At 35.6% G+C, this 144179-nt stretch overlaps 5 protein-coding genes and 2 pseudogenes across 6 annotated transcripts; all 7 read left to right on the forward strand.

Moving 5' to 3' along the window:
* Positions 1-8377: 8377 nt before the first annotated feature.
* LOC18424914 (GDSL esterase/lipase At4g26790) lies at positions 8378-13226 on the forward strand. The gene is made up of 3 exons (XM_088850125.1): positions 8378-8807; positions 10161-10650; positions 12789-13226. Exons 1-3 carry the CDS (start codon positions 8397-8399, stop codon positions 12980-12982), a joined length of 1095 nt encoding a protein of 364 aa, XP_088706251.1. The 5' UTR covers positions 8378-8396; the 3' UTR covers positions 12983-13226.
* Positions 13227-59982: 46756 nt separating this feature from the next.
* LOC18424916 (uncharacterized) lies at positions 59983-65365 on the forward strand. The gene is made up of 3 exons (XM_088850548.1): positions 59983-62466; positions 62567-62717; positions 64923-65365. The coding sequence occupies exons 1-3, from the start codon at positions 61156-61158 to the stop codon at positions 65363-65365; spliced, it is 1905 nt and encodes a 634-aa protein (XP_088706674.1). The 5' UTR covers positions 59983-61155.
* A 138-nt stretch (positions 65366-65503) lies between these two features.
* Positions 65504-67917, forward strand: LOC18424920 (uncharacterized). The gene is given in 3 exon segments (XM_088850133.1): positions 65504-66628; positions 66630-67180; positions 67183-67917. Coding segments are annotated over 3 exon segments (2013 nt in total). The 5' UTR covers positions 65504-65655; the 3' UTR covers positions 67672-67917.
* A 7384-nt stretch (positions 67918-75301) lies between these two features.
* LOC18424924 (chitin elicitor receptor kinase 1-like) lies at positions 75302-116940 on the forward strand (annotated as a pseudogene). The gene is made up of 11 exons (XR_016043158.1): positions 75302-76533; positions 77454-77486; positions 77630-77727; positions 97229-97431; positions 102449-102531; positions 105211-105304; positions 105438-105592; positions 105661-105752; positions 116110-116246; positions 116339-116437; positions 116533-116940. The product of XR_016043158.1 is annotated as a chitin elicitor receptor kinase 1-like (transcript).
* Positions 89193-90257, forward strand: LOC148780102 (uncharacterized). The gene has a single exon (XM_088850126.1). The coding sequence runs from the start codon at positions 89193-89195 to the stop codon at positions 90255-90257; it is 1065 nt and encodes a 354-aa protein (XP_088706252.1).
* On the forward strand, positions 90238-90582 carry LOC148780103 (uncharacterized). The gene has a single exon (XM_088850132.1). The coding sequence runs from the start codon at positions 90238-90240 to the stop codon at positions 90580-90582; it is 345 nt and encodes a 114-aa protein (XP_088706258.1).
* On the forward strand, positions 90581-92490 carry LOC148780104 (uncharacterized; annotated as a pseudogene).
* Positions 116941-144179: the final 27239 nt, after the last annotated feature.

Genomic DNA, 144179 nt, shown 5'->3' on the forward strand with positions numbered 1-144179 from the left:
AAAGTCAAGGAATCCATATCCTTAATTTCAAAAAAAAAAAAAAAAACATGGTAAAAAAAGAGTTCTAAGTCTTTATTACAACAGATGGGAAAGAAATCCATGTTGTCCATCCTCTGGATCTTAAAGGGGTGAAAGCTGTTCCTTATAAACTAGCCAAAAGGAATAAATCAAACTACAACTATTGAAAGTATAAACCATGTTATTGAACAGAACAATTATGCAAACCTATATTTGAAATGCTTAGGTAAATAAGTTTCTAGAATAGAACTCATGATCAATAAAGAAGATACCATAAAAAAAAAATCTGAAAATCTTGGACAAATACTAGAGATTAGGAATAAGGAAAATGAATCAATTATGTTCAGACCTCCTCTTGAACATCCAAATAAGACTTTTAAACTTAATCCAGTTACCAGTGAATTCTTATATCAACTTACTACCAAATTGTCTCAATTGGACATTAAAAAAGAAGACCCTCAGGGCTCAGGTCAGGCCTTAACTCTATAAGATATAACATAAGATTATTCAGAAGAAGAGTCAGTCAAAATTGAAATAAGGTTTAATTCCAACCTAGAGTTAAACAAAATTTCTTATAGAACTAAAACAATTCCTACTGCCTCAACAAAAATGTATTACCCTAGGCCTTCACCAGTAGACCTTCATTATGAAGAAGAAGCCATATGAGGGGCTGAATATACTAGCAGATCAATAGTCGAATGGAATACTGATGGGATGTCTGAGCATCAAGTCATAAATCTAATGAAGCGTATGATTATGTATGTCACGGCCTCTAAGAATCCAGACATTGCTAAAGCAATTGTTTGTGGATTTGCTGGCCTACTTAAAGGTTGGTGAGATTTTGTCTTGGATGAACAAACTAGAAACCAGATACTTACTGCTAAAAAGCAGTGGATAGTCTATATGAGCATAGAAGACAAACAAAGAAACTTAGTGGATGCTGTAAACATTCTGCTTTATACAATTTTGTAGGCAGTAATACGTTACAGCTGGAAAAATCCAAGGATTTATTATCAAACCTCAGATGTCCCACTCTGTCCCTTCATAAATGTTATAAAGATGTTTTCTGGTAAAGACTGCTAACTAGAGAAGATGCAAAGGCAAATTACTGGAAGGAAAAATCCGTCTCAAGATTCCCATATCTATTTTCTGAAAAGGTAAAAACCAGACTGAGAAACAAGAATCATGGGATAATACCCTGGGAGGAATATACATTGGGGCAACTCTCATATGAAATTTGTAACAAAGGACTAGCCTTATGCACTGATATTAGACTCAGAAAACAGTAGGAAAAAGATAGAATAACAACAAAGAAAGAATTAAGAGATTTTTGTGAACAATTTGGATAAGAGACTTTGGAAACAAGTTATACATCTAAAAAGAAGAGTAAGGATAAATCTTATAAAAATAAGATATGAAGAAAAGTCTTTTAAAACAAAGAATAAACTTTTCAAAAAGAAAAGGTATAAATTTCCTAAAGAAGGAAATAAAAGAAAATTCCCTATCTGTTATAATTTTGGAAAATTAAGACATTATAAAAATAAATATAAAATTAAGAAGAAAATAAATTCTTTAGAAATAGACGAAGAGAGCAACAAATCTTTTAAATTATAGTTGAAAATGAGATTTTATCATATTATGAGGAAGATCAAGTGGTTATTGGTGCTATTGAAGATGAAGATATAATCATATCTAGTTCAGATGATAGCTATGTGAAGAAGAAAATAATAGTGAATGTGTTATCTACGGAAGAAAATATAATTATTATTATAAGGTTATTCTTAATATGAATGGTTTAAGGCTAAATGTGTTATCTAAGGAAGAAAGCCTCATTATAGACATTATAGATAAGATTAAAGATATTCAAGCCAAAAAAGAGGCATTACAACAAAATATCAAAATGGTTAAAGAAAGCCTAAAGTCTAAACCAATAAATCGGTCCCAACATGAACATTATAATTTTAGGAATATCATGGATAGGGTTAAAAAAAAAAAGCAACATAAATAAGGAACCCAATGTTCAGGAATATAGACACGAACTAAATGAAGTTTGCAATGAATTAATAGCATTAAAAAATAGGGTTAATATCATTGAATTAGCAAACGACGTTTCTTAGCAAGAACCATAATACCAAGAAAGTGTAAAATAATTTGAAGAAATAATGGAAGAATACAAGACCAATCTTCTTGAAGAAAATCCTAAAAATAAACCTCAAGCCTCAAATGAGCCTCAGGTCTCTATCCAATATATGGGCCAAACTCCTGCATTACATTCAGAAGAAAATGATGTAAACACACTAGCAAAAGAAAAATTAAAAGACATAAAATACATAAACATGATTCATAAGGTAATAACCCAAAAATGGTATACTCTAATCACTGTGGTAGTAGCAAAGAATATAGTTTTCAAACTGTAGCTCTTATTGATTCAGGAACTGATTTAAATTATATTAATGATGGGCCCGTACCCACAAAATACTTTGACAAAACAACCAATGTTCTCAACATTGCAAATGGAACTAGAATGATAATTAAATACAAATTATCAGAAGTTGCTATATGTAATAATGGAACTGGCTTTATTTATGCATTTTATCATGGTAAAAACTCTGAGCCAACCTGTTATATTAGGAACCCCATTCCTTAACATACTTTATCCTATAGTAAAATTGTATGAAACAGTAATAGAATCAGAACTCGAAGGCCACAAAGTGAATTTCAAATTCATAGAAAGACCAATACTTCAAGAAATCAATCAAATCAAATAAAAGATACGAAACATAGAAAATTTCCTATTATCTCTTAAGAAAGAAATAAAGTATAAGATAATTAATAACAAGGTAAAGACAAGATAATAAATGTTAAATGTGGGTGATGTCACACTTTATGTGGATGATGTCACAACCCTCCTAATGATAAAAAATATCATTGCTAAAAAACTTATCAATATGCAAAACAAGAGTATATTAGTGTCCAAAATTTGCTGAGCACAATTATAAAATACTCTATAGTATGAGCATCCTAACATAATATATATATATATATATATATATATATATATATATATATATATATATATATATATATATATATATATATATATATATATACACACACACACACACACACGCTATAAAACACCTATAAGCGAAAATGAACAGTGATTTTGCTTACCCTCATCACTATCCAAACTTTATCGCATGGTCACAGTTGTCTGGTAGTATTTTTCATTTTTATTTTTTTTACTAATCAGAATGATATGAAATTTGGAGTGTGTATACATCTTAGTGAGGCGCACACCTATATGAAAAAAATAATTCACACAATATAAATTGACCAAAATACTATTGAAATTTTATAGGGGTATTTTGGTCAATTTATATTTTATGAATTATTTTTTCCATATTTTTATTAGGTGTGCCTCACTAAGATATATACACGCTCTAAATTTCAAGTAATTTAGATTTGTAAAAAATAAAATAAAAATTGAAACGCTACCGGACAACTGTGAACTTGCGATGACGTTTGGATGGTGAAGATGGTAGGTGAAATCACTGTTCATTTTCGCCTATAGGCGTTGGGAAGAGTTTTCTTCTCTCTTTCTCTCTCTCTCTATATATATATATATATAGATATTTAGTTAGTGGGTTGATGGAATAATGTAAGCTCAATAACCCAAATTGAATTTAGGTCAATCTGATGGTGACAAATGTATTTTGTATTTGAACTTTTATTTTCTTCTACAAATCCAAGTCACATGAAATTTGGGGCATCCACTCTTCCTATCATAATGCATCTAATACAAATATTAAAAAAAAAATTCACAAAATACAAATTGATCAAAATACCCTTAAAATTTTTATAGTTATTTTTCTCTATTTAATTTTTGGGAATTAATTTTTGATACTTTTATTGGGTTCAGCTATTTTTAAAAAATAGACTCTCCGAATATCAAGTGATTTAGAGTTGTAAAAAAAATGTAAAAATCAAATATGAAATCCAAGTATAGCCATTGGATTGACCCAATTCAATCTAGGCCATTTGGTGTTTAATATAGTTGTCAGCTAGTGGGTTAATCTCAAACTTTGCTATATATATATAGATGTATAGCGGCAGTGATCTCATGCAACAATTGTTTCATAGTATAATGCAACCACACTTCTAGAAACTCATGCTTGTAGTATTTGTATGACCCAAAATTATGCACACATACTCTCTTCATCTCAATATTCAATCCAAAAAAAGAGAGTAGGATTTGAGCCCTAGATATGGTCAAAATGAGTCACCTCCAACAACGAATCTAGACCATTCATTTGGTGAATTTCAAGATCATAGGCTTTACAAACTCAAATTCACTTTTTTTTTTTTTTAACATTGTTCATCTAATGATAGTAAAGCCATCTAAAAAAATTGGAAAAGAAAAAATCCTTCTAAGGCCTAAATCTAATCATCTTACCAAAATACTCGGCCTATGTTAATTGGGCTAAAAAAATAATTTTTAGGTTCCGTTCTCAATTTTGTCTTTTTTGTGATTGTTCATTAGAATGGAAAGAGTATATATTTTAAAATTTGGATCAAACAAATGGCCCTAACATAGTTTTTAAAGATTGTTGCATTATATTGCTATGCAACCGTTGTATGAAATCACTGCTATATATATATATATATATATATATATATATATATATATAAATAAGACTGTCATGAACTTAGCATGTATGTGGCAGTCCGTCATGGACATAGCAAGTCTGTGACGAGATTTTTTTTACGCAAATTTGAAGCAAAAAATACAGGAAAACAGTCACGGCTTCCATAGGTCTTTGGCGGTTTTTAGCACTTTGCCTATAGGCCTTTTTAAGACTTTTCCTATATTTATATATATTCACACGCATGTATGTGTGTGTGTGAAAATGTATATGATGAGACCATTTGCCTTTGATACAAGAAGATCAAAAGCATTAATGACTATTGGATGTGAAATCAGGCGGTTGGGGATGTATCAATAATTAGGCACATATTTCAAAATAATTTGTTTTGAATATTGTGATACATTTCAATTTGTAAGATTTTACATCCAAAATATCTTTTGTAAGGGGGTCCTTGTCTAAAAGATCAATTCACAAGATCCAAAATAAATTTTTTACTTTCCTCAGTTCTCCTTTTTTCCTCTAAGAGTTACTTAAAAAGCCTAAATTATTCCCTAAGAAACCCTAACTAAATTCAAACCCTTTATCTCTAAAAAAAAAACTAGAAACTCAAAATAGCCGTAAACTTGAGTTTCAATTTCCTAAAACTAATAAAATATAAAAATTTAAAACCCTAATTACATCAAATTCCAGTATAAAAAACCCTATGATCACCTGAAAATCTATTTTATCCCTAATTATAAAATTTCAAATTCCAAAAAAAAAATGGTGCATATCACGCAAATTTATAAACGCTAGAAAATTTTAAAACCATGTAGTTTAGATAATGTGTTACAAGATGCACCATTTTTAGGACTTGAAATTCCCATGTCGATAAATCTCAAAGTCAAGATAATCAATGAGAATTTCTTTAGCATCAAATCAACCTTTTTTTTTTTTTTTATAGGCTTTTGAAGTGCGCCCTAGGATATGAGGTTGATACCTCATATAAACTTTTTTCGTTTATTATATAGGTTGTTACCTAATATGAATAATACATTTTTTTATGCTTCTAAGCCTTAGAACTGGATCGGAAGGTTGGGGGTGAGTGTTAATAATTTTTTTACTATTTGAGGTTTGATCTTTTCTTCACAAATGGGATGAAGCAAAATTTTTGGGTGTGTGCTGCAGATTAGAGTGTATAAAAGAAAAGTATATGACCAAAATACTTAAATATATTTCATGGGTGTTTTGATCATTTTTTAAGTTTTTTTAAAATATTGTTTATATTTTTTATGGTCTATGATAATGTCATGTGATATGCTTAAAATTTCAACTTAATCTTATTTACAGAAAAATATTAAAATTTAAATAGTAACATGCATTTTTGCTATCCAATCAAGATCTAACAATTAATAGTATTGGTCTAAAGTACTCTTCTTCATTTTATATGACAACCTATTAGTTTTTATATATAGGTACAACTTATATAAGCTACCAACTTTAATTATAGAAGTAAAGTTGTGATGCTCTATATCGTCTATTTTAATTAACTGTATAGACTTAGACACGTTCTTTAATACTAGAATTAAAAAGTCAAGACATCTTTTAAGATAAAGTTCATATAATCTCAATAGAATAGATAGCGTATGGTACTGCAATATTTGCATCCTCGTATAAAATTTTTCCTTTACATAGGACACGGTTTTTTTTATACGGCCAGCCCTCACATTGTCGAAATGCGGGCTTGGCAATAAATATATTTTTTAAATATAATTTGATTCTAATTTTTAGTATTTTTTAAATATAATTTGACTCTAATTTTGAGAGAATAAATAATATTTAATATGGAGGTCATGAATATGAAAAAATAATAATTAAAAACTAAAAATAATAATTATATTAAAAAAACATGTGGACCATTTATTATACTTATTTTTAGATAGTTATACTTATTTTTTTGATGAATCACCTATTTGCATTCATCTTTAAAATAATCGCTTTATACCATCGACCACATATTGTAGAAACGCGGTCCCGCCCATGAAACAATTTTTCTTATATATACTTGCCGAGTAAGTTTAACCAACACGAGATTCGTCACTTTCTACCCAAAAACGCTCTTCACTTTTTGGCCAACGAACGTTTTCCTTTGTTGCCAAACAATTTAAAGAATGGGATCGTTAAAAAACAAATGCACCTTTAAAAAAGTACAGTTCTTTTGTTGGGATTGTATATATTAAACTATATACCTAGAAGTTACAATTATTTATAACAAGTGGATGTGAAATCTGATAGCTTGTATGTATCATAAAATTCGAGAAAATTTCTTTCGAACTTTGAGTTTGGTCTAGAATAATTGCAGCCATCCAATTTTACATTCAATGGTCAAGATTAATTATGACCATTATGTACTAAAGATAAGTAATTTTATTTTATATTTTTTTTTCTTTTTTTTTTTCAAGAGAGAGACTCTACTGGACAATAATTCTAAAGGGATGAAAATTTTAACCCATGAAACAAAAAACGAAAAAAGAAAAATAAACAATAAAATAAAAATAATATATATATATATATATAGAGAGGGAGAGAGAGAGAGAGGGAGGTTTTCCAATGGGTAGGTAAGAGATTTCCAGTTAAGAAAGAATTGATAGAAAAAATTGATTATAGTGTACAAGTTCATAAAGGAGGGTTTCCAAGTGAAAGGGGCCACACGTGAAAGTGAAAGTGAAAGTGGCCATAACAAACATGGAAGATTGTGCATGCACTGTCGATGTCCTTGTACTTGTCCTTCTCATGTGCCTCTGCCTACGGCTGGCAATGGGCGCGGTATGTGGCCTGACGTTCAAGCTAGGTTAGTACAGGCCGGCCCGGCCCCACCACTTGTTTTTTTTTTTTTTTTTTTTTTTTTCATATTTTTATGAAAAATTGTTTCATGGGGGTTGGATGGCATGACTATATATATGCGTTCTAAAAAGCGTAAAATCTAGTTTTACAAATTTATTTACTTTTTCATATGCATGATCTCCATGTTACATGTCCATACAAATTAAGTTTAAAAATCCAAAATAGATTTATTAAGAGGCCCGCATTGTTACATATACGGGCTTGCAGGATATCTTATCCAAGTTTGGGCTTGGCCCCGGCCCATTGCCACCTTTACCATACCTACTCCTAACGACCCATTTTAGCATAAAAGAAACGAAAAAAAGAAAGAAAAACCCTAAATTCAAACAAGCCCTTTTTCTCGTAACCCCCAAACTTTTACGTCACCCATTTGATTATCATCTCAGGAGTAAGGCTCACCATAAATAAGCTTAATAAAGCCCGAGAGGCCATAAAATAGGGCCCACACTTTCACCGCTTTGGGTACGCAATGCAGGCCCAGTCACATCAAACAATTCCGATTTAACTCGCCGCCTCTTCGGTTACGGTTGGGGAGAGATAAATGCTGGACCTCCGCGGGTTTACAGATATTTCTCCTTTCTCTTTCTTCCTCAAAATAATGGCTCCTTTTTCTCTCATTTTCACACCTTTCGGTGTTTTTGGGCGGCAGGCCATTAAAAGCCCAACAAACATTTCCCGCTCATTATGTCCTCAAATCAAATCCTCGCACATCCATGCTTCATATTTGTGGAACCCTCTCTAGAGAGAGAAACAACTATGGTATCTCTAGAGAGAGAAACAGCTCTACAGTCCTTATTATATATAGGACTTTCTCTTTCATTAGTTATAGGGGTGTTAGCTTTTACAATGGCAACCTCTTCTTTTCATCCTCCTCTCTTTCTTGGACTTGTGCATTGTTTGAGAGTGGTGGTGGTGGTGGTGGTGACGATGGTGCATGGCAGGTGTGGAGGTATAGTGAGGCCGAAGGCCCCGGCAGTGATTGTTTTTGGGGACTCGACGGTGGATCCTGGGAACAACAATCAAATCTCGACGGTGCTAAAGAGCAATTTTGAGCCCTATGGTCGAGATATGAAGGGTGGGGCTACCGGCCGGTTCTCAAACGGCCGGATTCCTACCGACTTCATCTCAGAGGACCTCGGGATCAAGCCTTTGGTTCCAGCATATCTCGACCCCAAGATGTCCATCCGTGACTTCACCACCGGCGTGAGCTTCGCGTCCGCAGGCACGGGCCTCGACAATGCCACGTCCAATGTGCTTGTAAGTCAGCTGGTTTTCTTGGGTACTAAACAAGGGGAACACAGTATGGAGGTGCATTCATGGATTGGGGGCATAGTATTAATAGGATGAAACTATGTATTGGGGTACATTTGCTTGGAATTGGGCAATTCAATGGCAAAACTAAGCATGGGGCTACATGCTTGCAATGGGGGTAGATTTGAATATTTGAGTTCTAGGAATATGAGAGAGAGAGAGAGAGAGAGAGAGAGAGAGAGAGAGATTTCCTGCAAAATAAAGAAATCAGAGTTTTAAATGTGATTTTCCGTTTCCCAAGTGAATTTGTGCATTCCAACTTAGGGCGTGGTTTTCGATTTCAAAACCTTTTCAAGAACGAGGAGTTACTCTTTTTGGTGTGATTTTAGCTATTTTAAGTCCTCATATATTTATAGAAATGACAGGAAATTGTAAGTTATTAAGTTGCCAAACACTCGTACTTTGGAGTTGTTACACCCTTGTGACTCATTTTTTATCTTCTTAGGTTTGGTGTTGAGGAAGGTACAAATTTAGGAAGAGATTACGTATATTTTGCTATATATTTATGCCAAGTTATGTAGAAAATTGTGATTCATTTTTTTCTTCTTAGGTTTGGTTTCAAGGAAGATGCAAATTTAGGAAGAGAATATACTTATTTTTTATATAAGGAGGTCACAATGATTTTTAGCTATTGGACTTGAAATTCAATAGATTCAAGTTTGTCACAACATTCGACAGCTTTTGTTTTGGATTTTGCGCCCAAAATATGACACATCCTCAACCACTTGATTTCATATCTAACAGTGATGATGATTTTGACCTTCTTGTATCGAAAGTAAACGGTCTCAATATACATTTCTATTGAAGCAAGAGTGAATTAGCTTTGATATAGTGCATTTATAAATGTGCCAAAAACCACTAGTTTTCACCAAAGGTGACAAACAAAACAACTTCATAATTTAGGGCAAGAAGAAGAACATTCAAATATCATTTATTAGAGAGAACACTGAACCTCAGACAAACACATAAAACGCATTTAAAAAGGAATGAAGGCAAACAAACTCACCACATGTATACTTGTCAAAAAATCATTATTTTTTGTTTAAAAAATTATTTTACTGTATAACATAATCATAAAGTAAGAGTACATTTGAACTTTTTACAGAAGTAGAATAGTACGTTTGAAGTTTGTTTTTTGGAATTTTATTTGTAGAGTATTTTTATCTTTTAATAAAATTTCAACTTTACCCATCTGTTCCACTTTAATGTCCGTAAATGTCTTTTGAAAGACCTTTTACTCCATTTCTCTACCATGTACCTTTGATTCCTATGTAATTCTCAATTTCCATGTACTTGCAGTCTGTGATACCCCTTTGGAAAGAACTAGAGTACTTCAAGGAGTACAAAACAAGACTTAGGGCATATGCAGGCCCTCGCAAGGCGCACACGATCATACATGAAGCTGTTTACATCATAAGCATTGGAACGAACGATTTTCTCGAGAACTACTACCTCATTCCCCAGCGTTCATCGCGGTTCACTGTGAAAGAATACCAGGTCTTTTTAGCAAAATTAGCGGTGAATTTTGTGAAAGAATTGTACAGTTTAGGAGCTCGAAAGATCTCTTTCGGAGGTCTCCCTCCTATGGGGTGTTTGCCTCTTGAGCGCACCACGAATGCCATGTCAGGTAGTAGATGCGTTGAACAGTATAATCAGGTTGCTAGAGATTACAACACTATGTTAACAGGGGAGGTCGTGGCCCTCAATTGTCAGCTCCCAGGGATAAAGTTGGTCTTCTCTAATCCTTATGATGTCATGATGGACGTCATAGAGACACCCTCCAAGTACGGTAAGTTTGCTGCTTTACCTTTAGAAATGGCCCTCAGAGTTCTATGCCTTCATTCTGATTAATTTTTGTTTGTTTGTTTACTTCTTTGTGGATTTATTTGTTTTTTTATTCGATTAAATTCCTTTTTTTTTGGGGCAAGTTTTTTATGCATCCCCTACTGCATAAAATTTATATACTTCCCTCCATCCAACCGTCCGTTTTGAATGGATGGCTGAGATGACCCCAATTCTGCTTTATTTTGTTTTTCATTTTTTTCTCCAAATTATTTTGAGACCAAATTTTAAGTGCCCACTCTTCCCTTAAACTCACACTTGAAAAAATAAAACTAAAAAATATATTTTTGATAAATTAAAATGACTAAAATACCCCTAAAAATTTGCAGGGGTATTTTGGCCATTATATGTTACAAAAAATATTTTGTTAACTTTTTTTTAAGGTGCGCCCCATTGAGATAATGACATGTAACATATTTTATATTCATATAATTTGTAAAAAAAATTAAAAATAAAACTATGAAGCGTTGGATATAGATCAAACGGTCGGAGGCTCATTATATCTAAATTGAATGGCTAGATGATGGGGACGGGGAGTATATATCTTTTATGCACCAGGGAAAATATAAAACTTTAACAAAAAACAAATAAAAAACTTACGATGTGTCCATTTATTGTCCCTTCTTGAATTTCTTTACGACTTTTCTTTTTGGAAGGGATTACATGCTCCAGCAGGAGCAAATTGTAGAATTAAAAACCTGCACGGGGATTTTTTGTTCACAAGTTTTGGAGGTTCTCTACTCGTCATAGCGACCCATCTAGAAAACGAAAATTGAATTTACACTCTAAAATGACTTTATATATCTTGTCCAATCGGCGAACACAACTATTTTTTTTGGCGGTCGGTGATCAAGAAACCAAAATCATTATTTTAAAAAATTATCAAATAAATCCCTTTGGGCAACTATAAGTCCAACTATAATGATAGAATGTTAGGTGGTCAAAAAACAAAATATACATAGAATGAGTGTAGCAAAGATGAAAATGTTGAGATGAATGAGTAACAAGACAATGAAAAATAGAATTCAAATGATTACATTCGAGGGAACTTAGGGTTAGTTCCAAAAGGTGATAAAATAACAAAACATAGACTTAGGTGGTCTGCTCATTTGCAGCATCGACGTAAAACAACACCGGTTCGGAGGGGTAATTTATTTCAAGTGGAGGCTACAAAAGGGTAGGGAGAATGCCTGAAAGAGTGTATATAGATATAGTGAAAAAAGAAATGGTGACTTATGATCTGACTAAAGGTACGACTCTTAATGGAGTGAAATGATAGATAATTTATGAAATCAAGCCCAAATACTTGGGATAAAGTGATCAACAAATCCCTCTCAGTGTTTTGTACCTAGGAGAAGTAGTGCAAGTTCAACACCATCTAAAAATATTTTCAAAAGGGCAATTTAATATTTATAATTGCTAACACATAATTTCCTAAGGCAAGCCCTCAAAATAAATTGAGCAAGCATTCTACTCCTTTTTCAATATGCCAAAGTAGTCCTATTTATCAAATTTGATAATTACGTATTGAAATGCAATTCTTTTTTTCAAATGTGCTTCAAGTTTTGGTATTCTGAGAAAAGTTGGGGGTTGTTGCAGTACCATCGTACAAAAAATTCAAATGGGTTGGTAACATATGCTTTATTTTTGTGCGAGTTAAGGAATTAGATATTTTCAAAAAATGAGTTTTAAGTATATTAAGTTTTAAAAGTATTTTCATGATGTTTTGAGGTGCGGTTTAATTTGATTGTTTCCTTCAATCAAATTAAAGGAATAGGTTGAAGGCTTTTTCTTCATTTATTTCCTACCAAAGTTATAGGTTGAAAACTTTTTCTTCAATTATTTCCTACCAAAGTTATAGGTTGAAGGCTTTGCTTTATATGCAATAATATGCAGTTTTTTGCATCGTCACTTTTTCCTTTATTATTATAACCTTTGCAATTCTGCTTATCTTTAAGAAAATTAGTTTCATGGATGCATGGTTATTGGCAACATAAACAAATGTGAACACAAACATGGCTTAAAGAAAAGAGAACCTGTTTGTCTTCCTCCAAATGTTAAAACCACTCTTTTCTTCATGTGAAGGTTTCGACGATGTGTCGGTGGCTTGTTGTTCGATCGGGTTAATCGAGATCGGGTACACATGCAACAGGTGGAGTCCATTCACATGCCAAAATGCTGATAAATATGCGTTTTGGGATGCCTTCCATCCCACCGAGAAGCTGAACCGCATCATCACCGACTACGTGATGAAGAATTTCCTGTCTCGAATTGTATGATCATACCAAACATCAACCAGGAATGAATGCAAGGCCCACAACCACATAACGTTGTAGTTTGTGTTGGAGAGATCCAGGTTTTATAGGTGTGTTAACTGTGTATTTATGTTGCATTCTTAGGTGGTAGATGAGTGTGTTTGGCGTCCATGAAAATTTAAGTTAATTGCATCACGGTTTTGTACCTTTGTTAGTTGCACTCAATATAATGGTACGGACCTTGGGGAGGGGTTTCACATGTGCTAAACTTTTCCTTTGAAATTTTTGGTAGGATAATGGCTTTTATTTTTGGGTTATTGTAAAAATAGGAAAAGTCCTTCATGTGTCAACGGGTTCAAGAGCCCCGGACTCACCAACGTCCATCTTCACGTCATTCTTGAAGATGGATCTTGTAAAAAACTCAACAAGGTTTACACAATGTAGATTTTTATTTTTTTTAAAAAAACATTTTACATATCAAATTCTTTTTTTTTCATGTTCATCATCATCTTAACATAGATCATGAATCTCTAAAGTTTTAGATTACAAATCCATTTCTCTTTAAGAGGGAACCCGCATATGTATAGTATGAATTGGATGACTCATAAAAACCCCATTCTTAAAAATTTGGGTCAAAACTTGTACAATTTGGCCAGGGTTTTTACTGTAATTTGAAAATTAAAAGATGCCAGACTTGGTCAACAACCTACAAATTTTAGTTAAATTCTGACTAAAACTACATCTAGTTCCTCTTCACTTCTCATTTGTTTTTTTACCTATTTTTCATTGTGCATGGAACGAGAACAATTGATCTAGGGAATAGTTGGAGTTTTTATCAACAAAAATATAAAATTGTAATAAATAAATGTTTTTTAGAAGTTCAAAAGGTCTTTAGAGAAAAATAAATATTTTGTTAGAAATTGAAATAGGGAGAAGCCACAATAAATAAATTTAAACCAAAAACATAAAATCAAAATTTTCTTCTTTATGAGTATGCAAGGCAGTCCACCACCAACCATGATCTTTTCACATGCACAAGACAAAATCTTCTATTTTATCTCTCTGTTGTCCAATAGTAATAGGGTGTGGGTTGTATAAAATTGCAACCTTAAACAATCAAATTAATGTAGACCTCCAAATTTTATCATAAATATAATTTTAGTGTAATTTTTTTTTAGGATGGCATGAAAATCTGTTTTGATCTCTAATAATAAAATTTTAAACTCCAAAAATGGTTCACATTAAGTAGTTCTATAAACACATGAAAATTTTGAAAATGGACGGTCCAGATAATGTGTTGCATGATGCACTATTTTTAGGACTCAAAATATATTTTTTCTTTTCATATTTATACATATTGATGTTGAGATGATCAATCAGAGCGCTTTCCCACATTAAAATAACCTTAATTTGATATGCATCTTAATTCTACATTTTAAGGTTGCAAACTTAGATAAACGTTTTCCATAGCTACAGGTGTGGTTTGTATAAGGTTGCTACCTAAACAATCAAATTTTGGCGTACTTCCAAATTTAAATTCGAGGTGAGTTGAGCTATACGTGCTCGATGGTTTGCGTCAAGAACACCTTTTATGGCTCCTCATGGGACTGACACAATTTACTGCTTTTTTATGTATTTTTTATGTAAAGAGAGAAATTTGGGAAATAAATTTTTGCTCAAACAGTAATGAATCATGATATTGCAATACAATCTTAGGGTGATCGAGTTTCTATTGATTAAGCCATACAATCTTAGGGTGATCGGGTTTCTATTGTTGAGGTATGCAAGGATCTAAGATTTGAAAAGGTGGGTCTTTGTGTTTTGTGCATGGAGAATGGAGGGGAGGAAGTGATATTAGCAAATTTGTAAGATTTAGGGGTCATTTATTTTAGGGAGCTTTCTATGTGGCCCCCCACCTACATATATAATATATGTGACCCCTAATCTCAACTGTCAGATTTGAGTAGATGGCTGAGATGACTTGAGTCATAATGTTATAAGTTAGCTTTTAATCGTCTGATCTTGATTAGACGGCTCATAGTTTTTTGCTTTTTATTTTTATTCTAAAATTAATTCTAAATCAAAACTTGGGGCATGCATAGATCTATTAGGGGCTCACATGATAAAAATAACAGTAAAATAATTCTCATGATAAAAAATTACCAGGATACCCCTACAAGTTACAGGGAATTTTGGTTATTTATTTTTATAGAAAATATTTGTTTTTTATTTTTCCCAAGTTCGCCCTATTTTTATGATGGGCCGCATATAATTTTATATAAAACTGTTTTGTAGAAAAAATAATAATTTCAAATAATTTCATATAAAACTGTTTCATATAAAACGCATATACACAGTGTTTGACGCAACATTTTGGTATGAACAATCATAGCCAGTAGATTCAGATTGAAAGGCAAAGAAGTTGGGTTACATACAACTTATATATTGTTGGGGTCATATAGAAACATTTCTCCATATGGATACCTCTTCTCTTAGTTGGGATGTCTTTTTTGGTGCTCATTTACGCCCTCATCTATTATCTCCATCTGTTATTGACTTTTGACCATAAAAATTAACCCCAATAGATCTTTTTATACTATTTCAACCCAAAAATATTTTTAACCCTCTTTTCTTCTGTCCATCCATTAAAAAAGTTTTTGGGTTGAAATGGTATAAAAAAATTTATTGGAACCAATTTTTATGATCAAAAGTTAATAAAAGAATGAGATAAGATGTGATGGGTAGAGTGAAATATTTAGGGTTTTTTTTATGCGGCTTGAAAGAAAAACGGAACGAGAGTCTACCACGAAATAATATAAGAAATTAGAATTCTATACGAAATTTTTCCTTAGATTTAACCGGCCAGGATTGCAAAATCAGGGAACCATCTAGTTAGATCGCAACCAATCCTTGGCCGGTTATGATTTTGGCCGGTTTCGTTGATCTGGTTGGATATTTTAAAAAAAATTATATAAAATCCCAAAAATAAGGGGTTTGTTTGTAATGAGTTTGTGATTGTTTTTTGTCATTTTGGTTATAACTACTTATTTTTATATTTTTTCATTTAAAAAAATTTAAAAATACCCTTAAGCACAAATCGAATTTTTAAAAATTCATTTTATTCACTAATTTTCAATTTCAATTGAATGTGATCTATTTAATCATACTTTAAATATATTTTTCATATTTCTTTATATTGTTTTTATATTTTTTGACCGACCGGGACTTGTTTAGTTAGGCCGGTTGTACTGGCCACTCTACTGGCCCTTCCGATTTGATTTTCGAAACATTGTAGCAGATCATGGTCCAGAATGTGTGTTTCCATGACTTCCAGTTCTACCAAGCACCAACCCACCCTCTTATCATGCCGCTCTCTTAACGCCGGTACGTTTTGTTCTTGGACTTGAAATCTGTCTCTGAGACGGGTTCTACGAGTCCACTCACATGTAGAAATACGGGTTTCTTAAAAATTTATTTTTGAAATAGAATTTGTTCCTAATTTTTAAGGAATATATAATCTGCAATATGAAGATTATTAATATGTAAAAATAAATAATTTTTTTTTAAAAAAATGATAATTTTTGAAAAAATTATTTGAATTATTGATTTTACTTATTCTTTGGAGAACTATTATTTATCAAACCTGGTTTTGGTGGACGGTGTAGATCTACAAGCCCGCATAATAACAGGTGCAGGCTTGGATGCACCAAACAACTTTCCATCTCTCTCTCTCCCCCTCTTCAATGTGTTCTCTTTTTGGTATATGTGGGGGATGCAGTTAGCATGCAGCCAAGCACATATATGAACAAATGCAGGCTTGGCAATAAATATATTTTTAAATATAATTTGATCTTAGTTTTTAGTGAATATATAATTTTTAACATGCAGATCATGAATATGAAAAATAAATAAATTTTAAAAAATAAAATTAATAATTATATCGAGAAAACATTTTGACCGTTAGTTATAATTGTTTGTAGATGGACCACCTATTTTCACCCATCTTTAAGATGGATGCTTTATACCTTTGGACGGCATATTGTACAAATGCGGTCTCGCCCCACATGAAACAATTGTTCATATGTGGGGGGCTGAAATGCTGATTCATTGAGTAAGCCGCAGCTACTATACGGTAGTTCTTTGACAAGGTACTTTTGAATATCTCTTTTCCTTGTTTCATCAAGGTACTTTTGAATATCTCTTTTCCTTGTTTCATCATACTTTGAATTTATGGAATAATAGCAATTAGTCATATTAGATGTAAATCATGAATATTTTCATGATATTTATGTCTTGTAAAAAAAAAGAAAAAAAGAGAGAGGAAGGATAAGTTAGTGGGGTTTTTTTGCGCTCCTACCATTGGGTGATAATGGAGTCAGAGACTTCATCATAGGGCTCGTTGGTACTACAGCCAAAGCCCCAACCCATTCTAAAAAAAGGTATAAAGTCAGTGGGGATTTGGATCCTTATCTTTTGGTGAGAATGGAGTCAAAGACATCATCATGGGGCTCGACAAAAAGTGGTAAGTCAATGGGGATTTGGGCTCCTACCCTTTGGTAAGAATGGCATCAGAGATCACACCATGGGGCTCAACAATACTACCTCTAAGACCCCATGCTATTCTCAAAAGTGGTAAGTCAATGGGGATTTGGATCCCTACTCTTTGGTGAGAATGGAGTCAAAGGCCTCACCATGGGGCTCAACAATACTTCCACCAAGACCCATGTCATTCTCGAATATTGGTAAGTCAGTGGGAATTTTGGCCCCTACCCTTTGGTGATATTTATTTCATGTAGTCAATTGTTATTTGGTTCCTCTCGATTTACTCATCCTTGGCAGGTGTGGGCTCTGTCGCATGAAAATATTTTTTTTTACAAATAACCAGCCCCCACATGTAGAAATGCGGGCTTGGAGATAAATATATTTTTTAAAGGGGGTGGTTTGTATAGAGCCGAGTCTCCAAACAATCAAAATAGAGCCCACCTTCAAACAATGTCGAGAAATGTGGTTTCAATACTGGAAATCTTTGTACTAGTTTTTTTTTTAATTATAAAATTTAAAGCTTAAAAAATAGTGTAGATTGAGCAGATTTATAGAAACTTGAAAATCTTGAAATTGACGGTCAAAAAATGCATTACAAGATAAACTATTTCCAAAACTTGAAATCCTTTTTTTATTTTCATGTCCATGCACCTTGATGTCAAGATGATCAATTTGAAGATATTTGGGCATCAAAACAACCTCTTCTAGTGAAATTTTTTATGTGCGCTCTACTTTGACTGTTTAGAGCCTCGACTCTATATAAGCTTTTTCCTTTTTTTAAATATAATTTGACCTTAATTTTTAGAGAATATATAATCTTTAACATAGAGATTATGAATATGAAAAAAAAGAAGAAAAAATTGAAATCTAAAAATAGTAATTATATTAATGAAACATTTGGACCATTAGTTACAATTGTTTTTAGATGGACCACATATTTGCATCCATCTTTAAGATTAGGGGTGGCAACAGGTCGGGTATGGGTGGGTCCGGCTGGACCTAGACCCAGACCAGAATACATTAGGGTCCAGGTTTTAGACCCGGACCCGAACCCAGACCTATACCTGTACCCATTGGGTCTCCGGTCTGGTCGAGTCCATTGCCACCCTTACTATGAGCTTCCTTTTTTTTTTTGCCTTTTCTTTACCATCAAATACCCAAATTATTGGCAAAAGCTCACAATCATCTGCCATTAGATTTCAAGCCGTCTTATTTGTAGTTTAATAACTAAGATGATTATGAGTTTTTATTGTATAAAATCTTTAATACACCCAAACGAATAGGGCTTGAAGTATTAACAATTTCTTGGTACGGGTTGGGTCCAATTGAACCTGAACCCATACCCGAATAATGCTCAAGTCCAGGTTTGGATTTGGAACTGATATGTTGGCTCCAAATGTTGGACCCATACCTGAACCGGATTAGGTATACTCGGTGCGTCCTGAGTTGGATACGAGTGCATTGCCACCCCTATTTAAGATGGATGCTTTATACCTCTAGACCTCATATTGTAGAAAATGTGGTCCATCTCGCATGGACCAATTTTTTGTGAATTAAAACCTAAACTTGCATGGTCCACGTATCAAACGGACCATCTAGTTATACCACTCATCCCAACCTATTTGTTGGCTATGGGCTCGACCTGACCCAAGATCGAACAGGTAGACTCGACCTCGGGTCCAGGTCAAAAACTTGGACCTAAATTCTATTTAGGTCTAGGTTGAATTCCTGGACCCGAACACTATTTTGGGTTCACGTCTGGGTCCAACTGGCCCCATACTTGTAAACTATTGGAGATAAAATACTTTACTTTAAACTCTATTCGTTTCGCTTGTATTAAGGATCACATACAATAGAATTCATACTCATCTTTAGCTATTAAATGATAAATCAAACAGCTTGAAATCTAGTGGCGGATGATTATAACCTTGTTGCTAAGGGCATATGATGGTAAAAAATAGGGCAAAAAAAATAAAAAAGAAGAAGAAGCTCATTGTCATAATGTGGCAATAGACCTGACCAGACCCAGGACCCAACGGGTACAAGTATGGGTCTAAAACCTAGACCCGAATACTATTCGGATCCGGGTTTGGGTTCAAGTTCATACCCAACTTGTTGCCACCGATACCTATTACCCTTATTTTCTCTCTATCTCTCATTACCTAGTTATACAACAAATCCCAACCTATTTCACAGAAAAAAAAAAATCAAGATCCAAATATAAAACCTCAATTAATTATTAAGAGCTCTTGCAACACACTTTTCTTCTCTCTCGATCCATCTCAAGTATCACATGCTCTCTCTCAAGTCCACGAATCACCACTCATCCCAAGCTATTTGGTGGACCAAGGATCGGACGGGTAGACTCGACCTCGGGTTCGGGTTAAAAACTTAGACCTGAATTCTATTCAGGTCTAGGTCGAATTCCTAGACCCGAATACTATTTGGGTTCAGGTATGGATCCAGCTGGACCCATACTTGTAAACTGTTGGAGATAAAATACTTTACTTTAAACCCTATTCATTTCGCTTGTATTAAGGATCATATACAATAAGAACTCATACTCATATTCAGCTATCAAATGATAAATCTTATGGCTTGAAATCTAGTGGCAGATGATTATGACCTTGTTGCAAATAATATGGGTATATGATGGTAAAAAATAGGGCAAAAAGATAAAAGAAGAAGAAGCTCATAGTCATAGTGCGGCAATGGACCTAACCAGACCCAGGACCCGATGGGTACGGGTATGGGTCCAAAATCTGGACCTGAATACTATTCGAATCCGGGTTCAAGTTCAAACCCAACCTGTTGCCACCGCTACCTATTACCCCTTTACCCCTGTTTTTTCTCTCTCTAAGTAGCTAGCTATACAACAAATCCCAACCTACTTCGCAGAAAAAAAAAATCAAGATCCAAATATAAAACCTCAATTAATTATTAAGAGCTCTTGCAACACACTTTCTCTTCCCTCTTAATCCATCTCAAGTATCAAATGCTCTCTCTCAAGTCCACGTATCAAACAGACCATCTAGTTATATCACTCATCCCAACCTATTTGGGGGACCCAGGATCGAACGGGTAGACTCGACCTCGGGTCCAGGTTAAAAACTTGGACCTGCATTCTATTCAGGTCTAGGTCGAATTCCTAGACCCGAACACTATTTGGGTTCAGGTTTGGGTCCAACTGGACCCATACTTGTAAACTGTTGGAGATAAAATACTTTACTTTAAACCCTATTCATTTCGCTGGTATTAAGGATCATTTACAATAAGAACTCGTACTCATATTCAGCTATCAAATGATAAATCTTATGGCTTGAAATCTAGTGGTAGATGATTATGACCTTGTTGCAAATAATATGGGTATATGATGCTAAAAACTAGGGTAAAAAAATAAAAGAAGAAGAAGCTCATAGTCATAGTGTGGCAATGGACCTGACCAGACCCAGGACCTGACGGCTACGGGTCCAAAACCTAGACCCGAATACTATTTGAATCTGGGTTCAAGTTCATACCCAACATGTTGCCACCGCTACCTGTTACCCCTTTGTCCCTCTTTTCTCTCTCTCTAAGTAGCTAGTTATACAACAAATCCCAACCTATTTCGCAGAAAAAAAAATTAAGATCCAAATATAAAACCTCAATTAATTATTAAGAGCTCTTGCAACACACTTTGTCTTTCCCCTGGATCCATCTCAAGTATCTCATGCTCTCTCTCTTCAGCCCCCCCCCCCCCCCCCCCCCCCGGCCCCCTCCTTCTCTCTAAGGTCTATTGTAAGTGTCGAGAAGTCTTTGGATTTTGGGAAAATTATAGATACCTGTAAAAATGAACTTTGTAGACGGTTTACAACCCAATACTTTTAGGATCACACCAACAACTTAATTCTTATTATTATTTTTTTACCCCTAATCCAAAAGTCATTGTATTAAAAACTAAATTACCCTTCCCCTCTTTTACCCTACCCATTAAATTTCTCTCTCTACCTACCCTTTCATTCTCTTTCTCTATCTACCTACCCTCTCTCTCTACTTTCTCTCTACCTGACCTCTCTTTCTCTCTCTACCTGCCATCTCTCTTTCTCTATCTATCCACCCTCTCTCTAACCTCCCTCTCTCTCTCTCTCTACTTGTTGTCTCTCTCTTTTATCAAAGAGGAAGTACATGATAAAAGCCCACCAGGAATTCCTGCCCGCCCTCTCTCTCTCTCTCTTATCAGAAGGAGGTACGATAAGAGTCCATTAAGGATTTCCAAAAAATTTTAGATTGTAGCTCCTTTTATTTGTTGTTGCTTGATTGTAGCATTATCCCGCTCTAGCCCAATGCCCCAATGGCATTTTCTCTACTGATTAGACTAAGAACTCACATAAATGAAAAGGGCAGGGATTTGAATTGAATGATTATGAGTAATGAGAGCTTCAAAAACAGGGAGGTTGGGAGGTCGTTGTTAGAGAGAGGGAGAGAGAGACAATAACCTCTTTAACTATAGTTGTTGTCCAATTTGTATTGACCTCCAGCATAGTCAGTAGAAGCCATAAACCATAGGGGCTTTTTGGTTTATGTGGCCATTAATGCCTTATGAGAGCTTGTATAAGAATTTTATATAATGAAATATAAACTCAGTGGTAGTGTAGTCCTCGTGTGGATCATATTAAACAAATGCTATTTGTCGATACTCGGACTAGGCTCGACGTGTTAAGGCAGTCGAGTTGAGAAACCCAAGCCACATGGGTGTAGAGTTAAAATCGAGGAGGGTTTAATTGGTCTGCCCTAGATGAAGTCGAAGTTTACCCGGATGAGTGAGCCGATAGACTGTGTAGCCCTTTTGTGCGATGATTGGTCTTTAGAAAGAGGGCTAAAAGCTCATCATTGTATCATCACACAACATGTATATAGGTAATCATATCGAGATAGTAATCCACCATTGAGGGTGAATATGTACATGTGTGATAGATTACCCTTATACACCATGGAGCCGTGGTTGCATCATGGTATGAAAGACCATGAATTTGTCTCTAGGGGAGAACTTAAAATCTATAGACTAGGATTACATTCTCTAGTCTATTTGTTAAGTTTGATGGCCCAATAATGAACTCCTGCAGTGGACTTCGGGTCATGAAAACCGCTGAGTCAATTTGAGAAAACTAGTGTAAATTGTGGTGCATAGCTGAAGGTAGAGTGCTCCAGTATATTGATAATTCTTAGACCTATACGGATCTGATTCTTATCAAAATAAATTAAATTTAATTAATTTTATGTTATATGATTTTTCAAAAGATTATTTAAATTTTTGTGATTCTTTTGATGTTTTATTTTTGTCATTTGGATTTATAAAATAGAAAATATATATTTTCAATGTTTTAAATAATCAAAGATAAATAAATTCTATTTAATCAATTTAAAATATTTATTAAAATATGTGGTACCCACCATGTGGCATGAGTCGATTTAAATCACAATGAAGATTGGGAGGGGCCCATGGGGCGCCACCTAGGGTTGCACGCCCCACCCATGGGGGATTATTTAAATATTGTGAGAGAGCCTCCATGTTTGTTGGTTTTTTATTTTTGTATGAAGTGTTCATGCGTTAGGAATCAATATAATGAAGCTTAGTATGTATTATAATCAAGATATTTTGATTAAATGAATAAGGAATGATTTATAAAAAAGAAAATATGAGTAATATTTTTTTATTTAAATATTTAATAGGAATAGGTTTAGAAAATAGAGGATCATATTCTAGCACTTCTTTTGAATTTTGATAGTGGATATAAGGAATGAATGACTCATGTCTCTCACCCCACAAGTCTCCTTTGATCTATGATCTAGATTTGATCTCACTAAAGATGACAAACTTTATGACATATAAAATCTATAAATAGAGTCGATCCCCTTCATAACTCTCTACCCCTCTCCTCTTCTCTCTTCTTTCTCTACGATCTCTCTTTAAGCTCTCTCTTTCTCTCTCTAGGGCCCACACCCCAAGCAAGGGTTTCCTCTCTTTCTCTGGTGACTTGAAAGGGGTGCCGCGCCCCATTATGGGAATTCTCTCTCTCTCTCTCTCTCTCTCTATCTTTTGATTAGTTTCTATCTCTCTCACATAAGAAGGGTAGAAAGGGGGTTATGTCCCACCTAGGAGATATTTCACTCTCTCATCTCTCTAAAATCTAGCCAAGATGCTTGAGGACGACTAGGCATTGAGGCCTTAACAACTTAATTTAAGATCGAGATCTATATACCTTTGAGAAGGTTTTGCCATATATAGTAGAATTAAAAAACCGATCATTGATCCCGAGCACCAATGGAAGGAGGAGACTCGGTGTGGGGTATACTAAGCCCGATTGCGGTATTTTTCAACAACTTTAATTGTTTTATCTTATATCTTTATTGTGCTTTTCCATTCCCATAAAGCAATGTGTTTTCATTTTTTGAATAAATGAGTTGTATTTAAGTGGTAGCAAGTGATAACCATTCATTTGTTTATTTCAAGAGTGATTTATTTGTAATTAGATATTGTAAGTGATTTATTTGTAATTAGACATTGTAAGTGATATTGCCAGTTGTATTTTAAATATGTATAGAATATGATTTATCACATAGTCCAACTTTCATTGGTATCAGAGCTAGATCTACTCGTTGCCCTATTTATTTTATTTCACTATTTTTTGTGAGTTAGGAATGAAATATAAGAAAGCTAATGATTTTTATAGCCAAGAGATGCACCTCTGAAAAAATTATTGACATGTTTAAATACGGACAACACACTCTACAGATGGGGTATTCTATATTGTTTTGGATCAGTGATATGAAAAAGATAATGAGATATTTATCCATTGCATACCTTAGTGAAGTTATGTATTTTTTAGAGTAGGATCTACCTGCAAAATTTCAGCCGGAGATTTTAGGGGAATTGGGAGTTATGGACTCATCATTGAAAGGTGTCAATTTCGACCTTCCAAAATCCAAAAACTATCCAATGAGTTCTGTGAATTTTTCTACCAATCAAATGATTTCAGTTTTGGATAAAATTTGACAGCAACACATCAAATTGAGTCTACATTAGAAAACAAATAATTTCATAGAGAAACCCTTGTGATTTTAAAGATATTGTCATTTTTATTGGAGGGAAGTCAAGTGTTGTTTTCTGTAACGAAAGCTATTTCAATGACTTAGAAGTCATAATTTTATTTTTATTCTTAACATAATGTTTAAGGCCCATATTAGGTTTCTCGATTGTCATTTTGAGTCTAGTTTCTAATAAAAATTATTTGAGAGAGAAGCATCTTTGAGAAATAATGAATAAAAATTGCTGATTAAAGAAAGGTCATCCTGAATTTTTGTATATTTTATTGAGATATGAATATCTATATTTGTCAAGCCTACTTAACAAAGTGATATGAGATCTGCAGAAAGATATTTATAACCTTTTTGTGTTTACTTTTAAATGAAAAGGGTTTGAAAAGAAAATTCCTTATGGGTAGAGAGAAAGGAAAATTTTACTAGATAGTGTTCGTTTTAGAATTCTGCAGTATGATATATTTTATGATGTGAATATCCCTTATTATTTCTTTAGAGAAAATATTATTTGGAATTCATACCATAATATTATGCTTTGATTTTGAGTCTAGTTTTCAACAGAAAAAGTTTGAAAAAGAAATCCTTTGTGAATTGAGAGAAACAATTATTTGATTGAGAGGTGCGCAATTTGATTTTTTGCTATGAAAAAGGTATTGTGCCATGAATGTTGCTAAATCGTAGACTCACTAAATGGTGTGATTTAAGGATGAAACTAAGAACTATTATGTATTCTTGAGTGTATTTTAATACTCCAAAAGTTTCAGAGATAAACCCTTTATGAGCTGAGAGACATATATCTTATTTTTATCATGGGATGCTCAACTTCTATTCTGCAATAAATTAAAAGATGTGATCACATCTTTATATTCCTCATTTTTGTAAGCCTTTTTAGGGCTCATTTAAAAGTGTTATAGTTTCTATTCGCAATGAATAAACGTATTACCTATAAAAACATCTTTATTTCTATTCACAATGAAGCGATGTGTAGAGAGCCTTAGTAGTAGGATAGAAACCATGTGATCAATGGGAATATCAATATTGTGATTTTTGGGATGATGACATGAATAAAAATATTTGTTTATATATGTAAGGGAGAATCCAAATATTGAAGAGGTGGATGCTTATTCGACATGTAAAAGATGATGACCAAGTGCTTTTTCATCAGTTGTGTGCTCTTCTAAGATCTCAAAAATTTGTCAACAAGTAAAGCAAAGAGTCAAAAAAGTCCAGGGACCACACTACATGGTTTTGAGGTATGAAATCTATCCCACATTATATGGTAAGATCATATAGGGAAAGAGGATGCAGTAACTTTTTGTTTATGTTTACATCCTTCTTTGATTATATTTTGGCAGTTTGTTTATGAATATAAATGGAGTGTATGAACATTAAGAAATAAGTGCTAACAAGTTGTGAAAGAGCCAATTTTTTTATACCCTGTGTTTTAGTATCTCATTGTGCTTGTATGAACTACGTAAGATAGTGATACACATGGAGATGTAGTTTGATCAAGGATTATTAGCCTAAGTACGAAACACGAGAGATGTGTGTGGCTCATTTAATTATGTAAGCACGAAGGGAGTGTTCCAATGGAACCCAGTCTTAATGATCATCCTCCTAATAATGTCAAGTAATATAATGTGCTACATATGATGATGATCTCATAATAAAGTCTCCATATTTGTCGATAAGAAGTGTTTTGTCAGGTTTTGATAAACGCTTTTACTGATACTTTATTTTGGATAAAATTATAAGATGGACTTATTATTTGTTTTTGTGGCTATAAACATGACTTGGTAACTAATTAAAGATGAATGCAGTAAAATAATTTATGAAGACTAAACATGTATTTTAAAATTAAATTGGATCATTTGTGAAAAGCCTAAGTCTATGGATATGGTTTTGAAAATACCTCGTAGTCTTGCGAGATCCACTAAGTATTTAAGAAAAATCTGTTCAAACCACTATGCTATTTTCTTTTTATTGTTTGTGAAAATATACCAAGTCTAGAGTTTGTCATGTAAGGAAAGACATTGGGTCTTGAAAGTATTTTACGTACATGTGAGAAAGTGTCATTTATTTATGCACTATTTTTAAATACCCATATGGCTTGACTCATGTTTCATAGTATTGATTCTATGACTTGTTTTAAGTTCTTTAGAATTCTCGATTACCTAAGACCATGAAATATAGGAAATGTCACAATAATGCCATCTTGGTAGGCCTCCTTGACATATGTTATGTTGATTAGATAACTATGTTTGTATGAATTTACTACCAACAAGACTAATGTGGTTAAATTTGGTTCAATAAGGTTTTTGTATATTGTGAAACTAATGGGCATTGAATTATTATTATTATTATTTTGCATAAAACTTGTTATACTACCTCATGGCATAGGCATAAGAAAGCTGAGAATGTATATGTTATATGTGTTATAATTAAGTGAGACCTTCTATAATCCCATGATTCTTTTTGGCTGCTTGGATATTCAGATATAAAGATACTCTATCATGAAAGATCCAGATAAACTTAATATTCTAGTGGGAACACCTATTGTGTTTGACGGGTCAGCTAAAACAACAGACTATAATGTTGTTCACCCATAGAAAAAGAGACGTTGCCTCTATAAATCCTTTGTGAGAATTGATGACGAAACCCATGATTAATGTAATAAGAGAGAATAAGTTAAAAATGCTTGAGTGAGAGGTTATAATTGGGAGGATGGAAATGTGAGGAAGAGAAATTATAAAGCTTTCAAATGCTAGTGGGAGATGTTAGGTTTAGAGATTGTAAGACCTTCAGAGGCCAAGTGAGAGATATTAGGTTTATGTGGCCATCAAATGCCTTATGAGAGCTTGTATAAGCATTCTATAAAACTGAAACACAAACTCAGTGGGAGTGTGGTCCTCTTGTGAACCATACTAGGAAAATGTTATTTGCTGATATTCGGACTAATATGAATATGATAGGTCATTCAAGTTGAAAAACCCATAGTACTTGGGCATAAAGTTAAATCCGAGAGGGTTCAGTGGATTAGACCTGGATTTGGTCGGAGTTTGCCCAGATGATTGCGGTGAAGGATTGTATGACCCTTGTTTGTGATGGTTGGCCTTTAGAGACGGGGCTAAAACTTTATAATAGCACCATCACACGACATGTACATAGATAGCCGTATCGAGATAGCAATCAACCATTGAGGGTATAGCGTGCACATATGCGAAAGATTACCCCTATGCACAATGGAGCCATGGTTGCATCATGGTCTGGAGGACTATGGATTTGTCTCTAGGGGCGAACCTGAAATTAATAAATTGGGATTACGTCCCATAACCTATTGGCTGACTTTGGTGGCTTAGTCATGTACCCCCGAAGTGGACTGTGGGTCATGAGAATCGTTGGGTCAGTTTGAAAAGGTTAATGTGGATCGAAGTTCATAGTTGAAGGTGAAGTGCTCGAATATATTGATAATTCCTAGTCCTATACGAATCCGATTCCCATCAAAATTAATTAATTTTACGTTCAATGAATTAGAATGATTATTTGAATTTTTGTGATGGGCAAGCTTTCGATGCTTCCCCTAAAACATAAAACTTATATACTTCCCCTTATCCAACCGTCCATTCTGAATGGAGGGCTAAGATTGCTCCAATTACAATGTCACGTCTCTACACTTTTTTATTTTTAATTTTTTTTTCTATAAACTATTTTGACACCAAATTTTGGACGTCCAATCATCTATTAAGCTCGTACTAGCAAAACATATAAAAAAAAATATTTCCAATAAAATAAAATGATCAAAATACCCGTGAAAGTTTCAAAGGGTATTTTGATCATTATATTTTATCAAAAGCTTATTTTTAATATTTTTTTTATAGGTGCACCCCAATGAGAAGATGGCACGTACCAAATTTCATATTCATACAGTTTGTATAAAAAATACTTTGAGACATTAGATCTAAGATCAAACGGTGAGTGACTCTCTTGATCAAGGGGAAATATAGATCTTCTATGTTGTAGGGGAAGTATAGAAACCTTTCTCTTTTGTGATTCTCTTGATATTTTATTTTTATCATTTGGATTTATAAAATAAGAGAAAAATCAATTTTCAATGTTTAAAATAATCAAAGAGATATAAATTCTATTTTATTTTAAAATCCATTTAAAATATTTATTAAAATATGTGGGACCTACTATGTGACATATGGGCCCATTTAAATTACAATGGAAGATTAAGTGGGGCTCATGAGAGGCCACTTAGGGTGGCAAACCCCACCCGTTGGGGGCTTACTTATTAAATAGGGAAAATATCTTTATATCCCCTATTTTTTTATTTCATTTTTTAATAAACCCAAGGTTTCAAGAAATATCTTTCAACTTGGTCACTTTAAACCTATTTTTTAACCTAAGTAAATGTGAGAAAAGCATACTATTTCTAAACCCAATCCCTCCGCTCTCTTCATTTCTTTACCTCAAATTTCTCTCTTCTTTCACTCTCTCCTTCCGTTTTTATCCAAACACCACTCTCTCTCCTCCCAATAACTTCTCACCACCAAGCAACCCTACGGCGAGTTGGTAAGCCTACGAACCAACATCAATGCCAGTTTTCATAGTCGCTTCGACTACTTCCAAGAGTTGATTTGTAGAGAGAAAACCAGTTGATTGAGACCCAATTTTCCTATAATTTCTCTCTCTTTCAACATGAGACAAAATTGCCCAACAACGAAAGCCACCCATTGACTTGGTATCGAAGGACAATTGGTTTCCATGCTTTAGCCTTAAACTTGGTTCATGGGTTCTGGGGAGAAGGTTTTGATAATTTAGTAAACAGTGTGAAACCAAAGAAAGAGAGAGGACAAGGGATGAGAGAGGGACATAGCTTTGAGGTTGGAGAGAGAAGGAGCCATCTCTGCTCACTATTGAGAGGTGGGCTCGATTCAGCTTTTAGAAAATACATCTCTTTTTAGATTTGTTTGGCCTAAAAAAAATAGGTTTGTATATCAGGGAGTTAGAAGAAATAAAATCTACAATATTTATGCCTCAATATATTTTTATAAGGTTGCAACCTTCAACAATCCAATTAAGGCGCACCTCCTAATTTTATCATAATATGAAATTTTGGTGAAAAACATTATAAGAATTAACTCAAAATCTATTTTCATATCTAATTATAAAATTTTAATCTCCAAAAAAGGTTAAAATCAAGTAGATGTATAAACATATGAAAATCTTGAAAATAGACGGTCTAGATAATGTGTTGCAAGATGCGCTATTTCTGGGACTCAAAATCTATTCTTTTTTTTATATTCAGGCATCTTGATGTCGAGATGATCAATTAGAGGTTTTTTCAACATTAAAACAACCTTTTTCGATGGTATTTTGAGGTGCATCTATAGTTTACATTTTAAGGTTGCAACCTCATATAAACTTTTTTCTGTTTTAAAACCTTGGGACTATTGTGAAATGAAACTAAAAAATAGGGGGTATGAAGATATTTTCCCTATTAAATATTATGAGAGAGCCTCCATGCTTGTTGGTTTTCTATTTTTGTATGAAGCTTTCATGCATTAAGAATCAACATAATGAAATTTAGTATATATTGTGAATCAAGATATTTTGAAAAAATAAATATCCATAAAAGAGAAAATATGAATAATATTTTTATATTTAAATATTTGATGGGAATAGGTTTATGAAATAGATGATAAAGTTCTAGCACATTCTTTTGAATCTTAATGGTGGATCTAAAATGACTTACATCTCTCACCCCATAAATCTCTTTAAAACAATGGTCTTGATTTGATCTCACTAAAGATGGTAAACGCTAAGGCATATAAAATGTATAAATAAAAGTGTCACGTCCCAAGAATTTACAATACTGATATTCTTGAGATGTGACAGTCAAAACATATATACATATCTTTTTAGGACAAATTTACAATGGCGAATTCTTACAAAGTAACAAAAGAAAGTTTAAGCACAACTACAATATCTTCCAGAGTTGATCCTGACGAGTACTCACAATGAAACCGCAGTTATCTTGAAAAAAAAAAAATGTTTACCATAATTTGATGAGTTTGGCTACTCAGTAAGTGATCATCATAATCCTAAAAATAATTGTGGTTGAAAAATATCAATATTTCCAAAAAGGAGATCTATTAACAGAAATACATTAACAGTTTCACTTTAAAAAATGCATAATTAAGTATAGTCCGAATAATTGAAATGCATATAACATGTTGACGGCAATGCATAATTCAAAGGATTTCAAAAATTATCCTGCTGGCATCCCAAGTAGGTCACCTATATACCCCATCAGCGTCCTGATGGATCCACTTAATCCCTATCGGTGTCCCAGATGGGTCCACCTAATCCCTGCAGGTCCACTTATACTTCACCAATGTATCAGATGAGTCCACTTAATCCCAACCGAGGTACCGGATAGGTCCACTTATACCTCACCGGCAAACCGGATGAGTCCACTTGCATACTTAAAGTATTTCTAAATCTCTTTAAACCTTCGAAAGCAACAATATCATGTACTCAACATATCACTGAAATTATTGATATGAATTTTACTGAAACCATTAATAACAGTCACTTTCAATAATATTTCAAAAATAACCAGTCAAATATTTTGGGCTCAAATTTAGAAAGGTAGCAGTTCGTAAAGACATTCTAGCATAATTGTCAATCTAATATGTATAGAAAAACTCTTATAGAAATTCAAGAATACGGAATTATCACAATTTATGGGATGTTAATTCGCAAATAAACATTTCACAGACAATGCTATAATCAATTGCAAAAATATTAGTTTTCTAATAATAAGGCAGTCATTTGCATATGAAATTTACAATGTCTAAATATTCAAAAACAGTAGAAAGCAATCTCACAATTTTACTAAAAGCGGAACTATCACATTTATTTCTAATAATTTACAGCATTTAAAATATTTTACAATAGATAAAATATCACAATTTTTACTAAAAAGATTATTCTTCGAGACAATGAGATCGCTTACATTAACTCCGAAATTGGGGGAGCATCAGTTCCATCCCACACAAAAATATCGTTACTTTCTTCAGAGACTCGATGTGAACGAAGAATCTTTTCCAGGGAAAGAAAGCATATAAAATCAACTTAACAGGGATTGTGATTTACAGAAGCAAATGAAAGTAGTGTATGCAAAAGTTACCTTGCATACCAAATCGACAACCTCATTCTTTTTCACATCCGCAATCTTTTTTTTAAAGGAAGCACATATTTATCATTACCTAAACATAAACAGTAACCATGCTAGAGAGAGAGAGAGTGTCGAATAAATTAGAAACGCCTCAGATGCAAGGTGTTTTACAAACGAGATAAGAGGAATGTTAAGCCGCCACGTTAAAAACAAAAGCTTGTGTTAGCATAAAGTTTTAAGATGGTGGACCTAAGGTCCACCCAAATAAAATTGAACCCTCAAGTATATTAACAATAATATCGTTTTATTTATTGTTAATATAAAAGTAGCAATATCTTAACGGTATAAAATTATTATTATTATTATTATCATTACTAATATATAATTATTATTTTATTTATTTATTTTGTATTTATTTCTGTTAACACCATTAATATTATTATTATTATTTTTGTTCGAAAAGTTTTAGGTCGTCACAAAAAGCTCCTCCCTCATAATTTTCTACACTTCTCCTCTTCTCTCTTCTCTCTCTTTAAGAGCTCTCTCTAGCCTCTATCTTTTTTTGTCTAGGGGGACGATGCCCCAAAGCAAGGGTTCTCTCTCTCTCTCTCTCTCTCTCTCTCTCTCTCTCTCTCTTCGGTGACTTGAAAGGGGAAGCATGCCCCTCTATAAGAATTCTCTCTCTCTTGATCAATTTTTTTCTCTCTCATAAGAATGGTAAAAAAAGATACCTAGGAGATATTTCACTCTCTCATCTCTCTAAGATCAAGCCAATGGAGCTTAAGGAAGATTAGGCATTGATGCCTTAGCAATTTAGTTCTAGATCGAGATCCATATACCTTGAGAGGGTTTTGTCATAAAGAGTAGAATCAAGAGACCGATAATTGATCCTAAACTCCATTGGAAGGATGAGACTCGGCGTGGGGGTGTAATAAACCCGGTTGAGGTAATCTTTGGCAAGTTGACTTGTTTTATCTTATTTATTTGTTGTGCTTTTCTACTCCTATAAAGCAATATGTTTTTATTTATTGAATAAATGAGTTGTATTTAAGTGGTAGCAAGTGAGAACCATTTTGTTTATTTATTTCAGGAGTGATTTATTTGTAATTGTACATCATAAGTGATCTTGCTGGTGTGAGAAAAAAAAGATTTTAAATATATATACACCATGTTTAGTCACATAGTCCAAGTTTGAGGCCTCTCACTGATGAAGTCCTCCTCCTACTCCAAACCATCCATTACAAACTCGATTTCTAGCATATAATCACAAGATCTCAAATGTGCGTATAACTCTCCAAGCCTCTAATAAGTCTCCTCTCTCTTCATGCTTCTCATCCCTTGTAAAGAAACCAATGAACTCTATTTTTTACATGAATCCAACTACAATGACCACTCTCTCTCATCGTTCTTAGCTCTGCAACCTCTGTCCACATGCCGATATCCATGTAGAGAGAGAGGGGCGAGTAGAGAGAGAAAAAGGGGTGGGTATAGAGAGAGAGGGCAAGTAAAGAGAGGGCAAAAGAGAGAGAAATTTAATGGGTAGAGTAAAGGTGAGAAAGCGTAGTTTAGTCTTGAAAATAATGACTTTTCGACTGGGGGGTAAAGCACGAAAATACGGTAATGGGGTCACGGGTGTGATACTGAAAACATTTGGGGTAGAATATTTAGAATGTTCATTTTGAGGGTATCTATAATTTACTCGTGGATGTTTAAGTAAAAAGAACAGTATGTTGTTACGCATGCAGAGAGAAATTGGAAGCACAACCAATTATTATGTCAACAAACTCCCTCTAATTGCGCATGCTGTTGCTCTCAATGATGATATGATGCGGTTAGCAAGCGGCCAAGCCCACACATGTTCCTGCATTTTTACATATAATTTGATCCTAATTTTTAGAGAATATATAATCATTAACATAGAGATCATGAATATGAAAAAATAAATAAATTTTGAAAATTAGAAACAATAATTATATTAAAAAAACATTTCGACCGTTAGTTACAATTGTTTTTAGATGGACCACCTATAAAGCATCCTCTTTAAGATGGATGGTTTATACCTTTGGACCGCATATTGTACAAATGCGGTCCAGCCCACATGAAACAATTGTTCATGAAGACAAAAAGTTTTCCTAGTTCAAGCAATGGCAAGCTTTCAACTTGAAACTCTAAATATTTTCTCGTGCCTTTCTGGTCATGGTGGCAGATAAAGACTAGGGTTTCTCTATTGGGACTAGTCATTGCATCTTTTGTAAGAAGCTTGGTATCAAACATTTCGCACAAAAAGCCTTAGACTTTAATTATGGAGTTGGGCAGTTTTCAAGTTCTAGTTTCAAGGTGTTTTGAAGTGGTCATAGAATGGTTTTGGGTTCTTCAATAAAGGTCTAGCTATGGAAGTAATGGTGAATTGAGTTCTAATTCTATGGTCTTTTAATTGATTAACCAATGAATTTGGATTAGATATGGGCTTTACCACTGATAATGGTCAATTGGGTTTTGGCTCAACCCCATAGCGCAAAAAGCTCATGCTAGGTCTGTGTTTAAACAATTAAAGTTGGGCTTGGGACACTACTTAAAATTTTTTGGCCAGCCAATTCAAACCCTAACTCATTTGCACCCCTAAATGGAAGGGTATTATTTTTTTGTTTTTTTGATAATTCAGTAGGGGATGACAGACTCCTACCCATTTTTTCAATTAGTTAGTACGATTGAAAGGCACAATATGCAACTGAGGTATGAGAGTGTGCAACCACCACGACCTTAGCCATTTTTTTGAAAGGATATTATTTACTACAAAAAAAATGTGGTCCTTTCATTGAATAGGATCCTTTGTATAAATAATTGCAGTGGTTTCAATTGGGCTTTAATTTTAAGAATGGGTGTGGCTGTTGAGAAAGTGGATATAAAACATAGCTTTCTTTCTCGTAGCATGGATAATTTGGACTCTATTGCTATTATGGCCCATATTAAGGCTATTTTATTATCCAATTTTTAAATATACACTATTTTTATTCTAGTGAACAATCATAAAAAAGTAAAATTTAATATACAACCTAGAAAGTGTTTTTTAGCTCAATTAATATAAGTCATTCATTTTAGTGAGATGTTAGATCTAGACCTTAGAACGATCTTTTTCTTTTCCAATTTTTTTAGATAGATTTATTATTAATAGATTAATCATATTAAAAAAAGAAAATTTGATTTTGAATTTATAAAGGCCCAAATCTTGAATTCACCAAACCGATAGTCTAGATTCATTGTTTGAGGGGACTCATTTTGACCTTTGGGTGAAATTGAATCTTATTTTTTTGAGATTCATTATTTGGATGAAGAGAGTTTGTATACAAAATTTGGAATCATACAAATAGCACAAATACGATTGTCTAGAATTGTGGTTTCATTAAATTACGACATGGTGACATGATATCGATCCCCGATAAGAAGGGAAAGTAACGTTCAAATAAATAAATAAATGAACTATAACTTTTTGGCCTTCAATTAAATCTATTTCCATTTAAATTTATTGTACTAGCATAGTTTATGTGAAAATGTTAAAAACAAATTTTGCCTTAGGTGTTTTTCTTTATTAGGATGCTTAGCAATAAATTTTGACTTGCATCTATTGGGGTGCTTGGCAATAAACTTTGACTTAGAGTTTTTTTCTTTATTTCCTCATTATGTAAAGTTCGATCGACCTCAATAACAATTTTTTACATGGGTCTTACACTGCTGGGGTGGAATTCCATTAGCAAATAGCCCAAGAAAGAAAGGAAAATTGTTTCATGCGAGCTGGACCGCATTTCTACAATATGGTTCTAAGGTATAAAACATCCATCTTAAAGATGAATACAAATAGATGGTCTATCTAAAAAAAATTGAAACTAACTGTCCATATGTTCACTTAATATAATTATTATTTCTAGCTTTCAAATTTTATTTATATGTTCATATTCATGATCTCCATGTTAAAGATTATATATTATCTAAAAGTTAACCATGGATTGTCTTCAGTCATGGACGTAGTCACATCACTGATGAACTAAATAAATATTAGAGCTTTTTTTTTTTCATTATGTTTGCTTTGCATTAAGGGCACGATTTCTATGAGTCTATGTAGAAATGAGTCACATATTAAAAAACTATTTTTGAGATGGGTTTTTGGACTTAATTTTTAAGGACATGTAATCTCTAACATGGAGATCATGAATATGAAAAAATAATTAAATTTTGAAAATTAAAAATAATAATTTTATTAAAAAAACATTTGAACTGTTAGTTTCATTTGTTTTTAGATGGACTGTCTATTTGCATCCATCTTTAAGATGGTTGCTTTACATCTTGGGATTGCATATTGTACAAATGCGGTCTAGCCTGCATAAACCAATTTTCCTTGTATTAATCCCAGTGATTTAAAAACTAGATCGGACACCCTAAAAACCGGTCTAGATTGGTAAATGGACGGTTCGGGTCGGCAAATTGGTCAGATCGGTCGGATTTAGCCTTAAAAAAATTCAAAAAATTTATTAAAAATTATTATAGATGTTTTAGAAATCCAATAAGAAATGAAGGTACTACATTATTAACTTTCATTTTTTTACATTGATATGTGAATGTTGAGATGTTATTTCCTTGTTTGAACTACTATTAACCATTAAATTTACATCACACAAGCAAAAGAGTATAAAATTATCGTGAATGAAATATATAATCATACATGGACTACAATAAAGCATACAATTTCTAATTACAAATAATTTTATCTTTTTTATTGGGATCATACATAGTTGAACTGCTTTAAGATGCAAGTGGTTAAAAATGAACCAGATAATTCAACATAAAAATTGCTTATTATTGAAAAATAGATTTGACAAGCATGAATTAGTCCCTACTAGTAAAAATACTTTATCTGTGGAATATTATAGTTAAAACGAGTTGGTATCAACCAAACCTATATATATATATATATATATATATATATATATATATATATATATATATATATATATATATATATATATATATATATATATATATATATATATATATATATATATATATATATATATATATATATATATATATAATGACATTGAATTTAGAATAACATAAGCATTGAAGTAAATTTCACAAAAACTATAATTTGTGGCATTACAATCATCAAATTGCATCTTTCAGTACAAAAATCTAAGGGGGAAAAAATCTAACAATAGATATGTTTTTGATATAATGTAATAAAATATACAACCCAATGCATTAGTAACTAAAATCGTATTTCAATAGTTGATAATAGACAAGAACTCAAGATTAATCAAATTTCATGAGCTAGTTCAGTTTCTAACATCAAAAGTCAAAATATATATCATCTAAGTCCCACATGAAAATAGAACAACAAAAGATAAATTTAATACTTAAGGAATTAACTATACGCATTTATCTAAAATAAATTGGCAACAGTACACAACAAATCAATGGACAAACAAATTTCTTTAATCAAAATAGATTTTCAAAATGGTAAACAACAAAAAATCACTATTATAATAAATGGCAAACAACTAAAAAAATTAAAATTAAAAATTAAAAACATTTAAATTTCAGTAATTTATTTCAGCAATTTAACAACATTTTTTGATAATTCGTAACAAAAAAAAAAAAAAGTACAAAATAAAAAATTCACATTACCGGATTTTGATGAAAGCTAAGCCCTTGTAGATCGAAACACCTATAACAATTCAAAAAATCGATCCTCTCATAGAGATCGATCGAAGCTTTGCACGAACCACCAGTGAAACAAAGCATAAAAGTTAAACCACAATTTATGATTCCATGTTGCAAATCTTGAGAAATTGAGGACTTTAGATTGAAGCTTCTAGTAACCCGATTCATGGGTCAAACTGGGTGATTCCATTCCGACCCGGTATTTTTTAAATCACTTATTAATTCCGTAACTTATTATTTTCCACATTGTCATTGACTTTAGCCGCGAGTTTTGTACAATATGTGTTGCCTATGGGTGAGGTGGCATGTATTACTTACCCCCAACCTAACTAACTTAACCTCCCTTACACACGCTTCTGTCTCCTCTATCCCACCAAAATAAAGGCTCCGGCACTATGTAAGTGTGGTCCGACAGAAGGGCTCTGGCATTGTGTAAAGTGCGGCTCTGTAGTAGGGCTCTGATACGGTGTAAAGTACGGTTCGAAAGTGGGGCTCTGGCACTGTGTAAAATACGGTCCGGCAGTTGCAAAGGGCGGTCCGACAATAGATGTTACTAGATTTCAGGAATCTGACACTCGATACTATGTAAAGAGGGGTCCAGCAGTACTCAGTTTTGGTCCGGTAATTATGTTAGGGCGATCTGACACTTGTGCACTCCGACAATGTGCTATTGGGGCCCAAAAGTCAACATCAAATTTGGCCAATAACTATTCTTTTAAGGGTGCTGTTGGTATAGAGGCGAGGCTCTAAACAATCAAAGTAGAACACACCTTCAAATAGTATCGAGAAATGTGGTTTTAACACTGGAAATCTTTATGATAGCCTTAAAATATATTTTTCGTATCTAATTATAAAATTTAAAGCTTAAAAAATAGTGTAGATTGAGTAGATCGATGAAAACTTAAAAATTTTGAAAATTTACAGTCCAAAAATGCATTACAAAATGCTACATCATAACTTGCCATAGCAAAAACTACAGTGGTTTACACTTGTATTATGGGGAAGCTGTCTTCTTTGTTGCTACCAATTATGATCTTACAAGGATTTCGTAGTTTGCAGACTGTTTAACAGATACATGAGTTACAATAGTTAATCCATATTGCCTGCTCATCTCTATTGCTTTAAAGTTATAAAATGGATGCACTCATTTAAAGTTATAACATGGATGCATTCATTGTTGTTTATGCATGTTGATACACTATGAACACAACATTCACCTTTCTTCTAAAAGTCTCATAGTAAAAGTAATTAATGCTATCCTTCTTTAAATGGCATAAGTTTCCACCATTTTAGGTGGCAACATTACTTTTTTGGTGAGAACATTATAGAATGATCCATGTGGTCGTGATCACAGCATGATTATGCAGATTATTGCTCTGCAATCAAATGGATTGAACGTTAATGTTTCTACAGTGGGCGGTACAACTGAATTAGTGGCATGTTTGGGTAGACGAACTCTTCCTCCAATTAATTTGAAATTTGAAATTGTGGGAGTTACAACTGAATTAATTTGAAATTTTGGGATCCGCCTAAGAAGAACCTGATGTTTTATTTATTTATTTAAAGTGGATTTTGATTTCTATTTTTCAGCACTTAGATCTCATCCTTCAAGAATTGGATGGTTTCTATTTTTTAATTTTAATTGCTAGGTTGAAGAATTTTTGTCTCCAAGACTTTGGAGGGTGTTTGTTTGGAAGCCAAACCTTCCATATTTTGGATGCCTAGTGGGGCATGGAAAGGGTGGCTTCCATTTCTTCTCTTATTTTTTTGTGGTTGTTCCAAAATTGGGGAAAAATTAGAAGCCGCACCTTCTATTGCTCCCAATGGAGCCCAAAAGTTTGGAAAGTTTGGCTTCTGAAGCCGAACCTTGCACCAAACAAACATGTCCTAGAAGTCCTAGCAGTACTCTGAATTGGGTTTTACTTGCAAGAACAATACAAGATATTCATAGAATATTTTGGCATTTATTAATGTAAGTGCTTGTGTTTTTCCTATTTTATTTCGTTACAGGGAACAATACATCATGGCTTCATAAATTTCTTATATTTACAGAAGGACACTTGTTTCATGCGAGCTGGACCGTATTTCTACAACATGCGGTGCCAAGATATAAAGCATCCATCTTTCCATCTTAAAACAATTGAAATTAATGATCCAAATATTTTTTTAATAGAATTATTATTTCTACTTGTCAAAATTTATTTATTTTTTCATATTCATGATCTCCATGTTAGAGATTACTTGTCTTAAAAATTAAGTCGAAAAATCCATCTCAAAAATAGATTTTTAAGAGGTGACTCATTTCTACATGGACTCATAGAAACCGTGTCCAAATCATGTATCAATCTAATATTATGAAAGTAAGTTGCACCTAAAAAATGCTCTCAAACAAAGAGTTTGGGTGGAAATTTCTCTAAGCGCTCATCTCGACTTGAGATGTTACAAAGAAAAATAGAATTTTGAGTCCTAAAAAATAATACACCTTGCAGTTAGTCATATGATCCATCTATTTTCAAGATTTTTTCAAATATTTATAGTTCCGCTCGATTAGTACTAACTTTATAATTTTAAATTTCATAACTTGAGATGAAAATATATTTTCAAGTTATCATAAAATATCTAATACAAACTATATATCAAGGCAAATTTTAAAAGCATGGCTTTACTTCTACCAACGTCTTATTAGTAATCTCTCCCTATAAAGAACTTTAGAATTTTAAATTTCATAACTTGAGATGAAAATATATTTTCAAGTTATCATAAAATATCTAATACAAACTATATATCCAGGCAAATTTTAAAAGCATGGCTTTACTTCAACCAACGTCTTATTAGTAATCTCTCCCTATATAGAGTAGTTAATAGAATAGTTAGATAAAATAATTAAAATAAAAGGGAAAATATCTCCATACCCCCTATTTTTAGGTTTCATTTCACACTAGACCCAATGTTTTAAAATATATCTTGGGGCATAAAAATTGTAGATTTTGTTTCTTCTAACCCCCTGAGCAAATTTAAACATGTTTTTTTAGGCGAAACAAATCTAAAAAGACATACCTTTTCCAAAAGCCATCCTCCCAAACTTCTAGAAAGAGAGGACTTCATGGAGGTAGGAGGTTACCAGGAGGAGAGAGAGAGGTGTTTGGAGATACACGGGAGGAGAGAGAGAGTGAGATATGTAGGAAGAGAGAGAAAGAGATAAGTTTGGATATATAAGTGAAGAGAGAGAAAGGATTGGGTTTAGAAAGAGCTTGTCTTTCTCACATTTGTTTAGGTTAAAAAATAGGTTTAAAGTGGCCATGGGGTTAGAAGATATCTTTTGAAACCTTGAGTTCATTAAGAAATGAAACCTAAAAATACGGGATATGGAGATATTTTTCTAAAATAAAATTTTATAAAATTAATTATAATCCATACATACTCTCAGGGGAGGAGAACTTCAGGGTAGGGCACCTCTCTCATTTGTATCCTGCTCTCATTCTTCTCTCTCTCTCTCTCTCTCTCTCTCTCTCTCTCTCTCTCTCTATTAGAGAAAAGATAATAAACTACTGGGCCCATTTAGTCAAGGAAAAATAATTTCCAAGATATTCTTCCCTAAAAATGGGCATCCTCAATTATTTATGTGAAATGGGCATCCTCAATTATTTATGTGAATGGTGTCCAAATTGGGCGAAATCTTTCCGCCATCCCCTTTTTACTTCATTTTTGTGAAAAAAAGTGTTTCAACTAAAAGTGAGGTTTGTATAAAGTTGAAATCCTTTTTATAAAAGTAAGATTTTTGACACCTAACTTGAAAGTGTGGGTCGACTCTCCAAGTGTCGACTGACACTTTGGATTTGTCACAAGGCTCCAGAGTATGGGTCAACATTCCTAGTACCAAACAACTCAAGCCTAGATTGGGTCAGCACATATAAATCTTATGTGTACTCTAGATTTACCACAGGGGGATAAGAACGTCTGGGATTGAAATATGGAAAGAAAATGAGCGACCTCATGTACAAAAAATTAGGTAGTCGTTTGGGTTAGAAGTTGGAATATGAGCTTACCTGATTCGGTTTTTAGCATGCCGGCCAACACTTTGCAACCGTGTAGCAAATCCAGAATGTGGGTGGCACTCCAAGTGCCAAGGTCAAGTCCACCCTCTGAGAAAAAAAAACCCAAATCTTTTAAAACCTCATATCCCTTTTCATTACTGTTTGCAACTTTGTGGCCAAAATAGCCTTTATGGTAGTGTTAAATTCATAAAGGTCAACATGGTTAACTCAGATCCATTAACGATCATAGATTGCAGGGATAAACTTTTTAACCACCAAGATTGTAAGAGAATTGTGATGGCTTTGTCATCATTCAACCATCACGGTTCTACTTGAACCGTGATGTACTAAATGAACTTCACATGTAGTGTTTAGGTTGTGATAGAGTATCACAGTTGTGCTACTACTGTGATTGCACTTAGGAATCACAGTTGAGTTATAAATGTGAAGCATAACACACATCACGGTTGTGTTAGTGCCATGATCTTCTCTATGTGAACCATGGTTCTCTTAGAATCTTTAAGGTCTTCATCATTCTCTTATACCTTTAAGATGATATGATTAATTTTTTAAAACTATTCTCACATAAGAGGTCCCACATAAGTTTGAGATGATATGAAGAATGCCCCAACATACAAGGCATCACGGTTGAGCTAGGATCGTGATGCCTTCAATCAACCATGAGATCTCCTAAGAGGCACCACATGTGTTAGTACTGTGATGCTGTTCATCTTCACTTAAGAACGGTTGTTCACTTAGAACTGTGAAGATCTAAAAATACCCCCCATAAATTATCTAAAACCATCATGGTTTTGACTTAATCGTGATGACTTTCATGGGTCTAATACTTCCGTAAAGGGTATTTTGGTTACAAAATCCCAAACAGTTGAAAAGGGGGGTTTTAGAAGATTTCTAATTTTTTCTAATAACCCAAAAAAAAAAAGAGGATATTTTTTATAATTTCCTATGTAAAAACTAGGGCACAAATTTTAAATACTACAAACAAGAGATACTTAAAAAACTCCTTTTATTTTTACGAAAATACATATATTAATCGTCAAAAGAAAAATAGATTAATAGAATAGGATGCAGTTTTCATGAGGTGCCAACCTTAAATCATCAAATTAGAGCACGCCTCTAAATGTTGTTGAATGATGTATTTTTTAGTATTGGAAATTTTTATAATAGTGTGGTTTGTATTGGACCGAGGCTCCAAACAATCAAAATAAAGTGCACCTTCAAATAGTGTTGAAAGATGTTTCAATACTGAAAATCTTTGTGGTGGCTTAAAAATTTATTTTGATCTCTAATTGTAAAATTTAAAACTTCAAAAGTAGTGTAGATCGAGTAGATCTATAAACACCTGAAAATCTTGAAAATTGATGGTCCGCAAAATGCATTACAAGATGCAATATTTCTAATAATTAAAACCCAGTTTTTCTCCTGTCCATACATCTTGAGGTCAAGATGATCAATTTGAGGATTTTGGGCTTCAAAATAACCTATTTTAGTGATTCTTTGAGGTGCACCCTGAACTGATAGTTTAGAGCTTCTACTTTATATAAACTTTTTCCTTTTTATAATGGGTCAACAATCTATTTTCAGCCCTAATTATGGAATTCAAAGCTTGAAAAATAGTGCAAATCTATTAGTTCTTTCAATCTTAAAAATTGACAATCTAGTTATTATACTAAACGATGTACCACTTTTGGCAATTGAAATCTTCTTTTATTTAGAATCATATTTTAAAAGGTCAAGATGATCAATTAGATGGTTTTCTAATATAGGAACAACCTTTTTTTTTGGGTTTTTTATTTGCGCCTTATTTTTACATTGGAAGGTTGATGCCTTATAGATAATAGTTCACCAAAAAGAGAAGCCCAACTTAAAAAACACCCTAAAAAAAAGCTTGTATAAGGTGTCACCTCAAAAATCCAACCTAACAAGTTATTCCTGTATCAGAAAACCCTATAGTTGAACATATCGACCTTGTAATGTATAGCTTATTACAAAAATGTTTTCAAGTTCTATGGTAAGTGCATCTTATAACATATCTTGGAGTCTGTCCAATGAAAGGAAGTGGACGAAATCACCAAGATCATTTGTATCTAAATTTTGGACGTCATGACACCATCTTGAACACATAGTCGATCTTCTGGCTCAGATCGCTCGCCATAATTACACACCACTGAGGTTCCCTCTCACTACCTTCTCTCTCTCTAAAAAGAAGCCGGTAAATTCCCTGCTACTTGTATCCCATTGATCCAGTTCCATCAAATTTCCTGTTCGTTGCTATTGCCATGGACAACCAAATACCTATTTTTTCTGAAGACTCCATCAATGTCATCTCTGATGGGAACACTTTGATCAATGTCAATCCTAGTCATTGTGATGTTTTTCCTTTAGCTGAACAAACAAGATTACTTTTCATTTCGAGTTCTATTTCATCTATTGCACCTTTTGATTTGATTCATTATGATATTTGGGGAGGTTATTCCACTTCTTCCCATGGTGGAGCTCATTATTTTTTACCTCTTGTTGATGATTTTTCTCGTTCCATGTGGGTATTTCTTATACAAAACAAATTTGAGACTCCATCCTTATTAAAATATTTTTTTGCATTTGTAAATACTCTTTTTCAATGAACTATTAAGCACATAAGGACTGATAATGGATCCGAGTACTCTTCTCTTACTATTCAAATTTTTTTTAAAGAACATGGGGTCAGCCATCAACATAGTTGCGTTTACACACCGCAACAAAACGGTGTTGCCGAACGCAAACATCGTCACATACTTGAAATGACACGTGCTTTGCGCTTTCAAAGTAATCTTCCACTACATTTTGGGGAGATTACATTCTTACTGCCATATATTTAATAAATCGATTATCAACACCTTTATTATCGAATAAATCCCCATTTGAAGAATTATTTAACAAACATCCATCTTACTTCTGTTTGCGAGTTTTTGGTTGCCTTTGTTACTCTTTTATCATTGCTTCAAACAAGGATAAGTTCGACCCTAGCGCTTGTAAATGTGTTTTCACTTTCCACCATGCTCAAAAGGGCTACCGTCTTCTTGACCTTTCCACCAATTATATTTTCACTTTCGTGATGTAGTTATCATGAGCACATTTTCTCTTATCAAAATCTCCCTTCCACCGATTCCTCTGTCATTTTACCCTTACCAATACCCGATGACTCCTCACCCCTTGATTCACATGATGCCCCAAACACTACTGATCCCAACACTTCCTTACCCGATTCCCTTATTTCTCCTCATTAAGACCAATCCCTTGATACCCCATCCACTTATGTCCCAACACCAATTTCTATACAACCCATTCAACGTTCTTAACAAGCTTCTCAACTACCTTCCTATTTGAAAGACTTTCACTGCTTTCATGCTAAGCTTAGGGCTGTTTTCACATCTTCTTCTGGCACTGGTCCCACCAAAAGTACACATCATCCCCTATCCCATTTCATTTCTTATCAAAACTTGTCTCCCTCTCATCAAAGTTTTGTTTTAGCCGTCTCTTCAATTCAGGAACCTACCTCCTATTATCAGGTTGTACAAACCCAAATGGTAAGAGGCAATGCAATGTGAACTTCAAGTACTTGAGAAGAATCATACATGGACCTTTATAGCTTTACCTCTTGGGATAACTGTCATTGAATGTAAGTGGGTATATAAAGTTAAGTACCAATCTGATGGTACCGTTGAACGCTACAAGGCCCGCCTTGTTGCCAAAGGTTATACCTAACGTGAGGGATTGGACTACTATGAGACTTTTGCACCAGTTACAAAATTGGTCATTGTTCGATGTTTATTAGCGATTGCTTCAATTCGTAACTAGACTTTGCACCAACTAGATATGCAGAATGCATTTATTCATGGTGACTTGGAATAAGAGGTATACATGAGTCTTCCTCTAGGATTTTCTCGAGAAGGGGAGACAAGGGTTTGCCGGTTACACAAATCCATCTATGGACTCAAGCAGGCATCTCGTCAATTGTTTGCAAAGTTCTCCCTGACCCTTCTTGATGTTGGCTTTTCCCAATCTAAAGCGAATTATTCCATGTTTACTCGCAATCGTCATGATGGTTTTTTTTATAATTTTGGTTTATGTCGATGATATCATTGTTGCAAGGACCAATTCACATGCCATACAGTCTCTCAAATCCGTCTTACATCGCTTTCATCTGAAAGATCATAGCCCTCTCAAATATTTCCTTAGTCTTGTAGTGACACGATCTAAAAAGGGTTTACGTATCTCACAACACAAATATACTCTTGAGATAATTGAAGAAATGGGTCTCATTAGTGCCCGACCTGTTCGGTACTTAAAACTTGCAGCCCTATGCCTTGTTCGGTACTTAAAACTTGCATCGAGACAAGGTTTATTTTTTCCCTCGGACAACCCTCTTCAGCTTCGAGTTTTTTGTGACTCTGATTGGGCAAATTAGTCGGTCTTCCGTTGAGGCTGAATACCTAGCTATATATATTGTCAATTATGATATCACCTGGTTACGCTCCCTGCTGCATGACTTAGGAGTCCTCACTCACCACCTACCGTTCTCTATTGTAACAATCAAGTTGCATTATACATTGCTACCAATCATGTGTTTCATGAATGGACAAAATACATTGAGATTGATTGTCACTACATTCGAGAAAAGATCCAAAACGGAGTTCTTCGGACCTCCTACATTCCAACGACATGGCAACTTGCTGATGTATTCCCTAAAGCTCTTAGCCGCGACCAATTCAATTCTTTGATTCGCAAGTTGGGTGTTCTCGATATTCACACTCCAACTTGAGGGGGAATGTTAGACAATTTCATTATTTCAAATTGAAATCTCTACAATCCAGGGATTATAACTAGGAATGACATATATCCCGTTAAATCCCCATAATCAGGGGATTATATTTGGCATGTAATTGTAATATATATTTATCCCCTTTGGGTCAATGAAAATGATCAATTCTCCAAAGATTAACACCTTTTGGTGACCACCAAATCTAGGGCAGACCAAACTGAACTTTGACGGTTGTTCCTTAGTTGGCCCCTCAGGAATTTGTGGCCTACTTAGGACCATGGGGTTCATATACTCCCCTCCTCCAAAAGCATTAGATGCTCAGACTCCCATTCGGTAGAAGCCCTCGCTCTCCTTGAGGGCATCAAATTGTTAAACCCCCAATGAAGCCTTTCGTTAATAGTAGAGGCGGACTCCAGAAATGTTATGCAATGGGCCTCTGGCTCCACTCTACGCCCTTGGTCACTTGCACACACATTTGATGAAATTGTATGCATTTGCATAGATATGGATGTCTCTTATGATGGATTAATTGCGAGTGGATAATGAAACAACACCAAATTTTTGTATACTTCAACAAAGCAACAAATGCATACTTGCACCAAACAACATGCAACAAATCCAAATATTCGAACCTCCCAGCTTCCTAAATAGTTGGTTGTAACTTAATCTCTCTTATGTTCTTTTTATGGTGTTGTTGGTTTAAAGAAAAAGATTTCAATGGCTAATATTTCTAACTAGACCTATTATATTGAGCAATAGAGTTGTGAAAGTTAGTTTTTCTTAGGAATACGTTCCTTGATTTTTTTTCAATACAATTTTTTAATAGAATTTGTCAGTGAAAATTTTGACAGAATTATTTGTTAAATCAAGATTCTTATTTTAATCTCACATTCATTATTCTTTTCTCAAAAACCAAAATTTAAAGATAACAATTTAATATGAGAATGGAGGTTTCAATAAAGTTATGGGGAGGAATTTTCTTTTAGAAGTTTTTAAGAAAGGATAAAGCATGGATTCAAATCGCTTTCACTAAAAACAAAAAGAATAAATTTTTTTGAAGATCTTTTGAAAAACCGAGAGTTCTTGATGGATTTCAAAAAAACCAAGATCTTTTGAAAAAAAATTGTGTTTTAATCAGATACTTATTGACTACACTTTTAGACTTGCCACAAGGCTTTAAAGTGTGAATCGACTCTCCAAGTGCTAACCAACACTCTAGATTTGCCATATGGCTCCAGAGTAACAATGAACAGCCCAAGTACTAAACCAACTGAAGCGTAGATAGGGTTGGCATATAGAGTGGGGGTAAGAGATTGAAATATAAAAGTAAAATGAGTGATCCCATGTACAAGAAAAATAAATCCAAAGTCATTCAGGTTAAAACATGAGCTTGGCTGTTTCGGGACTTAGCATGCCCACCAACACTTTGCAATCATGTATCAAATCCAGAATGTGGTGTGGCACTCCAAGTGACAAGGTCAGGGCAGTATTGAAAGAGTAAATATTGAAAGAGTAAAAAAGAGACGTGTAAAATGTAAAAACTAGGCCCCAAAGTTAGATCAGTACTCCGACCTAGGCACCGTTTTGGAAAAATAGGAAGAAAGGGTAAAAAAGAGACGTGTGAATAATGTAAAAACTAGGGCAGGAATTTTAAATACCACAAGAAAAGAGATATTTATAAAATTTCCTTTGTTATTTTTTTCTATTTTACTAAAATACATATATTAAGCGTAAAAAGGTAGATAAATAGAATATGATGTGGTTTGCATAAAGTGTATGTGAAAGGAAAGAATATATTGTCTATCAAGTTAATATGGAAGGTGTATATTATAATCTATATATATGGGAATAGTTGGTACAATATCTTGTATTTTATGGTAAGTTTGTGTATAGAACATGTGTCATTAATTTATTTATGTTCTTGTCATCTATATTTGTCTATATAAGGTAACCTTGTATAATCATATTGATTAATAGACTCTGAATCTCTTCAGACAAACTTCAGACTCTTCACATGGTATCAGAGCCAGATTCATATTCGTTGTGTCCATTCTTATATAATCGAGTATGCTATGCGATCATGTTCTTTTATGTTAGATGATGATATTCTTTTTTGTATGATTGAGTCTGTTGTCTTGTAACTAGATCATATATATTGGCTCTTTCAAGTGCCATTCTATTTTCTCGGCTATCTCAATTTTTTTCCTATCTCTGTAGATGATCTGAAGTTTTTTGTTTGCTGCTCAAACATGCTCTATTCGAGCCTTCTATTTTTGAGAATTATTGATATGTCATTATTTGAGCCTGCCTTATTTTGTTCTTCCCCTGTACTTGTTGATCAAGGAATATGAGTATGTATTTCAGGAACCAACTGCTTGTTTCCAAACTTGGTGTTCAAACTCTAACTGCTCTCTTATAGCATCTTTAGTTTGAGGGGGAGTGTGAAAGGAAAGAATGTTGTCTATCAAGTTAATATGGAAGGTGTATATTGTAATATGTACATATAGGAATGACGTTGACAATATCCAATATTTTATGGTAAGTCTGGGTATAGTATATGTGTCTTTAATTTCTTTATGTTCTAGTAATTTGTATTTGTCTACATAAGTTGGAAAAAATTTGTATATTTATATTGATAATTGTCTATATAAGATAAGCTTGTATATTCATATTGATAAATGGACACTGAGTCTTTGTAGAGAAACCTGATACTCTTCATAGTATCAACCTTAAATAATCATAGGCGTGCCTCCGAATTTTGTTGATTGATGTAGTTTTAGTATTGGAATTTTTTATAGTGGGTCAAAAATCTATTTTCAGCCCTAGTTGGTGCAGATCCCTAAATGCTTTAAATCTTAAAAATGGACAGGCTAGATATTACATTCAAAGGTGCGGTATGTATGGAGCCAAGGCTCTAAACAATCAAAGTAGAGCCCATCTTAAAATAGTGTCGCGAAATATGGTTTCAATAATGGAAATCTTTGTGAAAGCCTTCAAAATTATTTTAATCTCTAATTATGAAATCTAAAGCTTCAAAAATAGTGTCGATCGAACGAATCTATAAATACCTAAAAATCTTGAAAATTCATGGTCCAAAATGCATGACATGATGAACTATTTACAAAACTTGAAATCCATTTGTTTTTCTCATGTCCATGCAAATTGATGTTGAGATGATCAATTTGAAGATATTTGGTTTCTAATGAATTTTTGAGGTGGGCTCTAATTTGATTGTGTAGAGCCTTAGCTCTATATAAACTTTTTCCTACATTAAAAGATGCACCGTTTTTAGCAGTTGAAATTTTCATTTATTTAGAACCATATATTTAGACATGAAGATGACCAATTGGAATGTTTTCTAGCTTTGAAACGACTATTTTTTATGGGATTTTGAGTAGTCTTATTTCTAAAGTGGAGGGTGGTTGATGCCTTGTATAAAATACCACAAAAAAAGAGAAACCTGAACTTGAAAAGCAAAAAAAAAAAAAACCCCTAAACACTAAAGAAAAAGATTATATAAGGTGTCACCTCAAAATTCCGGAAGATTGTTATAGTATAAAAAAATCCCATAATGGATCATCTCGACCTCATAATGTATGGACCCAAAAAATATTTTTAAGTTTTAAAATAAGTGTATCTTATATTAGACAGTCGACTTTCAAAATTTTCTTGTATTTGCGAATTTGTTTCATTTACATTAATTTTTGAGATTTAAATTAATTTTTTAGGCCATTTGTCAAGGTTTCTGGCACCAAAAACTCATCATTCAACCATATTTAGAGGTATCCCAAATGCTAACGCCTTATACAAACTACACCAAAAATACTAAAGCTCAAGCTCCATGGTCTCGAGGCAGTCATAAGGGCCTGTTTGATAACGGGAAGTAAGTTCAGGAACTGTAAATTGAAAATTCTTAAGTTCTGTGAACTTAAGAAGTTCCTAGTTTCTGTGTTTGATAACCTCCCTGAGAAGTTAAGAAGTTCCTGGTTTCTGTGTTTGATAATCTCCTGGGAAGTTAAGAAGTTCCTGGTTTCTGTGTTTGATAACCTCTTGGGAAGTTAAGAACTGGGTATCTGTATTGGATTAGAGAAACGACTGACTTTCATCCTATTAGCAAGAGTTACATTTTTTATATGTCCACCACTAACACCACATGAGAAAATTGCATTTTGGTTTCCAAACCGGCCTATAGTCCTTACCAAAAGAAATATCATGGGGCAGATATCATCTTGAAGGTTTCCAAAATCAGTGGTAGTCATGTAATTTTTATAAAGCGCATATCATTTTGAAGCTTCCTAAATTAGTGGCAGTCATTTAACTTATTTTCTGTTTCTTTTTTTTTACAAAGAATAGGTGCACATAGTTTCCTTTTTTGCATAGAAGTATGGACATGCGTGAAGACAAGCAAAATCCATCGAGAAGTGTAGTCTACCTTTGTGAGATTTGTAGTCTCTATCTGATTCTTGTAACAATTTCTTGTTTGCACGATTTTGTGTTTCCAATATTTTGTTTTTGTGCATTCACTTTTACAATTTTTTTTTTTTTTTTTTGACAACTTTTCTCAAAATATATAGTACTTATAAACAATGAAAAGAAAATGCAAAGTGTTTCATATCATGGCATTGGAACCAAAAAGATCTTTTTTTTAAAAAAAAAGACAATGTAAAATGCAGAATAGAATAAATTCACTAATTAATGAACATTTCAAGATTTACATGCTATGTGGCCCGATGGATACACTACGAGTGAAGTTTGAGAGTCAGAAGTGCACAAAAATATGCAAGACACTTGGGGTCAAAATATTGAAACTCTATGGAAGCATTAGATGTTTTAGAAAATAGATGCATAATATCCAATGCGCTACAGAAAACTATACTCCATCGGGGTAATCCACATTTGATGAAATTATGAGTGGTGATGAAGAGGTAGGACCCGCCATTGTGATCATATCCTATTCTAGGGGGTTCCAGTCCCTCTTTATACCATTTATCATTTCATTGGACGGGGACCACCCCATGGAATATGCAAATGAGTAGCCATTGGATATATTATACACTTCCATTCTAGAGATGTAATAACAAATCATAACATGTAATAACTTCAGCACTGATGCATATGTATCATGCAACATTCACAATTGATGCGTCCATAAAAAGAAAACCATGTACAAAACCAGCCCATTCAACAATTAACCAGTAATAGTTTAAACATACATAATTCAAAATACAAGAACTAAGAAATCAACTCATTCAAAGACACATGCACATTGCAAGCAGTACGAAATCAGCCCATTCAACAATAACATGCAATAACTTGAGCGCTACATATATTCAGCATTGATGCATCTGTATCAAGCGACATTCACAATTCATGCACCATTAAACAATAACCTGTAAGAAATCAATCCATTCAAATACACATGCACAATGCAAACAGTAAGAAATCAGCTCATTCAACAATATCCTGCAATAATTGGCCCACTAGTTATATTCAACACTAACGCATTTGTATCAAGCAACATTCACAATTCATGCACCCATAAAGAAAACCACGTACAAAACCCCATTCAACAATAACCTATAATAGTTTTAACATACATACTTCAAAATGCAATAGAATGAACACAACAAAAAAATTTCATATGAAATACAGAACAATGTTTAATTACAAGTGCTAGAGACTTAGGTAGGCCTCCCACAACTGCGTCGCTATGGCATCTCACAGATTGATGCCAACGTCATGATCAACATGCCCCTGAGTCAATTGCGAAAAACCATCATCTCCGTCAATTACGGGTTGACTCTCAACTCTCATTCGAAAACGCAGCTCCCCGAGTCATCATGATGTAGTTGTGTAATATTGCACATGTAATAACTACATCAACCTGTGTTCCTAAAGGATACTGCATTTGATTCATGAGTACAGGAAATCTAGCCTTCCAAAGCCCAAATGTCATCTCCACCACATTTCTAAGCATGGAGTGCTGCTTGTTGAATAACTCTTTGTGATTCTGGGGAGCTCGTGGGCCTAAAGTAAATTCATTAGATGGTAAAGGACTCTTCGATATGGTCCTATGAAACCACGAATAGTAGGATACCCACCATCTACAAGGTAATATTTTATTGTACCATGTTTGTGTAATGAGTATATTGTAAGGCCAAATATTACACTAAAAATATTGTACAAACCAAAGCAACGAAACATAGGAAGGAACAAAGTTACCATCAGGCACTACAAGCCTACTGTCGTCCTTACTAATTGCTTCATATAAGACTTTAGAATCTGATGCGGATCCTTCCCAACCTACAAGTACATAATGGAAGCGCATTTCGAAACCAACCGTAGCCATAACATTCTGGCTTACAAAACTTTTCTATTTCGAAAACGATTATGCAATCGACTACGAACTCGAGCAGGGACATGAGTCCCATCACTAACTTCGACACAATCCTATTAAGAGAAAAAAATCAACATATTATATATTAATTCTCAATGGATGTGAGAACAATAATGTGAATTACTTGACACTCGCATACCTTGAAATATGGGTAAAATCGTAGTGTATCACTAGCAATGTGGGCCGGTGTTTCGTTGCTTGCTGGTTGCAGGAATAAGAGTTCCAATTGTAAGATGGCTTTTAAAACTCTATGGAAGTAGTAACTTATGGTCTGCCCTGAATGTTGGAACCGTTCCTGGACCACCCTACTCCGTTGATCGTGTGTGACGGTGCTTAAAAATATGGCTACTTGTTCATCAACTACCAAATATCTTGTATCTGTAATGTTTATCCTTTGCTTTAACAAATTACATAGACTGATAAAAGCACAACTTTTCATTCGTAATTGGTCGAAGCACTTACGAGGGTTCCCTGATAGCAAGTATTAGACACAATTGGCCCCAGTAAAAATTGACGTATGAACACGACTTCTCCTCTTTTGCGTAGTGATATACCAATATATAATGTGGTAACATTATATATGTAAGATATATTACTACCACCAACCGACGCTATTGGGGATCCATAACTAGAAATAGAAGAAGGCACCCGCATTAAATTAAAGCAATATTTTTAATCAAACCATAATATGAAAGAAGCAATCCACATCCATAAAAAAAACCATGAAGCAACCTTTGACATTAATTGAAAGAAACCATCCACATACAAATAAAAGAATTTATCCAATACATATTTATAAAATGCAAACCATAAATTAATTTCTATCAAACCATAATAAGAAAGAAGCCATCCACATCCATAAAGAAAACCATAAAGTAACCTTCAACATTAAATTGAAAGAAACCATCTTCATACAAATGAAATAATTTAAGATAATCATAGAGTAATCTCTATCAAACCATAATATAAAAGAAGCCATCTACATCCCTAATGAAAACCATGAAGCAATCTTTGATATTAAAATGAAAGAAGCCATCGAATTACAAATGAAAGAAGTCATCCAGACACATATTTATAATATAGAAACCATAAAGTAAATATAGTCGATCAAGTATTTAGAGGTGTTTCATCTCTTCATCCAAGTAAGCCTTTTGTATCCTTAGATTCGAGAAGTTTAATAATATCTCTGCTTTTGTAGAATCTTGGAAGATCCTTGCCGCCATTACAAAGACATCATCACCAACTTCACCTGCTCTCCACATGTCTTCAACAATATTTAAGGCGTCTCTCCTAACCTTGGACAGAACATCTACCACAGGAGTACTGCTGTTACCTGTGGTTTCACGTGCTAGCATCTTAATGCTATTGGTTACCTCTATCATGACTTTAGCCATGGAGTCATTGAAGGTGTGTTGCTTTGATCGGCGTTGTGTTCCTTTAGGAGTATGGGACAGTCATCTTTTTTATCCAGATGATACTGGGTCATCAAATGAGGGTGAGCTAGATTGAACCTGGACTTCTACGATGGGGTCATTAGAGAATGGAGTTTCGGGCATTTCTGGCTCAATTGTAATGCCACCCCCAGTTGATTTGTACGTCTCATCTGTTGTGTTGCCCTCATAGATCTTACTTGGTAGCGAATATTTGGGTAAAGTCTTATTAATTCATTCTCCTTTATATAAAAGATCATAAATAAAAGCCCATTCAAACACACATGCACAATGCAAGCAGTAAGAAATCAGCCCAAACATGCATAATTAAAAATGCAAGAACTAAAAAATCAGCTCATTCAAACACACATGCACAATGCAAGCAACAAGAAATCAGCCCATTCAACAATAACCAGTAATAACTTGAGCACTACTTATATTCAGCACTGATGCATATGTATCAAGCAACATTCACAACTCATGCATCCATAAAGAAAACCATGAACAAAACCCACCCATTCAACAATAGTTTAAACATACATAATTAAAAATACAAGAACTAATGAATCAGCCCATTCAAACACATATGCACAATGTAAGCAGTAAGAAATCATCCCAAACATACATAATTAAAAATGCAAAAACTAAAAAATCAACTCATTCAAACACACATGCATAATGCAAGCAGCAAGAAATCAGCCCATTCAACAATAGCCTGTAATAACTTGTGCACTACTTATATTCAACATTGATGCATCTGTATCATGCAACATTCACAACTCATGCATAATTAAAAATACAAAAACTAATTAATAGTTTAAACATACATAATTAAGTTCTTAATAGGGGTTGGACATCTAGCTTAGAGGTAACATCTTTTGAGATGGGCTCTAATTTGATTGTTTAAAGCCTTGGCTCTATATAAACTTTTTTCTTTATAAAATAGTTTAGGAGTTAGTTTTTTTAATGTGTTAGTAGGGTGGTGAGTGGGAACGAAACCACCATGTGGCAACATCTTTCGTTCTTTTTTGTTTTTTGTTTTTTTTTTTTTTTTAAAAATACTCATTTCATCATTATAAAGTAGATTTCATCTTTTGTTCTTTTTTTTTTTTTTTTTCTTTTTTAAGTACTCATTTCATCATTATAAAGTAGATTTCAAAATTTCTGATTGAAAAAATCTTTTTAAGTAGGTCTTTGGTCTAGCAGAGTAAGTGTATGGTATGCTCCGTTGGGAGCATGTTATTCTCAATCAAAAGAAAATAATCAAACAAGAAATATTAAGCCTATATAAGAAAAACAAAAGGAAATAATCATACTAGAAATATTAAGGCTAAAATAAGAAAAAAAAAATCAGCCAGTCAATGGGAGAGATCTAAGCCATCGTGGGCCTTGATGGGAGAGATCTAAGCCATTTGTTTTTCTTTTTTTTAAACATCAACCACTCGATGGGAGAGAAAAATAACATCAGCCAGTTCAAACCTCGAATCCTTCCGGTAAGACCTCTAAGCCATCGTGGGCCTTAAGGGGCTTTCAAAGGGGCCAAACAAATGGCAGCTTAGAGAACTCTAGGCCATAGGCTATCTCATGCACTTGTTCTATATTTAGTCTACACTCACTCCCAAACCCAACAAACACAACTGACCTCAGGGGCTGGGCATCTAGCCACTCAAATGCTGTGGACCACTTGTTCTTGATACAGAACTAATAAATAGTTTAAACATTCACAAGTCATGTACAAAACCAATCCATTTAACAATAATCTGTAATAGTTTAAACATACATAATTAAAAATGCAATAACTAGTAAATCAGCCCATTCAAACACACATGTACATTACAAGTAGTAAGAAATCAGCCCATTAAACGTACATAATTAAAACCTGTAGTCACAAATTAGGTTGTTCCATCCCGTTATTCTTCTTCTTCTTATCTTTTTTCTTTTTGTTTCGCAGCTTTGTTTTTTCCGTATTTAGTTTCAGTTCCATCTAAAACTCATTTTAACACATTATAAAACAGAAGAAAAAGATAAATTATTCCATGGAATTGTGAACTATATTCCACTTACAAATTTTGCTATAAACACAAATCATTTGCAGTTACATAATATAAAGCAATTATCATGATATGAGACATAAATTAATTGAGAAATTATAATGCAATAATGAATAAGAATCAGTGTAAAACCACTAGAATCATAGATTAAACATGAGTACAAGAAACTAAGAACTAATATCACAACAAGGAAAGCTATTCCACCACAAAAATAGGGAAAACAAAAAACAAAAAAAACAGAACTACAACATAAGTTGAGAAACAAGCTTAATTTCACGTAATGACTCGAACAAACCAATAAAACCCTAGAGATTTTCAATGTTTTTAATGTATTCATACTCTGATCATAGCTCAAAGATTAGAGCTCAATGAAGTTAATGTATTCATACGTTGATCAGAGCTCAATAAAGTTTTTAATGTATTCGTACTCTGATCAAAGCTCAATGAAGTTAATGTATTCATACTCTGATCAGAGCTCAATGAAATTTATAATATGTTCATACTCTGATAAGAGCTCAAAGACCAGAGCTCAATAAAATTTATAATGTATTCGTACTTTGATCAAAGCTCAAATATCAGAGCTCAAAGACCAGAAAAAGCCCTAAACTTTTTTCTTACCAATTTTCGCTCAGAAAAAGCTAAGAAAAAACTCAAAAAAGGCTCAAATATCATTGCTTAAATAAAAAAAACTTTTTTTTTTACCTATTTTACCAATTTAAAAAAATGAAAAACCTCAGAAATAACACTAAACTATAATGTATTCCTACTCTAATAAGAGCTCAATGAAATTTATAATGTAATTGTACTCTAATTAGAGCTCAAAGATCAGAAAAACTTCAGAAAAAGCCCTAAACTTTTTTTTTTGACCAACTTTCACTCAGAAAAAGCTCAGAAAAAGATCAACTATCAGAGCTCAAATAAAAAAAAAACTTTTTTTTTTACCTATTTTACCAATTATTAAAAAATAAAAACCTCAAAAAAAGCCCTAAAATGTAATGTATTCGTACTCTGATCAGAGCTCAATAAAATTTATAATGTATTCGTACTCTAATCATCTCAAAGATCAGAAAAACCTCATAAAAAGCCCTAAACTTTTTTTTTTTTTTTACCAATTTTCGCTTAGAAAAAGCTCAAATATTAGAGCTCAAATAAAGAAAACTTTTTTTTTACTGATTTTACTAATTTAAAAAAATAAAAACCTCAAAAAAAACCCTAAATTGTAATGTATTCGTACTCCAATCAGAGCTCAAAGATCAGAGCTCAATGAAATTTATAATGAACTCGTACTCTGATCAGAGCTCAAAGATCAGAAAAACCTCATAAAAAGCTTAGAAAAAGCCCTAAACTTTTTTTTTACTAATTTTCGCTAAGAAAAAAGCTCAAATATTAGAGCTCAAATAAAAAAAAAACTTTGTTTTTTTTTTATCGATTTTACCAATTTAAAAAAAAATAAAAACCTCAGAAAAAGCCCTAAACTGTAATGTATTTGTGCTCTGATCAGAGCTCAAAGAGCAGAGCTCAATGAAATTTATAATGTATTCGTACTCTGATCAAAGCTCAAGTATCAGAGCTCAGATAAGAAAACCTCATAAAAAGCCCTAAACTTTTTTTTTTATCAATTTTTGCTCAAAAAAACTAAAAAAAGCTCAAATATCAGAGCTCAAATAAAAAATACTTCTTTTTCTTTTTTTTTTTACCGATTTTACCAATTTTTTTAAAAAGAAAAACCTCAGAAAAAGCCTTAAACTGTAATGTATTCGTACTCTAATCGGAGCTCAATTAAATTTGTAATATATTCGCACTCTGATTAGAGCTCAGAGATCAAAAAAACCTCATAAAAAGTTCAGAAAAAGCTCAAATATCAAAGCTCAAATAAAAAATACTTTTTTTTTACCAATTTTTTTTAAAAAAAACCTCAGAAAAAGCACTAAACTGTAATGTATTCTTACTCTGATCAGAGTTCAATGAAATTTATAATGTATTTATACTCTGATCAGAGCTCAAAGATCAGAAAAACCTCATAAAAAGCCCTAATTTTTTTTTTTTTTTTTTACCAATTTTTACTGAGAAAAAGCTCAAACAAAGCTAAGAAAAATCTTTACAAAAAAACTCAAATATCAGAGCTCAAATAAATTATTTTTTTTTTTTTACCGATTTTACCAATTTTAAAAAAATAAAAACCTTAGAAGAAGCCCTAAACTGTAATGTATTTGTACTCTGATCAGAGCTCAATGAAATTTATAATGTATTCGTAGTCTGATCAGAGCTCAAATATCATAGCTCCAAGATCAGAAAAACCTCATAAAAAGCCGTAAAAATTCTTTTTTTTACGAATTTTCGCTCAGAAAAAACTAAAAGAAAACTCAAATATCAGAGCCCAAATAATTTTTTTTTTTTTTTTTTTTTACTGATTTTACCAATTTTAAAAAAAGGAAAACGTCAGAAAAAGCCCTAAACTGTAATGTATTCGCACTTTAATCTGAGCTCAATGAAATTTATAATGTATTCGTACTCTGATCAGAGCTCAAAGATCAGAAAAACCTCATAAAAAGCTCAGAAAAGCTCAAATATCAGAGCTCAAACAAAAAAGACCTTTTTTTTTTTTTTTTTTTTTTCTGATTTTACCGATTTTTTTAAAAAAAAACCTCAAAAAAAGCCCTAAACTGTAATGTATTCCTACTCTGAGCAGAGCTCAAAGATCAGAGCTCAATGAAATTTATAATGTATTTATACTCTGATCAGAGCTCAAATATCGGAGCTCAAATATAAAAAAAACTTCATAAAAAGCTCAGAAAAAGCCCTAAACTTTTTTTTTTTATCAAATTTCGCTTAGAAATAACTCAGAAAAAGCTCAAAAAAAGCTCAAAAAAAGCTAAAAAAAAGCTTAAAACAACTCAAATATCAGAGCTCAAATAAAAAACACTTTTTTTTTTTTTTTTATCGATTTTACCAATTTTTTTAAAAAAAAACCTATAAAAAAGCCTTTCATAAAAGCCCTTTAAGTACAATCAATTTACCACATTTGCATGCACAGTTTCACAAAGGCCATACTAGATAGATTCATATAACATTAAACATTCATAATTTACCAAGGAGAACTCACATCCCATGCACAGAAGCTACATCAGTGAATTCATTATAGAAGCACTCGCATAAAATTTCAAAATCAACCCAAAATTTCAATTTCACAATACTTCAATTTCACCAATACACACGTGCTTGCGTGATGTAAAAGAGAGAGAGAGAGCATGGTTATTTTTAGGCATTAAGCAAATTATATATTATACCCATTAATCAACAGTTATGGAAAGAGAAGCCCAAAGTACAACAACATTTGGAGAAATGAATAAAAATCAAATGATCCATAATCAAAGAATACGACTCTAAATAATCAAATAGAAACACTAAGTTCCAGCAAACATTAAACATTTATTAGGGCATTTCATAAGCAAGTAACATCCATTGCCTATTTTCAAACAGTGAAAAAATAACAGAGTGAGAGAAAAAAAAAAATAAAAAAGACCCAACTTAGGAGTCAACATAAAGGAAAAACCCTATAAAAAAAACTTAGTACCCTAAGATCATGCGGAATAAGAGCTCTAAGCTTAAAAGAGCTTAAAAACAAACACAAACATCGATAATAAGAACCCTTTATTTCAAGAGCTCAAGAACAAACACAATGATTAACGATAATAAGAACCCTTTATTTCAAGAGCTCAAGAACAAACACAATAATTAATAACAAAGAGAATAGTGCATATATCGAAATCAATGGCAAGGATCACAGATTTCCCTGAGATAATGGCGTACTGAGCTGGCTCAACGACGAGATGGGAAGGTGCGAAAAGAGGGGCGCTCAACGGGGTGGGTGCTCAGCGGCGCAGAGAGGAGTGCCGAGTGGGGTGGGTGCTAAGCGGGGTGTTGTTTTCAGACATTAGAGTTTTATTGAAGGGGAGGGGTGCTCTACGTTATCGCATGGGGAGGAAGCTTAGAGCTCCCTATTTTAGGTTCCGACCTTTTGGGTAGTCCGAACTTTTTTTTAGACGATGAAAACTTTGGATTTGGAATTCTCATTTTTATCAATCACGAAAAGTTGAGAAGTTCTCAACTTCCAGAAGCCACTTCAGCCGGTTCACAGATTCTCACTCTGAAGTCTGAACACCCGTTCACAGATTCTCACTCTGAAGTCTGAAGTTTGAACACCACTACTGACTCCCCTCTTCCCATGCTCCTCGCGTTACAGAGAATCGATTCTCTCTTTCTCTGGTGAACCTTCCCACTTTCTCTCTCTAAGCTCTCTCTTTCTGGTGACCTCCCCTCTTTCTCTTGAATTCCTTACTTTCCTATGGTTAATACTGTGAGATGAAATGAGAGCCTCGAGAATTTGTTCATCATTTCTATACGGGCCTGGGCTTGCCAAGCCATGGTCACTTCCACTGTTTTCTGCAACTCCTCGCCTCCAACCTTTCTGCATTCTCTCTCTTCAAAAGCTTTGTACTGCTTCTTCCTCTGTTGTTGAGGGAAGAACCGATTCAGATACGGTGAGCCCAAGGAGAGAAATAGAGAGGCGAATCGAGTGTTGCTGCCGAATGAGAACAGATGGTGGGTTGGAAGAGGCCTTCTTTCTCTTCAAAGGTATGCTCAAATCCTCAATCAAACCCTCTCTTTCCACCTGTAATATCTTGTAGGGGTCCTTCAAAAGACCAGACCAGGCTCTGTCTCTGTATAAAACCATTGTTGGAGCTGGAATTTCACCTGATATTCAAATGTTGCACACATTGGTCAAGTGGTTTTGCCAATTCCAGAGGACCCATTTGGCACTTGGGGCTATCGGTCTTATTCAGAAGCTTGGTTACCCTCTCTCTGTTATCCTATTGACTATGGTGATGAAAGGACTGTGCAATTAGGGGCGAGTCGTGAGGGCGATAGACCTCTTCTATGGTATGGAGAATTACAAGCTTTTGCCTGATGTCTTTTCATTTAACACCCTGATCAATGGGCTCTGTATAGCCCAAAAAGTGGAAGAAGCTATGGCTATGCTTAAAGAAATGGGGAAGAGAGGGTGTCAACCAGACGTCGTGACCTATAACATTCTCATGAATGGTCTTTGGAAAGAGGGACAGACAGAAGAAGCAATGCATTTGTTACAGAAGATGTATTGCAATGGCCTAAACCCCAATGTCTTCACATTTAACACTCTTATGAGTGCGCTATGCAAAAGAAATAAGGTGGAAGAAGCCCTGGCTTTGCACAAAGAAATGGGGAAGACAGGATGTAAACCAAATGCTGTCACATATAACACACTCCTTGATGGCCTTTGCAAGGGTGAGAGAACAGAGGAGGCAATGTCTTTGTTGGAGGACATATATCACAATGGCTTGAGCCCAAATGTGGTCACATATAGCATTCTTATGAATGCACTTTACAAAAGGAAGAAAGTGGAAGAAGCCTTGGCTTTGTACAAAGAAATGGGGAGGATAGGATGTCAAGCAAATGTTGTCACATATAACACACTCCTTGATGGTCTTTGCAAAGGTGGAAGAACAGATGAGGCAATGTCTTTGTTGGAGGAGATGTATCACAATGGCTTGATCCCAAATGTGGTCACATATAGCATTCTTATAAATGCACTTTGCAAAAGGAATAAAATGGAAGAAGCCTTGGCTTTGCACAAAGAAATGGAGAGGAGAGGTTCTCAATCAGATGTTGTCACATACAGCATATTCATTGATGGCCTTTGCAAGGGTGACAGAGCAGAGGAGGCAATGTCTTTGTTAGAGGAGATATATCACAATGGCATGACCCCAGATGTTGTCACATATAACACTTTTATGAATGTATTATTCAAACGAAATAAGGTGGAAGAAGCTTTGGCTTTGCACAAAGAAATGGGGAGGATAGGATGTCAACCAGATCTTGTCACTTATAACACACTCCTTGATGGTCTTTGCAAGGGTGGGAGAATGGAGGAGGCAATGTCTTTATTGGAGGAGATGTTTCACAATGGCTTGACCCCAGATATTTTCACATATAACACTCTTATGAATACATTACGCAAAAGAAATAAGATGGAAAAAGCCTTGGCTTTGCACAAAGAAATGGGAAAAATAGGATGTCAACCAGATGTTGTCACATATAGGACACTCCTTGATGGTCTTTGCAAGGATGGGAGAATGGAGGAGGCAATGTCTTTGTTGGAGGAGATGAATCACAATGCAGATGTGGTCATATACAAATGTGCTATGCAAAAGAAATAAGGTGGAAGAAGCATTGTCGTTTTAATAAGAAACTGGGAAAAGTGGTGTCAACCAGACAATGTCATTTATGATGCACTCATCGATGGTTTTTTGCAAGGATGGTAGAACGAGGGACGAGGCAGCATATTTGGCCTATATAGCTCACCAGATGAATGAAGGTTTTTGCAAACCTAATGTCATCACTATTGCTATGCTGATTGATGGAGAGTGTAAATCTGGGAAGCATTTAGTTGCAAAGGAATTGCTAAGTATATGATCCAAATAAGTCTCTTTCCTAATATGATGACATATTCTGTAGTAATATTTATGTTTTCCTGGCAGGACTAATGGATGCAGCGGAGCGATAGCTCGAGCATGATTGTAAAAGGTGATTCACCAGATGCTATAATAGATGAATTACTATTGAAGCATTTTACTGTAAATGGTGATATAGGGAAGTTCTGAGTTCATGAGGTTGCTCCATCAAATAGCATGTAAAGGCATGGTACTTGATGAGCAATGCGTATCAACAATCTTGGATTATTTGTCTCTAAAAATATGCGTTTGAATAGGATCCGTAAGATGTAAATGCGCAAAACTCTGGTATATCAGCTTTTATAAAAAGTTCCTTTTTTTTTTTTGATAATTATTAGATTTTCAAATTATTTTCAGTTAACCCTACATTTTCTCTTTGATTCTCTTGTTTCTTGGTCTTCATGAGAGTTTTGCATGTCTTTCTTCTAATGTATTTACAAGAAATTTTTGATGAGATATATTGTTGGAAACTCAGTAGAAAACGGTGACATCTCACTGTCAGAGCCTTCAATTATTCAGTGTGAACAACATGGATAAGTCGGGTGTAACAGGTGACCGAGCATTATATTCGTCACCATTTGAGGTTATATTGCAATGATTACTTTTGGTTAGCATACTCGTTTCTATCTTCATCGACTACCGATTAATACCTGGTCTCTCATAGGCGACAAATGTGACTCCAAACCCCTTCTGTGCCAATTACATACTCTTGCAGGTGAGTAGGGCATTAATTTTTTTTCATTTTGTATAGCAATATCAATGCATTTTAATCTTAATAAGAATACTCCATATTATTAAATTTCAAATATAAAATGTGAATACTCCTATTGTTTTCCGTGAGATGCTCTCTAGTCCTGTTTCTATTGGACAGTAAAAAAGGAATTTGTGCCTCATATATGGATCCAGTTCACACAAGCCCCTGTTATTGGAACCTTCTTCAAATTTTACATACTGTGCACCTCTTCAGATGATGAACTCATTCCTCCTCCACACATGATGAGCCAGCTCCCCCTTTACTCACATCACCTGCTCATGAAACCATGGCTTCTCCTCTCCCTTACCCAGTACAATATCATATTCATGCGCAGTGTCAAGCATACTATCCAGCAACCACTGGAATTGCTACTGCTAACTAGTATGTTCATTCTGATTCAAGTAAGGTTCTTGAAGACCCTGTCCCTTATAATGAACTAGTGGCTAATGCTGATCCAGATTCTGCTTGAGCAATAAGCAACACAATTTAACTCATTTCGTATCACAAGCTTTCAATTGGATCTATTTGATTTTAACCATTTTTGGAGTTTAAAATTTATAATTAGATATGAAAATAGAATTTTAGATAATCCTAAGATATTTTTTATACCAAAATTACATGATATGATAAAATTTGGAGGTGCTCCGTAATTGGATTATTTAAGGTTGTAACCTTATAGAAACCACACGCTTTTATTAATTATAAAATATACAAAAAAAAACCCTAAGTCTTCTCCTGACCGAAGCAGTCTCCTAAGTGAATATGACAACATTGATTCATATTGCACCCGTAATCAGCATCCTGAGTCTTCTGATTACTATACTGAACCAAGTTAGTCAAGTTGGTTATGTTGAGAATGTGGATCCTACGGGTGTTGTTGCAGAAGTTGCATCCAGTTCCTTTACAAGCTGAGATGTTGCTGGACATTCAATGTCTTCTAGGTGTGAAAGGCAGAGAAAATCAGTACAAGTTGCATCAAGTTCGGAATCCATTCACGCTACAGTTGCTGTTTCAGCAAGCCAGAAGGCAGTGGTCGCATCTACTGCTGTGCTAAAGGTTTGTTTCTATGACATGCTCTCTCCTCAAAGTGTATTTTTTGTCCAGAATGTATGGGTGTGGTTTGTATTGCATTTTTAAACAAATCAAAGTAAGGCACACCTCCAAATTTTATCATAAATAAAATTTTAGTGTCAAAATTTTTAAGGATGGCTTGAGTATCTATTTTCATCTTTAACTATAAAACTGTAAACTCAAAAAATGCTTTAAATCAAATAGAACAAAAGACATGAAAATCTTGAAAATGGACGGTCCGGATAATGTGTTGCAAGAATCACTGTTTTTAATACTCAAAAATATTTTTTGCTTTCATATTCATACATTTTGATATCGAGATGGTCAATTACAGGTTTTTCTAACAAAGAAATGGGGAGGATAGGATGTCAACCAAATGTTGTCACATATAACACACTCCTTGATGGCCTTTGCAAGGGTGAGAGGACACAGGAGGCAATGTCTTTGTTAGAGGAGATGTATCACAATGTCTTGAGCCCAGATGTGGTTATGTATAACACTCTTATAAATGTGTTATGCCAAGGAAATACAGTGGAAGAAGCATTGGCTTTTTACAGAGAAATGGGGAAGATAGACTGTCAACCAGATATTGTCACATATAACACTCTTATGAATGAGCTATGTAAAAGAAATAAGATGGAAGTAGCCTTGGCTTTACACAAAGAAATGGAGAAGATGGGATGTCGACCAGATGCTGTCTCGTATAGCACACTCATCCATGGCCTTTGCAAGGACGGAAGAATAGAGGATGCAATGTCTTTGTTAGCAGAGAAATAAGGTGGAAGAAGCATTGGCTTTGCACAAAGAAATGGAGAAGATATGTCAATCAAATGCTGTCACATATGACACACTCCTTGATGGTCTTTACAAAGGTGGAAGAAGAGAGGAGGCATTGTCTTTGTTGGATGAGATGCATCACAATGGCTTGAACCCAGATGTGGTTATGTATAACACTCTTATAAATATGCTATGCCAAAGAAATAAGGTGGAAGAAGCATTGCCTTTTTACAGAGAAATGGGACAAAGTTCATGTTAACCAAACGGTTTCCCGTATACTGCAGCCATCGATGGTTTTTTCAAGGGTGGGAGAACAAAGGAGGCCATATCTTTGTCAAGATGAGATATATTGCGGTAGCTTGAACCCAGATGTTGTCAGATATAACACTCTTATGAATGCATTGTGCAAAAGAAATAAGGTGGAAGAAGCCTTGGCATTGCCCAAAGAAATTGGGAAGAGAGGATGTCAACCAGATGTTGTCACATATAACACACTCATCAATGGTCTTTGCAAGTTCGGAAGAGCAGAGGAGGCAATTTCTTTGTTAAAGGAGATGTATCAGAATGGTCTGAACCTGGATGTCTCCACATTTAACATTTTGATCAACAGGCTCTGCAAAGCCGATAAGGTGGAAGAAGCCTTGGATTTGCACAAAGAAATGGCGAAGATAGGATGTCAACCAGATGTCGTCACGTATACTACCCTAACAGATGGTCTTGGCAACGATGGAAGAACATAAGAGGCAATGGCATTGATAGAGGAGATGTACCACAATGGCCTAAACCCAGATGTTGTCACATATAGCACACTCTTTGATGGCCTCTGCAAGGGTGGGAGAATCAAGGAGGCAATGTCTTTCTTGGAGGAGATGTATCACAATAGCTTGAAACCAGATGTTGTCACATATAGCACTCTTATGAATGCACTATGCAAAAGGAATAAAGTGGAAGAAGCCTTGGCTTTGCACAAAGAAATGGGTAGTAGAGGATGTAAACGCGATGTTGTCACATACAACATGCTCCTTGATGGCCTTTGCAAGGGTGAGAGACCAGAGGAGGCAATGTCTTTGTTAGAGGACATGTATCACAATGGCTTGAACCCAGATGTTGTCACTTATAGCACTCTTATGAATGCACTTTTCAAAAGAAATAAGGTGGAAGAAGCCTTGGCTTTGCACAAAGAAATGGGGAGGATAGGATGTCAAGCAAATGTTGTCACATGTAACACACTCCTTTCTTTGCAAAAGTGGAAGAACAGAGGAGGCAATGTCTTTGTTGGAGGACATGTATAACAATGGTTTGAATCCAGATGTGGTTATGTATAACACTCTTATAAATATGCTATGTCAAAGAAATAAGGTGGAAGAAGCATTGACTTTTTATAGAGAAATGGGGCAAAGTTCATGTCAACCTAACGATTTACCGTATAATGCAGCCATCGATGGTTTTTTCAAGGGTGTGAGAACAAAGGGGGCCATATCTTTGTCAGATGAGATATATTGCAGTAGCTTGAACCCAGATGTTGTCACATATAACACTCTTATGACTGCATTGTGCAAAACAAATAAGGTGGAATAAGCCTTGGCATTGCACCAAGAAATGGGGAAGCGAGGATGTCAACCAGTTGTTGTCACATATAACACACTCATCAATGGTCTTTGCAAGTGCGGAAGAACAAAGGACGCAATTTCTTTGTTAAAGGAGATGTATCAGAATGGTCTGAACTTGGATGTTTCCACATTTAACATTTTGATCAACGGGCTCTGCAAAGCTGATAAGGTGGAAGAAGCCTTGGATTTGCATAAAGAAATGGGGAAGTAGGGTGTCAACCAGATGTCGTCACTTATACTTCCCTAACAGATGGTCTTGGCAAGGATGGAAGAACAGAAGAGGCAATGGTATTGTTAGAGGAGATGTACCACAATGGCCTAAACCCAGATGTTGTCACATATAACACTCTTATAATAAATGTTCTATGTAAAACAAATAAGGTGGAAGAAGCTTTGGCTTTGCACAAGGAAATGGGGAAGAGAGGATGTCAACCAGATGTTGTCACATATAACACAGTTATTGATGGTCTTTACAAGGGCGGGAGAATGGAGGAGGCATTGTCTTTGTTGGTGGAAATGTGTCAAAATGGCTTGAAGCCAAATATTGTCATCTATAACACTCTTATAAATGTGCTATGCAAAGGAAATACGGTGGATGAAACCTTGGCTTTGCTTAAAGAAATGGGAAAGAGAGGATGTCAATCGGGTGTCGTCACGTATATTACTCTGATGGCTGGTCTTTGCAAGGATGGGTGAATAGAAAGACACAATGCCTTTGCTAGAGGAGATGTGTGACAATCACTTGAACCCGAATGTCTTCACATTTAACATTCTTGTCAATGGGCTCTGCAAAGCCCATAAGGTGAAATAGGCCTTGGCTTTGCCCAAAGAAAAGGGAAAGGTTGGGTGTCCACCTGTTGTCATCGCGTGTACTACATTTTGTTTTTGATAATGTTAACATTGTATTGCTATAACAAGAAGGAATACAAGAGATTGAGGAAAGAGAGATCCGAGATTACCCTCAAGACGGGTATCTCAGTAAAAAATTAAGCCATAACCCCTATAAACTATGTACTTTTGGAGAGACTGTATACAATAATTGGGCTTATAGGCCTGCCTTTTACAAGAAGTCACAAAGGAAAAATAGAGTCCTAGAGAACTCTATGGTCCAGTGCAAAAAAGGAGATGGATCATTCATTGTCTTCTATTTGTGGTCGTTGCCACGCTCCATCTTTAGCTAGGAGGTTGGCGAATTCGTTCGATGTTCGCCATGTATGCCTCCAACAGACATTGGTATCCCTACATAGGTGGTAAATCTCATAAAAAATCCTACAAAGGTACCAAGGAGGATCTGTTGTGCCTGCTGCCCAAGATAAAATGTTTTTAGCGTCTCCTTCCACCACTAAGGATTGACCCCAAGTAGGGTCAAAATATTTCAGGCCCTAGAAGAGCCAATGCTTAAGCAAGTTGTGAGTCTCCATGGCAGACATATTCAGAATATGTCATGAGAGACCCCCCCTACTCTTGAATGGCCAGGATTCCCCAATGAACAGCCTTCGAAATTTAACTTTATGGCATTTTCTGGAGGAGGCAGTCAGTTGTGAGCTCTCTGTAGCTTAAGAGGTTGGAGTCGAATAATATTGTCCCATTGCCTGAGGAAAGAACTCATAAGAATCCCTTTAAAGGCACTATGGGTGGAGGCCCAAAAAGCTACTCGTGATGTAACCTTGTGAAACAACCCTGAGACTTCAGTTCTATGGCCTTGAAATATCCTCTCATTTCTTTCAAGCCATAAAACCCATACGGTAGCAGCAATAGCTGCCTTCCACAAAGTTCTTCCTGCTATGGGCCAAGGAGTATATTTTATGCTTAGCCCTTTGAATAAAATACTTTTTTAAATGAAAAAATTTAAAATTTGTTATTTGAAAAGAATCATTCAGTGATTCTAAAGTTTTAGTTAAAAGAGTATATTTTATCTGAGGGAGCAAGTGTAGTGTGTTGTTTTAGGAGCACCTGCAACAAAAAAAAAATTATAAGGTTGGATGATGTCATCTTGTTAAATGCAGCCACCATTTTTCACCTAAAAACTTTGTTTTTTTACTGGCGCTTTTGTAGTAGCGCACTGTATACATATTTGATTGGGTAAACTATACTGTTTTAATTTAAAAATTTTGGGGTTCACTCTAGAATCACCCAATCATCTTTCCGGTCCAATAATTGTTCTCGAAAGTCTGGTCGTCGTTTCTGTGTAGAAGCAAACTGTCTATATTTATGACCAGAGCAATGATTTCATCATGCAATGGTTGTATCATAATATAATGCAACCACATTAAAAAACTATGTTAGAGACATTTGTTTGACGCAATTTTTTAGATGTATACTCTTTTTATTCTAAAGAACAATCACATAAAAAGAAAATTTAGAAAAGAACGCCCTGAAAAGTGTTTTCCTAGCCCAATTAATATAAACCGCCCATTTTAGTGAGAAGGTTATATATAGGCCTCATAAGGATTTTTTTATCCCCCAAATTTTTATATAGTATTATCATCATTAGATTAACAATGCTAAAAAATAAAAAAGTGATTTTGAATTTGTCAAGGCCTAGATCTTGAAATTCACCAAATGGACAGTCGAGATTCATTGTTGGAGGGTACTAATTTTGACCATATCTAGGTTGCAAAATGATTTTTTTTTTTTATTATGAGGATGAAGAGAATGCGTGTGCAAAATTTGGAGTCATACAATTATCAAAAACATGGTTTTCTAGAAATGTGGTTGCATCATACTATGATACAATCGTTGCATGAAATCATTGCTCTTATGACCAACCTTTCCTTTAGTGATCTTACAACGAACCTGACTTTTTCCATTGTAAATTCGTATGGAATTAATGAATTCCGGCGGAATAGAAGATCTACGTGACCAAATTCTCCTGAATCTTTTTTGAGAAGAAAATTTTAAATTTTTGATAAAAAATATATTTTATTTGAGGGATTGAGTGTATAATGTGCCCCCACCGGAACACTCTATACATTTTGTTATGCAGGAATATACCAAGGGTGCCGAACTACTCCACTTTTTATTTTTCCTTTTTATTTTTCTAGCATGAAGCACTGGTTGGGAACTTCAAAACTTCAGGTTCTGAACCATCCTAGTTATGTAAAAAATTAGTATAGAACTTTTTTTTTTTTTTGAACGGAACATTAGTATAGAACTTCAAGTTTCGAACCAGCTCTCCGACATAAAAAAGGGAAGACCTCAATTTTTGAACTATGGGTATTTTGGGAAAATAAAATAAAAAAAACAAAAAAGGGTGTTAGGAGCCTAACCAATACACCCCAAAACCCTTGGGTGATGCAAAAGTGAAAAGTTAGGCCCTTAACCCACCTAGGATCGTTACATACCACCATGCTCTGCAGTCGACATCCTCGACGGCTGTCACTCTATGGCGGCGCGGCTGTCCTTTCCATACGTAGCCCTTTCCATAAGTCGCCATTTCCTAGGATCAACGTCCTCAGCGGCTCTCACTCGATGGTGGCTGTCACTCTATGGTGGCTCTCACTCTGATTTTATTCGGGTAGCCCTTTCCATAGGTAGCCCATTCCATAGGTAGCCCTTTCCACAGGTAGGCCTTTCCTAAGATTTGAACTTGGGTTGAAAGTTAGGTCCTTAACCCACCTAGGGTCGTTACAAAGGGACATGGGTGTAAAATACAAAAAAAATGGGGACACTTTTAATTCCTCATATTATAGAGGATATTAGTGTAAATTTCCCATATAAATAGAGAAGAGTTTCAGTGGATACGATGTCTGATACGGTGGATCCAATGATTGCCAACCAGTGGTTTAAAAACCGGATTGGTGCCCCAGATCGGGCACCCCAAAAACCCATCCGGATCGATAAATCGGCGATCCGGATTGAGAATCGGCCGAATCGATCAGAATAAGCCTTCAAAAAATCCAAAAAAAATATTAAAATTCATTAGAACTGGGTAGAAACTATAGTAATAATCTCAACTGAAGTTGTCCCTAGCCTAAAGCAAGAATTTTGTGGTCTTAGCTGGAGCCATATAGTGGAAAATCCATCTATTATCTAAACAATGGTTAGTTTCTTTATTAGACAGTCATCTCATGCTTCTCTCCCCTATTATGAAACCGTGAGTACCATTCTTCAATGTTCTTCAACACAGCTAGCTGTAAGTGAAGCCTCTCATTCTCATATTATTCTCAGAGAAAGAAAAAAGCCTTCCATTCTATTGGGCTCTGTATTGGCTTTTGGTTCCATCCACTGTGGTTCGGCCAGGTTCACTCGAACTCGGCCAAGTAACTCTGCCTCAGCCTATGGCCTAGGCAGAGCTGTAGAAGGAGTTCCATGGGCAACTCGCAAAACACCAAAAAAAGATGTGAAAAATATAAAAATGTTTAAAGTTAAAAAATATGTAGAAAAAAGCTTTTTTTAATGATGTTGAAGGTTTTTTAGATGATTTGGGTACTTTTCTTCTCACGTGTTTTGTGTTTCCTTTACTTCTTTTTCTGAAATATTCATGGTATGAATCAAATTTTTAAATAGTTCATTTTTTATATATCTTTTTTTATAGTCTTTTAATGATTTCTATTGCTATTTCTAATTTTTACTGATTTTTAAATATTTTTTACCTTTTTTGTATTTTTTAACATTTTTACCTGATGTAAATTACTTGGGCAACTCCACACGGACTCGCCCACATAACTTGCCTCAGGCCAGTGGCGAGTTCCTGGCCCCAAGCATTTCTAAAAACATTGGTTCCACTAATTGAGCAGGCTAAAAGAGTGCTCGAGTGTAACACCAATTGAGCAGGCTAAAAGAGTGCTTGAGTGTAACACCAATTGAGCAGGCAAAAAGTGCTTGTGTGAGCCAAGAGTGCTTGAATGCAACAGTGGGATGTGATGTGTTGAGAGAGAGAGAGAGAGAGAGAGCAAGGTGGGCGTGGGGGGCCTGGGGGTTGATTTGATGGTAACTATTGTACAGAATAACATGTTACGGAAAATGGATTTGTTAGATTTCTGTTGTAGTTACTGGTGATATGTTTTCAAATTGGATATGTTGAGAGAGAGAAAGAGAGAGATTGATCTGATGGAAACTTTTATACAAAGTTATGTTATTGAAAATGGACTTGGAAGACTTCGATGTTAGCTTAATGGTAATATGGGCATTCAATTTTGTTCTCTAAATGCAGGAAATAGGAGGGCCTTGGTGCCACCTGGTGTTGGATATACAAATGAAAACTTACAACCCATTCCTGAAGAGGTATTGTTTTTCTGTCATTCTTTTCTAGATCAGATATTGAATCATAATAAGCTCGTCTTTTACAAAAAGGAAAAAAAATCAAGATGTCTTGTGTGAATATCATCTCCATTGATTTGTTTCTTCTCATTTTCATTAGCATCATTGCTTTATTTGTTGCTTGCAGTTTGGACCTCGAAGAAGCCTTTTGTCACATGCAAATGAGCTGCTGGTGTTCGAGGTCCAGCTCTTGAAGATACTGTGATTCAATGAGCCACTGGTGTTTGAGGTCCAGCTCTTGAAGATACTGTGATTCTGAGAGATAGAGAGAGAGAGAGGTGCTTTATTTTTCTCAATCTGTAATTTCTCATAAATAGCTTTATTTACTTGCTGTAAAATGATCATTGAATGTTCACGAATATTTTAATTGCTATGCAAATGGGTGGTTGTTTGTGTGCATAACATGTGCCAAGCAGTGCTTCAAAAACTGCCTGTCCGATTCGTGACTTGCGCTGGAGTCCAGGTGCCTGGGGAGGCTGTTGATTCTGGGCCAAAAAACCCTGGAATCACCAATTCTCTCAGTTTTTCAGTATTTCTTTATTTTTTTGGTTGGAATAGCCTGGTCTGACTCAAACTCCTTGAGTCCGATCTGGGGGACTAGAATCGAACCCCTTTGAGCTTGAACTGATTCTGAAACCCCGGTCATAATATTTATGTACATAGTTATGTAAATCGAAGACGGGAAACCAGTAGTTTATGCATTTTCCCCGAGAGAGAGAGAGAGAGAGGGGCTGAAGGAGTAGCTTTGGTGAGGAAATTGAATGATTAAATCCAAGTTGGTGAACTATATAGTTAGTGGAAAAGGTTATAAAAATGCGAAGTGCTTTGAGAAGGCTTGTCTCTTTTTTTTCAGTTGGGACATGTTATTATGTTAAGGCATCAGGCCCCCTAACCACTGGTGTACCAACCCCATTCCTAAGGTGCTTTGAGAAGTTGTTTGAAGCATCCGGGAGTTGACTTAGAATCACCCGAGTCGGATTTAATATTGGGTGGTCATCTGTTCTGGGTGGTTGTAAACTATGAGAAATTCCATAGATTATCCAGAACTGGGTTCTGCACTCAGGTACTTAGGTGATTGTTGAGCACCAAGTGATATCTTCCTTCTTCTTCTTTTCATAATTTCTTTATTTTCCCACATATTAAGGCTGAGTACCTTGAATTCAGTCAGCAACTCGGATCAAATTCAGGCAATCAAACATCCTATTTAAAAAAAAAAGAAACGGAGAGTTCAGCTAAAGTATTGATTTTTCCAATTTCCCTAAAAACCAAAACAATTTTACTGTTTCATTCCTCCAAGCAAATTTTGTGGCATCTAAAATTCTCAGGAATTTAGAAGACGAGACGATCCATTTCTTTCACTGGAGGTAAGATTTGGAATTGAATCATACATATTAACTCTTTGGGAAATTTATCGAACTACGCCTAAGAATTGAATTATTTAACACTTTATCTATATTTTTTATCTAATTTTAAATAGCACATTTATCTTTTGATCAAATATCATATAGCTCAAACACATTAAAATTGATTTGGAAATTTATCAACGTACAATCAAAGTAAAATGGTAGACTGCAAAAAAAATGGGTGCTCAAGCTAGTTCTTAATTAGCGGTTTGAAACCTTTTTTTAATGCAAAAAGGTTTATGTACGGCTGAAGCGCCTAAACTAACAAATTAAAGCACATATCAAAAAATCAATAGAAGAATTTGTTTCGATGCTAAAAACCCTCAAATTCAATCATCTTGACCTTGAGATACATGGACATAAAAGAAATAGGTTGCACGACCCTTTATCATTGGTACATGGAAGTATATCCATTCGATGTGAAATCTGATAGTTTGGGTGTGTCACAAAGTTCAAAAAATTTCTTTTGACTTTGAACTTAGTCAATGAAATAAATGCAGGCACCCAATTTCACATGCCATGGTCAAGATTAATTGTGACCATTTATACCAAATGCAAATGGTGTCATCAAATATTTTCTCTATAAAAAAGCTTCAAAATTTTGAAAATAGTATATTTTATAATGTATTATCTAGACTGTCAATTTTCAAGTATTTGTAAATCTGCTTGATATATATTATTTTGAAGCTAAAAATTTCATAATTAGATATAAAAATAAAGGGAAAAGTTTATATAGAACCTAGGCTCTAAACAATCATATTAGAGCCTACCTCAAAACTTTCACTAGAAAAGGTTGTTTTGTTGCCAAATATCATCAAATTGATCATCTAGACATCAAGATGCCTGAACATGAAAAAAAAAATAGATTTCAAAATTTGAAAATAGTGCATCTTGTAACGTATTTTTGGACAGTCAATTTTCAAGATTTGTTCAATCTACATTCTTTGAAGCTTTAATTTCTATAACTAAATACAAAAATATAATTTAAGGCTATCGCAAAATTTTTCAATATTGAAACCATATTTCTCGATACTATTTGAAGGTAGGCCCTAATTTGATTGTTTAGAAGTGTAGGCTCTATACAAACCATACCTAAAAATAAATTTTCAATCCATCGTAAAGACTTTGGTGCTGAAACATGTTTTTTTACTATTTCAAGGTGGGGTGTAGTTGGCATACGGATGCATCTGTAGGTGTAGAGGTAAGGTGAACCTTCAAATTTTGTCATGGTATATAATTTTAATATAAAATGTTCTTAGTATTATCTCAAAATCTATTTTTATATATAATTATAAATTTTAAATTTAAAAAATTATTTAAATCAAGTAGATCTATAAACATATGAAAATCTTGAAAATGGACGGTATAGATAATACGCTGCAAAATATACTATATCTGAGACTGAATATGTTTTTATTTTTCATGGTCATGCATCTCGATATTGAGATGATTAATCAAAGAGAAAGTATCTCCATAAACCCAATTTTCAATTTTCATTTCTTCCTAAACCCATAAAATTTCAAAACCTATCTTCTAACCCCCCAAATAATTTTATCTATTTTTATTCCAACTTTTAACCCAAACAAATTAAAAAGGCCAATCTTTTTTCCTAATCTCTCTCTCCTCATGTGTTTCTCTCCCTAGACTATTCATCCTCTCTCTTTCTGCAACCCATTTCTGTCCAGCTCAACAATGGTGGAAGCTGGGTTATGGTGGGTATGGGGGTTTTGGTGGGGCTGATGGGGCACATGGTGGTGCAGTAGGCTATGGTGCTGTTGGTGGTCATGGGGGTTTTGTATCGAGTGGGACTGGTGTTTCGAGAGGAAGTGCCGGTGGTGTAGCTAGTGGTGAGCAAGGTGGTGGAGGCCATATGCGAAGTGGATATGGTGATTTGAATGGGAATGTGGGGTTTTGGAGGTCTGATATGTCTTCTCAAGGTGGTGCTCAAGGCTATGGGGTCCCTCCAGCCAATGGGCCTCCCAGTTCTAGGTTGGGTATGGTGGTTATGGTGCACAAACAAGGCAGCCTTAGCAACATGAGTGGAGGAGGTTCAGCACGCTCCAACCTCAAGCTCTTCATAGCTCACAAAGCCATATTTTGGCTTTACATTAATGAGAGAAACACAAAAAGACCAGCCTCTTCGTCACGTCATAAATATCACCAAAGTTCGCCCCAAATTTGTCGAAATTCCCCCCCCACTTCCTCGGATTTTTCCCCTTCAAAGCCTAGATGGCCGGAATTTCTCTGGGAACTGTTAGAAAAATGAGCATTTCGGCCAAAGCCTTCTTCCCATTCTAAATCAAAGAAAGAGGGGTGGGTTCCTGTGGTCGCCAGGAAATGAGCCCGTGATGGCTAGAAGTGGCCGGAGGTTTACCAGCAAACGTGGTAAACTTTGGGGGTTGAGAGGGAGAGGGGTTTAGGAGGTTGATAAGGGGAGAGAGAAAGGGAATCATGTCAAGAGAGAGGGGTTTAAAAAATATATATATTTTTTGAATTTGTTTGAATGAAAAAAAATTAGTAAAAAATAAATAAAATAGCTTTAGAAGATTAAAAGATATAATAAAGTGAAGTTATAAGTAGTAAGACAAGGTTTTGCAACAAAAAAAAAAAAAAAAAAAATAAAGTTGAAATGGGTCGATGGAGCTATTTTCCCTTAAAACTATTTTTGCCGATGAATTTTTGAGGTGCATCCATAACTATAGAGGTAAGGTTGCAAACCTTATGTATACTTTTTCCTTAGAGGTGCGCCTTATACAAACCACACCATTTCTTAATTAGCAGTTTAACTCGAGACCTTCTCTTGTGCTTCAACGGCGGGATAATAAAACGGGAAAGTCTTCTACTCCTACTTCAAATGGGGGAAAAGCTTCTTCGAAGTTCAAAACAGTTGCAGGTTGGTCTCATTTTCTCCCATCCACAATTGAAATACGTGTTCTATTTTCGGGAAATTGTTGCATCAATGGTTAGGATTAAAAAGAAGACTCTTTTTTTTTTTTTTGGAGGGGGGGGGGGGGGGGGGAGGGAAGGGGATGGGAGGATCGGATTTTCTTGGATATTTGAATCTGGAAAATGCTTTTATTTTTTTGGAAATGTGGGCTCTGTTTGTTGTGATAGAACTTCTTTGGAATTTGTATCAGTTGCACGTTAATATTTGTTTTACCTTATGAAAAAAAAGAAAAGCTTGGTCTTTTTTTCTGAATCAGCTGGAGGTTAGTGGTGGTTTTTCTGCATGCAAGAATGAAAATGCATGCTTCCTTTTCGGGGAAAATACGGTATTAATGGATGCCCATCATGTTTGTTCTTTCAAAAGACTCTCATTACAGTCCAATGTCCACCCTAGCCCTGGCTCTGACAAACTGCAACTTGATTACGCTTTGAAATTTCAGGTTCAGTGTTTGTATTCGGTCTGGGAAAAACCAAAGCTTCAGGAGGTTTTTGGGTGAAATTTTCTGGGATTTCTGTTCAAATTTCAGATAGTTTAGACTAAATTCTATCAAAACAGCGGATTTTTTTATCTTTATTGCGCATATTCAGTAGGAATTATTGATGTATCTATTATTGACGTTGAACTCTTAGTTTCTTTCTGTTCATGCTATAAATTTTTTTAATTGTTATTTTTTCATGATCACAAGCTGGTAGAAACTTATCTTCGATTTCATTCTAACAAAAATTATATCTAATTCGTTGTGTATTAAACTGGTTGATATTACATTGCTCTGTAATGTCACAATATTTTGATTCTGTATAGGAAGCACTATCTAAAGTACTTATAATATTTTATTTGAATTTTTCTTTTTTTCTTTTTATCTCTAGCATCATCAAAAGGGAAGGTGATCGCAGCAAAAGGTTCGTGTCCTTGGCTCTTGGTTTTCTAATGAATTTTCATTTCCATTTTTGGTGAATTTTTACGTTCTTTACCAATTGAAATTCTAGTTGTGGGCATTCTTGTTTTGTTATGTTTTGATGGCTGTTTGTAGATGCAAATGTAGGGAAAGAAAATTACGACAAGGCAGGAAAAGCGGTAGGGGCGGTTCGTCACGAGAAGGAAAGAAAAGTGCACAAGTTGTGGAACTAAACATTGAACAAGGTTTTTGTCTCTTTTATTTGTGTACACACCCCATTCTAAATCTAACAAATTCTATGGTTTCTTGAACCTTTAGAACCACACTTAATCTAGTAAACCCAAATATATAGTTCACGCAACCTATCTTGTGACCCAGAACAAGTTTGCCCACTTAGATCCGTACCTCCAAACACACTTTTTTTTTTATAGGTATGTGTTGGTAACGTGAGTATATCCTTCCCAACAGATTTTGACCGTTATAAAGCCTCTTTTTTGTGGCCATTTGGGGGACAGATCTGAGGACGGACTTCTTCTAAAAAGGTTGAAAACCCTAGGAAAGAGTTAGTTTCAGAAACCCTAGCCCCTTGAGACCCTAACCCTGAAGCCTAAGAAAACCTAGACCTAGGGCACAACAACCTTGGATCAAAACCTGTTCTAGGGCACAAAAACCCTTTTGCTGGAGAGACTTGCTGGTCAAGACCCGAATCAGAGAGACAAAAGATGATCGGTTCTGATACAGGCGAGCTCTAGAAGGCTCGGGAGTCCCGAGCCATCCGGCCCGGTTCGGTATCATTTTCTTCCATTTTATTCATTCTGTTTTATTATTTTCATTTTATTTTGATCTGCTTATTTGCTTAAAAATCGTTTTTGTAATGTCTTGGATCATGCTGGCCTTGCCACAGATCTGAGAGTAGATATGCTCTTTTATGAGCAGATCTGACCTCAAACCTGAATTCAATTTATCCCATGTTCTTTACCACTTTATTTACTTCATTTTCATCGAGTTTAAGGTGTCAAGATCCGAGAGGTCTTCATCAGAGGATCTGTCAGATTTTGCATCGTAAACAGTTTGGCGCCCACCATGGGGCCATTTCGAGCCTGATCTAAGCACCAAAATACGATTTTTATTTACTATTTTTCACTATTTTCTGTCACAAAAAAGAATTTGCTGTAACCAAGATCCATGGTTTCCATGCTTCAAAACCCTGATTTTTTTGGGCGACACCAGCCGTGTTGCATGGGCGACACCACCAGTGCCGCCCAGATCTAGGGCGACACTCCCCATGTCGCCCAAAATTAAAAGTTTCAGATTCTTTTGAAACTTTATAGATCTATTCTAGGGCGTATTTTTTGACTGTCAACAAAATTTCAAATCAAAATAAAAATTTTAAAATATCAAAAAAATATTTTGCTTGATACAGATCTGTTGTATTTACTTTTTTCTGTTTACTCCGTTTTAATTTATTTCATCATAAATATATTTTTTTCCTGCTTCTTCCAAGTTTAAAGTAGTCTTATTTCATCAAGGTTAACAATAAAAAAATAAAAACAAATATTTTTTTGGGCGACACTAGGAGTGTCGCCCACCTTGCAAGGGTGATACTAGTAGTGCCGCCTGGGTGACACCACCCGTGTCACCCAACTGTAGGTGCCCCAAAACAATTCTGGGACCCCACATGCCTATTCCAAAGGCTTTTGGCTCCCTGTTGATCAATGTTTCGCTCAAAATAAATTTTTATAAAATATAAAAACAATATTTTACTTCAGATAGGTCTGTGTTGTTTCTGACTTTTTTTTATTTTATTTTAGTTTGTTAATTTTGATTGAAACCATGTTTTCCCTGCTTTTACCATGCTTAGTTTAATTGTGGTTTATCAAAGTTAAAAAGATAAGAAAAATAAAAAATAAATAAAAAAAATACATCGAGGGTTGCTTGCGCCCTCCCTGAACCGTGTCTGGTTCGAGTCACCCTCGACTGGGGCCGCAGTCGACTTAGCACGGACTGTGCCTAGTCTCATTGTTCTGATTTACCTTCTTAAGGGTTGCTTACCCCTCCATCTATATTGTGTTTAGAACAAGTTTCGCCTCGAAGCACGCATCACTAGGCACGATCAGTGCCAAGTGCTCACTTATTTCCTTTCTTGTTTTGTGTGCATTGTGTGCTTGAATTTATTTTTAATTGCGTGCTTTTTTACACACTCCAGCACACACCGGACCGGGAATGCTCGGGAAACCAACAAACAAATATTTCGAAAACTTCCAAAATCCGCGTTAACAGCGTGAGGGGAACCTAGCTTTGAGAGTTGAGGCAGTTGGGATCCGCGTAACGTTAACTGTGAGCGCCCCTCCGTAATCCTTTGCCTCAAAGCAACCCCGCGTATAGTAGGACCTGGTGAACATCCTATAATAGAGGCCAGGACCTATATGGGGACCTATATCAGCCTAGCCTCATTTTAATAGTTAGGAACCCACTCTCAAACCAAGCCTACCTATAATACTTTACTACGTTGAACGTTTTCGTGTGCTTGCTTGATTATTTATGTTGGTTAATCTTAGATCAGCCCGGATCTGCTTTTAGTCTAAGCTGAACCCTCTGGGTTCAGGTGCAGGCTTGTACCTAGCCTAGCCTAGGTCCGAACCAGGTTTCGCCTTAGTTCGAACTTAGGCTCCTTCTCGGTCCGAGCCGAAGGCTCATTCCTAGTTCAACTTTGAGCCAGTCCAGGTCCACACCAGGTCTGAGTATCAAAACTTCTGGGTCCAAGTTTAGGCTTATACCCAGCCTAGCCCAGTTTCGAACCAGGTTCACACTCAGGTCCGAACCTAGGCCCCCTTTTTTTTTGGTCTGAGCTAAGAGCTCGCGCTTAAACCAACTTTGATCCAGTCCGGTTCCATACTCGGTCTGAGTTTCATAACCCTCTGGTCCAAGCCTAGGCTTTCACTCAGCTCAATCCAGGTCCAAACCTGGCTCGCATCCATGTCTGAACCTAGATCCACTCTTGGTTCGAGCTGAGACTCGTAACCATCTAGTCTAGATCTTCGTTTAGGTTCTAGCATAGGTCTGAGCTTAGAGTTGCCTCTAGAGCTAGACTAGGCGTACCTTACTTCAGGGTCTGAACCAAAACCCATTGAGTTTAGCAAGTCTAGGCTCTAGTCTAGCCTTAGCCTAGGTCTCAGTCAAGGTTTTGCCCTTAGAGTCAGGCTAGGTCTACTCTAGGTTGTCGATTCTAGCTCTTACCTAAGTCTAGATTCTAGAATCCAGCCAAAGAGCAATCACCATGTCAGTCACTTAAGGAGACTATGATGATCGCTACAGGGGCAACTCTAAGCCTAACCTGCCCAAACCTAAGGACCGGTATGCTGCGATCCCTTGAGATTATCGACAGACCTCAGGTAAATCCATTATCCAATGCCCAGGTCTTCAATTAGAGGCGGAGTCCCAAGGGTCCACTCCCAGTCCTGAAATCTGTGTGGCCCAAAAAGTCGGCTTCGCCCGAAAAACTTTGAATAGTCAAGGGGTCTGGCCAGGTACCGTCCTACAAGGAATTTTAGGCAAACAAAGTAGAAGTCGAGTGAGGGAAGAAATTCATGTAGCATCTAACGCCAATTCCCACAACTCGAACAGAGATAACTCTGGGGTGCGGCGGTGTCAAAATCTAGATCCACCTAGGTCTAGGGGATCTAACCCAACTCGAGCCACCATAGTACAACTAATGATCTTCTGAACACTGTACGGAGCAGAGGTGTCAATCTAGATCAACCCTATAGGCGTCCAAACTGCGCTTAAAAGTCTAGTTGACCTAGGTTATACTGTTCATGCCCCAGCTCATGTATCGATGCCAAACCAACTTAGTGGTATAGGTCAACCCTTAGCACGATGAAGTCAGTCGATTCTTCAATCGGTCCCTCCAGTTCATCCGGCTCAACAAACCGTGCAACTTTCGCAACCGGTGGCAATACCTATAGGTCAATACATCCCTCAGGCACAAATGTATCAAACCACCCCGGTGACTGCGGCTCATCAATCTCAGGCCCATGCATGCCAATAGGTACCCCAAGTCTCGACTTATCAGCTTGGGAACCCATCGACCGGTGGGTCTACTATCATGCCAAACACTCAACAAGAAGGCACATTAAAAGCGATGCGGGATATGGTCGTAAGAATGGGCATGCATGAAATTCTACTCCCAAAGGCCTATGTTCAAGAGACCCTTGGAGGCATGGAGGACCTTCCCTTGGGATTTGTTGTCTTAGAATTTTGAAACAAGTTCAATGGGAAGAGTGATCCAGATGCTCACGTCAACGCATACCTCCTCTCCATGAGTGCTTTGCGAGATAGGCCTGACAAACTGAAGGCTATATTTTCGCAAACATTGACTGGTGAAGCCTTGAACTGGCATCGGATAACAATGTCCGCTCAACCACACATCACTCCAAACGAAATGTTCAACCTATTCGTCTCTCACTACTGTGGGACGACACCAAGATCTCTCTCTCTGGGCGAGCTCAGTGCAACGAAACAAAACCCAAGAGAATCCTTCGAGGATTGCATCTGTCGATTTCGCGAGTCGGCGATGCAAGTCATAGAATGTCCTCTCATAGACCCAGCCAAAATCTCCATGGCCTTAGAGAACATCTCTCTCGAATATAGGACCTTCTTCAGCCAAGGTCTTATCCCCCACTCCTTTGACTCTATGATTGAGCGGGTGGCGCGACATGAAAGGGCCAGAGGGATGCCCCTCAGCACCAAGCCTGATAATAAATTAATAAACCTATAAAAATTCCCCAAAATAAGAGCAAGAATAATAACAAGGGGAAGGCTTCAGGTTAATGAGATTGTCATTAACAGACCGGACCAAGGTTTAGCCACTCAGCACAAAAATCAGAACCAAAATAGAAGGGGTCTGCCTAGAGCCTACGCTTGAAAGAATAACCAAAAGATGAGTATCTTCACAAACCCTCTCACTAAAAATATGATCACAACGACTAAAAAGATGGGAGCTCAAGATGACTCGAAAGAGAACATCGTCCTTCACATGGTTGAGAGTGGAGACGAACAAGATGATCCGAGTCAATTCATATTTGTTTGCCATCATCACCTCCAAGAACCTGAAGAAGATTTATTACATCTTCTAAGAGGAAGCTCTTCACCTCAAACCTTCGACGATCCACCTAAATGGGATCGATATGATGAAGATGACACACTAGAGATCGATATGGTTAGAACCAATGAAAATGCGTCATCTCCCAAACAAGGGGCCAACACCCCAATGTCTCCCATTACTCTTGCTAGAGCTGACCCTATCGAGCTTCAGCCTGGCGAGGTTGTTTCACTAACTTGAAGAGGTCGAGTGTTCAAACCCATTCAATTGATGGCCGACACTCTCGACGAAAGAATGGGAAACACCTCAAAAGCTAGACAATCGGTAGGGGTCGCAGATCAGGAGACGAATAAAGAAATTCGAGGATCCGCAACCACCTACGATCTACCAGCTCATCTCGGGAAGATCCAAGCTCAAATCTCCATCTTGGAGCTACTCGCCAACTCACTAGCACATAGGGCCTAGTTCGAAAGGGTCCTCGTTAAGACACACATTCCAAGCAACACACAGCCGAATGAGTTGTGCGACATGATCAACCAACTGATGGTGCCAATGCCAATCGTGTTCACGGACGATGGCGTCCCAAATAGCTTCAACCGTTTTCATGTCCAACCTCTGCACATCACCGTTTTCATGCGAGGATATGAAATACAGAAAGTGCTTGTTGACAATGGGGCATCCCTAAACATATGCCCTATGAAAACAGTGAAGCAGATAGGCAAAAGCTCGAATGACTTCGAGCCGTGCCAACTAACTATCACTGCATACGATGGGACCAAGAGACAAGTTGAAGGCATACTGCCTCTCATACTTAAGATCTGCCCGATTGTCCAAGTGACAAAGTTTTATGTCTTAGACATAAAACCTTTATTCAACATGCTGCTAGGAAGACTATGGTTGCATGAAAACCTCATGGTCGCATCTACGCTCCATCAATGCCTCAAATTTCCAACGAAAAACGGGGTCGCGAAGGTATGTGCTGGAGCCCCTGCTTTTCTCAATCCTAGTATACATAGGGGGTCGAGCTCGGAGAAATCCCGCTCGCTTCTTTTGAGCAAGCCGATTGTGCCACCTTACGCTTAGAGGCCAGCGACCCTGTTCCTCAAATTTTATAAACATCCGCATCGATGGGGCTTCAGGTCCCTTGAAGCGTGGTTCATGCTCTTCTCCCAAGGCTTCCAACCAGGTGAAGGCTTGGGGAGTCAAGGGCAAGGCATAACGGAGGCAATTTCTGAATCACTCCAAGACAAAACTGAATATGGGGATCGAAGAGGACTCGGGTGTTCTCTCACCTTCTTTCAAAGCCAGATATAGCCTTCAAGCCATCCGAGTTTTGTATCTAGAGGCATTTAAAGCCTCGATCCTCTAGATGCCTGTCCTTCAAAACGGCCAAAGGTGATCCTTGAATCCCCAATGGTCGGGAATTCCTCTTCCACATCTTAACACACACAAGAATTGGGAATTGAAGACCTTTTTGCTAACCTGGATTTGAAGGTATGCACAACCGGCTCTAACACAGCCAAGCGTGCTTATCTGCCTATTCAAACCCAGAAACGGAATTGGTTGATCACTCCTCTATCTCGCGAATCGCTTGAAGCATACCAGCGGTACCTTCAAGTCCCGATGGCAAAAAATGGATAGGCGTAGGGTGGGCGTCCAGTCCCCAACATTTCTCTCACGAGTCCCATAAGGGACACCTCATGTGTTATTTCAAAATCCATTGAAAATTCAAAACATGATAAGACTGATAATGAAAAAGAAATTTCGAAAACGGCGAACACACAAGATAGCTCAATAACGGTGCACATTACCCAAGACGACAAATTGGATGGCCAAGACGAAGATCAAGAGAGCCAAGAGTCTGAAGAAATCACTCAACCTGAGGAACTTACTTCTCATATTGAGCAATTCAAGAAGAGGTTCGATGGTGACCCAATGGCTATCATCGAAGAGAAAATCGACATCAACCTAGGAACTGAGAATGACTCAAGGTTAACCAAAATTGGAACCTCCCTATCTCCTGAAGAGTGGGAAAATATGATTTCCTTTCTCAAGGAATATCGAGATGTCTTTGCCTGGTTAGACGATGATATGCCAGAGCTAGATCTCACATTGGTGCAATATCACCTAATATTCAATGAAGGAGCAAAGCCTGTAAGGTAGAAACTTCGACGTCAAAAGATCCACCTTGAGCTCAAAATTAAGGAAGAAATCGACAAACTGCTCAAGGAGAAATTCATTACCCCTATCGATTACTCAAAATGGTTGGCCAACATAATGGTCGTACGTAAGAAAGACGGAAGGATCCGAGTGTGTGTCGACTACAAAAACCTTAACAAGGCATGTCCCAAAGACAATTTTCCATTACCAAACATAGATGTCTTGGTCGACAACATTGTGGGGCACGAGATGTTGTCATTCATGGACGGCTTCTCAAGATACAACCAGATCCTCATGGCAGAAGAAAACTAAACCAAGACTGCATTCATAACGCAATGGGGAACCTACTGCTACCGTGCCCTTCGGCCTCAAAAATCTAGGGGCAACTTATCGGCGGGCAATGACCAGTATCTTCCACGACTTGATGGACACCATCATGAAAGATTATGTCGATGACATTCTGGTCAAGTCAAAGGCCAGGTCTGATCATCTCACCAACCTGAGAATCATTTTTGAAAGACTCCGGAAACATCAACTCAAACTCAATCCATAGAAATGTGCTTTTGGAGTTGAATCCGACAAATTACTAGGATTTATAGTGAGCCAAAGAGGCATCGAGGTGGATCCATCCAAAATACGAGTCATCACTGAAATATCTCCTCCCTGGAACATCAGAGGAATCCGTGGGCTTCAAGGTCGCATATAAGCCATAAGGCGTTTTATTTCACAACTGGCGGATAAGTGCGCACGTTCAATAGACTCCTTAAGAAGGATACCCCATTCATATGGGACAATGAATGCTAAGAGGCGTTCGATCAAATTAAGAAGTACCTAACCAAACCTCTCATCCTTAGTCCTCCTAATCTAGACAAACCCCTATTCCTTTACATATTTGTGACAGACAAGACCATGGGGGCAATGTTAAGACAATATGATGATCATGGAAAAGAACAAACGATATCCTACGTCAGCAAAAGCATGGTCGACTATGAGACAACATACACGAATGTGGAGAAGCACTGCTTGACGCTCGTGTGTCTATACAGAAATTAAGACATTATGTCTTATCTCATTCAGTCAAGCTCATATAAAAAATAGATCCACTCAAGTACTTATTAGAAAGACCAGTCCTTAATCGACGTCTGGGGAAGTGGAGAATGCTATTGAGCTAGTTCGAGATCAAATATGTTACTAAAAATCGTTCAAAGGACAAGGCATTGCTGACCACTTAACTGAACATGCACTGCCAGATAACACTCCCGTCAACACAGATCTCCCTGATGAGAACCTCTTTACAGTTGAGGACTCAATGTAGGAGCTATACTTTGACGGTGCAAGGAATGAATACGGGTCAGGTGTACGAGTCATATTATGCTCACTCGAGAAGATTTTAGTGCCAACAGCTATCAGATTGAATTTCCCATGTACTAATAACATTGCTGAATATGAAGTCTTGATAGGCGGGCTCGAGAACACCATGGGAATGAAAATTCAGCAAATACGAGTGATAGGTGACTCCTTACTCGTCATAAACCAAGTTCAAGGGATTTGGAAGGTGAAAGAAGAAAAGCTCAAACCCTATCAAGAAAAGGTGGAAAAGATGATCTCATATTTTAAGAGAATCAACTTTCATCACATAACTAGGGAAAATAATCGGTTCGTCGACACCCTTGCGACCCTTGCTTCAATGGTTGATATTCCTCCAGAAATCACCACGCTGCCATTCTACATCAGGAATAAACATGACTCTTTCTCACCAAGAATCAAAGAAGAAATAGAACAAAAAAATGAGAACGAGGGGGAAGAGGTGTCTTTTGTGGCTTCAGATGCGCTACTTAAGAGAAAACCATGGTTCCACGATGTTCTGTCCCTGCTAAAAGATAGGTTGTGCTTCGAATTAGCCATCAAAAAGGATAAAGAAGCCCTTCAATGGTTCTATATGGGATTCTTAGTAAGAGGTGATCTCCTGTTCAAGAAATCCTTCGATGGCATCATTCTACAAAATCTCGATCAGCCAGAAATTGACCACGTATTGACAGAGTTACACAATGAAGGAGGTCATTCTGTTGCAGCCGCCTTAGCTTAGAAAATAAGACGCCAAGGCTATTACTGGACCACCATGGCCGAAGATTGTTGGAAGTTCGTCAAGAGGTATCCCAAATGTCAACTTTATGAAGACCTCATCCATGCATCGTTCGTACCACTCAACTCAACACCGCCCGTATGGCCCTTTGCCATGTGGGGTCTTGATATCATTGGAATGATATCACCAAAAGCCTCAAACGGCCACTGTTTTATATTAACGGTACAGAGTACTTCATCAAATGGGTAGAAGCCGTGTCATTTGTCAAAATTGAGGGACAATACGTTGCTCATCTCATAAAAAACAATATTGTATTCAGATTCGGTGTCCCTGAGTCAATCATTATTAACAACGAGTCCAATTTAAAAAATGAAAAGGTCACTAAGGTGTGCAAAACGTTAGGGATAACACAGAAATTCTCCACACCTTACTACCCTCAAGGAAACGGACAGGCAGACGCCACAAACAAAGGACTTCTCAGAATTATAGATAGAATAATAGAAGGTGGCAAAGATTGGCACGAAAAGGTAAATGACGCGCTATGGGCCTACCGAACAATTGAGAAGACTCCTACTGACATGACCCATACTCATTGGTATATGGTATGGAAGCACTGCTACCAATTGAAGTTGAGATACCGTCTCTCCGAGTCCTTATTCACAAAAATTCAAATGAGGAACAAAAGATTGAAGCACGAATCACTACCCTCGTTAATTTGGATGAAAGACGACTATGAGCAACAGAAAATATCGTTGCTTACCAGCGTAGAGTCGAGAGGGCGTACCAAAGGAAAGTTGTTCCTCGACAATTCAGAGAAGGGGACATGGTACTCAAGAAAATCTTCTACACTCCTGCAAATCCACACCCTTTAGGCAAGTTCAAACCTAATTGGGAGGGGTCAATCGTGATAACCCGAGTACACACAGGCAATTCTTACAAGATAAAAAATCAGGAGGGGTACGAACTCAATGACCCCATTAATGCGATGTATCTCAAAAAATACTACCCATAACGGGCTCAAAAGCGTAGTGAAAACCTAAAAGGCACCACAAAGGAAAAATGGAAATAATAATAGTAATAATAATGGACGTAGTGAAAACCTGAAAAGGCATCACATGTAAAGAAAAAAAAAAAGAGAAAAAGATAAAAAAAAAATCTCCAAAAAGGAGCTATCGACTCAAAACACTCAAGTACAAACAAGTACTTGCAAGTTCCAACAAAACTGCACAAGCAGACCCTGAGGACGAAGACTCCTCCTATACCCTGCAGGTTCCCAATAGATCCAACTCAGAAAGATGTGGGAGGGTGACATGAATAGAAGACTGAAGTGATTTCGACGAACCCTGGAAGAACATCGAGACCTCTCTAAGATGGAAGCCTGGCAAGAATCCAGAGAACTCTCCATGAACTCGCAAAGCACACGATGAAAGCTCCAAAGGTAAAAAGATAACTTCGAGACCCTTGAGTTCTCACGATCCCACAAAAAAATCCATTCATCATCTTTGGGCAAAACATAATAAAGAAAATGACCACCAAAGTGGCAAAACTGTAAGGCCCGTCCCTTTCGAAAAAGCATTTTCAAATTAATAGCTAAAATCATCCATTTTCAAAACCTTTTTAGAAAGGACTTCCTCCATCACTACAAGAGGTTAAACTGTTAGTCATCTAGCCTCATTCTCGAAGCCAACTTCCTATGCCTATTATGAAGGCTTGAAACTAATCAGGCATTATATGGTTGTACTACCAACTACCACATATAGGAGATGAGTGGACCTCGCTAATGATGAAATTGACTAGTCTGGGAGCATTTTTCTCTCGACTGGATCCCCTGAGGCAAAATGAGGCAAGCTCATTCCAGTGTGGTGTACGATGACCCAATAGCCAAAAATTTGAGACAAAAACCCTAAAACTAAGGGGCTGAGTTTATAAAAATTCAGTTTGAAAGGTGTGTGCAAAGAGGGCATCGCACTCTACTTCGACGAATCAATTGCACACGTACAAGTTGAACAAAGAACCCCCTAACAGGGGGCAATAAAAAAAAAGAGATCGAGTAGAGCATAAAGCAAAATTTTGAATATCTCAAAACTCCAACTTTATTCATCCATTGAAAAATGGGATTATTACATGCATTTCCGCAACTAAACTTGGTTCTATGACTGAAATTTCTACTGTCCCAACTGACTTCAATAAAACAAAAATAAAACTATTGAAAAATAATGTTGATCATTAAATCAACTTATTCTTGCCAAGGGAAAAATAAAGAAAAGAAAATAGTTTGGTTATTAAGTCTTCGGCTTCGGATCAACATCCTTCTCCTTGAGTTCCTTGCTTAATATAGTTCTATACGGGCGTGGGCTTGCCAAGCTATGGCCACTTCTACTGTTTTCTGCAACTCCTCGCCGCCAACCTTTCTGCATTCTCTCTCTTCAAAAGCTTTGCACTCTTCTTCCTCTGTTGTTGAGAGAAGAATCGATTCAGATACAGTGAGTGCAAGGAGAGTGATAAAGAGGCGAATCCAGTGTTTCTGCCAAATGAGAACAAATGGTGGGTTGGAAGAGGCCTTCTCTCTCTTCAAAGTAATGCTCAAATCCTCAATCAAACCCTCTCTCTCAACCCTTAATCTCTTGTTGGGGTCCTTCAAGAGACCAGACCAGGCTCTGTCTCTGTATAAAACCATTGTTGGAGCCGGAATTTCACCTGATATTCAAATGTTGCACACATTGGTCAAGTGTTTTTGCCAATTCCAGAGGACCCATTGGGTACTTGGGGCTATCGGTACTATTCAGAAGCTTGGTTACCCTCTCTCTGTTATCCTATTGACTATGGTGATGAAAGGACTGTGGAATGAGGGGCGAGTCGCTAGGGCGATAGAGATCTTCCATGGCATGGAGAGTTACAAGCTTTTGCCTGATATCTATACATTTAACACTCGGATCAATGGGCTTTGCAAAGCCCATAAAGTGGAAGAAGCTATAGCCTTGCTCAAAGAAATGGGAAGGAGAGTGTGTCAACCAAATTCCATGAACTATAACATACTCATGAATGGTCTTTGCAAAGAGGGACAGACTGAAGATGCAATGCATTTGTTACAGAAGATGTATCACAATGGCCTGAACCCCGATGTCTTTGCATTTAACACTCTGATCAATGGGTTTTGCAAAGCACATAAGATGGAAGAAGGCTTGGCTTTGCACAAAGAGATGGGGAAGATAGGATGTAAACCAAATGTTGTTACATATAGCACACTCATCAATGGCTTCTGCAAGGGTGAGAGAATAAAGGAGGCAATGTCTTTCTTGGAGGAGATGTATCACAATGGCTTGAAACCAGATGTTGTCACATATAGCACTCTTATAAATGCGTTATGCAAAAGAAATAAGGTGGAAGTAGCCCTTGGATTTACTCAAAGAAATGGGGACGATTGGATGTAAACCAAATGTTGTAACATATAACACACTCCTTGATGGCGTTTGCAAGGGTGAGAGAACAGAGGAGGCAATATCTTTGTTGGAGGAGATATATCACAATGGCTTGATCCCAAATGTGGTCACATATAACACTGTTATGACTGCAGTTTGCAAAAGAAATAAGGAGGAAGAAGCCTTGTCTTTGCACAAAGAAATGGGGACGATAGGATGTCAAGCAAATGTTGTCACATATAACACACTCCTTGGTGGTCTTTGGAAGGGAGGAGGCAATGTCTTTTTTAGAGGAGATGTATCACTATGGCTTAACTCCAAATGTTGTCGCATATAACACTCTTATGAATGCACTATTCAAAAGAAATAAGGTGGAAGAAGCCTTGGCTTTGCACGAAGGAATGGGGAGGAGAGGTTATCAACCAAATGTTGTCACATACAGCATACTCCTTGATAGCCTTTGCAAAGGGTGAGAGAACAGAGGAGGCAATGTCTTTGTTAGAGGAGATGTATCACAATGGCTTAACCCCAAATGTTGTCACATATACCACTCTTATGAATGCACTATTCAAAAGAAATAAAGTGGAAGAAGCCTTGGCTTTGCACGAAGAAATGGGGAGGATAGGATTTCAACCAGATGTTGTCACATATAACACACTCCTTGATGGTCTTTGCAAGGGTGGGAGAATGGAGGAGGCAATGTCTTTCTTGGAGGAGATGTTTCATAATGGCTTGACCCCAAATGTTGTCACATATAGAACTCTTATGAATGCACTATGCAAAAGAAATAAGGTGGAAGAAGCCTTGGCTTTGCACAAAGAAATGGGGAGGAGAGGTTGTCAACCAGATGTTGTCACATACAACATACTCCTTGATGGCCTTTGCAAGGGTGAGAGAACAAAGGAGGCAATGTCTTTGTTAGAGGAGATGTATCACAATGGCTTAACCCCCATTGTTGTCACATATAACACTCTTATGAATGCACTATTCAAAAGAAATATGGTGGAAGAAGCGTTGGCTTTGCACGAAGGAATGGGGAGGAGAGGTTATCAACCAAATGTTGTCACATACAGCATACTCCTTGATGGCCTTTGCAAGGGTGAGAGAACAGAGGAGGCAATGTCTTTGTTAGAGGAGTATTTCGCAATGGCTTGAACCCAAATGTTGTCACATATAGCACTCTTATGAATGCACTATGCAAAAGAAATAAGGTGGAAGAGGCCTTGGCTTTGCACAAAGAAATGGGGAGGATAGGATGTCAACCAGATGTTGTCACATATAGTACACTCCTTGATGGTCTTTGCAAGGATGGGAGAATGGAGGAGGCAATTTCTTTCTTGGAGGAGATGTTTCATAATGGCTTGACCCCAGATGTTGTCACATATAACACTCTTATGAATGCACTATTCAAAAGAAATAAGGTGGAAGAAGCCTTGGCTTTGCACGAAGAAATGGGGAGGATAGGATTTCAACCAGATGTCACATATAACACACTCCTTGATGGTCTTTGCAAGGGTGGGAGAATGGAGGAGGCAATGTCTTTGTTAGAGGAGATGTTTCGCAATGGCTTGAACCCAAATGTTGTCACGTAGAGCACTCTTATGAATGTACTTTGCAAAAGAAATAAGATGGATGAAGTCTTGGCTTTGCACAAAGAAATGGGGAGGAGAGGTTATCAACCAAATGTTGTCACATACAGCATACTCCTTGATGGCCTTTGCAACGGTGAGAGAACAGAGGAGGCAATGTCTTTGTTAGAGGAGATGTATCACAATGGCTTAACCCCAGATGTTGTCACATATAACATTCTTATGAATGCACTATTCCAAAGAAATAAGGTGGAAGAAGCCTTGGCTTTGCACAAAGAAATGGGGAAAATAGGATGTCAACCAGATGTTGTCACATATAGGACACTCCTTGATGGTCTTTGCAAGAATGAGAGAATGGAGGAGGCAATGTCTTTGTTAGAGGAGATGTTTCGCAATGGCTTGAACCCAAATGTTGTCACATATAGCACTCTTATGAATGTAGTTTTCAAAAGATATAAGATGGACGAAGTCTTGGCTTTGCACAAAGATATGGGGAGCAGAGGTTATCAACCAAATGTTGTAACATACAGCATACTCCTTGATGGCCTTTGCAAGGGTGAGAGAACATAGGAGGCAATGTCTTTGTTAGAGGATATGTATCACAATGGTTTAACCCCAAATGTTGTCACATATAACACTCTTATGAATACACTATTCAAAAGAAATAAGGTGGAAGAAGCCTTGGCTTTGCACAAAGAAATGGGGAAAATAGGATGTCAACCAGATGTTGTCACATATAGGACACTCCTTGATGGTCTTTGCAAGGATGAGAGAATGGACGAGGCAATGTCTTTGTTGGAGGAGATATATCGCAATGCAGATGTGGTCATATACAAATGTGCTATGCAAAAGAAATAAGGTGAAAGAAGAATTGTCATTTTAATAAGAAACTGGGAAAAGTGGTGTCAACCAAACGATGTCATAATGATGCATTCATCGATGGTCTTTGCAAGGATGGTAGGACTAAGGAGACAGCATATTTGGCCTATATAGCTCACCGGATGAATGAACGTTTTGCAAATCTAATGTCGACCATTGATATGCTGATTGATGGAGAATGTAAATCAAGGAAGCATCGAGTTGCAAAGGAATTGCTAACTATATGATCCAAATAAGTCTCTTTCCTAATATGATGACATATTCTGTAGTACTATATATGTTTTCCTGGCAAGGCTAATGGATGAAGCAGAGTGATAGCTCGAGCATGATTGTAAAGGGTGATTTACCGGATGCTATAATATATGAATTACTATTGAAGCATTTTACTGTAAATGGTGATATGGGGAAGTTTTGAGGTCATGAGGTTGCTCCATCAAATAGCATATAAAGGCATGGTACTTGTTGAGCAATGCTTATCAACAATCTTGGATTATCTGACATCTGATGTTCGGGTCTCAGAGTGTATACAATCACTTCCAAAGTTTTCTCTTGCCAAAGAACAAACTAGAGTCTCATGCATTGCCAAAGCACAACCTAGGCTCCAAAAGTTGCATTCTAAACAGGTGGCAATAATGTTAAGATATGTCTGATAGGTGCTATTCATTAGCACTAATGAATTGCAATGAATTATTCATGCAATATAAGATGAAAGCTTCTTCTCTCCTCTTGATATGTATTTAGATCATTATAATTTCAAATATAGTTGCTATTGATATAATAGAACTTCTTAAAAGAGATTCTTTGGTAATAGTGGCACTTTGTCTCTAAAAATATGCGTTTGAATAGGATCCGTAAGATGTAAATGCGCAAAACTCTGGTTTATCAGCTTTTATAAAAAGTTCCTTTGTTTTTTTTGATAATTATTAGATTTTGAAATTCTTTTAAGTTAACCTTACATTTTCTCTTTGATTCTCGTTATGTTAATCCTACACTTTCCTAGTCAGCAATAGAGTGTCCCAATAAATCAAGTCTTGCACTACGGGGAAGCATAAGTTCTTAACCATGGAGATGCCTTGAGATAGTGCATGATGCTGGTGACAGCATTCATATGTGTAGATTAGGGTACATATATGAATCGACTAACAATAGCCACATCATGAGTTTATCAGGTCCAATAATCATCAAATAGACAAGGTTCCCAACAAGTCTCTGATATTGTTCTACATCTTCCAAAGGAGTACTAGAAGCAACTTACTATGTGAGTCAATAGGTTTCAATGCCGGCTTCTCAATTTCTTTAAGTAGATAGGGAGCATTTTTATGTTCAGAAATGAAGAACCCTCGTCGTGGTTAAACTGCCTCAATACCGAGAAATAGAGGGAGTCAAATACTTGATGTCAACCTTATGATGCAGGTAGCACTAGAGACTTGCAATACTCTCTCAGTTATCACTTTTGAGGACAATGTAATCAACATAAACTAGAAGAATAATAGTACCTTGAGGTCGCCATTTTGAACAAGTCTTCCAATTGGGGGATTGATGTCCTGAGAATACTAAGGAAGAAGAGTTTTCTTTCGAAAAAGGCAAGGGCAGTATGGATATTATGCCTTTTGGTCGGTCTCATTATGAATTGGGTTCTTGAAATATTGTTTGGAGGGACATGGAGGTTATCCTGATAATGATAGGCCTCTTTCTAATGATATTGGGATACCATTTGCTGTGAGGGGCATTGATGAAATTTATGAAGCGTAGAGAGGGTTCTTTATATAGAAAAAAGTACTTATTGGGAGGGATTCAGAGGTAATTGACAATGATGGGATTGTTTGTAATGATTGGGAGACCCACTAGTGAGGGGCAAACTTGAAATTTATGAAGAGAAGGGCGGTGTTTAATTGAGAAAAATGAACAAGATATAGCGGATGAGAGCATTATGATGTTTTTGGGAGCTTATGAAATGCTTTTGGAAGGGATTCAAAAGTCTATAAAGGGATGGATTATTATTCATGATGTCCAATCAATGAGGCTCACTGAGTACTTAGAGTCAAGTATGAATACAGTACTAGGGTGCAGCGGGGAAGAGAATAATGTGGCTGGGTTTAAATCATTGTGCTCTATTCCTTGGGAGGAGATACTATTGGTATTTCAGTTTGTGAACAGCATGGCCACTGTGTATAAAACTTGAGTGAGTCGTCATCTTGTTCTGATTTGTTGGTTGTTAGAGGAGAAGAAGAGAAATGATATGATGAGGTATCAGACTGTTAGAAGAATGAAGAAGGAGATTTCAACATAATTAAGGGGATCTTGCCCGAGTTCATGGGTAAAGTTGATTTAAAGGTAGGAATGCAATTGTACAACATTGTAGAGAAAAATGGAGGCAAGGGTGGGAAGGGAAAAGATTGAGGAGCTAGAGAACTAAAGGTGGAGGAGGGTTTGGAAGGGAGATATACGAATGGGTAGGAGCCTCTAAGGAAGATTTTTTGCATGAAGATATTATTGTGGGACATCCGGTGTTCAGGGTACTAGGAGTAAAAGAGGAATGTGAGGATACTTTTTCAAAAGCATTGGTGAGAGGTGACTATGTTGTAGGAACCAAAGTTGGGGCTGTTGATAGGGTGTCGGTGAGGGCGTTATGGGGTTCATTAAAAGAGGTATCGGATTTGGTTCTATCTCAGGCGAGCACGAGGGGTATCTTGATGTTATGGGATTCACAAGTTTTGACTAAGGAAGGGGAATTGTTGTTATCTATAAAATTTTCAAGTGTGATAGATGGATTGATATGGTTCTCATGTCTGTATATGACCCTAATGATTTTGGTGAGAGAGGTTCTGGGCAGAATTGTATGGAGTAAGCCAAGGTGGGATGAGCTATTGTTACTTGGTAAGGGCTTCAATGTCATTTGTTTTCACATGAAAGGTGGACGAGGTGTAGAATCATAGCTAGTGTGAGGTGCTTTTCAGATTTGGTGAGTTGCCATGGGTTTGGTGGATGTGCCTTTGCAAGGGGCACTGTTTACATGGTCCACTGGGGTGAATCCAGCCATGTCTAGATTGGATTGGATCAGTTTCGACTTTTAAGTGGGTGGGGCACAAACGTTTCTATAATACTGATGTAGCTACCCTAAAACCGAATCTGATCATGTTCCCATTTTACTGGATGCTTGGTCCTTGTCTTTTGGACTTGCATCATTCAGGTTCAAGAATTTGTGGTTGGAAGCATGGGAATTTCAAGACATGGTCAGAATTTGGTCAGAGTCCTCTTATGTGGTTGGATGGGCTGGTCTTCATTCATCTAATAAACCAGGGAGTTTGAAAGAGATGTTGAAGGAGTGGGTCCGGTGACAGGAAGAAGATTGCTTCGCTGGAGTTGCAAGTCCTGGACCATAAGGAAGATGTCCAAGGGCTTGCTGAAAAGCAAATTGTGGATAGGGCTTGTAGTTTGTTAGATTATGAGATTTTGCTAAAGCAAGAGGAGATTCATTGGCATCAACAGTGTAGAATAAGATGGTTGGAAGGAGATCAAAATATCCCCCATCTTTCTACATCTGTTAGGAAGAAGGCTTAGTGTATTTCCTCCATTGAGAGAGGAAGTGTTTCAGGAGCAAAATGGGGCGAATGTGCATTGCGGACCTCTTTGAGAGACTCCACTTTGGATAGTTATTTTCAAACCCAAGGTCGTCGATGACTTGCAGTTTGAGATAATTTGGGCCATCTTGGAGATAAGTGGCCAATGAGTTTATATGGTTCGAGTATGTATCTTATGCATTTCAATTGTCCTACTAAAATATTTCCTTGTACACCAGTTATAGAAGTGGTCCATTAAGTCATAACGATGTCCTTCAAATAGTTGGACTGAGTAACTGAAGCCCCTTGCTATGTCGATCAATTAGTCAGGGGCTATCCATGGTATCTGAATAAGCGAGTCATCTGGCATGCCGCACCACCCCTTTACCCACAAGGCATAGCATTAAGCTTGTAGATTTATGGAGAACCATTCTAAAATCAGTTGTAGATGTTTTCCCAGAAATTGTCTGAACGGTTATGTTGCAGGCTCTATGCACATCTATTAAACAATTATGTTAAAATTTACTGGTTAATAGAACTTTTGAGTTGGTTTGGCGTCCATGTTTGTTAGTCTTTTATGTTTCCTCTTACTTTTTTCTTCCAATGCTATGCATAAATTGCGTGGAGCATGTCTTGCACAAATGCATTTGAGTATTGCCATTTGTCTATTTGAGGAATTCTAATGCAGACTGCGTGCTTTGACCAACTCTTATCAATTATTTTGGGTGAATTAGTTCTTATGGTTATGATGAACTGATGCCAAGCTATTCTTGTGTAAACCCTCTTTCTTATTTTATCATGGGAAAAGTAGTAGTACTATTTGATATTTTTATGATTCTAATAATTAACTTATCTTTTATTATTTATATTCTTTTATAGTTTCTTTAGGTGCCAAGATTGTTAGATGTTATGACATTAGAACATGTCTTAGTAACGAAAGTTTGTGTGACTGCAGGTTCATTGAATGCCTACGATAAAAGTACTGAATCGGTTACAGTTGTTGGTGGGGTGCCCCCTGGGCTCACTGGCCTTACCATGGACAAGTCGGTAAAGTTCTCTTATGAGGAGCTTGCTTCAGCGACAAATGGGTTCAGCATGGCTAATAAAATTGGTGAAGGTGGCTTTGGGTCTGTTTATTATGCGGAGCTTAGAGGAGAGGTCTGTGCATCTTCCTATTATGATTTTCAGTACCTTTAGTATGAACTACATATAGTCTTTGTGAGTGTATAAGGAACAAAAATACATACAAGGGAGTACAATGCATACAAAGACTAGTCAATACAACTTCAAAATTTCAACAATTCACTTGAATTACAGCCCTTGAATCAAAATTACAGCAAGGGTGCTGCGACCACAGTGACATAATGTCTTCAAAATACACTTTAAAAGTGAGGATACAAGGATATTTAGGTCCCTTATATATCAACAAGTCTATCCACAAGGATAGAACACAAGACTACACATGAATGTACTTTTGAAAATTCAACAACACTCAATCTTATAATGCAAAATTATACATCAATTGACACATGAAAATACATCAAATCAAGATCTCAATTACATATATATATGATTGCTCAAGTGTAGTGTGTATCAAGACATGGGAAGCCATATGGAGCTCTCGGGTGCTGGGTTTACCACTTTAAGTCTTAACTATGTACCAATGGGTCACATGCGATGACATCATTCAAATTCCCGGCCAATTCATTATTTAAGAATGGGAAGCCCAACATCTACTGATATAGACATCAATCATGGAAGGTTTTTGCAGAAATTTAAAGATCTTGCAAGTGAGAAAAATATGTGAGTGATCCAAGGCTTTAGAACACAAAACCGGATCTAGTTTCTTCACAAAATGTTACTTAGAAATTCGGCATAATCTCGCTTAGAAAATCAGAGAATTCAAGGTAGTGATGAGGTGATCTAAGTGACTGATGTGAGTTAGAAAACTCAAAAAAATCAGTCAATAACAAGTTCAAAAATTCAATTAGGAATGCTCAAAGAAATCTAGCTCAATTCACACATGGAGGAAGCATATTTGAACATGGATTAAGTGAGAACAAAAAGAGAATCAAATGACTAAAAGATAATCAACAAAAGAGACTGTAATGCTGCTCTAATTGCAGAATTACAACAGAGAATAGATGATCTAAATGGCTGAGAATGAAAAGCCTTACTCGATTAATGAAGGTCACTTGACTTGTTGATCCATGGAATGAGCTATGAACCTTTGATCACCATTAATGGAATTCGAATTCTCCTTAAAGGGGGACTGCTCTCTTTCAAAAGTTAAAGATGAAGTTTAGAGAGAGAGAGAAAGCTTAGGCATGCCAAATTTGAGAGAGCGGAGAGAGAGTGGGACGTGCCACTTTGGAGAGGAAGTTTTAGTGAGAGAAATTCATGTGAAAAAATGACTCAAGGGGGGTATTTATAGCTTTTACAAAGAACATGGGATGAGATGATCCTAGATGATGAATCAAGACCCTCCATGTCATCTACCAAAGGCTACAACGAGAGGTATGATCCTAACCCACCATCCACCATCAACCATCTTAATGTGTGGCATGGATTTAAGACTCTTGTCCTCCCTTTAATTCACTCCAATTTCCATTGTTATCAAAATGCCTATGCTCTAGATATTTTATTAAACAATAAAACCATGATGGAGGGCATGCCCTTATGGTCTTTTGACCAAAATCCCAACAAAAAGAAGATTTCAAAATTCCCTCCATTTTTCATGAGCATGTGGGTTCAATGAGAACATGCTACATAAGGCATGTGGTTATGTGCACAATAACCATGTGCCCTTAGGGTTAGAATTAATTTTTCAAACCCTATACCACTTCTAGAATGTCACACACATGTGCGCTAATCCACTTGCTTTAGGCATGTAACATGTGCCAAAAAACAATTTTCCAAAATCCACCATTTAATAGAAAATTAAAATACATGGTAAAACAACATAAAATAACATTAAATAAAATCACAAGGGGGTCCCCCATGGGCTTGATGTCTCCTCCACATCATCTCCACCTGGGGGAGCATGGGGCCCCATGGGGTTGGCATGTGGACACCCCATTGGCCATTTGAGTGTCCCGTGTGGGTCCTGGGGGACTGCCCTTGATTGTCATTTTATTCAAACAAATTTGAAAAAAGGTTTTTCTTGTTCAAAAAAATCCAAAAAACATAAATCCACAAAAATCATTTTTAATTATTTTTCATCAAAACAAATCATTTAGATAATGATTAAAATCATTTACACGGGAAATTATGATCCTTGAAAATGAATTACAGAACAGAGCACTTCACTTGGTTAGACCCGGAATCCAAAGTCACCTTCTTGGAAATGACCCAACAGACTCATGACCCACAAGTAGTGTATCAAAGTCAATTTGATGTGCGATTCTAAATCCCCAAGGTTACATGGATTTCAGGTGCACCCCCTAGAGGACATGCACACAAAACAAGGTGCGGGGGTTCCTCTCTTGGCACACGTGCATAGCTCTATTCAGTGGATCTGTGGAAGAGCTGGTTTCGTAAGAATTGCAATTATATATACACATGCCACGAGAAGGTTCTAAGAGTTAGGGAATTAGGCCAATGCCCTTTGTTGGCCCAGCCTTCTCATGCAGGATTTTCAGTCATCATGCTCATATGAACTTCATATTGTCCTGGCCTATCACATAGTCATGAGGCACATATTAAACATATCATAGCAACCTACCCTGACTTAGAGGTAACCCTCAACTCTCTCTGTACCTTATATAGACCACTCCTCCTCATGACCGAATCGGAGTTCCATGACTCTTGGTCCCAATGCGCCAAGATCCTAGAGTCATGTCACTCTTATACTCTCACTCAAGTAAAGAGCTAATAAAAATGAAAGAATTTAAGGCCTTGAAAGAACATAATTCCAACACTTTGTGAAGTTAATAAATTTTCTATTTATTGATGTGGTTTCTCATTTAGAAAGTCATGTGGTTTCTCAGTTAGATAGTCAAAGGATATAATGGATGTATGTCCTCAGTACTAAACCTGTGAAGCAAGATGCCTCAATATTTCAGCTTTCATATTACAACAATTTTTGAGTTAGATTACCATGCAATATATTGACAAGTGTGGCACTAGATTAACGGAGACATAATTTCAATCTTGATGGAAATTGTTCTCTACTGAAAATTTCCTATTTCCTATTTTCTGTTGTGTCTTCATGGAGACTGCCTAATATCCCAGAAATACCCAATTATGAGGCTTATCTGTATTTTAAATGAATTTATGTTCTCAGTACTAAAGCTGTGAAGCAAGATGCCTCAATATTTCAGCTTTCATAGTACAACAGTTTTTGAGTTAGATTACCATGCAATATATTGACAAGTGTGACACTAGATTACAGAGACATAATTTCAATCTTGATGGAAATGGTTCGCAGCTGACAATTTTGATATTTCCTATTTTCTGTTGTATCTTCAATGGAGACTGCGTAATTTCCCAGAAATACCCAATTATAAGGCTTGTCTGAATTGGTTTCAATGACCAGTCTATTATAGACCTCAATGGTGATTGCAGTTAACTCATTCGGCATAAGAATGTGAAAGATTTCGAGTACTGACTGGTGGACTTTCAGCAATCAGAAGTCATAACCCATACTAGCACAGACCAATGTGTTTCTTGCGGAAGAGTTGCGCATCTGTTGAACTATGCAGATCTTTCAAAGTTGACACTTATGGTTCTGTGAAGCGAAAGAATTGTTCTCTTAAGTAATAAAGATTATGTTCAGTGTCTCTGTCCATGTTGATGTATGATTCTACAAAACTTGTATGTTCTCCCTTTCCTTTTGTGGCCTACTGGACAATGAATACAATCAAGATAGTCACCATTTTAATATTTCCCATTCTATGCTTGGGCATGTGTCTCCTTGGCATGTGGGAAACTGCACCTGAAGGGTTTAACCGTTTCCCAACATTGTTGGTGTCTGATCTTTGTCACCTATGTCAAATGTTGCTTATACATCAGAGACACAAGCCATTAATTTGATTCTTTGTGCGAGATGGGGACAGATGAATAACATAGTAGTTGCTTGGGTTAGGTTATGGATTCTCTAGAGTCTAGACCAATCTGATTGTAACTGGAGCAATTCCTATGCTACTGGCTCAGAGAAATTAAGGTGTGGTCTTCCACTTGCTTGTTCAGATGTCCTTAAACAAGATGAGTTACAATAATGCTAATAACATGTAACGGATGCACCACTGTCACTCAACACATAAAAAGCAATTAAAGAGGTATAATCTCCACACTTGGTCATGGATCAACTGAGCTGCTGCCTTGTCTCCCTCTTATCTTTCATTAAAACATGTTGCCTTGGTTTATGATATAAATTATGAAGGTTGCATCATTACCATACTTTGGATATAGTGTTTTTGAAATCCTTACTGATTTTCACTTAATGTTTACTGATTTTTCTTAATGTTTAAACCAAAATCGATGAAGCAAAACATGAAAGTTATGTGGGTCATTCTTGAATGAATAATTTCAGTTTGTGACATGAAGATATTGTTTATTGAAGTAGATATTTATGGATATTGATCTGAATATCATGCAATTTGCTTCTTCTACAAAATCAGAAATTTTTAAGCTAATTACCATGAATTTCTTTTAGAATAATGAACATGCAAAATTATAGAGCCTTGAATGTAAATATTCATGGAAAAATGTGTTACGATAGCCAGTTGTGGGAGTGATCAATCTGCGCATAGAACTTTATGACTGTGCGTGTGTGTGTGTGGGTGGGTGGGTGGGTGGCTGCTTGTGGTCCTCCTAGAATAGCCTTCATCAGTCATATATTAGATAATCAGAGCGATGCATTTTCTATATGGAATGTAGATCCTATAGTCTTTCTAGGCTTTGGAAGTTCCGCATGGAGGAAATTTTGGAAGATCAGACTTTTTTCGTGTCTCGGAAAGACTTTGCTTAGTACGTCATTACATTGTTTGTACTGTTCCATTACTAACTAGATCACCATTTAAAACTAACTTATTCTTATGGGGGGCCAATGCCTCCCTTTTTCTTCTTTATAGTCTGGATTCTATTGAATGATAGTTTTCTTGATGTTCAATGTATGAATCAGCCTCCATAGAAATTGCAATTTCCTGATATGTTACTAATGTGCGGAGAGCAGTCATTAAAAAGATGGATATGCAAGCACCTAGAGAATTTCTAGCTGAATTGAAGGTTTTGACCTGTGTTCATCACTTGCACCTGGTAAATAGCCCTTCCGACTCATGTGCATTATTCTTTCATATTGTCTATTTAACCTGTACTTCTAATCTTGTTGAATAAGATTTACTTATTTGGATGATTGTTTTTCCTAAGGCTGTTTTTGTATTTCATGGAAAACATGTGAAATGGAAAGGCCTTACTTCTTAAGAAGGTTGTATGTGTAGGGTATGATTATTGTATAGGTGCTAGTCTATGAAAGATCTTTGTGGACTCTTTTCAAATTGTTTATATATGCAATCATCATGCTCTTATTTTTGCCAATGTATCTTTGTTTGGATCTTATGTTGAGTTTGGTTGTCTAAACTGGAAAAAGGTCGGGGACTATGGTCTGTATTCCTGAAGCGGAAATCTCATTGTTATGAAAAGACCATGTTTGAATGTGCCACAAAATATCCACAGGAATCTAACTTCAAATTTAGTGTCATAATGAGCAAACAAATCATATTCTTTTTGTTAAAAAGAAGCATCTAGAGTTACTGAGAATCATATATTGACAGCAGCGACCAAGTTGCTACTAATAATAGTGAAATTTATTTTGGACTGTAGATTGTAACCTTGGCCAGTAAGCCTTTTTGATAGATATCCATTTACCATCTTGAAGGAGGGGAGAAGCTTGATGCACATTATGATAGTGATATGGTAACATTGTTAAGGGCACCTTGATACTACCAGTAGTTTCTGCTCAGTATTTTCCGCTCATTTAATCTTTTGTAATATATGGGATTCTAGTCATTCCCCCTCTTTGGTACTTATGATCCCCAGGCAAATAATGTCACTCAGTTATCTCAAAATATTTTTTTCACGTAAAATAATCCGTTTTTTTTGCCTCGTATTCGAGTGGGGATTTGTGTAGATTCACTGCCTGTTTTCTTAACTTTATGAAAACATATTAATAGATGAGGAGCAAGACCTTGTGTTATGTGTCATTTATGATGCGCCTCGCTTCAAGTCCCTCTCTATGACTTTATATACACAATGACCTCATCACATTTTCTAGATCTCACTCACTGTCAAATCCACTGGAATTTTGTGTTTCCCCATAATTTATATATTTTATGGCTTTCAACAAATAGTTGGGATAAGGCTTGGATGCTGATTTGATTCTAATGCTTTCATTCCTTAGTGGATTATCTTTGTTTCTGGGACATTATTTCGAATTTTCCATATCATCTCCATTAGTATCCCCTGAATGTTGTGATGATGATTTTCTTTTGCCCACCGGTTTCTTTCTTACAATAGGACCCAAATTGTTGTTCTGGAGAGAAGCATTTTGAAGCTTGTTATCAAACTTCTTTTAGAACCAAATTGCTAGGAGGCTTTGGATCATGCCCCAGGCTATCACTTTGGTGTTGAATCTGTTGGAGTTGTGGCCTTTCATGGCCGTGAACTCCAGCATCTTATTGAAAGTGATATAGTGTCTAGGAAGCTCTCTGTACAACACTTGAGCTTGATACTCAACTTAAAATTTTACAAGCAACAATTTCATACACAAGATTCCATAACTCTTACTCACTGTTGCAACCACAAATTTCAACTTACATAGACTCAAATACCACTGAAAAATGAAAGAATTACAACTCATTAATCTCTCTTGACCCATATCGTTCAGGGCTTCATCCATGCATATTTTGACATAGTTTTCATGAGCTTTCTTCCTTGCATTTTAGAGTAATTTTGGCTGATATTTCTCTGAGATTTCATGATCATATCAGTCACTTAAATCTTCTTTCTGACCCCTTAAATTCTTGGTTTTATAAGAGACTTTGTCGAAATTTTGTGAATTTGTGAACTCAATTGAACCGGTTGTGCTTTAAGAGCCCGGTTTTGTCCCACGATTTTTCCACTTGATTTGATCTTTAGATCTCTACAAATCCTGCCATGTTGTATGTGTGTATCAGTAGATGCTTGGCTTCCCACTTCTTAGATGATAATTTGGCCCGATTTTGAGGTATGCCATCGCATGTTACCCAATGGCACATTGCTAAGACCCAAGATCGTAAACCAGGCACCCAAGAGCTCTGATTGGCTTCTTATGGTCATGATGCATTGTACACTTGAGCATATATATGTTGATGTAATGGAGATCTTGTTGTGATGAGTTTTTATAAGTTCATTGATGTATAATTTTTTTTGTAAGTTTGAGTAGTGCTGAATTTTCAAATACATACTATACATGTGTAGTTTTATGATCTATTTTTGTGGCTTGTTTTGTTCATATATAAGGGACCCTTATTCAGTTGATTTCTCTCTTTTGATTGTTTTTAGAAGTCAATAGCTCACTGTAGTTACAGTGACCTTGCTATAATTTGTTTTTCCAAGTTGTATCCTCAATTGTAATTGCAAATTTAAAGGTATATTGGCTTGTATTTTGTCTACATTGTAGTCCAAGTTAACAGAAGTGGTTTCTATACACTCACAACAACTACTATAAGATATATAGGTTTTGATTGGTCTCTTTGTCTTTTCAACATGTGCTGACACACGACACAGCAAAAGTAGGCTTGTCTATGCAACACTGGTTACAACATGCATGGTTTCTGATTGGTCTCTTTATCTTTGACATGTCAATGAAAGTTCTCTATTGCCTATGATTTTCTTTCCCTGGCGGATAAATTGGTTTTATCAAAACCACCTAATTGTTTTCTTAACAACCTGATGTAGGTTCGCTTGAAAGGATTCTGCACTGAGACTTGTCTTTTTCTTGTTTATGAGTTCATTGAAAATGGAAATATAAGTCAACATTTATGGGTATCAGGTGAGGACTTCTCTGGACTGGTTGATTGGTCAATTTTCTTAATCCAACACTACATTTTAAGTTCAAAACAGTGATTTTGTAACTATAAACTGTTGTAATTGTCTTTGTTGCTATTATTGGACTTCATTTGCAGGCGGAAGTGAGCCACTGCCATGGTCAGCCATATTGCAAATTGCTCTAGACTCAGCAAGAGGTCTCGAATATATTCACGAACACACTGTACCTGTATATATCCATAGAGATATCAAATCAGCCAACATATTAATTGACAAAAACTTTCGTGGGAAGGTATTTATAAGACTGAAATAAGATCTCTTTGATTCCTTGATGTTGTCATAATGTTCTCTCCCTTGAAGGTTGCTGATTTTGGATTAAAGAAACTAACCAAAGTTGGATGTTCCTCACTTCCAACACGCCTTGTGTGCACCTTTGGATATATGCCTCCTGAGTAAGATACAAAGTACTCTATTTTTTATAGGTTTCTCTTGAATTATTTAATGTGTTATGATTGCTTACCACTTAGTTGTCAACCTCTAGTGGGGAGGGGTGTGAACTTGTGCTCCCGTGGATTTTTTGCATGCAGACACTCTGCCTTTGTGCCTTCTCACTATGGATAAAAGCAAAGACTTCTATCCTAGGAATGATTTTAAGGCATTTGTGCTCCTGCAGATGTTTTTGCATTCATACCATGCCTGTCTACTTATACTTGTTAATTATGGAGAAATTGGTAGACTTACATCATATGTACTCTTTAGACATTTGTATGATTTGCATGCATCGGCCTTTTCACTTTTGTTTATGGATTGGTATTTTTGATTGTAATTGTTAGATAACTAGATTTTAGGATGTTTTAAATTATTCACTGTGCTGTTTGGGTCTGTTTGACAAATAAAATTTGAAAATTATAAAATTTCAAAAAGCTATAAAGACTTTGCTGACTTTTCTTATCTTGTGATTCTATATTATCATATTGTGGGTTTGTTTGTGTCTATTTAACTTGGTATATTTCACCATTTGAAGGAGAACAAAAAAATTGTGATTGTTTGCTTACCAAATTTAAGTCTATTGACTACTATAGACACCCAACTTTTGAGCAAGAATTTTAGAACCTAACTGACCAAAAGCCTCGTCCCCAAACAATAGGAAATCTCAAAACCTTTCCAACAGTCCAAGGAGTACCTCAATCCGATCTATGGCTGAGGAGATATGGTTGATTTTTAAATATATACCAAAATTCCATTCTGTCCCTAGCAAACTTAATATATGCACTCATGCTGCATCGTGTTAAAATCCTTGGTTATGTAAGTTTTCGACCTAAGTGTCCTAATTATATTTGTATAAGCAGTTTTGTCCATATCATAAATTTTAACAAAATATAAGGCTGAGAGGTGCGTGAGGGTGGGTTGAACCTCATGTCTTTCTCTTTCCTCTCATATTTCTCTCGTCTTCTTCTCTTTCTTTTTCTCTTTTTTCTCTATGTTCTCTGACATGTTATCAGAGTTGATCCTTTATGTTTATTGAATCCTTTCTTTGTTGAATTATTTATTTTTTTATCTTCTCCTTTCCTTTAATCTTCCTTTTTTTAGCCCTTCCCTTAATTAAAAAAAAGAAAAAACAGAGAGAGAAATCGTGATCTTCCCTTTTCTTCCTCTTTTTTAATCCTAAAACTACAATAATGTGCTACAGTAATGTGCTACAGGAACATGCTGGAATGCCATGCACACGGATCAAGATACATAGCAACATGGTGATGCTCAGATGTGTTCAATGTGGTGTATCCCTAATTTGCTTGAGTGTGAGAATGTGACCAGATTTGAGTGATAATTATCTCTCACTTTTCTAAGTTGTTTTTACCAATGTTGTTGAATTTGCTTAGGAGCTTACTTCAGTGCGGTGTGAAAAATGAAGCAATTCGGTGCTTTGGCTGATTCGGGGGAAGATTAATAGTTAAAAAATAATTTTCTAAGTTTATAAAAAATTAAAATTATAATAATAGAAAATTTATGACTACGGATTTATTAATAATTTAAATGGCTAAACTAATATTATTTTAATGCTACCATTTTGTTTTAATGCCCTTGTAAGCTATTCACTCTCTAGTTTTTGTAGTCGGCCTTGCTTTCACCTTTGCCAACCATAACCAAGATACTTTAATTGTGGTGATGCCAAAACGCTGCTCTCTGGAACCTCCCTCATTCTCTCTCTTTCTCTAAAATATCTTGGCTCCCAATGAAGAGAAATTGCTACAGACTTCTATTATTAATCTCATGTATTTCTCCCTTTGCTCTTGCAATAACCACAAACAACTTATGATTTTTAACCACCACTTTTGGAACAGTATAATTTCTCAGCAAGTTTTCTCTTCAACTTCCATTGAGAAATCCTAGGGATTTAAACCCTGTGTTCTTTGCAACTCTTCCTCAAGCAATCCTCGAGGAGGCCCTTTCAATCAAGGTTGCAAGCTTAGAGCAGTTATGCAAGAAAGAGCGCAATAGAAGCTGAGAAGAGAGAGAAAGAAGCTCGAGATAAGGAAGACAGGTACTAGCGCGAAGCTGAGGGTTCTAAATCGAAAGCTGCCAAGAAAAAGGTGGAAGAAGCACAAAAGATAATAGAGGTGGTGGCTAAGAAAGCAGAGGCTCGAAGATTAGTTGAGCTTGAAGACAAAATCAAAAAACAATATCACACATGCAATATATTTAAAAAGCATTAAGAAAATATAAAATTAACTAAAAAAATAATTATGTTTTCTGAATCATACATCGAGAAAACACATTACACATACATTATTTAATAAGAAATTAAGAATTAAGAAATTATTATACTAATTAATAGAATAATAATTCCAATAGACAATAACATATCAAACATATATCACAAAGTATCAAAGAAAAAATACAGATAGCAAATAATAACATCATTGACATTATGGAAAAAAATACAAAACCTAATGAAATCTATTGAAATATACCAACCTTCTTGAAGTGGACTCAATTTCAGGCCAAACTGAAATGTTTGGGATCCCAAATCTCCTCTTTTACAACCGAAAAGAGATTGGGGAAGAATATCCTTTAATAAGTAACCATTTGAGGATTTCGAAAAAAATTTCGTTCTCTCAAAAATTCTTCAAATCTAGTTTTTTTCAAGTTGTTTTTCACGCTAAAGTTCAATAAAATTGTTTTTTAGGGCAAGAATGGCCCCCCGAATCCTTGTCCCCCCTTTTAAGGGGGTAAAACGACATTTTTTGCCCCCTCTTGAATTTTTTTCTGCCAAACTCATGCATGCCCCCTAGGTGTCCACCTTTTCCTGCCTTTTCGACCACCTAGGAGGGCGCGTAGTTCTGGCCGTCTAATAGTGTTTGCCTTAAGAACACTTAGGTGTTTTCTCCAAAATGCTGCTTAGACGGTTAGGCGGATGACTTTTTTATCAATTATTGTGCTTACTTCTTCCCTTTCTTGGTCATCTGTAGTATACGTCCTAAAGTTTCCCTTTAGTTTATTATTTATGAGCAAATTAAGCAAATGAGACCAGCTTTGTTTTATTGGGCAGAATGTTGGGCAGTCAAGAAACAACATATCCATAGAATGAGTGTAGGTGAGATGAGGATGTTGAGATGGATGAGTGGCAAGACAAGAAGGGATAGAATTACTCGGGAGAAGGTGTGGAACCAATAGGCAATAAGATGAGAAAAAGTAGACTTAGGGAATTTTGGTGTGGAACCAATAGGCAATAAGATGAGAGAAAGTAGAACTTAGGTGGGCTGGTCATGTATAACACAGACCCAGTACAACATCTGTTAGGAGGCACAAATTAGTTCAAGTGGAAGGCTCAAAAAAGGTAAGGGGTAGGCCCAAAAGAATATGATTGGAAGTAGTGAGAAAACGTATAAGGAATTATGGCCTCACTGAGGGTATGACCCTTAATATAGCAGAATGACAGACCAGGATTCGTGTAGCTGACCCCAATTAGTTGGGAAAAGGCTCTAATGATGAAATTAACCCAAACTTTTCATTTCTTTATAACCTTTTATCATCCTTCTTATGCCTTTCAGGATCGAAAGACAAAGTGGACGTTTGGTGGTGGTTATGAGTCAGGCGGCTTGTACTACTTGGATCATAACCTCATTGCTGCTGCTCATCACTTTACTGATTCTCCTTTCTTATGGCATTGTCGACTTGGTCATCCTTCTATTAAGACTAATAGGTTTCATGTTGTGTCAATTCGAACTTGCTCAATCTGTTCAATTGCGACCTGAACTTGAAGTTGTTTGTCCTGTCTTTAGAGTTTGTGTTTGCTTTAGAGTATGAAACTTGTCAGTTGGGAAAACATTATAAGGTGTCATTTCGTCCTAGAGTCGACATACAGAGATTTTCCATTTACTGTGGTTCGTTATGATATACAGGGTCCAGCTAGAGTACAAAGTTTGTTTGGTCATAACTGTTTTGTAACTTCCATGGCTGTTTATGCATGAATGACATGGTTATATAAGGATGGGGTTTCTATGAGTCAGCTGACTCATATGTAGGTGTGCTGCCACCACTAAAATTCATTCTAGATGATTTTTTTTTCATATATATATATATATATATATATATATATATATATTGTAGATTCATCATCTAGGCTAAGATGATCATAAATATGAAAAGAAAAATAAACTTCTAAAATTAAAAATATATTTTTTTAGTATTTTTTATGCGTGGTCCGTATCTTATTTATGGACAATACACTTTAGATAACGTCCATCTTTAGGATGGACGTTTGTAAGTCAGCGGGCTCTTGCACCTACTGACTCATGAAACTATTTTCCTATATATAATAAAAGAAAGATCTTAGATTTTCTCCATTTTTAAATTGTTTTACAAGGAGATTCATACTCAATTCAATAAGAATGTGTGTATTTTGCGTTCTGATATTCCTAAAGAGTATATTTCTAAAGAATTTCAGAATTATTTTACTGAACATGGAAATTTACACCAAACTTCGTGTGCGCGTAATTCTCAATAGAATGGAGTTGTTGAAAGAAAAAAATCAATACTTACTTGAAGGAGCTTGTTCTCTAATTATTAATATGCATGTTCAAAAAGTTTATTGGGGAGATGCCTTATTGACCGCAAGCTATTTAATTAATCGTATGCCTTCTTCAGTCTTAAATGGAAAAACACTTCACTCGGTTCTCTTTCCTTATGCTCCACTATTCGTTGTTCCTCCTCGTGTTTTCGGGTGTGTTTGCTTTGTTCCTATGTTAAGTATTGGTAATGATAAGCTAGATTCCCCAGTGTCACGTGTATCTTTCTCATGTACTTATATTTCCAAAAAGGTTATCGTTGTTATCATCCTGGTTTACAGAAGAAATTTGTTTGCGCTGATGTTACATTTTTTTTAAAATACTCCATACTTTTCATAAGAGAGTCGTGTGAGTGATATAATTAATTTTTATCGTACTTCTAAAGAAGTCTCAAAGTCCTCTTCTTCCATGTTCCTCTTTCTATTCCTGTTCAAGAGTAGCCCATAAAGGTTTACACCACAAGAAAAATCCAGGTTGGATATCCCCCACCAACTCAGCTGGCCTTTCAATCATCATCTTTGTCTGCTGATCCACTTCCTTCTTGTGATGATGATTTATCTATTGCCATTTGTAAAGGTAACAGATGTTGTACTCATCATCCAACTGCACATTTTATTACCTTCACAAATTTGTCTCTATCATATCAAAATTTTGAGCGCTTTCATCTATTTATGTTCCTAAGACCTACTAGGAGGAATGTTCTCATCTGGGGTGAAAGAGAGCATTGGAAGAGGAGATGGATGCTCTTCATTCAAATGGTACAAGGGAACCAAATGGGTTACCAGCTGGAAAAAGGATTTTATGCAGTAAAATATCCACCGGAGGCACTGTAGAAAGATTAAAGGCCATATTGGTAGCCAAGGGATATAAACAAATATTTGGCATTGACTACGAATAAAACGTTCATTCTTGTTGCTAAACTTAATTAAGTTCGAGTGGTTACATCTGTGGCCGCCAACAAAAGATAGTTGTTGTGGCAACTTGATGTCAAAAATGCTTTCTTCCATGGTGATTTACAACAAGAGGTGTACAAGGAGAAACTACCTGGATTTGTTGCTCAGGGAGAGTCTGATAAATTGTGCAAGTTTAAAAAAGCCATTTATGACCTGAAACAGTCTCCAAGGGCATGGTTTGAAAAGTTCAATGAAATTGTTATAGCATATGGATTTTGGTGCAGTCATGCAATTCATTCAGTATTTATATGGAAACAAGACTCTAGAATAATTGTTTTAGTTGTCTATTGTTGTTACTGGCAATGATCAAGAAGGAATCAGTCATTTGAAGAGACATCTAAAACAATATGTTTAGATTAAATATTTGGGCCAGCGAAGTTATTTTCTAGGAAATGAAGTAGCCAAATCAAAATATGGTATTAGTTTGTTTCAAATAAAATGTAACTGATTTGTTGAAAGAAATTGGAATATTGGTTGCTAGACCAGTGGATACTTTACTGGATTCAAATGTGAAATTATTGGCTGATGAGGGGGAGTTGTTTGAGGATCCAGGAAGGTACAAAGGATGGGTTGACAGGCTGATTTATCTGATCATAATCAGGCTTGATATTGCTTTTGCAATAAGTGTTATGAGTTGATTTATGCATGCTCAGAGGATTCCTCACTGGGATGTTGTTTGTAAAATTTTAAGGTATCTGAAGGGTGCCCCAGGTCGTGGTCTGATTTACAAGCCAAATAATCATTTGGCTATTGAAGATTACTCAAATGCTGATTGGGCAGGACCACCATCTGACAAGTGGTCTACCACATGTTATTGCACATTCATTGGTGGAAACTTGGTAACATGGAGAAGTAAGAAACAAAATGTTGCGGCTTGATCTAGTGCCGAGGCTGAATATCGAGCAATGGTGCACACTATATCTAAATTGATGTAGCTGAAAACACTGATGCAGGACATGGGCTTTGCTGTTCTGAACTCATGAAGATTTATTGCGATAACAAAGCTGGCAGCTATATAGCCAGTAAACCGGTGTTTCATGAAAGGACCAAACATATTGAAGTAGACTGTTATTTTATCTAAGAGAGTGATTTGTACCCAGGTGTCTACTTTATATGTGAAATCTAAGGATCAGCTAGCAGACTTTTTCACCAAAGGTCTTGGTTGTAATATGTTCCAAACAATTTGTTCCAAGCTGGGCATGGGCAACATTTATGCTTCTTCTTGAGGAGGAGCGTTAAAATCCTTTGTTCTCAAAGTTTTGGACCTAAGTGTCCTAATTATATTTGTATGATAACAGTTTTGTCCATATCAAAAATTTGAATAAAATATAACGCTGAGAGGTGCGTGAGGGCAGGTTGAACCTCACATCTTTTTCTTTCCTCTCTTGTTTCTCGTATTTTTTTGTTCTCTCCTCTCTTCTTCTTCTCTTTCCATTTCTCTTTTCTTTGTATATTCTCTGATACACTGTATGTGTAAGTACATGGGGTTACTTTGTGAATAGTATACGCACATAGATTATAACATGTTGTGTCATGGTGCATACTATGAACAATATGCACATATGACCACTACACAGATATGACCATTCTTCATATGGACTATCAGATTTACTAGGCTTGTCCTCAGTCAAGTATTTATGTTTCAACCTTGTACCAAGGGATACATTTATAGTTTCAGCCCATACTATTTAAATAGACTTCAGGAAGACCAAGGATTCCAGATTTAATTTCCTTATCCCTATGTTTATAAAATAAAGGGAAAGAGTAAAACCAGGATTGCAAATTTCAGTCACTTACACAAGCCTAGTACAATGTTGGAAACCACATCAAGAGGAGAGAGATACTTATCATTCAGATCTGGTCACGTTCTCACACTTGAATAAATTAGGACAACACCACATTAAACGTATCTGAGCATCACAATGTTGCTATCATTGAAACTAGGTCACAACCTCTCTGTAGATCTTGACCTCGAAAGGGAAAACTCACACCCAGCAGCATTGCTACTAACAGAAGATCCGCATGACATTCTTCACACGAAACCCTTAGAAACAAACCTAGGGTTTTATATCGAACTGTCCTAGGGTGCCTTGGCAAGATCAGCATCAACGGGGTTTGGGTTTACATTTTTTTATCTTTTTTTTTTTTCTCTTCTTTTTTCTTTTTGTTGAAAGGAAAGGGTAAGATGAAAATTTAGGGTTAAGGGAAGGGGAAGATGAATGGAAAAGGGAAAATGAAAGTTTAGGGTTTAGAGAAAGGGGAAGATGAGAGTCTAGGGTTTAGAAAAAGGGCAAGATGAACAGAAAGGGGAAGATGAAAGTTTTGGGTTTACAGAAAGGGGAAGATGAAATTTTAGGGTCAAGAGAAAGGAGGAGCTGAAAGATCAGATGTGCTCTGATACCCTTTCAAAGAATCTAGAGAGAAAAAAGAGAAAAGAGAAAGAGAAAAGAGAAGCGAGAGATATGAAAGGCGTGTGGGAGAGAATAGAATGACATGAGGTTCAAAACTAACCCCTCACACGCCTCTTAAACCACTTATATTATTAAAAGAATATGAAAGAGTAGAACTGCTCATACAACATATGAAAGGCCACTTAGGTCCTAGAACTAATACAATAGGACTTTTAACACATTTAATTGTTTGAAATTTCCCATACTTGGATCTCATAAAGCATGCTGAGGCATCATCAAACACTCTATAGTTTGGGTTCACTCGATAGGGTTCCTGGATGTGGCTTCTGGTTTCCCCTGTTATCTGCCAAACAATTCACTTCTCAATTATTTAGTCTGCCGAAAGACAGTGCAATGGCCATCTCCATGGCCGTATTACACCGGGTTGGTTCTTATCTAGTGTTCTCAAGTAAGTACACTCGTTGCAGATGGTATTCTCAGCAGGTACTGAGATTTGTTCTTTTTCATCTAATTCCTGATTATCTAAATAGATTAAAGTTTATCTTTTTTATTTTTTTCTTTCCTCATTAGGATTGTTAGTAGTAAAGTGGTAATTTTATCCGAAGTTGTTAAGCCTTTGGCTTTGTATCTCATATTTGAAAGCAAGGCGTATTTTTTATAAAACCCCATTTTTGCAGATCCCATGGCTAGCTTGTGGAGGCATCAAGCCATATCTGGCCTCTTTGTCTTTTTAACATTCTTAGACATTAGATTCTGATACACATTGCGCAAAGCAATGCTGGCAACACATTCAATCTTTACCTAACTTTACAATAACTTCTGCTTCCTCTCCTGATTGAAAATCATTACACCCCTCTCTCTCTCTCTCTCTCTCTCTAGTACACCCTCATTCAAATGTTAAAACTCTCACCAAAATGCCACTTCTAGCTCATACGCGTTTCCCTCTTTGCCTCGACACTGTGTGTGTGTGTGTGTGTGTGCGTGCAGAGTTACCTCATCATTTTCATGTTTCCAGTCCTTTCCAAAGGGATTGAGATCCTTATATGTAGGGTTAAGTTCCCTTGATGGGGGATAGAGCTCCTTTCTGTCTCTTTCTCTGGGACTCAGAGGGTGGATTGTACCCCAACCAACCTTCCCTCATCTGTGGTCCACATTGTATTCACATTCAAATCCATGACGAGTTATTATGTGCCCAAGGAACATGCTCTTTGTGCCAGCAGGGTCCCCATTGGGAAATGTAGTGATTTAGGGACAATTTCCTAATACCTATCATGTCATTTCCAATCATCAGCATTCTTCAAAAGGCTTTCATATCTCCAACTTGAGCTAATCCTTGAAGTATATCTCAGAGTGTAGTTGCTTAGTTAACATGCGGTGCACCAGACGGTGCTTTAACCTCTCATCTTGAAAGAACTCCTAAGGGTATGGTTAGGTAAGGTTATATAACCAAATCAGCTGACTGACACTTTTTGCTTCAGAACTTAATTTCACTGGATACATCCACTGATAGGATCATATTCACCCAGACTCTGTGCTACAAGCTATGTTACCTTCCTCGACGTCCTTTGAATATCTTGAATTTGTAGTGATCTTTAGCATTTCAACACCTTGCGGGCTTCACTTGAACCCCCAGCTAGATTTTGATACGTTGTACCTGACAGCCAACAAGGTCCCTCCTACCAAGTTAAGAGGGTGATACCTCCCTTCCCTGGAGTAAAATATCGATCTATCTGCTGGGTTAGTCAAGGACCTGCTTGAACATGAAGTTGTGGAAGTGACATTGCTGTGTGGAAAATCATTTCACACTCAAATGAATTGAAATTGGAAAACCTGAATCAATTGTGCTATTGGTTGCATCTGTAATTGGCATATTAACTAAGTGAATACACCTTACCTTTATTTAATGCGCACGTACTACTTCTTTGTTTTGTTTGATTTATGGCTCGCACGTGTAAGAGGGCTCTCTCCTTCTACATTTTCCTCGGACCTTAAATGCACATGCTGATTCAACCTTTTCCTTCTACATACAGTTAAAGAAAAGTTGTTACTTTTCAATTAAATTAAGGGGAAAATTATTGATGAGGTAAGCCACGTACTATTTCTTATCAGAATAAAAGACTTGCACATGATAGTTTGGTCTTTTTCTTGATGATAGAATTCGTTTTGATTTCATTTTATCATTTAAATGCTTGCTAGTTTATGAATAATTTGTATGACATGCTTTGTTTTCGAACTGAGCTCTCTCTCTCTCTCTCTGCTTAACCTTGATACCTTCCATCGATATTTTCTTTCTGATCAAATAATAGTGAATTGCTTGATAGCGCATCATTTCAAATTTTTGGCCATAAGGAGTATGGGATGGATGAAAATTTGCAGATATGCTCAGTTTGGCGATGTTTCTCCTAAGGTGGATGTCTATGGCTTGAGTTGTTCTATATGAACTTATTTCAACCAAGCAAGCAGTTGTAAAGACAGGTGGTTCTGTTACCGAATCGAAAGGACTTGTTGCACTGGTTTGTTTCCCTTGCCCCTGTTTGTTTCTCCACCATTAAAATCCTACGATTAAATGCAGTTGAGAATTACTTTTGTCTCTTGATGTTTGCAGTTTGAGAGCGTTTTGAATGAACCTGATGCAAGGGAGAAACTCTGCCAACTTGTAGGCCCGAGACCTGGGGATAATTACCCTCTTGATCCAGTTTATAAGGTTCTAACAGAAGATTCAATCCAAAAACTTCCCTCAAGTTTAGAAGGCAAGACCACTAAAAAGTATGACGGGTGACCTTGATTTTATTGTTGCAGATGGCCCAGCTTGCAAAGGCTTGTACACAAGAGAACCCCCAGCTGAGACCGAGTATGAGGTCAATAGTGGTTGCTTTGATGACACACTCATCATCAACTGAGGACTGGGATGTTGGCTCCTTCTATGAAAATCAGGCCTTACTGAATCTCATGTCCAGATAGGATATGATCTTATTTTCTAACATGGTGATGAGGAAGCTTTTGATTTGATTGTAAATGCTTGTAACAAAAAGAGATGAGTGTTGCTGGTTACGAGTCCAGCATGGTTGGAGCTCACTTCTTGTATGAGCAGGGAAAATATCATGTAACTAGATAGTGGTCAGAAAACATGCATCTGGCATGCTAGCAGTGTGAAGCGGTTGTACAAGATATTATTTTAGTGCCGTGAAAGTACTGTTTCGGTTGTCATATATAGATGTAGGGCAAGTTTGAGTAATCATTATAATTAGTGAGCAAATAATATAAAAAAGGGAAAATTACAAAAAACCTCCAAAACTACACTTACTATGCAACTTACCCCCAACCCAACTTATTCTCTCACTTTTTTCCCAAAAATATACTTTCTATACAAATACTCTCCCCAACCAAAAAAGTTTCCTTTTTTTACAGAAATGCCCTTCTTGTACAAAATAATCAATTTCACCATTTACAGGGCCTTCACGTGTGGTATTGTCGAAGAGTGCATTGAAACTGTCGGAGCGGCAGTACTTCGAAGCGCCGTTCGGCAATTTCGAAGTGTGAATCGACAGTACATGTTTTGGAAGTACTACCTCTCTGGCAGTTTCAATGCACGCTCCGGCAGTACCACATCACTTCGGTAGTTTGAAAGCATGGTCCGGTAGCTGTCACTCCGGCAGTTACAAAGAGCGCTCCGGCAGAAAATTTTCTATTAGTCATGCCACTCTAGCAGTACAACATTGCTTCGATAGTTTGAAAGCATGGTTTGACAGTTATCACTGCGGCAAAAAATTTTCTATTAGTCATGCCGCTCTAGGAGTTTCAAAGCGCGGTCCGGCAGTACATGTTCTGGAAGTATTGCCGCTCCAACAGTTTCAATGCATGCTCCGACAATACCACCACTCTCCAGCAGTTTGAAAGCACTGTTCGATAGTGGTCTCTCCGGTAGTTGCAAAGAGCACTCTTGTAGATAAGGTTCTATTAGTCAATGATGCTCCGACAGTTTCAAAGCGCGGTCCGGCAGTACATGTTTTGGAAGTACTTTTCAATGCATGCTCCGGCAGTACCATATTGATTGACGGTCCGGTGGTGGTAGCTCCGACTCTTACAAAGAGTGATGCGGTAGATAAGGTTCTGTTAGTTATAGCGCTCTGGCAGTTTCAAAGAGCGGTCCGGCAGTATATGTTTTCAAAGTACTGTCGCTCCGACAGTACCACACGTGAAGGCCTTGTAAGTGAGGCCTTTTTAAGTGGTGAAATTGATTATTTTTGTATAGGAAGGGCATTTCCATCAAAAAAAAAAAAGGAACTTTTTGGTTGGGAGGCATTTGCATAAAAAGTATATTTTTGAGAAAAAAGTGAGAATAAGTTGGGTTGGGGCTAAGTTGCATAATGAGTGTAGTCTTGAGAATGTTTTGTAATTTTCCCTATAAAAAAAAACATATGCATCTAGATTATATTTCTGTACGTAGCAAATAAATGGCATTTCAATTTTTCTGAGATCCATAAGATTGGTCAATGAATTAGGTAGAATCGAGCAGTAAATCTTCTACCAAATTGTGACTTTGCGGAGCATTATTCATCGGTGCTCTCCAAATGAGTTCGAGGGGTTTTTGTGTGTTGCCAAAACCGCAGCTATATAGTGTTACCCCAACACTATATAGGATTTTATATAGTCTTTTATGGTGCTGAGCAGTAGGATTTTATATAGTGTTACCCCAACACTCCATATTTTCTGTGCTACTGCGAGACACAGACACGTCTAGATACATGGCTGACATAATCTCTGTAAATGTCGCTTAAATTATCATTCAGAACAATGGCGTTTGATAATCGTGTAAAGGGGGGTGAAAGTTAAATGTGGGGGAAAGTGGGAACATACTATGCACTACTGACCTAAGGAAAGTTGCCGCTAAAGTGAATGGTGCGTGGCACGTTTCAGTGATTTTCGCTCCCGTAAAATCTTAGGCTTTGCCTCTTAATAATCTACTCGAGAAAAAAAAAAAAAAAAAAACCACTTGTTCCATTGTGGATTCTTTCTTCAAACCCTAATGGGCCGAAGAAAAACACACAGTCCCTAGTGTTTACTTTTTTGGTTTGTGCCTACTGTTTTATTGGACAAGAATGTTTTTGTTCTCTTTTCTAGTTATTTTGATCAGAGCATCATCAATGCCCCTGCAGCCTCCATGTTCTCAAATAGTTAAATTTTGAATTATCAAAGGCATATGTATTTGTTGATTGTTACCAAGACACTCATATTGATTGTTAGTATGTGCATGCATGCGGGTGCCATAAGATTGTCATATATATATATATATATATATATATATATATATATATATATATATATATATATATATATATATATATATATATATATATATATATATATATATATATATATATATCTTTCTCTCTCAGCATCTCTTTGTTCAAGTGATTGCTTTCGTGTTATCATTTTTTATGTATTGCCTCATGATTATGTACATTTAGGTACCATTAGAAAATGTCATGGGCCTCAACAAATAATCAAGGATTACCTTGACGTTCTTGTCCTCGTTGCCATATACCATGCAACACTGCTACATCAAGTTCCCAAACAAATTCTGGTAGATTGTACTTTAGGTGTCTACGATGTACCTTTTTTTTCAGTGGTGTGATGATTATAATGAAGGGTTGAATTATGGAGAAAACTTAAGGCAACAGAGCGTATCACTGAGGACTCAATCTCTTCAATAGCAAGAAGATGTCATCGTCAATCGAGAACAAAGGGTTATTCAAGAAGCAATTGTTGATGAACTAAAGTGTGTGCAATGGGTTTTCTTTTTCTTGGGTGTAATCAATGCTTTACTTTTTTTAGTAATACTTATAAAATGTATTTGAAGTAATTAGGAGACATTTATTAAAATTATTTATTACATAAAATGAGTTCGTATGTCCATTTTGTAATGCTGTTTTATCGCAGAACCACAATTGAGCATGAAAATACAAGAGCATGAGCTTCCCTCCTATGTCTGACATGGAATCTGTGTTTGGGGAAGGGATAGCTAAGGTAAATAGAAGTTCTTCTATCTTGGATGGTGCTAACCTAAAATCACCGGCTATGGGGGATAATGAACCGGAGCTAGAGGCTGAGGATCGAGATTGGATGCCACAATATGTGGAGGGCAATGCAGTGGATACAAAAGATATATCTGAGGCCGATGGCGGGGATGTTAGCGAGCCCTCCTCTAGGACCAGAAAGAGGAATTGTGGTTAGTCATCTACATCGGGTGGCTCCTAGGAGGCAAGTGGGGGCAAACGCAATAGGACAACTGGCCCATGCACCTAGTTCATTATCGACCTTCATGGATAAGATGTTAGAACATTTAGATAAGGTCTTGAAACATTTGGCCATCTTTCAGACAAAATGCATGGATGTTGTGTCTGATGTTTACAAAGAGGAAGGTATTGATCCACAGTTATACATAAGGGAAGCCGACTTATTTGTGGATCCCAAGAGTGTTGTATATTCGTATCCATTGCTCCGCAGTACCATAAGCTATAGTTGTAGACCCATATCCCGCAGTAGTAGTTCTATGTTGGTTGGTTATGATGTTAAACTATGCTCACTTGGGACATGACTGTTTTTTTTCTTTGTTTTTTTATTATGCGTCAGATGATTTGGATGCTTTTGTTTTGCTTAGGTGGATGGCCTTTATGTGGATGACTTATTTTTCTATGCTTTATGTCGATGGACTTTATGAAGATGGTTTATTTTTCTATGCTTTTTGTGGATGGCCTTTATGTAGATGGTGTATTTTTCTATACTTTATGTTTTATTTTTTTATGCATTATGTGGATTTTTTTTTTTTTTTTTTATAGTTTATGTGGATTGTTTTTTTTTCTATAATTTATATGGATAGTTATTTTTTAAGGTTTTTGTGGATTTTTTTTTGTTTGTAGTTAAAGATGATGGCTAGTTTTGCATGGTTTATGTGGTTGTTTTTTTTTTGCATGGTTTATGTTTATATAGATGGTTTTTTACTCATGCATGAAATGTACGCCTATGTTGGAATTCACAGGTTAGACTGTCAATATGGATCCATATGGGGTAAATGAGATTTATGTGAGGTACATCTACGTGATTCCAAGGAATTCTGTTCACACATGTTCTTTGACTGGTGCGGCATTTGTTTCATATTTAATACAATCTCATGAGAACAACTGTTTCAATTTATTGCGGATGGATACATATGCCCTTCTAGGCTTGTGTGGAATTTTAAAAGAAGGTGATCTTCTTTGTAATTATTGTTATATGATGGTAGAAGAACAAGTAGACATATTTCTAAATACAATCGCTCACAATGAACGTAATAGGGTGATGCAAATTCAGTTTCAACATTATGGGCAAATTATTAGGTATTATTTCAATAGAGTCCTAAATGAAATATTGTGATTGGCTCCGTATTTTTTCGTCCCTATCTCATCTGACACACCAAAGAAAATCGAAGGGGTTATGAGATTCTTCCCTTTTTTCAAGTCTAACGATTATTTTGCTGGAATGGACGATCTGACGTTTTATTGTGGCGGTCCAAGGATTATGTTAATGGGCGGTCTGGTGTTTTGCAGGGGAGTCCGGCGTTTTGAAGGGGCAGTCCAGTGTTTTGAAGGGGCAGTCTGGCATTTTGAAGTGGTAGTCTAGCGTTTTGAAGTGAGCAGTCCGACATTGTACAAGTGCGGTCCGACATTTCCTTATTGGGATCCGAAATTGATTTGTTATGTACGAGAATGGTATTTTCATCCAAACAAATGAACCTTTTGTATTGGGGATATTTGCTAGGAAATATGGTTTTTGGGGGGGAAGTTGCTAGGAAAAGTTAGGTTGGGGGTAAATTGCTTAGAAAGTTTATTTTGGGGGGCTTTATGTAATTTTCCCAAAAAAGAAATCCAAAGTTAGTCTGGTTAGAACATGAGCTTGGCTGGTTTGGGACTTAGCGTGCCGACCAACACTTCGCAAGCATGTATCAAATCTACTTGGCTGGTTCGAGCGACCAACACTTCGTAAGCATGTATCAAATCCAGAATGTCTATGGGCCATTTTGGAAAAATAGGAAGAAAGGGTAAAAAAGAGCTGTGTGTAAAATGTAAAAACTAGGGCCTAAATTTTAAAAACCATAAAAAAAAGAGATATTTACAAAATTTCTTCCTTTTTTTTTTCCTATTTTACTAAAATACATATATTAAGTGTTAAAAAAGGTAGATTAATAGAATATGGTGTGGTTTGCATAAGGTGTCTATGAAAGGAAAAAATATATTGTCTATCAAGTTAATATGGAAGGTGTATATTATAATCTGTGCATATGAGAATAGTTGGTACAATATCCTGTATTTTATGGTAAGTCTGGGTATCGTATAGGTGTCTGTAATTTATTTATGTTATTGTCATCTATATTTGTCTATATAAGGTAAGCTTGTATATTCATATCGATTAATGGACACTGAGTCTCTTCCGAGAAACTTGATACTCTTCACATAGTATCAGAGCCAAATTCATCTTTGTTATGTCCATTCCTATATAATCGAGTATGTTACACGATCATGTTCTTTTCTATTATTTGATCATATTCTTTTCTGTTTGATCAGAGTCAGTTGTCTTGTTACTATACCATCTCTATTGGCTCTTTCAAGTGCCAATCTATTTTCTCAGCTATCTCAATTATGTTTCTTGTCTCTGTGGTTGATATGAAGCTTTTCGTCTACTACTCAAACATGCTCTATTCGAGCCTTCTGTTTCTGAGACTTAGATATGTCATTGCTTGAGCTTGCCATATTTTGTTGATCCTACGTACTTGTTAATCAAGCAATATAAGTATGCACTTGAAAAACCAACTGCTCGTTTCCGCAACTTAGTATTCAAACTCTAGCTGCTCTCTCTCAGAGCATCTTGAGCTTGAGGGAGAGTGTGAAAGGAAAGAATGTATATCTATGAAGTTAATATGGAAGGTGTATATTGTAATCTGTACATATAAGAGTGGTAGGTACAATATCCTGTAGTTTATGGTAAGTTTGGGTATAGTATAGGTGTCTGTAATTTATTTATGTTCTTGTCATCTGTATTTATTTAATAAGGTTGGAAAAGTTTATATATTTATATTGATGATTGTCTATATAAAGTAAGCTTGTATTTTCATATTGATAAATGGACATTGAGTCTTTATAGAGAAACTTAAGACTCTTCACAGTGCCAACCGTAAATAATCAAAGGCGTGCCTCCGAATTTTTTGATTGATGTAGTTTTAGTAGTGGAATTTTTTATAATGGGTCGAAAATCTATTTTCGGCCCTAGTTGGTGCAGATCTATAAATGCTTTAAATCTTAGAAATCAACAGTCCATATAGTACATTAAAGGGTGCCGTATGTATAGAGCCGAGGCTCTAAACAATTAGAGCCCACCTTCAAATAGTATCGAGAAATGTGGTTTCAATAATGGAAATATTTGTGATAGCCTTAAAATATATTTTTATATCTAATTATAAAATTTAAAGCTTAAAAATAATGTCGATCGAGCAAATTTATGAATACTTGAAAATCTTGAAAATTGACGGTCCAAAAAGCATTACAAGATACACTATTTCCAAAACTTGAAATCCATTTGTTTTCTAATGTTCATGCATCTTGATATTGAGATGATAATTTGAAGATATTTGGGCATCAAACCAACCTCTTAAATGAAATTTTTGAGGTAGGCTCTAATTTGATTGTTTAGAGCCTCGGCTCTATATAAACTTTTTCCTATATTAAAAGATGCAATTGAAATTTTCATTTATTTAGAACCATATATTTAGACGTGAAGATGACCTAGCATTGAAACGACTCTTTTTTATGGGTTTTTTGAGTAGTCTTATTTCTAAGTAAAGGGTTGATGCCTTTTACAAAATACCACAAAAAAAGAGAAGCTCGACTTGAAAAAAAAGATAAAACACACCTCTAAATACTAAAGAACAACCTGGAAGGTTGTTCCAGCATAAAAAAATCCTATAATTGATCCACCCTCAAAATCTATGGATCCAAAAAATATTTTGAAGTTTTAAAATAAGTGCATCTTAAAACATATTATCAGTTAACTTTTAAAAATTTCCCTTATTTACAAATTTGTTTCATTTACATTTGTTTTTTAGATTTAAATTTCATAAATTTATCTTAAAGTAATATTTTAGGCCATTTAACAGGGTTTTTGGAACCAAAACTCATCATTAGACCATATTTAGAGGTACGCCTATGCTGACACCTTGTACAAACCGCACCAAAAATACTAAAGCTCGAGCTCCATAGTCTCGAGGCGGACCATGAAAGCCGGTTTACAGTTTCTCTCTCACGCTGAAGTCTGAACACCATCACTAACTCTCTCTTCCCATGCTCCTCGCATGATAGAGAATCATCTCTCTCTACTCTGGTGAGCCCTCCCACTTTCTCTCTCTAAGCTCTCTCTCTTGAATTACTTACTTTCCTATGCTTAATACCGTGAGATGAAATGAGAGCCTCGAGAATCTGTTCATCATTTCTATACGGGCGTGGGCTTGTCAAGCCATAACCACTTCCACTATTTTCTGCAACTCCTCGCCACCAACCTTTCTGCATTCTCTCTCTTTCAAAGCTTTGCACTGCTTCTTCCTCTATTGTTGAAAGAAGAACCGATTCAGATACAGTGAGTGCAAGGAGAGAGAGAGAGGCAAATTGAGTGTTGCTACCAAATGAGAACAGATGGTGGGTTGGAAGAGGCTTTCTCTCTTTTCAAAGGTATGCTCAAATCCTCAATCAAACCCTCTCTCTTCAAATGTTGCATACATTGGTCAAGTGTTTTTTTCAATTCCGGAGGTCCTATTTTGGGCTTGCGGTTATCGGTCTTATTCAGAAGCTTGGTTACCCTCTCTCTGTTATCCTATTGAATATGGTGATGAATGGACGGTAAAAGGACGGGTGAGTCGCGAGGGTGATAGAGCTCTTCCATGGCATGGAGAATTACAAGCTTTTGCCTGATGTCTTTTCATTTAACACTCTGATCAGTGGGCTCTGCAAAGCCCATAAAGTGAAAGAAGCTATAGCTTTGCTCAAAGAAATGGGGAGGAGAGTGTGTCAACCAAACGTCGTGACCTATAACATACTCATGAATGGTCTTTGTAAATCAGTATAATTAGGGCCTCTTCACAAATGAGTATAACTCGGCCTTTCTCTCAAACAACAACTCAGTATAATTAGGGCTTTATCTCAATCAACAACTCAAATCAGAGAGAAAAACCACCTTCAAACTATCACAAATCAGCATATCATGTTCTTTTCCTTTTCTCTCTCTAAAAATCAGTTAAGGCATCTTCCATTAGGGTTTGTGAAGCCGATGAACTGTTCCTTCTTCCTTCTTCTCTCTATATAAACCCAAGCCGATGAACTTTTCCTACTTCCTTCTTCTCCCTCTATAAACCCTAATGGCGATGAGCCTCTTCCTTCGTCCTTCTCTCTCTCTCTCTCTAAACAGTAAACACAGAGATATGAAACCCAAATTTTAAGGAGCCTATTTTCAATTAGAGATATTTATAAAAACTTTAACCATAGTTATGTAATGACTATAGTCACCATACTATAGTTAAATCACTTTATTTTTTTTTGTTCAAGCTAAGTAAGTGTGATGTTTTAACTTTTAAGTATTTAATGAATTTATGTAGTTTGTCAACCTACATAGTTAAAGTATTAGTGAATAAATTTATATAGTATATTTGTTTTTGGTATGTAATTAGTAAATGGGATGTTTCTTAAAATAGTTAATGGGTAAATTTATATGGTACATTTTTTTTTGGTATATACTAGTTGATTATGTATTTAATATTAGATAATTGGATGAGAGTCACGAGTCATCTAAATTAATTGACTCAATTATATTAGTCTAGTAAAGTTTTTATGGATGAATTAGTTATTGATAGCTTTGACATAATTTTTATTTTTTAGAATTTTAAAATTTCTAATATTACAAATTTATCCAATTTTTTTACTCCGATTTTTTGAGCCTAATCCGATATATTAGCGATATCTTTATATCAGTATTTTTTCTGATCCATATTTTTTACCCAATTTTTTCATCCGACTTTTAAAATAAAAATGATTTATTTTCCATTTTATGATGAGCCGATTTATTGATAGTCCCCAACGTGCTAACTATGGTTTGATCACATATACGAAGGACTACTCTATAAAAGGGTGTCAACTGAAAGCTCTAGGAAGGAGATAGTCTCATGGATGACAATATTTTTGTCAGTAGGGTTCTCTCTCTCTTTGAATTATAATTGATCTCATAAGTTATTTTTATACTTAGATCATAAATGAGGATTTGATCTTATTCCTTGATGCCTTAGATCAATGGCACATGAGATGCTTTTATTCAAGCCACTCATCAATGTCTTATCAGTAAGGTCAATGAATGAGCTTTTGACACATTTCATTCCTTAAAATCTAGGTTTATAGTCATTTTACCTTAAAGCTTCAATTTTTATTTTCCATTAAGTTCAAATACATGTTTACAATTATGCCCATGATTTTTTAATAATTTGTGAGAGCCAGTAAAAGACAAGGATATGGACATCCACACATGTGAATTAAATATCTTATAACACCACCAATAAGATTTAACAACACTAAATTTTCACATGGGTCAAGCCCATAAGGTGGTGCCACATAAAATAAACCCACATGCCATAAAATCATATGTGGATAATAATATCAAATCAAATTAATTCTCAAAATCTCATAACTTCATACATGCCAAAAGTGATACATATGAGCAAAGAAAACACGTGACTTAAATCAAACTTAAATCATAACAATATATAACATTTTAAATAACAAGACAACATATTATAACATAAAATCAACAAAAGAATTAACGACAAATAGGTCCCCACATGGATATGATGTCAGCATGATGTCATCCACGAGTGGAGAGGTGGATTTGCTACTTGGAATCCTTATGGCCACTTGGGATCCATGTGGCATCTCCATAGGATGTCTTTGTTTGGTATTTATATTAAACAAATTTAAAAATCACATTTTTATTGTTTAAAAATTATGAAATTTTTTTCAAAAATCTCATAAATTCTCCAAATGATTTTTCAACATTATTACATAGTTTCTCATCAATTTAAAATATTTTCTCATTAATTTTAGATTAATTTAGGCTAAAGGTAAATGAAATATCTAGACTTATAACACTAGTCGGAGTCTTCCATTGAGCTAACCCGAATGATGTTCCACCTGTGTCTTAAGATGACCCAACAGACATATGCTCCACAGTCTATGGCAGTGACACATAATTAGTCATATCAATTTTACTGAGCTAGAGCTTTTCGTCATCGGGGGTTCAATGGATTATTGGTGCACCCCTATGGGACATGTTCCTACTCAAATACAGGGATCATCTCAAAACACATGTACACTAGCTCTTCTAAATCGGATAATATTATAGAAGAGTGGCTTCCCCATATGACTGTGGGTGCACATGCCACGGAACGATCTCGTGTTAGGATACAAACTCATGTCTCAGGAGCCGACCATTCCATACAGGATGAATACTATTTTAAATACTCGGGTTCTATTATTCTCGATTGGATCCTCCAATCCCTAGTTTATCACATCAACTGTGAGGCATTCTAATCAATATAGTCCTGACTGGAAGGTGACCTTCACACCGCCCCTAGAGTTCATACTCTTAAAATGCATACTCAATACCTCAAATACTCAAGGTATATAAATCTAAGCTCCAGTGCGCCCAGCACTCAGATTCAATATCTCTCTAACTCCTAGTGAGCGTAAAACTTTTGGCTTTAAGGTTTTGAAATGCCACATAGCCAACATTCTCTCACTTGGCCTTTTGAGGCCTTATAAACAATTATCTCTCTTATTCTTATACATAATGAAACAATTTAAGTATCCATTCTCAACTATAAAAACAATATTCATATCAAGCAGGGAGCAAGTCTAAACAACCAAGTTAACATTTTCAATCTCACGTCATGCACAAGCATAAACCATTGTATGCTCCATACACATAGTCAATCAACATGGTCCACTGGCACGATCAATAGTCATGAACTAATCAAGTGCGATCAAACATATCTACTCACAAGAGCAAATTGTCATGAACTCTTTCTACCTCTGGTGTATGTCACATAAACCAAAACTCACTATTTAAATGTCATGTAATTCATATGTCGTCATACTCATGCCAATGCCTCACATACTAATCTAATTGGTGTTAATACAAGAGTAATCCTCATTTTCAACAATCACATATTCTAATAATGTAATGGGTATCCTTAAAGGAAAACAAATATGGGAAAATATGGCATGGCAAAAAGTATGGCATTTGCATAGGTAGTATAGTTGATAAGATATATATTATGTGCTATAGACTTCCCATCACCAATCTTATGTATCTACTATGTGTTATTACGCTTCCAAATTGCTTTTAAACAAACTTTTATGTGCATGTTTATAACAATTTATACTCATAAAGATTGACATATATGTTTGCATCTATATTTTTATTAGCTCTCTCAACATTTATTCATTTGCTCAAAGGTTCATAACTCGATGTTCATATCAATTCTCAAGTAACACAGATTTGTACTTAAACAAAAGTTCATTAAAATCATGCTTTAATCTCATGCATTGTTCTCAAAGTTTCCTTAGTCATGGATTGATATCTTGTCCATTCAAAACCAAAGTATGGGAGTAGTGCTTGGACTTTCAAGCATTTCATCATTCAATACATTAAATCTCTTATTGATATTACACTCAAATTAGATGGTTAGTATGTGTCATCATGAACCTATTAATTAAATCTAATCCCAAGATCAATAGAGATTCAATTACCTATGTCCGAGTGACCAAGAATATTATAAGTTCGAATCAATTAGAGGACAATATCTCATGCAATGTGGGACTTATCAAAGTTTATTTCATGGTAAACAACCAATTGCATTAAGTCATATGCATAAGCTCTATGTATAGATAGTCACTATCAGTGTGACTAGCCCACAAAATGAGGTATCCTTGTCATCACATGATCATATCATAATCCACATATAAATATGCAGCTCTACATAAGGTCTCACATGATATTAAAAACATTTTCAAGTGGCTTATGCGTGCTCTACTAAAAGGCCTATTAACCTTAAAGAGACTGATAGAAGCATTCGAGTGGATTATCCATGTGAACGTGAATACATATGATCACCATGGCATGAAATGCATGTATAGACAAGTGAAATTTACTACCATAATGTCACACAATTAATCATTGAAAATTCAAAAGTCTATCAAAGAGATGCCCCACAACTCTTACAAGTGGCTTATCTCTAAGTAATTAAGACTTCTCAATGTGGTACTAAATGAAAACGCTGATACTTATAATGCAGCAAAAGAAAATGACCCATGAGTTCATAAGAGGATCCATTTTAAATAAGGGGTCAAACACTCCTTTCAGCTTTATTTACAAATCATTTTTATTCAATGTCTCTTCTAAGTTTCTCATAAGTGAAATTGATTTGAGATATGAGTTTTTCCAAAATCAATACCAAGGTTCTCTCTTTGAGAATGATTTTACTACTTAGACTTACTAAATATGCTCCCATTGAAACCAACAAGGTTGTCTTTTAAAATAATTTGAATTTATGTCTTAGAAAGCAATTTACTTTTAAGAAAAACTTTAAAAGATCCAAAAATAACTTTATTCAAAGATTAATGACTATGAGATACTCCAAAATATTATGACACAAGGTTATGTAGTCATACCATAATATTAAAAGAATCTTTTTAAATGTGATCTTCCAAATGGAAGGAACATGGAGTTTCGCATAGTCGTAATGGAAAGACAATATAAAGTAGCAATACTCTTTAATGGGAAGACAATACAAAGTAGCAATATCAAAAAATGAGTTGAATTCTCCTTTGTGGTTTTTAATATCCTCTTGTAGTTAAAATATTTGAAATATAGAAATCCTCGTTCAGAAGAATAAATATTTAAGATAAAACTCTTTCATCACATTTCCTTAATTATTACAATCCATACTAAAAATACATTTTGGTTCGATTGATCTCAATTTTCAAAATAATTAAAATATGTATATTCTCAGGAAAGACTTATCTCACATATGAAAAGTCCATTTTTCATGACTATGGATCCTTAAGTGTCACGTGACAATCCTCATATGTCTTTCCCAACAAAATATCACATTCACTTATTCACATAAGAATTATGACGAGATCATGCATCATTAAGTACTCACAAGATGATAATACAATACATTGCATTATCTCATCATTTAGGAAAGCTCAAAATAATGAAGAGTGCAGTTGAAGGCACCATAAGGACTAGTCAATGCTAATGTCATATTCATGATATATCTCATAAATTCTCAACTCATAAAACAACTCACAAATAATAAATATTTCACATATCTCATAATTCCAAGCAATCACAAGTACAATCATTACACATACTATATATCTTGAATTAGCCATATCCATAGGATCAGCAATTTGAATCATAGATCACAGATCTAGAATTAAATTACTTATGCATATGCCATATTGAAAAGACTTTATGATAAAGCACGGTGTATATATTTAAAAAAATTCTTTACCCCTACAGCGGCAAGATCACTTACAATGTCCAATTATAATCAAACCTCTTTTGAAATAAATAAAATAAAAATAAAATCGCTTCACAATTGCTTCCTCTTCAAATACAATTCTTTATTCAAGAAATAAAAAGTAGACTTTAATGTTTTATGGGAAGAGAAATAAATATTTAAAAAGATAAAATTGTCAGAGATTACCTCAACCGGACTTAGTACACCCTACACCGAGTCTCTTACTTCCGATAGTGCTCGAGATCTATGATCGGTATGTTGATTTCCCTACTATGACAAAAATCCACTCAATGGCTTAATCTTGATCAAGCCTCTTAGCTTACTTTTAGGGAGATGAGAGATGAATATGAAGAGAGAGGGAGAAATCTACTAACAAGGGACTCCCCTTTGCTACCTACAAATAAAACACCACATAGGCTTAGGCGTGCCACTGAAAGAGAATTCCCCAAAGAGAAAATACATCTAATGACAACTTGGAGAGAGAGAGATAAAATTGGGATGTGCCTCCCTTTTGTAATCCAAGGCCTTTTTCAAAGATAACTAAATTTTGGATAGGGAGAGAGAGAATTGTTAAAGAGAGAGAAGAGACTACGTATCTTATTTTATGAGGGAACACCTCATTCTATAGACTTTCTATGCCATAGATTTCAACCGTAGGGTCAAATTTCAACCGTCGATCTAAGGACACTTGTGGGGTGAGAGATTTGAACCATCAATCTATTTGATCCACCATCAAGATTAAAAAAGATGAGCTAGAGCCTTATCCTTCATTTCCAAAATCTATTCGCATCAAATAAAGAAAGCTTATATTTTAATATATCAATTCCTGAATTATTGGATCAACCAATCTTTGATTCAAAGATTTAGTAAATATCTCAAATATTCAACCTTATCATGGCTATACCCAAAAGATAAGCCAACAAGGGATAAATTTTCTTCCCAAGAAGAATACATAAATGGGTAGGACGTGCCACCCGTGTGGGCCCCACCTAATCTACATGCATTTAAATTTTGGGCCCCATACGTCACATATATTTTTAGAAAATATTTTATTTCATATTTAGAATTTTTAAATATTATATTTTATTTAAAACATTGAAAAATTAATTTATCTTAATTTATAAATCCAAACGGAAAAAAATAAAATATCATAAGATTCACAAAAATTCAAATAAATATTCTAAAAATCACATAACATAAAATTAATTACAATTATTTATTTTAATGGGAATCAGATCTATTAGATCTAGGAAATTATCAATATATGAGAGCACTCCACCTTCAGGAGTGAATCACGATCCGCCGAGCTTTCTCAAACTGACCCAGCAGTTCCCATGACCCACAGTCCACTGCAGGGTTTCACGATTGGACCACCAAAGTCAACCAATAGACTAGGGGACGTAATCTTAGTTTATGGATTTTAGGTTCTCCCCTAAAGACAAAAATCATGGTCCTCCAGACCATGATGCAACCATGACTCTATGGTGTATAAAGGTAATCTCTCGCACATATACACGTTTCAACGGCTATCTATGTACATGCCATGTAATGATATACCGATGAGGTTTTAGCCCTATCTCTAAAGGCTATTCATCATACGCAAGGGCCACATAGTCCCTTGGCTCTCATCCGGGCATACTCCGACCTCATCAAGGGATAACCCATTAAACTATTCTCGGTAGATCCCTACGCCTAGGTATCTTAGGTTTTTTCAAACCTCTGTTGGCCTAGCTCGTTGAGCGTCGTCCGAGTATCAGCAAACAACATTTGTCTAGTATGGTCCACAAAAGGACCACACTCCCACTGAGTTTATGTTCTACTATATAAAATGCTCATATAAGCTTTCATAAGGCCACATAAACCTAACATCTCCCACTTGGCCTTTGAAGACCTTTTATTCTCTCTTTCTCACTTTCTCTCATCCCTATCTATCTCTCCCAATAATAATATCCCTCAATAGATTAATCATGACTTTCGTCATTAATCCTTTCAGAAAAGGACTCATAAAAGCAACGCCTCTTTCTCTTTGCTGCTTGGATCTCATCCCAAAAGTGGTTGTAGTTCATCTTTCATATCGCATCGCGAATTATGGATCTACTGTCACAAAAAATCATCATGTATCCTCATCGCATGGGATCGTATCTTCATTGGCTTAAAGGAGTTCTTCAAATAAGCCGCTTTTTTCTGTAATCATACAACCAGCGCCACACATCTGGGTTCTATGGGTGAACAACATCATAGTCTGTTGTTTCAGCTGGCTTGTCAAATACTAGGTGCTCCCACTGGAATATTTAGTTTTATACGTTTTGAATTATTATGGAATCATGACTCCCTTTTACATGCATATCGTAGCCGTGTTGTTGCAGAAAATCCGCGCTGCCTCACAACGCACAATTAAAAAATTTCTTAATCCATACAGCCTCCTTGGCCGTCAAACAGCAAGCCACATATTCTGCCTCTAGGATGGACAATGCCACTGCATCTTGTTTCTTTCATTTCCATAAAGTTGTCCTCCCTCCAACCATAAACACGTATTTAGATGTAGACTTCACATCATCTGAATCCTTGAGATAGCTTGTATCTATATATCTGAATATCCAAACAACTAAAAAAAAACGTGAAACTGTAACAGCTCCCACTCAATTATTGCACATATAATATATACATTTTCAACATTATTATATCTATATCATGAGGTAGCATAGCAAGTCTTATGCAATAAGTAATTCAATGCCCATTGATTTCACAATATGTAAAACCTTTATAAACTACAAAGGTTCAACCACACTAGTCATATTGGTAGTAAATCGATACAAACCAAGTTATCTAATTAATATAATATGTGTCAAGGAAGCCTAGCAAGATAGTCTTCCTACAACATTCCACATGGTTAAAGGCTTTAGGTAATTGGGGATTCTAAATAACTACAAACATGAGTCAAGGCATATGGGTATTTAAAAACTTATGCATGACCGTTTTTCGCCCAATTTTAATCTTGAAGGTATAATGGTTTTCTCCCTTTAAAAAAAATTGACTTTGTATACACAAATAATGGTTAGATATTAGTATGACGGTATAAAATGATTTTCCATAAAAAAATTAGTGGATCTAACATGACTATAGGGTTTTCTCAAAACTTCTAATTTAATATTATAATATATGTTTAGTCTTCAAAATTATTTTACCGCATTCACCTACCAAGTCATGTTTACAGCTACAAAAACAAACCATAAAATCCATATAACAATTTTATCTAAAATAAAACATGACTAAATAATGGTTATCAAAATCTTGACAAAATTTTTTTTTTAGCAAATATAGAGACTTTATGAAAAGATCATCATTACATGTAACACATCATATTATTGGACATTGTTGGGAGGATGGTCACTAAGACCAAGTTCCATCATAACATTCCCTTCGTGCTTACATATTTGAATGAGCCATACATATATCTCGTGTCTCATATTTAGAACTCAAAGCCCTTGATCAAATCACATCTCCATGTGTACCTTAAGTAGTTCGTACTCTTAGCATAAGGAGGCACCACAACATATGGTATTCATAAATAGGCTCTTTCAAAATTTGTTAGCACATGTCACTCAATGTCCATATACTTCATACACATTCATAAAATAATTAGCCAAAATATAGCCAACGCATATAAAAAATAATTGAATCCTCTTTCCCTATATGACCTTACCATGTAATGTGAGATATATTTAATACTTCAAAATCATGTAATATGGTACCTGGGCTTTCTTGATTCATTGCTTTTACAATCCTTTGACGATGTTGGAAGAGCACATAATTGATGAAGAATATATTGGTCTTCGATTTCACATATCACGATATGTTAATGTCTTCGGTACTTAAATTCACCCTTTCTCATACCGTGAACAAAAATCTTCTTCATCCCATCATTTCATATATCACAAATTTGATTCTCCCACTGATCTTTAACTTTTCTTTGCTACCTCCAAGCTTCTCTATGTATCTTTTCATTTCGAAGAAACCAATATGTTGTTAAAGGTATTTTGTTTCTTTTTCCTTTTGTTGTTCCCAGATTGAACACTCTTCATATAGTGTGTTGTACCTTGTCAGTTCTGTATGTCCTCTCTCTGAAATTTTATTATAATAAGCCATATGCATGACACACAATAAAACCCCTTTTAATAAGCCTTAAAAAGGTCTTTATTATTGGGAATCCAAAGATGTACCTTAACATACCACATCTTTTAATTTATTACAGAATAGAACGTGAGCATCTCATGATAAAAATATGATATCTCTCAACTTATAAAGAGTTTCTCTTCGAATCCTTTTAAGTACTGAAATAAACTCAAAATTTATAGAATAATGCACAGTTCCATCCCTAAATTACACTATTTAGTGAATCTACCTTTTCGTGACTTTTTACATCATAATGCAATTTTCTTAATAGAAAATCAGGTTGAGCATCTCTCAATAAAAAAATTGTTTCTCTCAAACCTCAAAGAACTTCTTCCTGAAATCTCTTGTGTTGAAAATTAGAATCAAAACTAAATCATAACATCATGGTATGAATCCCAAATAATATCTTTCTTCAGAGAAATAAATAAAGTGACATACACATCTTATTCTGCAGAATTCCAAGATGAATACTTTCTAGTAAGATTATATTTTTTCTATATCCTTATAGAGTTTTCCTTTCAAACTAATTTTGTTTAAAAGTAAACACATAATAGTGCCACATATATTTTCATAAGCCTCATATCACTCAATTAAGTAGGCTTGATAATTATAGCTTTTTAAGTCTCAATGAAGAGCACACCATAATTACAGAAAATTCAAGATGACCTCTCTTCAATCCAAAATTTGTATTCCTCTCTTCTCATAGATATTTCTCTCTCAAATAAATTTCATTAGAGACTAGACTCAAAATTGAAGTCTAAAAACTTAGTATGAACTATAAAATATTCTGTTAAGAATAGAAATAAAATATTGACTTCGAAGTCATGGAAATAATTTTTGTTGCAGAAAAAAACACTTGCCCACTCTTCAATAAATTGATCATATCTTTCAAACCACAAATAATTTCTTAATGAAAATTTTTTTGTTTAAAAGTAGACTCAATTTTATGAGTCACAGTAAAATTTCAGTAAGAAATAAAATCATTTCATTGGTAGGAAATATCATAGAACTCAATGGACAATTCCTAGATTTTGTATGGTCAAAACTGATACCCTTCAATCATGAGTCCATAACTCTCAATTCCCTTAGCATCTCCTGCTGAAATTTATAGGTAGATCCTATTCTCCAAGACACACAAAATCACTTTGGTATATTATAGGGAAATACATAATTATCGTTTTCATATAACTACTTCAAACTAACACAAAATACTCATTATGCAAAGTGTCTTTCGCGATGTTTTGAATATTTCAATAATTCTTAGCCGGGGTGTAATACTTGGCCACAAAGATTAGTAGCTTTCTTACATCTCGTTCCTAAGCTTAATATCGATTCAATAAAGGGAAAAGACATCCAATGGCTTCAATTATCGACCTTGCTCTGATACCAATAAAAGGACTTTATGATAAAGCACGGTGTATATATTTTAAAAAAATTCTTTACCCCTTACACCGGCAAGATCACTTACAATGTCCAATTATAATCAAATCACTCTTGAAATAAATAAAATAGAAATAAAATCGATTATCAATTGTTGCCTCTTCAAATACAATTCTTTATTCAAGAAACAAAAAGTTGACTTTAATGTTTTATAAATAATTAAAAAGGTAAAATTGTCGGAGATTACCTAAACTGCGCTTAGTACACCCCACGTTGAGTCTCTTCCTTCCAATGGTGCTTGGGATCTATGATCGATATGTTGACAAAAATCCATTCAATAGCTTAATCTTGATCAAGCCTCTTAGCTTGATTTTAGAGCAATGAGAGATGAATAAGAAGAGAGAGGGAGAGATCTACTAGTAAGGGATTCCACCCTTTGCTACTCACAAAAAAAACATCACTTAGGCTTAGGCATGCTACCGAAAGAGAATTCCCCAAAGAGAAAATACATCTAATGACTATTTGGAGAGAGAGATAAAATTGGGGTGTGCCTCCCTTTTATAATCTCAGACCCTTTCCAGAGAGAACTAAATTTTGGGTAGGGAGAGAGAGAATTGTTAAAGAGAGAGAAGAGTTATGTATCTCATTTTATGAGGGAACACCTCATTTTATACATTTTCTATGCCATAGATTTTGCCTCAATTCATAAGGTCAAATTTCAACCGTTGATCTAAGGAGACTTGTGGGGTGAGAGATTTGAGCCATCAATCTCTTTGATCCACCATCAAGATTCAAAAATATGAGCTAGAGTCTTATCCTCCCTTTCCTAAATCTATTTATAAATCCAAATGACAGAAAGTAAAATATCATAAGATTCACAAAAATTAAAATAAATATTCTAAAAATCACATAACATAAAATTAATTACAATTAATTAATTTTGATGGGAATCAAATTCGTTTGATCTAGGAAATTATCAATATATGGGAGCACTCCACCTTTAACTGCAAATCACGATTCGCTGTGCTTTCTCAAACTGACTCAGCAGTTCTCATGACCCACAGTCCACTGCAGGGGTTTATGATTGGACCACCAAAGTCAGCCAATAGACTAGGGGACACAATCCTAGTTTATATAGATTTCAGATTCTCCCCTAGAGACAAAAATCATGGTCCTTCAAACCATGATGCTATGGTGCATAGGGGTAATCTCTGGCACATGTACACGCTTCATCCTCATTGGTGAATCTCAAATGGCTATCTATGTACATGTCATATAATGATATAACGATGAAGTTTTAACCATGTCTCTAAAGGCTATTCATCACACGTAAGGGCCACATAGTCCCTTGGCTCTCATCTGGACATACTCCGACCTCATCAAGGGATAACCCACTAAACCCTTCTCAGTAGATCCTTATGCCCAGGTATCTTGGGTTTTTCCAAACCTCAGCTGGCCTAGCTCGTCGAGCCTCATCCGAGTATCAGCAAATAACATTTGCCTAGTATGGTCCACAAAAGGACAACACTCCCACTAAGTTTATGTTCTACTATATAACGATGAGGTTTTAGCCCTGTCTCTAAAGGCTATACATCATCAGCAAGGGCCATTTAGTCCATTAGCTCTCATCCGGGTATATTCCGACTTCATCAAGGGATAACCCAGTAAACCCTTCTCGGTAGATCCCTATGCTTAGGTATCTTGGTTTTCCAAACCTCAGCTGTTCTAGCTCGCCGAGTCTCGTCCGAGTATCAGCAAATAACATTTGCCTAGTATGGTCCATAAAAGGACAACACTCCCATTGAATTTATGTTCTACTATATAAAATGCTCATATAAGCTCTCATAAGGCTTTTAAAGGCCACATAAACCCAACACATATGTCTTAAGCTCATATATGAGTAGACACACGCATTTAAAATCTCAATATATAAGTATCGGTTTTTTCAAGTTTATAACTTATGTGACACGTTTAAGCCTTCCAGTCTTTAAACTCATATAATACACCAAGATATTCTATCAATAACGACTCACAAGATATCATAAAAACCAAAATGGTTTTTCTTTAATAAATGAATTCTCAATATATTAAAATCATGCTCAAAGGTAGAGAGAAGTCGTACCTTATGGTTTTAAAAAGACCAAATCATAATATGACAATCCCTTTGTCTTCGATCTGTGATTTGGTTTCATCCTTTCTTACTCTCTTTTGTAACTGTGCTCATTATCTTATCCATCCACATGTGTCTTTAGTCTTATTGTCATTTCATCAAACACGATTCGAGAGTAGCCAGGATCTAGACTAAGACTTAGGTATTAAAACTCATACTCACGATTCAATTGGGTTTATATAACCCTCCTACTGATCTAAAACAAACCTAAGAACTCACAAGCACTTTCAACAATTTATACTTCATAGTGAGATACAAAAATGTAAAGTACCTCTACCCTTCTTACACATTAGATATAGCAAATACTGTTTCTCTAGGCTTTCAAGATGAGCACAGTTCATTTCTATGGACATAACTTTAAATCTATACATCATTTAATCATGGGAATTATTCTCAGATAAAATACATTCAAAATGAGACAACTTTAATTTAAAAATCATTACATAATAATAGACTGGAATGGATCAAGCAACATGATTCTCAGAGGGTCAATTTCTACTTTGTGTAGCAGAAATTACATTATGACATCGTTGTAGCAAAACGACCAATAACATTCCAAATATGGGGAATTTTCCTATGAGCCCAAAAGTACATTTAAACTAGACTAAAAAGTAAAAAATAATTCTAACTCAATTCTATAAGTTTTGATTGATTAGAACCCCCACAAAAAAAGGTATAAATTTCCTTAAAATGTATTTCTAAGATTTGGCACATTTTTATAAACATTCAATAACTTCCAAGATATACTTAATATGGTCACAATACCTTTTTCATATGAAAATACGCTCGATAACACACAATACTATCAAATATTATTCTCTTAAATAAAGTATTGAATGCCCCACCAATCTCTCACAAACATACAACAGTTCTGAAAAATATTCATTTATAGTTCTCATGCCAATGACTCTATCAATTCTTAAAATCAAAGCACATGCATTATGACAATCATGATCAAGCGTTTATGTAATTTGAAAACTATATTATACACAATATAAGAGGACTAAGGGACCATATTAGACCCCTGCTATGATAGCATTTGTTGATGGAATAAGACCAATGAGCTAGAAATGCGATCTTTTTAAAAAAAATTATTGTATTAAAACTTAAGGGTTTGAATGCATGAATATCTCAATACAAAGCCACACATATTCCAATCTACAAACATGATTTATATACATTTGAATAATAAAAATTAAACTCAATAGGTCCCTTACAAACCTCTTACTCAAAAATACAATTAAATTTAATACAATATCAAAATACTTACAACGTACATCTCTACAACATATTACATGACTTGTACTCACAATTCCTCATTGTATCAAAATTATATGATAATTTCATCTTCATTCTTCATCATCATCATATATCACAGTGTCTCATACATATTATATACTTGGTCATAATAATCCAATGAGACTCAATTCATGTAAACAATATAACATCACACTAAAGCTCATACTGCATGATTATAAAAACAATCTAAATATTCACATAATATACTCAATTTAGTCCATCATAAATTACTTAATAACTATAAATACATCAAATTAACATGCAAACATACATGAGGGAAGCTATGGTTTGAACCCCTTGCGCCTGGGCCACGAAATGGCCTTTTGGGGACTTAATTTTGTCCCAATGTCTAAGGTACGGGTGATAATAATAACTAAAGGAGATTAATCCAATGGAAAGCAAATGATGACTCTTTTTCACTTAATGTGGATCAAATCATGAGTGAGATATGTATCAAAATAGTCCTTCAAAGTTTGAGAGATATACTACATAAAATAAAAAGGTTTTAGTAAAACTACACGAAGTTGTCTATAAGGGAACACACAAACTTTTCAACATTAAAAAAAGAGCTCAATGAATTATCAGTTGTATATTCTCAAGAAAAATTTCAAAAAAATAAGATAAAAAAAATCAAGGTAAAACTACACAAGATCATGAAGTAAGCAAACTAGTACACACACATACCATGTGTGTAGATTACACTATTGCTTTGAGGCTATTCAAATATCAAGTTTTCATGACCAAAAATGAAAAAACCTATTGTAAATGAAGAACTACAACAATCTTTGATATTGTAAATGAGGTAGGAATTGAAATATAAGATGAAAAATAAATACCTTGGTGAAGCAACAGTATGGGTTTGATCACACATATGATGGACTACTGCATAAAAGGGTTTCAACTAAAAGCTCAAGGAAGAAGATAGTCTCATGAGTGACAACATTTTTGTCAAAGGGTTCTCTCTCTCTCTCTCTCTCTCTCTTTCTCTCTCTCTCTCTTTGAAGGGAATACTCAAGTTAGGGTTATAATAGATCCTATAAGTTACTTTTATGCTTATATCACAAAGGAGAATTTTATCTTGTTCTTTGATGCCTTAGATCAATGGCATATGAGAGGATTTTATCGAAGTCACTCATCCATATTTTATCACCAAGGCCAATTGATGAGTTTTTTACACCTTTCACTCCTTAAAACCTATGTTTATAGTTATTTTACTTTAAATCCCTTAGCTTTATGTTTTATTTCTCATTAAGTCCAAATTCACTCATTAGATTTCATCTTCCAAGAATTGGATGGTTTCTATTCAATCTCAAGATGTTAATTTACTCTAGTACATGCTATATGTAATTTGAGTTTGATATTTTCTTTTTAAGGTTAATTGCTAGGTTGAAGAATTTTTGTCTCAAAGACTTTGGAGGGTGTTTGTTTGGAAGCCAAACCTTTCATATTTTTGGATGCTTAGTGGTGCATGGAAAGGGTGGCTTCCATTTCTTCTCTCATTTTTTGTGGTTGTTCCAAAATTGGGGAAAAAATAGAGGCACCTTCTATTGTTCCCCATGGAGCCCAAAAGTTTGGAAAGTTTGGCTTCTGAAGCCGAATCTCCCACCAAACAAACACATCCTTGGAGTCATAGAAGAACTCTGAAATAGGTTTTAGTTGCGGGAACAATACAACTATATTCAGAGAATATTTTGGTATTTATTAATGTAAATGCTTGTGTTTTTTCTATTTTATTTTGTTACAGGGAACAATACATCCTAACTTGTATGAATTTCTTATATTTACAGAAGGAATTTTGTTTTATGCGAGCTGGACTGCATTTCTACGACATGCGGTGCCAAGGTATAAAGCATCCATCTTAAAGATGGATGCATATAGATGGTTCATCTAAAAACAATTGGAATTAACGATCCAAATGTTTTCTTAATAGAATCATTATTTCTAATTGTCAAAATGTATTTATTTTTTCATAATCATGTTAGAGATTACTTGTCTTTAAAATTAAGTCCAAAAGTCCATCCCAAAAATAGGTTTTTAAGAGGTGATTTATTTCTACATGGACTCATAGAAACCGTGTCCAAATCATGTGTCAATCTTATATTATGGAAGCAAGTTGCACCTCAAAAATCCTCTCAAAGAAAGTGTTCTGGTGGAAATTTCTCTAACCCTCATCTTGACTTGAGATCTTACGAAGAAAAATAGAATTTTGAGTCCTAAAAAATAATACACCTTGTAGCAAGTCATATGAACCATCTATTTTCAAGATTATATCAAATATTTATAGTTTTGCTCGATTAGTACTAACTTTAGAATTTTAAATTTAATAATTTGAGATGAAAATATATTTTCAAGTTATCATAAAATTTGTAATACTAAAACTATATATCCATGCAAAGTTTAAAAGCACGACTTTACTTCTACCATATAAGGTCAGCACCTTATTAGCAACCTCTCCCAATATAGATTAGTTAATAGGATAGTTAGATAAAATAATTAAAATAAAATATTATAAAATTAATTATCATCCAGACATATTCTAAGAGGAGGGAAACTTCAGGTAGGATACCTCTCTCATTTGTATCCAGCTCTCATTCATTTCTCTCTCTATTAGAGAAAATACAATAAATTATTGGGCCCATTTAGTTAAGAAATTTTTTTTTTCAAGATATTCTTCCCTAAAAATGGGGCATCCTCAATTATTTCTATGATTGGCGCCCAAATTGGGAGAAATCTTTTTGCCATCCCCTTTTTACTTCATTTTTGTGAAAGAAAATCTTTCAACTAAAAGTGCTGGTTTGTTTTAAGTTGCAATCTTTTTAATAAAAGTAAGATTTTTGCCACCAGGCTTGAAAGTATGGGTCGACTCTTCAAGTGCCCGACACTTTGGATATGTCACAGGGCTCCAGAATATGGGTCAACACTCAAAGTACCAAACCAACTGAAGCTTAGATAGTCGGCACATAGATTGCTTATGTGTACTCTGGATTTGCCATGGTGGATAAGAGCATCCGGGATTGAAATATAGAAAGAAAATGAGTGGCCTCATGTACGAAAAAAATAGGAAGTCATTGGGGTTGGAAGTTGGGACATGAGCTTAGCTGATTCGGTTCATAGCATGCCGACCAACACTTTGCAACCATGTAGTAAATCCAGAATGTGGGAGGCATTCCAAGTGCCAAGGTCCTCTAAGAAAAAAAAATCCAAATCTTCTAAAACCTCATTCATATCCCTTTTCATCACAGTTTGCAATTTTGTGGCCAGAGTAGTTGTCACAGTAGTGTTAAGTTTATAAAGAGCCTCACGGTTAACTCAGACCCATTAATGATTATAGATGGTAGGGACAAGCTTTTTAACCACCAAGATTGTAAGAGAAGTGCGATGGCTTTGCCACCATTCAACCATCATGGTTCTACTCAAACCGTGACGTACTAAATGAACTGAAACTATCACTGGTAGTATTTGTGTTGTGATAGAGTATCACAGTTGTGCTGCTACCGTGATGCTTGCACTTAAGAATCACGTTTGAGTTAGAACTGTGAAGCATAACACAGATCGCGGTTGTGCTAGTGCCCACAGTTCTTTTAGAATCCTTAAGGTCTTCATCATTCTCTTACACCTTTAAGATGATATAATTAATTTAAAAAAACCCACATAACAGGTACCGCATAAGTTTAAGATGATATGAAGAATGCCCCAACATACAAGGCATCAAAGTTGACCTAGGACCATGGGCTTGCAATCACGGTTCACTTTGAACTGTGATATCCCCAAAGAGGCAACACATGTGTAAGTACTATTTATGCAATTCATCTTCAGTTAAGAATGGTGGTTCACTTAGAACTATGAAGATATAAAATACCCCCCATAAATTATCTAAAACCATCATGATTTTGACTTAGTCCTGATGACTTTCATGGGTCTAACACTTCTGTAAAGGGTATTTTGGTTACAAAAACCCAAATAGTGAAAAAAGGGCATAAGTAAGGTTTTCGAAGATTTCAATTTTTTTTCTAATACGAAAAAAAAGAGAGGATATGTTTTATAATTTCCTATGTAAAAACTAGGGCACAAATTTTAAATACTACAAAAAGGAGATATTAAAAACAAATCTTTTTATTTTTACCAAAATACATATATTAATCGTCAAAAGAAAAACAGATTAATAGCATAGGATGTAGTTTGCATAAGGTGTCAACATTAAATAATCAAATTAGAGCACACATCCAATTGTTGTTGAATGATATAATTGTAGTATTGGAAAGTTTTATAAGGGTGTGGTTTGTATTGGACCGAGGCTCTAAACAATCAAGATAAAGTTCACCTTCAAATAGTGTTGAAAGATGTTTTAATATTGAAAATATTTGTTGTGGCTTGAAATTTTATTTTCATCTCTAATTATAAATTTTAAAACTTCAAAAGAAGTGTAGATATATAAACATTTGAAAATCTTGAAAATTGACTGTCCGAAAATGCAGTACAAGATGCAATATTTCTGGGAATTGAAATCTATTTTTTTTTCCTGTCCATACATCTTGAGGTCGAGATGATCAATTTGAGGATTTTGGGCTGCAAAACAACCTATTTTACTGACTCTTTGAGGTGCACCTTAAACTGATTGTTTAGAGTTGCTGCTTTATATAAACTTTTTTCATTTTTTTTATAATGGATTGACAATCTATTTTCAGGCCTAGTTATGAAATTCAAAGCTCAAAAAATAGTGCAATTCTATTAGTGCTTTAAATCTTAAAAATCAATAATTTAGTTATTATG

Source organism: Amborella trichopoda, chromosome 10 (genome assembly GCF_054954075.1).
Source record: "Amborella trichopoda isolate Santa Cruz 75 chromosome 10, AtrichopodaSantaCruz75HAP2 v2.0, whole genome shotgun sequence".
Lineage (NCBI taxonomy): Eukaryota > Viridiplantae > Streptophyta > Magnoliopsida > Amborellales > Amborellaceae > Amborella > Amborella trichopoda.

Excerpts from the sequence above, each read along its gene's own strand:
- LOC148780102 (XM_088850126.1), top strand. The coding sequence starts at position 89,193 with ATGGCCACTTCTACTGTTTTCTGCAACTCCTCGCCGCCAACCTTTCTG.
- LOC18424914 (XM_088850125.1), top strand. The coding sequence starts at position 8,397 with ATGGCAACCTCTTCTTTTCATCCTCCTCTCTTTCTTGGACTTGTGCAT. Across the intron at positions 8,808-10,160 it reads ATGCCACGTCCAATGTGCTT|TCTGTGATACCCCTTTGGAA; the intron begins GTAAGTCAGCTG and ends ATGTACTTGCAG. Across the intron at positions 10,651-12,788 it reads AGAGACACCCTCCAAGTACG|GTTTCGACGATGTGTCGGTG; the intron begins GTAAGTTTGCTG and ends CTTCATGTGAAG.
- LOC18424916 (XM_088850548.1), top strand. The coding sequence starts at position 61,156 with ATGGAGAATTACAAGCTTTTGCCTGATGTCTTTTCATTTAACACCCTG. Across the intron at positions 62,467-62,566 it reads AATGTGCTATGCAAAAGAAA|GATGGTAGAACGAGGGACGA; the intron begins TAAGGTGGAAGA and ends GTTTTTTGCAAG. Across the intron at positions 62,718-64,922 it reads AGTTGCAAAGGAATTGCTAA|GTTTTTCTAACAAAGAAATG; the intron begins GTATATGATCCA and ends GGTCAATTACAG.
- LOC148780103 (XM_088850132.1), top strand. The coding sequence starts at position 90,238 with ATGGGGACGATTGGATGTAAACCAAATGTTGTAACATATAACACACTC.